General features: G+C 42.1%; 1 protein-coding gene across 1 annotated transcript; it reads right to left on the bottom strand.

The window, feature by feature from the left end:
- Positions 1-14,099: 14,099 nt before the first annotated feature.
- RARS1 (arginyl-tRNA synthetase 1) lies at positions 14,100-132,556 on the bottom strand. The gene is made up of 15 exons (XM_089659608.1): positions 132,414-132,556; positions 122,428-122,562; positions 119,337-119,525; positions 110,865-110,973; positions 106,413-106,513; positions 83,938-84,059; positions 67,363-67,483; positions 59,482-59,611; positions 47,407-47,511; positions 38,086-38,264; positions 36,299-36,408; positions 24,730-24,835; positions 24,168-24,340; positions 19,162-19,409; positions 14,100-14,296 (listed from the first exon to the last, which is right to left on the bottom strand). Exons 1-15 carry the CDS (start codon positions 132,456-132,458, stop codon positions 14,187-14,189), a joined length of 1,983 nt encoding a protein of 660 aa, XP_089515734.1. The 5' UTR covers positions 132,459-132,556; the 3' UTR covers positions 14,100-14,186.
- Between the last annotated feature and the right edge of the window lie 2,110 nt (positions 132,557-134,666).

The following is a 134,666-nucleotide window of genomic DNA, read 5'->3' as shown; positions in this document are numbered from 1 at the left end:
TCAGTGCTGTGAATATCTGTGCTCCCACTCTGCTCCACAAGTTTGACTCATTTATGTTTTCTTCTGTTTACATCTGATTGTAACTTTCTCTCCCCTTCCTCCTTCCAGATACTTGCCATACTCACTCTGCCTCTCAGATATCAGCCCCTCGTCGCCCATCTCTGCAATCACGCTCTGATGTTTCTCTGATTGTGCCCCAGTGTCTCACCACAGTCCTTCACTCCTGTATTCCGCCTTCTCCCCGATCTAGCCTGTCTTCTGTTTACCCAACCTATATATCTTCCATGCTGTCTCCCCGATGCTGTCACAGCTGACCCAGCTGTATTCTGTTCCTACAGCTGTCCTGTATCTTTTCTGGGGGTGGGGGAAGGTCTGGGGGATAAAACATATCAAGAGCGACTTTAAGAACTTAACATGTACAGCCCAGAGGAAAGGGGAGACATGATTGAAACCTTTAAATACATCAAGGGGGTGAACAAGGTTCAGGAGGGCAGTATTTTCAACAAATCAAGAACACGGGGACATGACCTTAACCACTCCAATACAGGGCACTTTTACCCCCTTCCTGACCGCTCCAATACAGGGCATTTTACCCCCTTCCTGACCACTCCAATACAGGGCACTTTTACCCCCTTCCTGACCACTCCAATACAGGGCACTTTTACCCCCTTCCTGACCACTCCAATACAGGGCACTTTTACCCCCTTCCTGACCACTCCAATACAGGGCACTTTTACCCCCTTCCTGACCACTCCAATACAGGGCACTTTTACCCCCTTCCTGACCACTCCAATACAGGGCACTTTTACCCCCTTCCTGACCACTCCAATACAGGGCACTTTTACCCCCTTCCTGACCACTCCAATACAGGATACTTTTACCCCCTTCCTGACCACTCCAATTTTCAGCTTTCGGTGCTCTCACACTTTGACAATTACTCAGTCATGCTGCATTCTACTTCAACAAAGCTTGTATTTTTTTCAGAGATTGAGCTTTATTTTGGTGGTACTTAATCACCACTGGGTTTTTATCTTTTTGAAATAATCGAAAAAGGGCGAAAATTAAAAAAAAAAATTTTTTTGTTTCTATTAAAAATTTAGCAAATAAGTACATTTTCTTCATAAATTTAGCCCAAAATTTTTACTGCTACATTTCTTTGGTAAAAATAATCCAAATCAGGGTATATTATTTAGTCTGCGTGAAAGTTAGTTTACAAGGTGTGGTCATCATTGAAAATTGTGGTCATCATTGAAAATTTTGCCAATTGTGCCAATGTAGGTTGGGCACTGAGGGGGCTGGAGCTGGGAATCTTTGCCTTCATACATGCAGAATGCACATATCCTGTAGATCTTTCGCAGAGATTGTTCAGCTTCAATCCATACCTGGCCCTTTTACTGGGGATGTAGTGCTTGAATTCCAGTGGCCAGTGAAGTGTACAAGAGATTCATCCACACAAATTTGTTGCTCAGGGACATAAAGTTCCACAATTCTCTTAGCAAAATAATTTATTGGGGGGCAGATTTTGTATAGCTTGTCATAGTTGGGATGATCTCGGGGAGGGCACTGTGAGTTATCATTGAAATGCAGAAATCACATGATCAGATCATAGCGTGACCGGGACATTACAGCAGAATAGATGGGCATATGATGGATGGGGTTGGTGGACCAGTAGGCATACAATTAGTTTTTTTTTGTATGCCCCATGTTAAACGTAAGGACCAAAAACAATTTCAACTCCTCCATTATGAGACGTCTGCATAGAAAAGGATGGGCATAGGATGTACTCGGATTATTATCAATATACTGCTGAGCAAAAAGGTTTGTCCGGTCCACAATGTATTGCAGTAAATCGGCAGGGAAAAACACAAAAAATAAATAAATTTCAGAAAGATTTTCAGTATTGGTCTGCACACCTGGCTGTGTGGTGAAAGGTGGGATTGAAGCTGATCCTGAGCTGGAAGGCAGCCATAAAGGGTTTGCCAGGGCATCAGGAAGATATGTTTGGGCCCTAATTCTTGGGTTCTGGTGGGGTGCTCCAGTGCTGGTACTGGGCCTTTCATCCAATTCGGTCACTGACCCACTACTTTCTACTGGCCCATATTCCGAATCAGATGGTGAGAGCTGCCCGCTGCTGTCATCTAACATGCTGAGGATTTTGAGTGCCTCCTCACTAGTAAAATATTTTTTGGACATTGTGGCTCTGGTGATTGTGGCTGTATGATGGGTAAACTGCTGACGGATGACTGTGATGGGTACACTGCTGGTGAGTGGCAGTTGTGTCAACCAATGGCTGCACTAATGAATGTACTGACAGATCCACTGATGGTGGTGCACTGATGTACTGGCATATCAAAGTCTGACTCTGGTTTTGAAACAGGAATAGGAGAATGGCAGGGCATTATGGGCTCTGGACAAAGATGGCTGAATAAAAGTCATAACCTGTCTGTGATATAGATACAGAAAATTCTGCTTTAGTCAAGTAGGGCAACTGATATGTGGCTGAAATAGAGCTAGGATCAGATGCTGCAGCTGGTGTTAAGACTGGTTTCTGCTCTGCTGCAAGGGATGCTTCGCCACTCTGAGGTTGACTAGGCCTTCAGCAAAGCAACTGCTCACCTACCTCAGTGTTGGCTCCCTTTCACCTGGTCTCCGCCATAGCTACAAGTGAGGGTAACCCCCTTTGGGGTATTCACAGTAGAGTGTTGGAGATAAGGTAAACGTGTCCAGTAGGAATGCATGATAACCCCGGAGTAGATCACCCTGCATGAACCCTTGTGGCAAAAGGGCAGGAGGAAGTGCCTGAATACTTTATAAGGGCTCTAGGCAGAAGTGGCGTTAAAATGTGCAACTTGTGGTCTGATATAATTTGGATTTTGCTTTCCTTTGAATCACTTAAATAATATTTAGTTGTATAAGCCCTATTTCTGAGAACTGCTGTACATCTGTGTTGCATGGAGTCAACCAACTTCTGGCACCTGTGAACAGGTATTCCAGCCCAGGATGATTGGACTACATTCCACAGTTCTGCTCTATTTCTTGGTTTTGCCTCAGAAACTGCATTTTTGATGTCACCCCACAAGTTTTCTATTGGATTAAGATCCGGGGATTGGGCTGGCCACTCCATAACGTCAATCTTGTTGGTCTGGAACCAAGATGTTGCACATCTACTGGTTTGTTTGGGGTCGTTGTCTTGTTGGAACATCCATTTCAAGGGCATTTCCTATTCAGCATAAGGCAGCATGACCTCTTCAAGTATTCTGATGTATTCAAACTGATCCATGATCCCTGGTATGCGATAAATAGGCCAAACACTGTAGTATGAGAAACATCCCCATATCATGATGCTTGTACAACCATGCTTCACTGTCTTCACAGTGTACTGTGGCTTGAATTCAGTGTTTGGGGGTCGTCTGACAAACTGTCTCCGGCCACTAGACCCAAAAAAAACAATCTTACTTTCATCAGTCCACAAAATTTTGCGCCATTTCTCTTTAGGCCAGTCAATGTGCTCTTTGGCAAATTGTAACCTCTTCAGCGCATTTTTTTTTCAACAGTGGGACTTTGCGGGGGCTTCTTGCAGATAGCTTGGCTTCACATAGGCGTCTTCTAATTGTAACAGTACTCACAGGTAACTTTAGACCTTCTTTGATCTTCCTGGAGCTGATTGTTGGCTGAGTCCTTGCCATTTTGGCTATACTTCTATCCATTCGAATGGTAGTTTTTCCCTTTCTTCCACGTCTTTCAGGTTTTGGTTGCCATTTTAAAGCATTTGCGATCATTTTTGCTGAGCAGCCTATCATTTTCTGCACTTCTTTATATGTTTTCCCCTCTCCAATCAACTTTTTAATCAAGGTACGCTGTTCTTCTGAACAACGTCTGGAACAACCCATTTTCCTCAGAATTTCAGAGAAATGCACGGTAACCAGCATGTACAACATTTTCTGCCTTCCTTCCTTAAATAAGGGCAATAATTGCCACCTTTTTTTCAAAGAATGAATGACCTCACTAATAGAACTCCACACTGCTATTATTTTGAACATGCCCCTTTCAATTAGTGATCAATTACACAGAATCAGCAGCATGCATGTCATGACTGTTGGATTTCTATTACTCTACTACACCTGTTAGTAAATTATTTGCCATGTAGAAATATCATTTCTACCAAAAACAGTGATTGATCAGGTTAGTGATGTCTGACTGCTATTATTTTGAACACAACTGTATATTCCTACTTAAATGTTCTTCCAGATCCCTGTCATAACCAAGAGTGAAACAAGTCCTACAGTTTGCCTGTGTGCACCACCAAATAAGCATCTGGCTTTGCAAAGGCATATGTTGCACGCAAATTGAACTTGTAGCAACTGAGAAATAGATTTCTTGTCTGAAGTTGAGCTTTCGGTGACCACGAGTGAATTGTGAATCACTATATATCTGAAGACCTGGCAAGTTAGGGAAACTTGTGATTCATCATCAAGTTTCTTTTTTTTTTAATTTAAATATTTATTCATTTTCAAATAGAACAATACAAAATTCCACAAAGGAAAAAAAACACATTACAAAATCTCATAAAACCACTTGTTTCGTACCATTTTCTCCCCTTAACTCCCTTCCTTTCAACCCACCCTCCACCCCACCCCACTTCCTTAAACCCCTGACATCTATCTGATCAGCTTATATCTCACATCCTCTGGATACAAAGATTTAAAAGAAAGAATGATAAATTACAATATATTCTCCTTTTCCTTTCCCCTTTTCCCTCTCTCTCTTCTCGTTCTCTCTTTTTCCTATTCTTTATACTTATTTACATAATACCTTCTTTTACCTTTACTTTAAACTCCTCCCATTTCATATAATATGCCACCATCCTATCTTCCTGTATATAATAGGGTTTCTCCAATCTGGCAATCTGATCCACTCTATTCATCCAATCCTCTTCCCTCGGTGCCTCAACTTTGCGCCAAAACCTGGGTATCAAACTCTTTGCAGCATTTAGGTAACACCATATACCCCATTCTTTATATTTATTCACAGATATTTTTGAATTATGAAAAAGACAGGTTTCAGGGTCCAGTCCGATCTCAATTCCGGTAATAAGCCTAATTTGATTTATGACTTTTTTCCAATATACTTGTATTTTTGAACATTCCCACCATATATGATACATCGTGCCCAACCCTCCACACCCTCGCCAACACGAAGGTTGTTTCTCCCCACTCATCTTGTGCTCTATCGTCGGTGTAACATACCACCTTATCAAACATTTATAGTTCATTTCCACCTCACGCATACTAATATTCTCATGTACCATTCTATATATTTTTCTTTGTGTGTGCTCTTCCCATTCTACTCCTAAATCCCTTTCCCATTTTTCTATATACTTTAGTTTTAACTTACTATCTAAATCAGTGAGAGCTTTATATGCTTTCGCAGTGCTGTGCTTCCCGTCACCTCGAACTTCTAAATATTTCTCAAATAAATTGCAATCCTTCCTGGTTCTAAGAGGCTTCGTCAATTTCCCCACAAATTGTTTCAATTGATTATACCTCCATATATCCATCTTGGTGAAAATCTTTCCCTCCTCCCTTTTCAATTCCTCCAGTGTTCTTAGATTTACCCCCTCCAATACATCTCTCAACTGAGCGTCTTCCTTCTTAATCCATTTGCCTGTAATTTCCTCTTTGCCTGGGGGAAAAAACTCTGAACTCCTTTCCACTAAGTGCATTTTCTATTGTGACCCAATGTTTACTCTTTGAGTTGTGCATCCAATCAAAAATTCTTGCTAAGATAACTGCCCTGTAATATATTTATAAAACCCTGTACTCCCAACCCCCCTTTTTCTTTGTTTCTACTTAGCACTTCGTATGATATCCTAGGTTTTTTATTTTTCCATATATATTTTGTTACCATTCGCTTAATTCTCCTAAAATACACCTCTGGAAGTTTGATGGGAATCATCTGAAATTTATACAGTATCTTAGGGACAATCACCATTTTTATCAGGTTAATACGACCCAACCAGGAAGGATTTCCTCCACCAATTTTCTTCAATTCCTCCCTAATCTCGTTTAACAATGGGATATAATTAACTTTATAAAGGTTTTTCTGTGAAGGAGTAAGTTTTATTCCTAAATACTTTATTTCTCTATCTTTCCATATAAAGGGAAATTCTCTCTGTATCTTTTCTTTTTCACTCTTTGGAAGATTTATATTTAATATCTCTGTTTTGCTCGGGTTCATTTTTTGATTTGACATTTTCCCATATTCCTTCAGTGTTTTCATTAGGTTAGGAAGTGTTATCCTAGGGTTTCCAACATAGAACAATAAATCGTCCGCAAAAGCGGCTATCTTATGTTCTATCTTTCCTACATTAATTCCCCTTATATCTATATTTTTCCTAATTGTTGATAGCAGGGGTTCCAGAGATAGGACAAACAACAATGGGGAAAGTGGGCAGCCCTGTCTGGTTCCATTTGACATCGAAAAAGTCTCTGATCTCTCTCCATTTACCATTACCAACGCGGAAGGTCCTTCATACAACCTTCCAATCCATCTTCTCATCCTAATACCCAATCCCAGGACCTCTAGTGTATCCATCATAAAACTCCAGTTAACCCTGTCAAACGCCTTCTCCGCATCTATTGAGAGCAGCACCACTGGATTTTTTCCCATTTTACTTTTCTGCATAAGCAACAGGGATCTCAAGCCATTATCTCGGCCCTCTCTTTCTCTAACAAAGCCCACTTGATCTCCATGTATCCAATCTGGCATCAGATCTTTTAACCTATTTGCCAATACCTTTGCATACAACTTCGTGTCTATGTTCAATAACGATATCGGTCTATAACTTGAGCACTGGGTGATATCTTTACCTTCCTTATATATTAGAACCACCTGTGTGAGTAGGGATTCCTGTCTCATCTCCATCTCTCCCCTCAACGCGTCCATATATATTTTTAACTTAGGTAACCGTAAGTCGCTATATTTTTTTATAATACCTCACGGTATACCCGTCTGGACCAGGGCTTTTTCCCGCCATAAAGCTTTTTAATGCTATTTTTAATTCTTCCTGTGTAATTTCGGACTCTAAGGAGTTTAATAATTCTTCGCTTAATTTAGGTAATCCTGCGTTTCTTAGTCCCTTCTTTTTTCAATATTTGACATTTTATCTTTATTTATGTCATCCTTGGGGGCAATATTATATAATTTACTGTAGTAATCCTTAAATACCTTTGCGATGTCTTTAGTTGAATGGACTAGCTCTCCCTTTGAGTTTTTTATTTTATCTATATAATTCCTATTCTTCTTTCTCCTCAAGGCTCTCATCAGATACTTTCCCAATCTATCTCCCCATTTATATCTTTCCCCAATGATCTTATTAAAGATTCTAATTTTTTCTTCCTCCATTACTTTCTCTAATTCTTCCCTCTTTTTTTATCACTTTTTGCTCTCTTTCCTTATGCTGTTTTTATATAGAAGTTCCATCTCGGCTATTTCCTTCAGAAGCCCACTAATCTTCTCTCGCCTTTCCATTTTTTTCTTTGCCCCAATTGCAATAAGGATTCCTCTTATATATGCTTTATGCGCTTCCCATACTGTAGCTAGTGATACATCTCCTGTTTCATTCTCCTCAAAGAACCTCTCTATCTCCACCCTGATCTTCCGATCGGTATCTTGGTCCATGAGGAGTGCCTCATTCAACCTCCATGATAGGCCTCCTGACAGCTTCCCTCCCCATCTTAATTTCATTACCACAGGTGCATGATCCGAAATAGTCATTGCTTCTATTTTTACTCTAACCAAGTCCTCAACGAGTCGATGGTCCACCAATATATAGTCCAGTCTAGAGTATGTCCTATGTACACTAGAGAAAAAAGTATAATCTGTCTCTCATGTTCGTAATTCTCCAGCTATCCACCAGTTGGCTGTCTTTCATCACCTTTTTCAATAATCCCATCGACCTATTTCCCCCTCTCTGCACTACAGATGTTGTATCTATTTGTGGATCCATACATATGTTAAAGTCTCCTGCCACTATCAAGTATCCCTTTCCAAAGTCCATCAATCTTCTCATAACCCCTTTCAAAAACATTTCCGGCTTCCTGTTAGGGCAATATATGTTTGCGAGAGTACACTCAATGTCCTGCAATTTACCTTTCAAGAACAAAAACCTCCCCTCCGGGTCCGTTTTCCTATCCTCCAGTTCAAACCTAATATTTTTTTTTTTTTTGCGAATCCTATAGCCACACCCTTCGCTCTCTTAACAGGGGAATCTGCATAATACCAGGTCGGATGATACCTAGAGTTCAACTTAAGATTTTTTTTTAACTCAAGGTGGGTTTCCTGCAAAAATACCACTGATGCCTCTCTATGCTGTAATTCTCTATATAGCCTAAATCTTTTACCTGAGCAATTTAACCCATTTACATTATGAGTTACAAACTGTATTTCATCCATATTTCATTTATCTTCTTCCTATTTTACCGTCTGCTTTCTTCTTCCACTTCCTTGTACCTCCTCTCTTGTGCAAGATGTCAGTTTTAAAACCCCCTCTTCCCCTCCCTTCCCAGTTCCCTCCCTCCCATCCACCCCCTCCTCCCTCCCTCCACCTCCCCTCCCTCCCTTCCCCACCCCTCCCTTGTTTAGGCTTTCCATTTGCCTATCCATCTTTTGAGGGTCCCATCCCTCCATAGATTTACGCCTTGGGGTTGAGCTCCACCCATACACGGCGCCCTCTACCTCCCCCCCCCCCCTCGGATACCCTTGGTCTAGCTTTTAAGATTTCATTTGGTACCAGCATCATTCTAAAGTCCCGGACAAATATTATAAAAAGACCCTCTCTATGTTAATATAGAGAAAGAGGAGAGAAGGAAAAAAAAAAAAAAACTCAAATCTCCCCTCAGTCTCCCCTATTATGTCCTTCTTCTAACCAATTTCCAGTATTCTTTTCCTCTAGCTTCACAATCCCCTTTTTCCTCCTCCCACCCAGGGATCTCCACTATTTGTAGATCAAGTCTCTTACAAAAGTCTCTCAAGTCTTCAGGGAATCTCAGATGGGCTGTAACTCCGTTCTTCCACCCGATTAAGCATTCTGGTATACCCCATCTATAGTGCACATTCTGCTTTCTCATCTGCTCTAACAGGGGTTTCAATGTTCTCCTTCTCCATATTGTCTCTGGTGTCAAGTCCGCATAAATCTGTATTTCCATATCTCTATACTTGATATTTGCTTTTCCTTTTGTCTTTTTCCAAATCTCTTCTTTATCTCTTGTCTGGAATTGGACAATTATATCTCTTGGTTTCTCTATTCCACCTCTTTGTTGCATTCTTCCTACTCTATATACACCTTCAAGATTCACCACTTCTGTTTCTAGTTTATCCAATATAGAGTTTATAATTCTACATATTGTACTACGTATCTCTTCTCCCTTTACGGTCTCTGGTACTCCTCTTACTCTGAGATTGTTTCTCCTGTCTCTATTTTCTTGTACCTCCATCTTATAGAGTAGTTTCTTTTGTTCTTTCCTGATATCAATTGTTCTCTTTTCCAGTTCAGAAATGTCTTGGGTGTGGTTTTTAACTCTTTCCTCCGTCTCCTCTACCCTCAATAATATCTGCCCCAGATCACTCCGAATATTTACCAGTTCTTGCTTAATCGTTTTTTCCAAGTTTTTAAACATATCTGCCATCTCTTTCTTGTTTGGTACTTGTAGCTCCTTTTCTAGTTCTCTTATCTCCAAATTTTCTGTTGTATGTTGGTTGCTATATTGTATTCCCCCCAGGGGTTTAGGGCTACCTTCCAGACTTATTTCCAGTTCACTTTTTTCCCCAATCACTTGAGACCTTTCTGGGGTCATATTACCTTGAGACGTATATTTTTTTATTGTACCCGTCTGAGACCCCTTTGGCCCACTACTTTTCATATTTTTGTTTTTCATCTTTTAGGCTCGACTTTTCCTCCTTCTTTTCTCCTTACTCTCGCCTAAAGAAAACTGGAACCACAATAAAGTCTAGACACCTTAGGCCTGGGGCTCAAATTTCAATCCTCTATTAATTAGTCCACTTTTCCAATTTATTTCCTTTTTATTTCTTCTTTACATTTGGGTCACTTGCAAACTCCCCCAGGGAATCCCCCCCTTTTACATATCCTCTTTATCTTTCCAGCAACAGTATACTTTTGTGCATTTTTTACCGTCCCAAACTGTCCACACTCACCCTCTCCATATGATTCTCTCCAGTGAGTTTATTAAGACAGCATGGACCTCTGACAATGAGCTTTTATCCTCTTTTTCTTCAGGGGGATTCCTTTGGGCTTCTCCTCCAGCAGTTCACTTCCCAGTCCTCTTCAATCAGCATCTCTTCACCCAGGGGCGCCAGGGGCTCACTAACCATTGTCCTGTCACAGTACCAGAGTGCTGGGGGGGGAAGAAGCATCAGCGTCTCTCTCCTTATTCGGCCACCGGCCGGCTTTCTCCCCTTACCAGAGCTCCTCTGCGGCTGATCATGTGATCCCACCCCGTCTCTTCGTCCTCCCAGCAGCCCCTCTCCTTGGGTCGTACCTCCTTCAGCGTTCCTCGTCTCCACACTCTCTCTCCCCGCCGCAGCCCGGATCGCCGACCGCAGACCCGGCTACTAGCGGACAAATCCCTGGCTCAGTGTCCCCATCTCATCAGGCATCCGAGGTAGGGTGGAGGCATCAGGGAGCACTCACTCCGTGCTCATCCACGCCGCCATAGCCAGGCTCCGCCCCCACCATCAAGTTTCTAATACAAGAGTGCAAAATTGCCCAAATGTGGCGATTTGTGATCCACATTCACTGACCTGATTGCATAAAGTGGATCTTGAGCTTTGAGTTCTCTTGCTACATACTTGTTTTGATTCAAAGCATGGGGGCATGAAGTTCAGCATGATTGCAAAAGTGTCAATGGTTTTAGGAGGCGGTCAGCTGTTGCAGCCCCCTATTTTTTCCCCCCAGAATTTCTTTAAAGCGGAGTTCCAGCTGTTTTTGTGTTTATTAAAAGTCAGCAGCAACAAAAACTGTAGCTGCTGACTTTTAATAAACACCTGTCCCGGAGTCCAGCGATGTTCTCACATGCGCTGTCCCTTCTCCCCTTCACGGCCCTGGCATGTCAACTGTGGGCACCAGGCTGTGACAGCCTGCGTCTTCACAGCCTGGTGCCCACTGCACATGTGTGAGCCTCCTAATTGGTCCGGCAGTCTCCTGGGACCTGTGAAAGAGCCCAGGAGACTGCATGAGCAAGGAGGGGACCGAACGTCTGGCTCACTTCGCGGTGGCAAACTGAGCCAGAAGTGGGAATGGGTAGCTGTCAAAAATAGGTATCCACTCCCCCCACGGCCCTCAAAATGTGCCAAATATGGCAGTGGAGGAGGCAAATAAGTGGAGCTTCCGCTTTTGAGTGGAACTCCACTTTAAGTTGGTTTTATTTTATACAATGAGTGCAACCCAATTGATAACAGGCCATTTCCAAATTTTGAGGTTTTGCTAAAACAAAGATGATGCACTCATAACAGTTAGGGATAGAATCCAAATCCAGCTAGAACTACATATTTAGGCTAAATTCAAAGCTAAGTGTCACATTTTTTCAAGCATTTTTTGAGTGTTTTTTTGGAGCAGAATTGAATGTTTCTGCAGCTTTATTCAGGCATTTTTTCCAAGCGTTTTTCAACTATACGTTTGGAGTGCTGCTGTTTGAGCAGAAAACGTGCAACAAAGTGCTTGAAAAAACACACAAAATCGCTCATGTCACGCTTTTCAGGTGTTTCCATTGAAGTATATGGGGACTAAAATGCTCAATTCTTCCTGAAATGTAGCTCATGTCCTTTTTTTGAGCGACAGACGTTTTGCTCAGAATGCTCAAATATGAACACGGGCTCTTGAAAACAATAGGCTTTTGCTTTTCAAGTGTTTTTGAGCTTCGAGCTAGAAGCTACAAAACGCTCAAGTGTGAACTTAATAGATTTGGTTACGCTTTTACTTTTTTCTGTTACATTGAAATTCCAGCTTTGTTTTTTTTTTCTAGAAATCCCTTCCCGCTGGATTTTCACAAACCACCAGTTTGCGAAAGGATCTGCCATTGTTTAAAGTGGTATTAAACCAAAAGCTGCATTATGCAGTGATGGCTACATTTGTTTTTCTTTTATTTTCACCTGGTCGTCCTGCAAGTAGGTCTGTTGTTTGGGATAAAGGTTTTACATAAATAAAAAGCTGACCATTGTAAGCATCCCTGTAATTGTTAAATGGTTTGTCTCAAAGGAAAGAAAACTGTTGTGGTAATTGCTTAAAAAGTGTTATCTGGAGCTTGGCTTCACAGTTTGTTAGTGTATTTAAATCTGCTAGTACATCTAAACACACCCCTCCCCCCAGACCAACAATGCTGCTGTTCAAATGTTGCTCCTCCATCCACAGTGTAGACACTCTAATACAGGGATTGTGTTACTGGCCAAATCAACAGGTGAAAGCAAAGGAATAAAAATGAGAAAATAAAACTAATGCAGCCACCACATCTAATAATTTTAAGCTGCAATATATTACATTTTGGTTTTGAGTTTAATACCGCTTTACGCAGCTCACTGACCTACTATTCCAGGGTTTGTACTGTATAAATTACTTTGTGGAGATCTCCACAACCTTGGGAAAATCTATAAGCTGGAAAACTGATTTTGAGAGGTGTTTAACCACTTCAAAACTGGGCCAGTTCTGATATTTCTCACAAAGCATTTTTTGCTAGAATATTTTCTATATAATGTTTGGAGGTTTTATTTTTTTGAAGCAGAGGCCCTGGTTAAATACAAAATGGTGCATGTTGCAATTTTATATGTCACTTGATATCTACGCAGTAGTTTATCAAATGCAAATTTTCAGGGGGAAAAAACTTTAATGAATTTTATTGCACATCACATTATAATACCCAATTGTTTGGTAAAATATAAAGATGATGTTACGCCGAGTAAATGGATACCAAACATGTCGTGCTTTTAAATTGCACATGCGCCTGGATGGTTTTGTTTTTTCTTAACAGGTTACCACCAGCTTATTGTTACGGGGCTAGAAACATTGTCTCACTCTGACATTCACAGTGATACCATCACGTCGTGTGATTACCGTTTACACCATTTAAAAATGTTTTAAAAATTACTTTGTCGTTTTTTTTTTTTGTTTTACACTGTACCTTTTATTTTTTGATCAACTTTATTGCTATCACAAGGAATGAACAACATCTATTGTAATAGCATGGGTCGTGAGAGGTCCTCCTTTTGGAGAGATCTGGGGATTATTGGACCCCAGATCTCTCCTATGCCCTCCAAAGCAGCCAATCAAACTAAGATTGGTTTGCTTGGCTGCTTTATAAGCGGTTAATGGCTTGTAAACAAACTGAAATCAGAAGTGACTAAATCCTTGTTGCTTCCAGTTTCTGACATCACAGAGTGGTAGTTGAAGGTCCTCTCACTCTGTCTAGTGCACCTGATGTGGGCAGTTGCATTAGTAGCATGGTAAAGGTGGTGGGATCACTTATACCAGAATCATGGTTGCAGCTACATAATCCTGGTATCATTCTTTTCTGCCTGCAATTCCCTATCTGGTAGGAGCACCTCAATATGAGGCCGTATATAAACTGTACGTACAGTGGTATTGAGTTGGTTAATATAGATGCTTATGTCAGCATAGAAGCAGCACCGTAGCTAAATGGTTAGCACTTCCCCCTGGCAGTACTAGGGTCATTGGTTCGAATCCCAACCACGGCACCACCTGCCTGGAGTTTATATGTTCTCTCCCTGTGCCTGTGTGGGTTTCCTCCAGGTATGTGAATGTACAATATATATGGAAAGCGCTGCGTAAATTGTAGGCGCTATATAAGTACCTGTAATAATAATATATTACCAGTGTACAGAATACCACCACAAAAGGGACATTTTAATTTTTTGTTAGTGTCAGCAAAAACACTGCAGATTGAAATGTAAAGGATGCACTTTGGAAAATATAATACAGTGGTTGTGCAGCAGCTCAGCAGGGTATACTTTTTTTTTTTTTTACAAAAGTGTGTTTCATATGTTTCAGTATTAAGAAAAAAGTAAGAATGAAGTAAATTAAAGAATTTTATTCTTCAGCTTTTGGAAAGTAGACATCTGATACAATTGCATTTATTGAAGAAATATAGCTCAATATATTCTCACATCCTCTGGACTGGTTTAATGCCCAAGATTTCAAACCCTTTGGCCATTATAGCAGCTGTAGCTTCAGACAACAACATCCTGCCCATGTTTATCTTGACAATGTTACCTGGAAAATACAAACCATGTTACAAAACAGAGCATAACATACCAAACAGATGTGTACATCAGTGCCATGCTATTTGACAGTGGTTTTTTTTTGCCAAAACAGCACCAATTTCAAAATTATAAATACGTGATATACTACAGCCATCATAATGAAAATGCTTGTTTGTTCCTCAATCTATGTTTGTACTAACTAGCATGCTATGAAATACTTACTTTAGAACGAAGCCCTCCAGCAGTGCGCCATCACTGCTGACAGGGCTTCCATCTTCCACTGGGTTCGGTGGTTCCGGTTCTTTGAATGGCTGAGCTGCGACGACGTTACTCCCACGCATGCGCACAGGAGTTATGGTTTATGGCACAGAGCTCTGAAGGGACGGCACCGGCTGCATCCAGTGTGATTACTAAACTTTTGGTGTTTAAAAGATAGATATTCACTGTATGTACAGGTAAGCCTTATTACAGGCTTAGGCATTCCATAGCCGATGCAAAAAATGAATGAAAATTTCAAACTGTTCCTTTTTCACATCATTAGCATGCCAACTGCGACATGCGATTTTCATGCTGCAATCAAAAGGGCTTGATCCAACATGATGGATTTCTAATAGAAAAATGAAAACAATTAATGGCACAACCATATGAGCCATTTTCGTTTGACAAAACTTTTGGATTTCAACTAACCTATGGCCTGCCTTTTCCTGCAGGTACAATTTCAAAAGTGGAATTCACTACTGCTTTAAAACATGCCTTTAACTGCCCCATTTCCATTATATGGAGCATGGAAAGATTAGTGGTTTACTAGAAAAATTATTGGACTGTTTTATGCTTCAGGTTCAGCTCACAGGAAGTGACAAGGTTTCTGCATTTCTGGCAAGATTTAACGCATTTTTCTTTACTTGCAAAAAAAAACCTCTTAAATGTGGTGGCAGTATTTGCTTTCTTTTTTCAGGCTAATGCCTGGTAAGATGCAATATATCAGTTTTTCTGTTCATGGGTTTAGATATCCTTTAAGGATCAGAGACAGGCGAACACTGTGAAAACCTGATTACATAGCTGCCTTGAAGATTTGGTTGACTGAGGCAGATATTACATTTAGAGACTTCTCCTACATAAGCTCTAAACCCCAAGCACACTACAAAGATGAAATACATATGTGAATTGTTTACCTGCCAAAATATTTGTAAATCTGTTCACCAGCTCTTGTGATTTTAAAACTCCTTCCATACTGCATAGCCTGCAAGGCGACAGCTGCCTACTCACTGGACAATGAACTGGCATACATTTCCCATAAGCTACATGGACACTGGGCCACCAGTTCTTTGTCTGAAAACATGTTTAAGTAAAAAGCACTGTGCAATCAGAGCCGGGCCTATTTTTGTGACATTGTGCCCCTATTCTATTTATTACCCAGGAAATTGTGGGAAGGTAATATTTAAGGCAATTCAATTTCTTCATTACAATTTGCCTGGAGATCCATATTAGGTCTTTAGGAAGGACTGTCTCCTTTCTCATATTTAGCACTGGTAAGATAACCTCTTGGTGCCTAAAAACACTATACAGCTAAAAATCAATACTATCTTTAAAAAAAAAAAAAAATACTCTCTTTTCATTAAGAAAGCTTGGATTTCTTTTACAATCATAGGTGATGTAATTGCAAATAGTGATCTTGATAGAATTGTTTTACTTTAGACTGGGTTCACAATTTTCTGCTGGTGTGAAAAGGACTGCATAGTTTCCCTTTGGGACTGTATCAATGGGCTTTTGTTCGCTTCAAGCAGTTTTTGTGTTCCCATACATGTCTATGGGAATGCAAAACCCACTTGAAGCAGACCAAATACATGTCAGATGGAGGTCAACTGCAAGTCAAATGGATCTGTCCAATTCTGAATGATGTCAAAAGTGTCTCAAACGGATGTCAAACAAATGCTATGGACAGACACCAAAAAGCCATCGAAACAGGCCCTTTTTCTGTCACACTAAACTGCAACCTGTACATGTGAACCAGCCACACAGTAAAGAATAGGATATCAATTTAAAAAATAATTTTTAGGGATACTCCAACTTCTTCTAACTTTATAATTTGTACCATTACAGTTGGGTCCTCCCCAGGCTCATTCAACAATCTGTAAATCTAATCTGCAATGTGCTGAACCCAAGCGCCTGGTAAAAAAAACCATCCTGTTGGAAGATTACCCTGACCTATCCTAATTAAAGAGTCTATTACCACTAGTATCTGTGTATCTTTCCTTGCACCCCTGTCCATCCTTAATGATGCAGTCATTCTCCTGGCAGCTAGGGAGGTATTATGCTGCAACAATGTCACTCCAGAGCAGATATTCTTGTCATGCAACTGGATATATTTGCTGGGATGTGTCAGCTCAGAAATAAAGACTACCAGTATCAGTAAACCATTTGTAGTTTATAAAGAAAATTTCAAAGGTTGGATCTACAGGTTCTTCCACCCTACATTCATGGATTACTGCAGTTATTAGTATCATACCTTTGGAACACACAAAAAAAAGATGGTGCACCTCCAATACTACCATCAAATCTAGGACATCTGTATAAATACATTTTACCCTTCAATCTCCATACAGACCTTACACCTCATCTATTAAGACATGCTTATATTTTAAAACTCTCCCTCTATAGTTGTCCATGCCATTATGCAGCCCTTTACTCCGTTAAATACAATATAGCTGTACTCACTATTACTGCAATATAACTACTGCATTTTTACTGTAATGACCATTACTATGTGACATTTGTAATAATACGCATTTTCTTTTTAAAATAATAACCTATAGAACTTCAATAAGAAGTCTTTATTAAAAAAAAAAATGAAAAATGCATCATGTAAAAGTCCCTTAAGTTTGAGGATTTGCCACTCAGTTTCCAGATAGATAAATGCAGTGTTCCTTGAGATAAAAGTCTGACTGCCATAAGGATAAACTAAACCTTTAGCCCATTACAGAGCTATAAAAATGACTGTTGCTGCTGCTTCCTAGATCCCAACAGGCATCATTTAGATTCAACAATTTTGCCTGGTACCATTTACCCAATCTAAGGTTTTCCTTTAGCCAAACCAGAAGAATTTAGGTACTTTTTCATTTTGTCACAATGATTAAAGACCTTTGTGTATTGAGCTGTATTTTTTTCCTAATTTACTGTCCTGTGTGACAGTTTGTCTTTGTATCTATTACAAAATGTTTTAATAAAAACACAATCTGTTAAAAAAAAATAACCTCATTTACTTCTTTGTCTCCTCATTTAAATTTAGTGTTTTTCTTCTTTACCAATGTCCTCACCTCCTGTCAAACTCCTGTGTCTTTTGCACCTAAGCATACAACAGCAGCTCATTACCAGTGCTTACATTTCTCATAAAGCACAGTATATGTGAAGTTTGTCATCCTCAGCATGCATCAATGTTATTAATTACAGGTTAAATAAGTAGTCACTAGTCAATGTAGTAGACAGCACAGAGAAGCATAAATTAACAATGATTTATACATTGCATTCATAAAATACTAAGACCCACCCCCCTTTTTCAATTTTATGTTGCAGCCTGATTAATTTAAACAAATGTAGTATCAGGTTGCAACATAACAAAAGTGGAAAAAGTAAAGGCAGACTGAATACTTTCTGAATGCACTGTAGCTCTTGCAGATATGTGATTGTAAAAGGGTGCTTTTTATTAGTCTTTCAAAGAGAGCAGCTGTGGTTTTAGATGCTCAGCAGATTATTCTTCTTACTTGTAATCAGCAAAGAAACCTAACTTCCTATCCATGCTTAATTTCCAACTCTTGTCTGTCTGTGAAAGAATGTGCGTCTCTGGATAGGCCTGGTAATTGTAGAGCACCTGTGCAAATGAGCAAACATTTTACTTAATCTATGTGTAGAATCAATGTATGTAACTCAGTACTTGTGCAAAATAAATAAATTACAGTGTCCAAAGAGCAATAAATTATGCATATCAACATATGTAACTAAATCCAAATGTGCAAAAAATGAAGTCCAATCCAATAGTGCTAATCTGCAGAGATGTTCAAAAAGAGGATTATAAAAGTGTTCAGTTTTCCAGTATTCCCGTGCAACACAAAGCAGCTTACCAACAGCACTCATCTCACTGCCAGAGATCAACAAAGCGTTTGAATGTTTAATGGCTCCAGAGCTGGATGTGGGATGATGTCACAGGATCGGCTCCGCCCATTGAATTTTTCTACCCAATAAGGTGTCTTCAGAAATTTCAGGAATATTTATTTTGCACATGGAATAAGTTGCATACATTGATTCTGCGCATAGATTAAGTTATATTTTTGATAATTTCATTATAAGCACACCTTTTAATTTATTTGTCAGGTCCTGTATTCAAACCTTACTTTGTGCAGCTGTCTGTTGGTCTGAGCACAAGTTATATATTTTTGTTTTTTTATAAATTGTAGAGAACCACCAATAAGTTTGTCTTCTACAGTTTCATTGTAAAACACTAGGTTACAGCATAAATGTCAATGCTTCAGGCCTTGCTAAGTCTCTGTTTTGGGGCGCACAACAGAATCCTTTTTATTTTTTTAACACAACATAGACATTTGTGGGACAGAGTTTTCTCATAAAAAAGTCAAAAAATACATATCAGAATTGCAGGTGACTCTACACATTTACTTGTTTTCCTGGCAGCACCATCTGTCATTTCACTCTCAGCACACGCCATTCAAACTAGAGTCAAAGGCTAAATGGAGTGCTGCTCAATTCAGATGTACTGTGCCCAGGCTTATATTGACTTATTAAAAAGAAAGATGTTTTTGAGTTTCTCATGGGCTGCTTGAAAATACAAAATTAATACATTCTAACTCTACAAAACAATATACTAACCAGTTTGTCTGTCTTTCTCCACACAGTAGCAGTTATCATAGAACTCTGTGAAGGTGGTGGCCAGCTCATACAGATAATCACACAGTACATGCAAAAGGAGGTCATCCAGGATCTTCTGCAGAATCTCCGGGAATCTCAAGATACATTTGCCCAGTTTCCACTCCTTCTCATGCTGCAAAGTGACCTCGGCATCCTGAGCTGCTTTCTGCAGAACCTCTTCACTGATGTTTGCCAATCTTGCTATAGATCTGAAGGCATAAAAAATATAGCTTATAAAATTAATATGAAATCACATGCATATAACATGCTACACAAACTGCAAGGCTGAATTGCATTTAAAACCTAACTTCAATCAAAATGTATAGTTTTAGAAAGAGTGAAGCGGTAAAATTCCTGTCTTTTATTTCAACCTGTGACCCCACCGGGCAGATTTACCCTGGACAGAAAGTTATGGACAGCAAAAAGAAAAAAAAATGATCAGTTCTAACATTTCATTTCCCTTCTAATCATTTTTGTCTGTGTCCCCATTGAAGAAATTTACCATCACTACCTGTCCTGCCAGAATTTAGGGATCCCCATGTTAGAAATGCATTGTCTGAAAACAAGAATCATGCATCTGATCCTCCTGTGCACTAATACTGGGAATCTTATGTTGATCTTATGCGCAGATACTAGTCCAAGGGGCTAGAACAGCTGGCTCATATAACACACTGCTTTCACTGCTGTCAAAGTCACCAACAGAGAATCTCCAAAAGGATCTTCATTATTTTTTTTTTTCAAGAATCTTCAAGGTTATGGAAAAGGCCAACAAAGGATATACATTTTCCACTGTGTGTGTTTAATCTGTGTGCATTTTTCTTTTTTTAAGAACTGCACATAGAAGGCAATCCAAAACTAACTACAGTGATAATAGCAAAAATTACTAATCTAACTAACCAATAATAACCTAGATTTACTGTGAAATTAATAGAAGGAATTTGGGATATAGGGAAAATAAATATATATATATATATTTTACATACTGCTCATAGAAATTAAAAGAACACTTTGAAAACACATCAGATCTCAATGGGGAAAAATATCATGCTGGAGCTGGATATCTATACTGATATGGACTGGGTAATTTCTTAGGAACGTAAGGATGCCTTATCGTTTGATGGAAATGAAAATGATCAACCTACAGAGGAATGAATTCAAAGACACCCTGAAAATCAAAGTGAACAAAAGATGCAGCAGGCTTTTTCATTTTGCTGAAATTTCATTGCAGCAACTCAAAATACTACTCAGTAGTTTGTATGGGCCCCACGTGCTTGTATGCATGCCTGACAACATCAGGGCATGCTCTTAATGAGACGACGGATGGTGTCCTGGGGTATTTCCTCCCAGATCTGGGACCAGGGCATCACTGAGCTCCTGAACAGTCTGAGGTGCAACATGGCGTCGGATGGACTGAAACATGATATCCCAGAGGTGTTCTATTGGATTTAGGTCAGGTGAGTGTGGGGGCCATTCATTGGTATCAATTCCTTTTATCCTGCAGGAACGGCCTGCAAACTCTCACCGCATGAGGCCGGGCATTGTCGTGAACCAGGAGGAACCCAGGACCCACTGCAACAGCGTAGGGTATGACAATGGGTCCAAGGATTTAACCCTGATGTCTAAAGCCAGTCAGGATGCCATTGTCTAGCCTGTAGAGGTCTGTGTGCTTCCCCAGACCATCACTGACCCACCACCAAAACGGTCATGTTGAATGATGTTACAGGCAGCATAACGTTCTCCATGGCTTCTCCAGACCCTTTCACGTCTGTCACATGTGCTAAGGGTGAACCTGCTCTCATCTGTGAAAAGCAAAGGGCATCCCGTGGTGGACCTGCCAATTTTGGTGCTGAATGGCAAATGCCAATTGAGCTCTATGGTGCCGGGCAGTGAGCACAGGGCCCACTAGAGGTCATCGGACCTTCTGATAGAGGTCATCTGCTTCTGATTGTTTGGACAGAGGCATTTCACACCAGTGGTCTGCTAGAGGTCATTTTGTAGGGCTCTGGCAGTGCTCATCCTGTTCCTCCTTGCACAAAGAAGCAGATACCGGTCCTACTGTGTTAAGGACCTTCTACGGCGCTGTCCAGCTCTCCTAGAGTAACTGCCTGTATCCTGGAATCTCCTCTATGCTCTTGAGACTGTTCTGAGAGACACAGCAAACCTTCTGGTAATGGCACGTATTGGTGTGCCATCCTGGAGTAGTTAGACTGCCTGTGCAACCTCTGTAGGATCGAGGTATCCCCTCATGCTACCAGTAGTGACACTGACCTTAACCAAATGCAAAACTAGTGAAAAACAGTCAGAAAAGATGAGTAAGGAAATAATTGTCGGTTGCCTCCACCTGTAAAATCATTCCTGTTTTGGGGATGTCTCATTGTTGCCCATCTGTCAATTTCAATAACGCCAAAGCAGCTGACACTGATTAACAACCCCCTCTGCTACTTAACTGACCAGATCAATATCCCAGGAGTTTAATTGACTTGATACTATACTCTGATTAAAAAGTGTTCCTTTAATTTTTTGAGCATACACACACATATATAGGCATCAACAGCGAGGCTCTTACTTCACTTTCCATTCATCATACATCAGCATCAGAGGTTGGTCATCAGATCTGAGGAAAGGGATTCGTCCCCGAAACGCATCAGACATTTGACCGCACTGACAGTGAGAACACCTTGCCCGCCGTTGTGGCCATTGTCATTTTTCTATGCTTTTTAGATACATGCTTCGTCTGTGAGTATGTTTTTATGATTTAATTCCTACAATAAACCTTGGATAATGCACTAGGTGTGTGCGCCACCTGTTTTCTCTCTATAAAAACACTATAATACTAACCTACGAGCTGCTGCTTTAGTAACATTTTACACCCTGAATACAGGTGTAACATGTTACTAAAGGTGAACTAAGCCTTTAATTTGAAGAACAGCCAGTGATAATCCCAGCTGACTGAACAGACCAGAGGATTCTTCTGGAGAAGGGTGATGACAATGATGGGTAATAGGTACCACTAAAGGTCCTACATGCCCCAAGAGAAGGGAACTGCTCAGAAAGAGAGGGTGGTGGCCAGGGTAGGTTACAAGATTTAAAGCAAAAACTCCTGGGTTGAGGGAACCCCAAGTAGGCAGGGGAAAGACTAATAATCTGTGTGGTGGCAAAAAGGGTAGAGGGTGAAGAGTTGAAGAGTGCCAGAGGCAAGGGCTTAGCCTGTAAACCTAAAGGGGTATTATCTGTACAAGGATGGTTGAGAGGCAGATTACCCAAGGACCTGCTTCTAGTAAAGGAATAACCTGAATAGCAGGTATGCTGGAAAGACCTCTGCAGCTGTAGAGGGTCTTCAAAGACCCAAGGCTGGAGACAGCAGGCTGATCCTCCAGGTGCAGAGTAGTATGTAACCTGATACATGAGGGCCGAAATGGTCTGCTGTAAATCTGGGAATGGTAAGAGACTGCAAGTCCTCAAAAGCAATATCATCAGAGGGAGACCCTGATTCTTAGTCAGATATGGTTGTTGCAATCGGTGGCCTGTACTTTTTCAAGGTCAAGCAGAGATCGGAAATTGACTTTTCTCTGCAGTAAGGATCTCTGATGACAAGGGGTTTCTGCCTCACCTGACAGAGCTAAGAGGTATAACAGATTTGCAGGATTCCTGATTACATCCTCTCTTTCAGAAGGCACAGAGTAAAAGTTCCAGATTCATTAGGAGAGGGTGCGTTGCAGTCATCTGTTGAAGTGTAGATATGCTGCAACTGTGTGTCAGTATAGCAACTAGTGCAAGGTACAAGGTAAGGCCTCAGGTAGTCACAAACCAAGGTAGCTGGCTTTAAAAATGGACTGTAGATCAAAGTTCCATGTGGCTTTTTTTAAAAAGCAGGTGCAGCAGCAAGGCAATGCTTGCTCTGCACTGAATTACAGGAAAGAAGGCACAGAACATAAAGGGAAGCTGCTTTACAGAGCACTGCAGATGCCATAGCCGCAGAAAAACCTTCAAACTTCAACTCAATCTGTGCAATTTTTTTTTATTTTTTTTTAAAGTCATCTCTGCTTTAGAAATCAATAGCTAGTCTTTTTGTTGAACTAGAAGGACTTTTTTTATGCCTTTAGTTTATTAACTATGTAACGCTCACACAAACTAATGTTCAATTCCTCAGCACTATGTCATATGTGGTATAACTAGCAGACAGCAGAAAATTATAAGGTGCCCAGCAGTGGAAATAGCAAAGTAGCTCCTGGTGCTCAGTATGATCAACCTTCTCACAGAGTGAGTCTTCAGAAACAGGGCAAGCGCAGAAACAATGGCAACAGCTCTGAACCTGGAAAGCACTCCACAGCTAACCAGACAGCAGAAAATTATAAGGTGCCCAGCAGTGGAAATAGCAAAGTAGCTCCTGGTGCTCAGTATGATCAACCTTCTCACAGAGTGAGTCTTCAGAAACAGGGCAAGAGCAGAAACAATGGCAACAGCTCTGAACCTGGAAAGCACTCCACAGCTAACCAGAATGAAGTCTGGGAAAAGAATAAAAAAAAAAACCTAACAGTGAACTTTTACTGTCACTGGTACACTCCAAAGCTCAGCTTGAGCTTGTAGCAAGGAATCTTGTATATTGAAAAAAATAAATGGAAGAATCAAAGAAAAAATATGGTTGGCTTTTCCAATGCAGAGCTGAAAAAGAGACAGCCCGGACACAACAAAAAAGTGAGGCATGCTGGGAAGAAGAGGGGTTACCCCGAGTTGGCCTATCGATTTTTGTTTGCCAGTGTCCAATCCTCCTGTAGCTGGCTGTATAGTCCTCCTGTAGAGAACTTCCTTTGTCCCTTAATAGACATAGAAATGATATTTGCATCTAATATGGTACTCTGTGAATGACAGTCCTATTTCCATATAAACAAACAGCTCATAAAACCTCTGTGTATGAGACTGCAAACTATGGAGCCATGACATCATTATTTGTATCTGGCTACATGTACCTTATTCTAGTGTAAGCATAGAGAAGATAAGCTGCTGTATTTCCTCGATCATCCAGCATTTTGTCAAATGAAAAAATATAGTCATTCATCCGGTTGTGTGACAAGTCTGCATATTTAATGCAACCAAAGGCAACAGATTCTTGAGCAGCTGTTAATTCCTCAGGAGTCAGAACCTAGAAAACATCAAAACAAGAAAATGAAAAAGGTTTGTTAAATATAAAACTTTGTGGTCCGATAGCTTTTTTATCACAATACTATCAAGTGTTTGATAGAGCCAATTAACAAGGTTTTAATTAACTCATGCACACAACCACCTGGGGCCGTACAGCTGAAAAGTTTAGCTATATTTCCTTGTCCAGGAGTTGCAGGCACATACAACTTTTCATGTCTAAAACAACCTTTCATGTCTTCTATGCAGCACATGTGGCTCACATTTCCCCTAGCTGGCAGGAGCAGTCTCTATGCTGGTTGCCATAGGGGAGGAGGAGGCAAAAATGACCATCTTTAAAACCTTTCACAAAACATAATAAATGTTTGTTAATGCACACATAAGGTAGTTTACCTTATCCCTCTCTTTCTCTTTTAACTTGTCCATAGAGCGTTTCAGCCCCTCTTCCAATAAGTCAATGAGTCTCACTGTGTCACCTGACCTGGTTTTAAATTTTTTCCTGAAAAATAAACAAAATTCAAAGTAAGAAGGTTCACCTGGGTAAAATTGAAGAAATTAAACAAACAGTCAAAAGTGCAGTGATTCCCAGATTATAGTGTTCCTTACATAGTTGATCATATTAGATATTAAAAAGAATAAAATACCCTGGAAATGTGTGATTATTAACTACAGTCAACCACAAGGTAGAAAAAAAAAATCTATTTACAACAGTTATATGTAGGTCTTTCTGGAAGAATGATTTTGTGTACAGCCTCGCTATTTGACCTACAGTATGTATCCACCTCAATCCAAACCTTTATTTTAGCACACACCATTCCAAAGACCATAAAGAAAGTTTTATCACCCAACAAGTAGGTCCTATAGTATGTCCAAACAGGATGTCGCTAAGAATACTTGGGACACCTTTGCTGCCACTGTGCTATGTGCTGGGTGTCCAGTGTGCCACTGCGCTGTTAAGGAGGGGTGGGCTTCCTCCAGGCTTTCCTACCCTCAATCTATCCATTATTACACATGTGCCTCTACTATGGAGGCTCTCACTGTTAGACAGGATAATTCGGTTGATTGCAGGCTGGTTGGTAAGTTAGCTGGGAATTTTTCTTTGTTGTTGTTTGACATGCATCGCCCTTCCATGTGCTCCGTGCTGCAAAGCTCAGTTATAGGTTGGGGCAGTTGCCGTTTGTTTGTATTGTTGCTAAGAGTACCATACATAAAATGTACATATCAGGGAGTAAAACACCAGTCGCCATAGGAAAGGGATGGACAGGGCGGATATCTGTCCCTTGATGGTTCTTGATGACAGACTCTGGACTCTAGAAAGCTAGTGACCCTTGCAATAAAGAAGGTCCAAGGATTTAACACACTGGAAATATGATTTCCAAACATGCTGATATTTCAAACACAGCAAATTCTGTACTCCTGCGCTGGGGATGGACTCAGCAGAGGCTAGGGTGACAATATAAATATTATTATTATTATTATACAGTATTTATATAGCGCTAAAAGGTTTGCTCAGCGCTGTACATTATAGTGGGGGACAGAACATGAGACAATACAGTAACATAACAAAACACGAGGGGTTCAAGGTCCGTGCTCTTTCGAGCTTACAATCTAGGAGGGAGGGGATAGTGGTACAAGAGGAAGTGGCTGTGGGGGATGGAGTGGTAGGAGTGGAGGAGATCGGCTGTTAGGTGAGGGCGGGGTAGGCTTCCCTGAAGAGATGGGTTTTCAGGGTGCGCCTAAAGGTGAGGAGGGTAAGTGACAGTCTGATGGATTGGGGTAGTGAATTCCAGAGGATGGGGGAAGTCCTGGAGAAGTCCTGCAGTCAGGCGTGGGAGGTGGAGACCAGGGAGCTAGAAAGTAGGTGGTCTAGTGAGGAGTAAAGATTACGGGTAGGGTGGTATTTGGGTATCAGGTCGGTGAGGTAGTTTGGGGCAGCATTATGAATGGCTTTGTATGTCTGTGTTAGTAGTTTGAAGGTAATGCATTGGGCAATCGGAAGCGAGTGGAGGGAATGACAGAGGGGGTGGCAGAAGCGGAGCGGTTGGTAAGGTGGATGAGTCTGGCCGCTGAGTTCAGGATAGACTGAAGCGGGGATAGTCTGCGATGAGGTAGGCCGTTGAGAAGGGAGTTGCAGTAGTCCAGACGTGACATAATAAGGGAGTGAACGAGTTGTTTAGTAGTGTCTGGGGTATTTTGGAGATGTTGTGGAGGTGGAGCCTGCATGAGTTTGCCAACGATTGGACATGGGGTTGGAAGGACAGGTTTGAGTCTAGAGTGACACCTAGGACTTTGGCTTGTGGGGTGGGACTGATGGTGGCGTTGTTGGTCGTGATGGAGAGGGTGTGGGGGGGGTCACGGGCTGGGGTTAAAATCAGAAGCTCGGTTTTTGAAAGGTTCAGTTTGAGGAAATGGAGCGACATCCAGTCTGATATGTCGTTCAGTAGGTGGGTGATACGAGCGGAGACTGAAAGGGTGAGGCGAGGGGTGGAGAGGTAAATTTGCGTGTCATCGGTGTAGAGGTGATAGTTGAAGCCGTGGGAGTGTATCAGTTTGCCGAGGGAGGAGGTGTAGATGGAGAAGAGAAGGGACCTGAGGACAGAGCCGTGGGGGAGAGAGGGGGAGGAGGTAGCATTATAGGTAACGCTGAAGGAGCATTGGGATAGATAGGAGGAGAGCCATGAGAGAGCGGAGTCTCTGATGCCGAGGGAGTGTAGTTTATTAAGGAGGAGGGGGTGGTCAACTGTGTCGAAGGCCGCGGAAAGGTCAAGGAGTAAGAGGACTGAGTAGTGGCCATTAGCATTGGCGGTTAGCAGGTCATTAGTGATTTTGAGTAGGGCGGTTTAGGTGGAGTGTAGGGGACGGAAGCCAGATTGTAGTGGATCAAGGAGGTTGTTGTCAGTGAGGTGGGCGCTTAGGCGATTGTAGACTAAGCGCTCAAGGAGATTGGAAGTAAATGGCAGCAGGGAGATGGGTCTAAGGTTGTTCAGGTCGGTGGGGTCCTGGGAGGGTTTTTTGAGTATGGGGGTGATGTGCGCGTGCTTTAGGGGGGAGGGGAATGCACCAGTAGAGAGGGAGAGATTGAAGATGTGGGTGAGGGAGCGTAGGATGGAGGAGGAGGGTGACTGGAGGAGTTGTGTGGGCAAGTGGTGAAGCGGGCTTCTGAGAAGACCTTAGTGACCTCCTGAGTGGTAGCAAGGCTGAAGGAGCGGAGTGTTGGGGAGGTTATAGTGTGCGGGACGTTAGGTGTGGTGGGGGGTAGGGCGGTAGCGAGGTCAGAGGAGGGGAGAGTTGATGGGGTTATAGTGGGAGGGAGGCTTAAAAGGTTAAAAGGTGTAGGTTGAGCCATAGCACCCATAGACAGAAACTGAAAAAGAAAAAAATTCTTAAAATTTGTACTGATAAATGTATACATCAGAGACATTGCTAAATTTTACAGACTGTCAAAACAAAGAAATATATTGCAACCTAGTTACCTAAAAAAGTAAAGTAAAGGGACTTAGTCCAAAAAATAGTTTAGGGACTATGGGATTTGTAATGTTCACACAGCAGTGCACAGGACAGCAACTAACATGCACTGTTTCAAACGGAGGGGAGGGAAGAAATAAAAAAAATTGAAAGCTCACAAGAGGACATTACAAGGAGGAGGCAGAGAAACACCATAAAAATTTCTTGAAGGGAAAAAAAACAAAAACAAAAAAACAAACAACAACACACACAGTAGTGCTGGGGGTAGCCCAGGACAACCAATGCCTTCAGGGCTGTAAGTGGGGGAAGATCAAGGAACATTAGTGTATATGAAGCTGGAAGCGCACAGCTCTGAGTGTTCCCACATTCAGGGCCATTATTCCGAATCCTGTGTGCAGGAAAGCAGCTAATCAGTCATGATCTGCGAAGGCAAAATGGCAACAACACCCCACACCAGAGTGAGCAACAATTCTAGCCTCCTCATTTATGGCCAACTCTAAACTGATGAGCTATAAAAGCATTTACAGCACCACCTACTGATAATTTTAGGCACTGTAATTCTTCGCCATGCAGGAGAATGCAGTTTTGAGCCTTGACATATTTAGTATCTAGCTACTTGACACTACCTCATCTCCTAACTGGATGCCTGGTCCCCTGCTATTGCTTAATGGTTTGATCTTGGCTCTTAAGACACTGCCACTTATGATGAAGGGCCAACAGAAGAACCATTGTACAGTGGGGGAGCCCACAACATTCTCTGTTTAAGTGGCAGTTTCTTTTTAATACAGTAAGGATCAGCAGCGCAAGTGATGGGGGAGTTTAGTAAAACTCTTCTTTGTAAAGAACTATCTTATTTTCCGGCGTATAAGACGACTTTTTAACCCATGAAAATCTTCTCAAAAGTCGGGGGTCGTCTTATACTTCGGTATACAGCGTGCTGACACTTCCGAGCTGGTGTCAGGGCGGCACTTTTTAGGGGGGTGGCGCGGTGCCGCCGCCGCCCCCCCCTTTCCAACAGAAGGGACACTAAGTACAGGGGCAGGCAGGGGGCTGCTGTTTCTTACCTGGCTCCGGTCCCAGTCCCACGACGATCCAGTCCAGGAAGCGCGGCTGTTCATTCAGTTCGGCCGCTTGATGTTCGTGCGGCCGCTCGGCTCCGCCTCCTCACCGGCGACTGGGCGCCAGAACTGTAGCTCAGGAAAGGCACACAGGCGGCCAATCACCAGCGAGGAGGCGAAGCCGAGCAGCCCCACGAAAATCGAGTGAGGGAGCGGACAGTAAGTGTGCCATACAGATGGCGCTGCTGCAACCACGCACGCCAGCTGCAGCAGCACCATGCTGGAACAGGGGTCAGCAAGTGTCATTGGTGTCCTGGAATATGCACTCCTTGCTGCCCTCAACGGACCGGGGTAGTCCAAAGTCACTGAATGCAAAAGAAAACAAAAAAAGAGGGTGCTCCGGCCTAGTGCATTATTGTAAAAAATATTTAATGAAAGGATAAAAAGTAGGTATCATACTCACAATGGACATATAAAACACAGGCACATCACAATATACAGCGGTGTTCAATCCATATACAAAGGAACCCTGGCTAGCGTGTTTCGAGGACTCAGCCTCTTCCTCAAAGCCAACACACCAAGAGTCTGCACCTCTCTTGTATATGCTAATATATACATATGGGCTGTCCCTGGCAAACCCAGGGGCGGGGACTGCCTTCACATGACTTGTTATCATATATCATAATAAATAAAATATAACATAAATAAAAACTACATATGAGCAATGATCAATCCAATAAGAGTTGGATTACCTGTAAAACATATAAAAAAAACACATCAGATAGGCATAGGACTGTACGTAGTCAGAGTTCTAAAATACCTGGATATTTGTGTACGCACATATACATATTGAAGTAACAAAAAAAAAAAAAGGGAGGGGAGGGAATCAGTAATGAATGATTATATAACAATAGACATACATATCTGTATGTGTATATCATGGTAAATGAAGGATCCCATATCAGGATGGTGAGATAGTGATGAAGGATCACATAGTGGGAGGCATGGCAAACACAATATGGGTGTTAATGGAGAGGAATTGGAATCCTGTTATGAAAGGCTGGAACGCACGCCAGTGTGTGCATTCCAAAGGCACGTTGCACAGCCGCCGGTCAGTGCGCCCCAGCCTAATAGACTCAGGATCTCCTCAAGCAGGAGGAGCGGACGTGTGCTCTGCACTGGCAGCCAATGGGCTGGTGCCGTGGAGCCATATGATAAATGCATCTCCCGAAGGCGGCGGATGCCAATGCGCTCCACCTGGAGCCAATGGGGGCCAACCTGATCACGTGGTGGCTCCACAAGAGAGGCGGAACCCTGTGCACTTGCTCCGGACATGATGAGTAGCAGAGGGGGGAGAAAGAACACACAATGGATCGCAAGGACAATGTGCAACCTTCAAAAAGCGGCAACAAAAAATAATAAATAAAAACATGACAATACAACAATAGATAACAATATGCGCTTCACTGTTGGTGAGCCACTGAACAGGGCACCGCCCTTGTGGGAGGGAAACCAAAGATCCAATGCATCCACCCACACACCATGAATGAATGAACTGGAGTGCAAATATACAAATCGAGAACAGTCCAAAAATGTCTTACTAAAAAATGGTAACAACAATATCTATGATGGACAAATTGCAGCGACACCATTGTCACAAAAAAAAAATTATTATTATTATACAGTATTTATAAAGCGCCAATAGTTCGCTCAGCGCTGTACATTACAAAGGGGGACAGAACATGTGACAGAACAATACCAATACAATGCAAAACATGAGGGGATCGAGGGCCCTGCTCTTTCGAGCTTACAATCTATATATATATATATATATATATATATATATATATATATATATATATATATATATATATAGTAGAATGATGATAATAAAAAATATGTATGTATACTCCTAAACAAATATGTATGTGTTGTGTTGGTAGATAAATGGTCATTAAAATTTGATTTTGAATGCATATAAATGTGGATATGCATATACATACATCCATGTAAGCGCATCTACACAATACGCACACATGCACCAAATGCGTACAAATGGAGAAGATGCAAAAAACTCTAAGTGGCCTTGATTCAAAAATATATATATATACAGAAGTAATTTTTTTTAAAATATATAATTGGGGCAAGATGGGGTTTGCAAGCTTAGTTATAGTGGATATGTTATTTCAGTCAAGCCCTGCTCTTTTTAGAACCAAAAGCTATGCATTTAAAAGTTAGTAACTGAGAAGCAGGATTGGTCCAAGAGAGAATGTTTGGCTAGTGTGGTAAAAGCCAGGAGGACAGAGAGCTAGATATTATCTCTGAGTACAGTGGATAGTACCAGTTAAAACAATTGTAGTTGTGGCTAGGCAAACTGGAAGTTCCCTGACTGAAAAAAGGCAGAGGGTGAAGCTAAGATAGGGATATGAAGATAGACATGTTTGACATTCCCAGAGGCCAGAACACTATCTTTTTCCAGACATACTACAATATACCTAGTCAACTCCATGAAGAATTTCCAGAACCGAATATAAGCATTGAGCACCTTGAGGTTCGGATTGGACAAGAACTTGCTGGCTTGCTTCAACAAGCATGCTACAATGCCTTGAAAAAGTATTCATACCCCTTGAAATTTTCCACATTTTGTCATGTTACAACCAAAAACGTAAATGTATTTTATTGGGATTTTATGTGATAGACCAACACAAAGTGGCACATAATTGTGAAGTGGAAGGAAAATGATAAATGCTTTACTAAATTTTTTACAAATAAATATCTGAAAAGTGTGGCGTACATTTGTATTCAGCTCCCTTTGCTCTGATACCACTAACTAAAATCTAGTGGAACCAGCTGCCTTCAGAAGTCACCTAATTAGTAAATAGAGTCCACTTGTGTGTAATATAATCTCAGTATAAATACAGCTGTTCTGTGAAGCCCTCAGAGGTTTGTTAGAGAACATTAGTGAAAAAAACAGCATCATGAAGGCCAAAGAACACAGCAGACAGGTAAGGGATAAAGTTGTGGAGAAGTTTAAAGCAGGGTTCAGTTATAAAAAAAATATCTCAAGCTTTGAACATCTCATGGAACACCGTTCAATCCATCATTTGAAAATGGAAAGAATATGGCACAACTGCAAACCTACCAAGACATGGCCATCCACCTAAACTGACAGGCCAGGCAAGGAGGGCATTAAATCAGAGAAGCAGCCAAGAGGCCCATGGTAACTCTGGAGAAGCTGCAGAGATCCACAGCTCAGGTGGGAGAATCTGTCCACAGGACAAATATTAGTCGTGTACTTCACAAATATGGCCTTTATGGAAGAGTGGCAGGAAGAAAGCCATTGTTGAAAGAGTCCCGTTTGCAGATTGCGAGAAGCCATGTGGGGGACACGGCAAACGTGGAAGGAGTTGCTCTCATCAGATGTGACCAAAATTTTACTTTTTGGCCTAAAAGCAAAACGCTGTGTGGCGGAAAACTAACACTGCACATCACTCTGAAGACACGGTCCCCACCGTGAAACATGGTGGTGACAGCATCATGTTGCGGGGATGCTTTCCTTCAATAGGGTCAGAGAAGCTGGTCAGAGTTGATGGGAATATGCAAGGAACCAAATACAGGGCTCATCCATGTCATCCAACTCGCTCATCCATGTCTTTATGAACCTTGCTTTGTGCACTGGTGTGCAGTCATGTTGGAACAGGAAGGGGCCATCCCAATCTGTTCTCACAAAGTTTAGAGCGTGAAATTGTCCAAAATGTCTTGGTATGCTGACGCCTTAAGAGTTACCTTCACTGGAACTAGGGGGTCAAGCCCAATCCCTGAAAATCAACCCCACACCATAATCCCCCCTCCACCAAACTTTATACTTGGCACAATTCAGTCAAGCAAGTACCATTGCCAAACAGAGAAGCGTGATTGGTCACTCCAGAGAACACGTCTCCACTGCCCTAGAGTCCAGTGGTGGCGTGCTTTACACCACTGCATCTGGCGCTTTGCATTGCACTTGGTGATTGTAAGGCTGGGATATAGCTGCTCAGCCATGGAAACCCATTCCATGAAGCTCTCTATGCACTGTCGTTGTCCTCATCTGAAGACCACATGAAGTTTGGAGGTCTTTAGCTATTGACTCTACAGACAGTTTGCGACTTCTGCACACTGTGTGCTTCAGCATGCGCTGACCGCACGCTGACATTTTTCGTGGCTGTGTTGCTGTTGTTCCCAGTTGCTTCCACTTTGTTATAATAACACTAACAGCTGACCGTGGAATATTTAGTAGCTAGGAAGTTTCACGGATGGACTTATTGCACAGGTGGCAACCTATCATGGTACCACACTTGAATTCACTGAGCTCCTGAGAGCGACCCATTCTTTCACAATTGTTTGTAAAAGTGTGCAAAATGTGCCTAGGTGCTATTCTGTGCTTACGCACCTGTGGCCACTGAGGTGATCGGAACACCTGAATCCAATGATTTGGAGGGGTGTCCCAATACAGTGTATGTATATATATATATAATTTTGACTTACCTGTACATTTTGTATCTTGCAGTAAAGTACAGGACCTAGGCTGGATATTCATAGACCCTAAGCAATAGGCTGGTACCTTCAGGTGACTTGACACTGGCAAAGATTTGCTGGAAATGTCCTGAGTGCACCCCTATAATCCTACCCCACTCTCTGAAACATCAGTAAGCAAGAGTAACACAAAAACAGTGGAGGGGGTTCTGTACTATACGAAAAGATATGGAATTTACAGGTAAGTAAAATATGGCTCTCTATAATATAAAAAGATATTTTATAAACAATTCTAATTTTGCAACTTTATCATCTTAGACTTTTTTTATATGGCCTTTGAACCTTCTTAAATCCCATTTTTTTCACATAGTATTGAATATCTTGCCGAATGGTCCATTTCCCTTCTTTTTTTTTTTCCTCTCCTTTTCCCTTTTCTTTTTAGTATTAGTTTTTACAATTCAACACCTTAATTATACAAGCTTTTTCTTTTTGGCATATATATATGTCTTAACGTGCTTATTTTTAAATCTGCAACGTTGTTTTAATTCTCTTAAAGCAATCTATACCAAGAGCCATATCTATGCTGTTAAGTGTATTTTTTAGTACTCATGGGCTCTGCTTTATATTAAAGTTCTGTCTTTCTCTTTTTCGTAAATTTCATATGATGAAAATATTACTAAAAACATAATAAATATACAGATCTGAAGAAAATGATGAGGATGAGCTCTATTTTGTACCCCTTTGAAATCCCTGATTAAACCCACAGTTCTGGGACATCTGCGACCCAGAGAAAGGTAAATTGTATCAGGCATCTATGAACTCTTAGGAGTGAGGGCACCATTTCATTGTGAAGAGGTTTTTTGGGGAGGACTTGGTAGGTTTTGTCATAAGCTAAAATGAAGGACTGAACTTTAGCTTGGAAAATGAAGCCTGAATAGATAAATGGGACACACTACTTTTTGAGGGGTTAGAAACTCCAGAAGTAGAGGGTTTTGGAACTTTCTATTGTGGAAGGAGTTCTATTCCTCCTGTGACATCTTTTGTGAATGCGTCAAGTGCCTCACCAAACAGACACTCTCATTTGAAGATCATATATCTAAGGCGACAGTTGGAATAAACTTCAGCTGACCAGGCTTTAAGACATAAGATTCTGCGCATATGGATAGAGAGGAGAGCTATTCTGGAGATCCAAGTCATGACTTGTTCTAGGGAATCAACACAAAAGACAAATACAGGCCATACATGGTTTGAATTCCTAACGATTTTTCGTCCGAAAATCGAAAACGTTGTTTGCTCGGTAATCCGATGGTGCCATCAATGATTTAAAAAATTGGCTGACCAAGTCATAACGTTCACCCCATACAACAGGCAAAACTTCTGTTCCTTCCAGGTCATGGCTCATGCGTAAATTCTTTTCGGAAAAATGATCGTACGATTTGACCATCATTGAGTCGAAAATTGGTTGTTTTTCACGAATTTTCCAACATGCCTGATCACCGAAAAGGGGAGGAACCATGAAAATCGGCCGGTACCATTGACCCATTAACAGAGCGAAAATAGGCCGATTATTCTTAGGTCTGATTTTCGGATGAAAAATCAGTCTAATTTCAACCCATGTATGGTAGGCCTAAGGCAGAGGGCAGTGAACTCTTTTTCAACTGGATTAAGATTAACAATGATTTTTTGGATTAACCAAATCCTTATAAATTGCCCATTCTCTTTGTTTATGAATAGGGAAAGTCTTTTTAGGCTGACTTAGCAGGCCTTATCGTAACCAAAGAGATATGGCAAAACAGAGAAGGATAGAGTCTGACAATGTGGAGACTTTTGTGCACAAAAAAGTGCGCATATCTGCACTGACTAGCATATGCCATGCAGCCATAAAGGAGGCTGAGAAAGATTCCTTACCCCAGCCTCATGCCAACACTGCTTCTGAGCTCTGGAAAGCAATGGTTGTGTTAAAGCCATTAGTTGCCCAAGAAAGTCTGACATGGTTGCAAAAAATTGCAGGAACTGTGACAGACGCAGAAAATTCCACTTTCGTTGGCTGGAACAAATTCCATTTTATCACCACAATAGGATTAAAGTTGGCCATACACGGATCTAAAATTAATTTGGTTCAGGGGATCTATTGATTGACTTGTCGGGTTTTTCCTGAAAAATCAGTGTTCATTGTATCACTCCTGCACAGCTGTAGTGATTCCCCCATCCACATTGAGTGGAACCTGCTGGTTGAATGTATGGCCTCCAAGTTTTCTGTGCTTATAGGCTCCTGAATTGTAAACCTTCCATAATAACATGGCACAAATATGCTAGAGATGTAGGGGCCATCAGGCTTAGTGATATATTTTGAGTGTGTCTTTATAAGCAAACCTATGGATAATTCAAGCCTATAAATTAAGACTTTCAGCTAATAGGCACAACAATTGGTAGATCAGATTGGGAACTAATTTATCAAAAAGATATGAGCAGGCAACTTATGCCATCAGCTGCAGGTCTTGGCTTTTGTGTAACCCACAGGTGTACGTAAATAAACAGGAAGTACTAAACTTTAAAGATCTGTTTATACATCTATACTTTACTGCAGTTAATTTTGCATGGGAAGTCTTGTGCCATCATATGCAGTGGTTCAATTTGCAAAAGGGGACCTATTTTTTACAAAATCCTACTTGCTGCAACATCCAGATAGAACATATATATATGAATGCTACTGCATTAAACACACAATACATACATTTTATTGCATGGAGCTGTACAAAAAATGTCCAACTCTCTGGAAAACACATACAAAAAAAAATCTGCAAAGGCTTGAAAAAAAAAGAAAAACATTATAGTGCACTATAATGTATACTTAAATACTGAATTAAATTGCATTCATTTTTAGCACGGTTGTAAACAGGTCTGTACAGTGTATTTGTCTTACTTACTTGTCTTCACCTAGAACAACACCAAATCCAGCATGTTCCACTCTTGTCACCTTTGGGTCATACCAGCCAATCATTTGTCCGGCTGAATACACATTCTGTAAATGTACTGCCTAGAAAACAGCAGATAATTTTAAGTGCTCGTCACACCTAAGGTAGTTCTATGCACAACATAATATCAAAGATTATAAATTCCGGTTAACAAATATGTAGTGTGAAGCTCTACCCAATTAATCCATTTCATTTATATTTAAGCATGTCCTTACATTAGACAGTAGTCAGCATATTTAAAAGAAATTGTAATACTAGCTGGCCACATATTATAATCATCTTTATATTCTCTGTATAGTGCAGTAGCCTACCTAACTGGATTGAAATTGAGAACTCAGGTACTGGAGGGAACAAGGTGACCTGAGGCTGTCAGCCCTGTCATGCTCTGGGCTTGTAGGTCCTTGCCTTACCATCCGTAGAATCATAACTGGAGGGTCTTCTCTGTAGCTGGCCACAATGTAGAACAAATAATTCTCAACATTCACAGCAGAAGCACTGATGTCTGCTCTCTGCTCCTCTCTTTATATTTTACAAGTCCTAAAGTTTGGCAAGACACGCCTTTGAGGAGAAAGGAGAGAGAACTGAGCTGCTGAAACAATTTAGCGCATCTGCTGTAAACTGAGGACAGATTACTCCACAGTGTCTGCAGATACAGAGGTCTGTAATATCTTGTTTTACTTACTGTTTGTTAAGAACATGTTAATAATGAAACATTATTATCCTGACCACAGCTTTGTTTTAAGATTGCTAGGAAACACTGGGTGTTATGCTGTGCCTGTGCCCACCTCCAATACTGATCATGCATGAGAGTCACCACATACAGTATAGGACCTAATTGTTTCTGCAAAGTTACACATGTGTATGACTGTTGGAGCCATAGGAATTCCATGAACAACATGCTTTTCACAGAAAGGGTTTTTAATGCTAGTGGGTTGTGTTAAATGGTTAGTCTAGATCAGCAATGGGCAAACTACGGCCCGCGGGCCGTATACAGCCCGGCGGACCTTTTAATCCGGTCCGCGGAGCTAGGCTCCCGCTAGGCTCCTCTCACAGTCCGCCCTGAAGACCGGTGTAGCATGAAAATCTGTCTCCTATGAGGATCTGTCCCCCTCGACGCATCTGCGCATGTGCCGGAGATCGCCGATCGGCTGCTAATGCCTGAAACTGGCACATGCGCAGATACATCGAGGGGGACAGATCCTCATAGGAGACAGATTTTCATGCTACACCGGAACGGCGCGGGAACACGGCGAGAGGAACGCGCGGAGCAAAGGTAAGTGAATTGACACAGGGGGGACTTAATATGGGGGATGAATTACTATAGGGGGGATGAATTACTATAGGGGGGATGAATTACTATATGGGGGATGAATTACTATGGGGGATGAATTACTATATGGGGGATGAATTACTATGGGGGATGAATTACTAAATGGGGGACGAATTACTATATGGGGGACGAATTACTATATGGGGGATGAATTACTATATGGGGGATTAATTACTATGCTTACTATGGGGGAATATTACTATACTTACTATGGATGACACATACACATCATTCATCTACTCTTGGTCCGGCCCCCGGGTCCAATATATGAACCCATTGCGGCCCTCAAGTCAAAAAGTTTGCCCACCCCTGGTCTAGATGCAGACAACATTTAACACAGTTTTTGTAACTAAGTTCATTGCAGTTTATATTATCCAAACTATGGGGATGGCCGTCTTCATTGTCTCACCTGTCCACTATCAACCACATAAATGATAATATCAGCTTTTTCTTCAGCAAGTCTCTGCTTTAAAGCAGCCAGGTCAGATGTATCATAGGTAAAACCACCATCAGATTTCACAATTGTTAAAGGCACGGTACACCCAGGAGGAAAAGCAACTTTTCTTCCTTCATCAAGCTCTAAGAGACCTACAAGAAAAAAAAATGCTATACAGTTAATTGTATGGAAATGCAAATGTACATTTAAATGTCAGTTAGGCTCAAGAGCAACGCAGCCATGACCTTATTCATTTGCTAATTACTTTTACAATACAGAAGCACATTTTTAGGGGGGACAAACCAATGCTCTTTTGGTCATATTGTATAAGTACAAATAAAAAAAAAAAAAAGGAGAATTTTGACTTACCTGTAAATTCTATAAGGGCCAACAGCCCAACCTCATAGTGTCACAGCAAGAACTTTGTAGCTGAAAGCAGCACCCACAGGAGACTGGACGTCCACCTGGTAGGACTTTAAAAAGGCATGAACAAAAGTTCAGGTGATGGACTTACAAGTCTTGGCTACAGATGGCTGGCGCTGGAATGCCCAGGAAACTCTCACAGACTTAGTCGAATGGGCACGTAAAAGTTCAGGAGGATATTTGTAACACAGTGTAAGTTCTAGTGATCAAATATCTCATCCTTCAGGAATAAGGATGTCCCTTGCACGGTGCTGGGGACAGCAAAAATAGGAAGCCCATCTTCCTGAACGAACCTGTTGCTTTAAGGTAGACTTATGACTCTGACTAGATCTAGGCAATGGAATGGAATAATTTCCCTTAGGCGTTTTGGAGAAGGGCATAAGGATGGTAGGACTAGGTCTTGAGGAAGAAGACTGATATCACCTAAGGAAGAAAGCATGGTTTTGGGCGTAAGACTACCTTGTCATTGTGAAAAAGAGGAATGGCTCCTTACAAGAGAGAGACACCTATTCAGAGACAAGTCTGACAGATATCATAGAGACCATATACAGTGGGGATCGAAAGTTTGGGCACCCCAGCTAGAAATTTGTATTAATGTGCATAAAGAAGCCAAGGAAAGATGGAAAAATCTCCAAAAGGCATCAAATTACAGATTAGACATTCTTATAATATGTCAACAAAAGTTAGATTTTATTTCCATCATTTACACTTTCAAAATAACAGAAAACAAAAAAATGGCGTCTGCAAATGTTTGGGCACCCTGCAGAGTTAATATCTTGTACTGCCCCCTTTGGCAAGTATCACAGCTTGTAAACTCTTTTTGTAGCCAGCCAAGAGTCTTTCAATTCTTGTTTGAGGTATCTTTGCCCATTCTTCCTTACAAAAGTCTTCTAGTTCTTTGAGATTTCTGGGCTGTCTGTCACGCACTGCTCTTTTAAGGTCTATCCATAGATTTTCAATTATGTTGAGGTCAGGAGATTGTGAAGGCCATGGCAAAACCTTCAGTTTACGCCTCTTGATGTAATCCCCCGTGGATTTCGAGGTGTGTTTAGGATCATTATCCATTTGTAGAAGCCATCCTCTCTTTAACTTCAGCTTTTTCACAGATGGCATCAAGTTACCATCCAAAATTTGCTGAAATTTTATTGAATCCATTTTTCCTTCTACTCGTGAGATGTTCCATGTGCCACTGGCTGCAACACAACCCCAAAGCATGATTGATCCAACCCCATGCTTAACAGTTGGACAGAGGTTCTTTTCATTAAATTCTGTGCCCCTTCTTCTCCAAACGTACCTTTGCTCATTCCGGCCAAAAAGTTCAATTTTAACCTCATCGGTCCACAGAACTTGTTTCCAAAATGCATCAGGCTTGTCTATATGTTCATTTGCAAAGTTCAAACGATGATTTTTGTGGTGAGGACGTAGAAGAGGTTTTCTTCTGATGACTCTTCCATGAAGACCATATTTGTACAAGTATCTCTTTATAGTGGAATAGTGTACCACAACTCCAGTGTCTGCCAGATCTTTCTGGAGTGATCGTGCTGTCAAACGTGGGTTTTGAATTGTTTTTCTCACAATCCTGCGAGCTGTTCTGTCTATTTTTCTTGGTCTTCCAGATCTTGCTTTAACTTCCACTGTTCCTGATGACTGCCATTTCTTAATTACATTCCGAACAGAGGATATTGACATCTGAAAACGCTTTGCTATCTTCTAATAGCCTTCTCCAGCTTTGTGAGCGTCAACTATTTTCAGTTTCAGTTTTCTAGACAACTGCTTAGAAGAACCCATGGTGCTGATTGTTGGGGCAAGGTCAGATGAGTCTGGGCATTTAAAACCTTTGAGATTGACATCACCTGGTCTTCCCAGACGATGGTTGAGAACAATCCATGACACTGGCAGGTCTCAGCTTTGCAAAGGGGGCAGTGCATGCTATAAATTCTGCAGGGTGCCCAAACTTTTGCAGACACCATTTTTTTGTTTTCTGTTATTTTGAAAGTGTAAATGATGGAAATAAAATCTAACTTTTGTTGACATATAAGAATGTCTAATCTGTAATTTGAAGCCTTTTGGAGATTTTTCCATCTTTCCTTGGCTTCTTTATGCACATTAATACAAATTTTTAGCTGGGGTGCCCAAACTTTCGATCCCCACTGTAGGTAATTTTGCAGGTTAGGATTTCCCTGATGGGTTCAAAGAGTAGTTTCTGCAAAGCAGGAAGAACCACATTGAAAATCACAAGGAAAACTCATACAAATGAGCGCAGAGAGGCCACTCCAGGTGGAAACATGTGAACAGTTAATCATGAGCTCACCACTGCTGCCTTGTTAATCATATGCATGATGAAGAGAACTGGAAAAAAAGGCGCTGTGGAAAATGCTCTCAGACAAGCACCTTAGTGGAGGTGCATCTTTATTGGGTGAGATAAAGTAGCAAGTATAATAAAATTAACCAGCCTGAAGTGGACAGTGTGATTCCAATGGACGGCCCGTCCGCTCTGAGGGGAGCTGAGATCAAAGAATGCTCCTGTCGGCTTCAAATCACGTGGTGTCAGCGTACCAGCGTCCTGGGTGGTGTCACCATGGCAAACGAAGGCAGTGTCCGGCGTTGGCTTCAGCTGGGAGCATATGTGGGGTTACCAAGACGACATGTTTCGCGCAGTTGCGCTTTGTCAAGTCTCTGGTAACCATGGCCGGCGGCCATTATATAGAAGACCATTAAAGGGAAGGCTGGCTGAGTGTAATTAGCAGGGGATGGGGTGTCAATCAGAGCGGACGGCTCGTCCTGAAGCAATGCTGAATACAAATTTAAAGGTACAGATTGCAAGTTATAAAAAATGATATGTATAAAAACAATAGCATTGGAAAGCATGATATACTTTCATCTTTAGTGAAATAAAGGTAATACAATAACAAAAAAAAAAAAAAAAAAACCCCACACAAGTTAAAAATGACATCGCTGGTTCATGGAAGCTATGTCAAAAATTGCGTTTACAGTGAGGTAATTATGGGTATATGGGCAAAGAAGGGAGTAGGGAGAAGTGAATGCTAGGCATATGAAAATGACTGTATCAAAGGTATATGAAAATGACTATATAAAAGGTATGACTAAAAGGAATATAATAAAATCAATCCTGGTATCAAATTAGGTAGCTCATATGTTCATAATTAAATAAATATAATAGATGCGTAATAACATGTATTCGTAATTGAGTGCACAGAATATATACATGGTGACAGTGCAGATTAAAAAACAAGGATTAAAAGAAGACAATACTGTATGTAATAAAAAAAACACACTGGAGGATCCTAGTTCCGGCGACTAGAAGTCAAACTTGTTAAATAATGCTATGGATTTCAAGATCCTCATTAAGACCATTGGGGGTCATAGAACCTAATTTGTAGATCCAGAACGTCTCTCTCTTACACAAACGGGCTAGTCTTTCATTGTCAGTAAATGTACCCTTTGGAATATGTTCGATTGCTAAGACCTCAAGAAGACTGAAATTATTTTGATGGGATTGCAAAAAGTGCCTAGGGACACTATGCTTATCGCATCCATCTCTTATAAGTCTTCTGTGCTCCCCTATGCGTTTGCGTAGAGGGCGTGTGGTTCGGCCTACATATAGGAGCTTACACGGGCATGTGAGAACGTATATGACGTGGTCAGTTGCACACGTTATAAACTGACGAATGTGGTAGCTGTTGCCCTGGGAGTCCAAAAACTGTGATCTGCCATGGGTGATGGACTGACAGGTGAGACAACCTCTTTTGTTGCATCTGAAAATACCAATTCTGTCGTCAAATGTAGGAAGGGGGCCGTTGTCTATGTAGGTGGACTCTCAAGATATAATCTTTTTAGACTTGGTTTTGGCACATTTTACAATTAGATCCTAGATTAGCACCTAATCTCCCACGCGCCCCACAAGTAACTTTCAAGAGAGCCCGTTCTTTGAAAAACATTCTAGCCCCAAGCAAAATGTCACTGTCCACCTACATAGACAACGGCCCCCTTCCTACATTTGACGACAGAATTGGTATTTTCAGATGCAACAAAAGAGGTTGTCTCACCTGTCAGTCCATCACCCATGGCAGATCACAGTTTTTGGACTCCCAGGGCAACAGCTACCACATTCGTCAGTTTATAACGTGTGCAACTGACCACGTCATATACGTTCTCACATGCCCGTGTAAGCTCCTATATGTAGGCCGAACCACACGCCCTCTACGCAAACGCATAGGGGAGCACAGAAGACTTATAAGAGATGGATGCGATAAGCATAGTGTCCCTAGGCACTTTTTGCAATCCCATCAAAATAATTTCAGTCTTCTTGAGGTCTTAGCAATCGAACATATTCCAAAGGGTACATTTACTGACAATGAAAGACTAGCCCGTTTGTGTAAGAGAGAGACGTTCTGGATCTACAAATTAGGTTCTATGACCCCCAATGGTCTTAATGAGGATCTTGAAATCCATAGCATTATTTAACAAGTTTGACTTCTAGTCGCCGGAACTAGGATCCTCCAGTGTGTTTTTTTTATTACATACAGTATTGTCTTCTTTTAATCCTTGTTTTTTAATCTGCACTGTCACCATGTATATATTCTGTGCACTCAATTACGAATACATGTTATTACGCATCTATTATATTTATTTAATTATGAACATATGAGCTACCTAATTTGATACCAGGATTGATTTTATTATATTCCTTTTAGTCATACCTTTTATATAGTCATTTTCATATACCTTTGATACAGTCATTTTCATATGCCTAGCATTCACTTCTCCCTACTCCCTTCTTTGCCCATATACCCATAATTACCTCACTGTAAACGCAATTTTTGACATAGCTTCCATGAACCAGCGATGTCATTTTTAACTTGTGTGGGGTTTTTTTTTTTTTTTTTTTTGTTATTGTACTACCTTTATTTCACTAAAGATGAAAGTATATCATGCTTTCCAATGCTATTGTTTTTATACATATCATTTTTTATAACTTGCAATCTGTACCTTTAAATTTGTATTCAGCATTGCTTCAGGACGAGCCGTCCGCTCTGATTGACACCCCATCCCCTGCTAATTACACTCAGCCAGCCTTCCCTTTAATGGTCTTCTATATAATGGCCGCCGGCCATGGTTACCAGAGACTTGACAAAGCGCAACTGCGCGAAACATGTCGTCTTGGTAACCCCACATATGCTCCCAGCTGAAGCCAACGCCGGACACTGCCTTCGTTTGCCATGGTGACACCACCCAGGACGCTGGTACGCTGACACCACGTGATTTGAAGCCGACAGGAGCATTCTTTGATCTCAGCTCCCCTCAGAGCGGACGGGCCGTCCATTGGAATCACACTGTCCACTTCAGGCTGGTTAATTTTATTATACTTGCTACTTTATCTCACCCAATAAAGATGCACCTCCACTAAGGTGCTTGTCTGAGAGCATTTTCCACAGCGCCTTTTTTTCCAGTTCTCTTCATCATTGAAAATCACAAGGTGCTGCAAAAGGGGGCACGATGCAAGTTACACCTTGAATAAAGATTTTGACAAGGCAAAGTGAAGACAGAGGTTTTTTGAAAAAGAATTGCCAGGGTTGAAAACTGTCCTTTCAGTTTACAAAAGGCCAAGTTCTGGTGGATACTAGACTGTAGGGGAGCCAGAATGCAAGGCACAGAGAAATCTCTGGGAATGAAGTTCCTGTGTTTACTCCAGCAAAGCAGGATTTCCAGATACGATAGATCTTTCTGGAAATGGCTTTTCTTGCTTTTAGCAGAATAGAAATGACAGACTCAAAGACCCCTCTGCCTCTTAAAGCAGCAATAAAGCCAAAACTGAAAAATGTCATGTATTGTAGCTTACCAATTACTAGAAGTGGTGGCTGCATTAGTATTTTTTTAGGCTTTTTTTTTGCCAGTTTCCCCCTGGTGATCTGGCTATTAACACCCTTCCTGTATTAGAGTGCCTCCACTCTGGATGAAGGAGCACAGGGGCACCTTTGGACAGCAGCATTGACAGTCTGGGGGTGAATGGTGTGTTAGATGTACTTGCAGATTTATGTACACCAACAAAATAAAGCCAAACTTCAGCTAACACTTTATAAGCAATTATCGAAATATATATATTTTTTTTAGATAAAACGTTCTACATAAATAAAAATCATTGTAAAAATTCAGTTTAACCACCGCCTGCCCGCAATGTACTGCTGCTAGGTGGCCGCTACAGGCAAAGGGACGCAAAGCTCCCCCCCATGCGACTGAATGAAGATTCCGGTGGAACCCTATGCGATCACATGATCACAATGCAAGCAAAGCTGTTATGAATCAATCTCATTCATAACAGCTCTGCTTCTCCTAGTGAGCTGTGACTGGCCCACAGCTGTCACATGATAGATGGGGTCAAACACAGCACCCTCTACCATGTGACCAGCTCTAGCCAATCACAGATCACTATCTTGAGCTGTCAAAAACCTAACTCATTCACGATAGTCACCCCCCACCCCCACAATAGTACAATGTTACTATTCTGATGAAAAAAAAAAAAAGAAATTAAAAAAATAATAAAATAAAGAATACTGTATTGAGAATTTTTTTTTTTAAGGTTTTTTTTTTTTTTAAATTAACTAGTTGCCAACCACTTACCCACATTTTATAGCTCTTGGCAAAGTGACGTAATATTGCATCGCTTCCTGCGTTAGGGAGTGAACACGCCTACACACCTGCGCCCCCCACTGCCCCCACAGTTGGTCCAGGGAGATAAGAGAAAACACGGTACTGAGTAACAGGACTACATTTTATACACACACGGTAGATTAGCACATTTAACCCTTTGAGCACCCCTATTAACTCTTTGAGCGCCCTGTCACCCAGCCAGTGCCACCTTGACATGCCTAACCAGGCCTTTTTGTGTCATTGATGCAGCAAAGGCTTCTTTCTGGCACCTCGACCATGCAGCTCATTTTTGTTCAAGTGTCATCATATTGCACTCCTTCAAAACAACCACACTGTCTTTTTCCAGAGCAGCCTGTATTTTTCTTGTGGTTACCTATGGGTTTCCCTTTGTATCCCGAACAATTCTTCTGGCAGTTGTGGCTGCAATGTTTCTTGGTCTACCTGAACTTGGTATCAAGAGGTCCCTGAATTTTCTACTTCTTAGTGGAAGTGATGACTGGCATATTGAAGGCTTTGGACATCTTTTTATGTCCTTTTGCATTTTTATAAAGCTCCATTACCTTGTTATGCAGGACTTTTGATCCCCATGGCTCAGTATCTAGCATAGTCAGTGCTTCCACATAAGAGCTAACAAACTCATTGACTATTTATACACTGACACTAATTGCAACCTCTAAGTGACATTTTAATCCGTGTGTGTCACCTTGGGTGTCTGTACCAAGGCCAAACATTCCAGGGTATGTAAACTTTTGATCCGGGCCATTTGGGTGATTTCTGTTATTATGATTTAAAAAGGAGCTAAACAATTATTTGATAATAGATGGCTTCATATGATCATCATCCTTCAATAAAAAAGCATTTTTTTGCATGATCAGTCATATTTTCAATATCAATGCCAATATTTCACAATTTCTGCCAGGGTATGCAAACTTTTGAGCACAACTGTATATTTACCAAACAAAATGGTGACATGTTCAATACTTATTTTACCTGCTGTACATTCTTTTTGCCTTAACATATTAATCTAAACTGAGGCTGGCTGGCTAGCTGTGCAGGAGGGTATAACCCACAAAGAGGAATGGCAGGACACACACCCAGTAGTCAACTATGTCCCCTAATGAACGCTGAAAGAAACACAGGGATGACAAACGGTAATAAGGATTAATGCTTCTGCTTCAGGGGCTGGAATACATGTCTGGATCATACCTTCAGCTAAACCCTAAAAATAATTTTTGAATTATAGACCTCAATTATATGTTCCTATTGTTCACAATGGAGCTACCATCATTTCCAGCAGCCAGTCCAGTGAGATGTGAGGGAGGGGTTGCAGACCAATTTTAACAGACAGGTTTTGATTTAGTAAAAGACCTTTAGGGTGAAAGGAAAAACTATGTCCACATAGATATAACATTACCAAAAACTGGGAAGGCAATCATAGGCTAATCACTACTACAAGTACATCTTTATTAAGCATAACAACTTCTAGTACTGTGTGGTGCTAAAATCTGCATGGTTTTCAGTGACTTAGGTAATTCTAACTCTGGGTCACTAGTAAACATAAGAACAATTATAGATCACAAAACACAAAACTCTGTGTTTTACCAGGCACATGCTGCACTAAAAGATTAGGTATTTGTAGCTGTATTAATGCATTTGCAACAAAAATAAATGTGTGCTGTCCATGCATGGGCTTTAGCTTTGAAGAAGGAGATACACCCCGAAAACCTTGACCTGAAAAACTGAATGTTTGTGCAAATAGTAAAAAAAAAAGTATCACGGACAGTGCTCAATTGTTCTTACACTAAAAGACCACATATATATATTGAAAAAAGCAACCAGAGTTAAAAAGCAAACTAACAAAAAAAAACACAAAACAAACAAAACACACACCAACACACATGACCCTACCATGCCTTGTATTCAGATTTATCAGCTTTCCACTTCAACAGTAATTTTTATTTTCTCAAGTGAAACCAATTAATGTGATATATATTTATGACTCCCTTGCCTTGAAGCAAATACAGTTACAATTTCTGTAGAGGAACTGACAGCAGTCAATAACTGTATGATAACAAGCTTTGCACCTTTGTCTGGGCTATTCTGAAGTGCTTTAATAGAAGAAGATTTTCTTCACTATTTATTGTGTTTGAGCAGAAAGATAAACGGCAATGTATGTTGTGTTTATAAATATATATTCCAGACCTTTCTCTTCAAATTCTTTCACAACCTGGATCATTTTCTCTTGATAGTACGATTCCCCTCGGTCGATGATGCGAATATCCAGACAGTCATAAATTTTCTGAAATTCTAAAAGCCAAAAATTAAAACTTAAAACTTCATGCTACAAATATTTTGTATTTCAATGGTTTTTATTAATTTTAAACAGTATAAAACAGAGGCAACAAAACACGCCCACGCAGGGGCTATCAATTGCACCGATAGAAAATGTATAATAGAGCAGACAACGCTCTAATTCCAATAAGGCAAAACGTATGCCCACGTAGGGGCTATCAATGGCACATAGGTTACAATAACATCAGTGAAACTCAGATTATCGCAACTAAAGACAGCTGTCCACTGTCACATCAAAACAAACAGAAAAGGAAAGAAGAAAAGCAGAGAAGAAAGAAAGAGAAAAAACAAAAACACACACCAGAGAGCAAGGGTCCATGAGCGCCAATACAAAACTCCATCACCTCCCTACACTGGCCGGGGGGAGCGTGGAAAAGGCATATTGCAACCACGGTTCCCATATTTTCAAAAATTTATGTTGAGAGTCATTGCATATACTCGACATCTGTTCATTGAGCATCATAGTAGTCATACGATCCCGCACCCCTGAAAAAGTACAAACGGACTCTTCCAGGCCTGGGCAATTGTCTTAGTGGCCGATAAAAACAAATAGGAAGCCAATCGCTGCTGACGAGCCAAGAGGCCCGGTATGGGGCAATGAAGCAAAGCATACCGAGCATCCCGGCGTATGGAGAGATGAAACAAAGTGAAAAGGAGGCCAAACACACGAGACCAAAAACGAACCAACCTCGGGCATGACCACCAGATATGCAGTACATCGCCACGATGGCCACAACCCCGAAAACATCGATCACTACAGGCAGGGTTAGCCTGGGCCAAACGGGCCGGCACCCAATACCAACGAAACAATACCTTATAGGCTGCTTCCAGCGTGGACGTATTAAACGAACATTTAGCTATGAGTGACCAGGCTTTATTCCAGTCCTCCGGATCCACAGCCACTCCCAGGTCGCGTTCCCACTGAACTACATATGAAAGAGAAGTGTGCGACGAGCATCTGTTCAAAGCTGCGTAAAGAAGGGAGATAAGGCCCGGGGCGCCCGGACGCTGCTGGCAAAGCCGTTCAAAGGCAGATGTCTGATATGGGAAAGCAGAAGTGGCCCTCAGCGAGAGTAGCCAGTGCCGCAATTGAAGGTACCGAAACAATTCCGCTGGGGGAACATCCCGAGACTCCCGGAGGACATTCCAGGTGGGAAAGGACCGAAAAATCAAAAAGTGTCGCACCTGTGAGAAACCATGAGCCACCCACCAAGAAAATGCCCTCGGGTGATCTAGACCCGGCGGGAAAAGAGGGTTATTAACGATTGGAAGCAAGGGCAAGAAAGGTGACATCAAACCACTGGAGTAACGTACCGAGTCCCAGACTCGTAGGCCATGGAGCAACATCGGACTCAGCGCCGTAGGGCGCAGGGCAGGGGGAAGCCATAGAAGTGTCGATAGTGCGATAGGGGCACAATTAGGCAGTTCCAGCAGGACCCAGAGAGGAACATCGGAGGAAGCGTGCAACATAGACAGCGGGGCAATTTGGCTCGCCTGATAATACTTAGTTACATTGGGTACCCCAAGACCACCTTGAAGTCTATGAGCAAAGAGCGTATTTCTAGAAACTCTGGGATGCTTATTGGCCCAGATAAAACGCATAAACTTCGCCTGAAGCAACCGAAGAAAATGAGGGGGAACTTGCACTGGGAGGGTGCGAAAATAATATAACAATTTCGGCAAGATGGTCATTTTCACTGAATGAACCCGTCCTATCCAAGACAGGTGCGGAAATTGCCAGGAATGCATAAGAGAAGATAAGGAGCTAAGCAAAGGATAATAATTTGCAGCAAAAAGGGAGTCATAGGTGGGGGTCAAGCGAATGCCCAAGTATTCAAGAGAAGAGGAAGCCCACCGGTAAGGGAAGTGGGATTGTAGGCGCGAAACCAAATCTGAAGCCAAAGTAATATTGAGAGCAACGGTTTTATCCAAATTAATACGTAGACCCGAGATCAAGGAAAAGCGCTCAAGAACCCGTTGCAAATTAGGAAGCGTCGTCAGAGGATTAGTAAGGGTCAAGAGGGCATCGTCCGCAAAGAGGCTCAGCTTAAACTCCTGTCCCGCGTATGGAATCCCCGATACATTGCAGTCGGTCCGGAGCGCTAAAGCCAGTGGCTCAAGCGCCAGGACAAAGAGCGCCGGGGACAGCGGGCAGCCCTGCCTCGTCCCTCGCCCAACAGGAAACACTGATGGGGGGTGTCCTGAGAGGACATCATATGACGACCATACTCTAGCCGTCATTTGGCTATAGCGCAGTCAGGAAGTAGTTAAGAAGAAATGTGCCAATAAGCAGAAGTGTGCCATTCCTAGAGGGGGCATTCACAAAGAATAATCATTATATTCTTTAAAATAAACAAACAAGACACAGGAATTCAATCATCTACAGGTTATACTGCTGCATACAGGATGAGTGGATTTTTCTTTTAAATCACCATAAAATGCTTTCTTAGAATTCATTCAGGGACACAAGAAGTCAGCTACTATTGTGTTATACTACCACCTACAAGAGGACACTGGCAAAATAAAATTCATAGGTCAGCCCAGAATAACCCCTCCAGTTCACAACATGCCTCAGTAGTACCAAGCATGGTTATAAACACAAAGGAGGGTGGCATGTGGCCTTCAATAAACTACGAAAAAAATATTATGATAGGTACCATAAAAAAGGAAAAAAAAAAAAAAGGAATTTTTTTACGTACCTGTAAATTCGATATCTTGAAATACAATATGGGACACAGGCTAAATGTTCACAGTCCCTGGTTATAGCCTGATACCTTCAGGTTGTTGGATACTGGTAGAGCTTTGCTGGTCACGCAACCCCCCCACCCCCAAGCATACTATTTTAACACAACCCCTGCCCATAAGGCCTCAGTTTTTTTAGCAAGCAATGTAATGTACCAAAAGAACAGAAGAAAGTATGACCTCTATCCTGTATTCCAAACTATGGACTTACTACCAGTAAGTCGAAATTCTTTTTTTGGACTCACTGTGAATATATGGAAGGAAAGGCTGAATCCAATGAAGCCCATGGTGCTGTAAGGGTGGTCTAATCTGAGAAACACCTTCAATAAAGGTTTTTTTTTTTACAAGGGAAAATGAAGCCAGAGGTTTTTTCTGTCTCTCACCAAGCAAAGAAGGATTCCCAGGTACAATAATAATTTTTTTTAATTGTTTTTTTTTGCTTTTAGCAATGTGGGAAGAACATTGTCAAAGATTACCCTGTTCTTCAAGACCTGGCTTTCAATAGCCATGCTGTTAAAGCCAGTGACTGAAGCATAATGAAATAGGAGCCCCCAAGACAGCAGGTCTGGCCTCTTTGGGAAAGACCAGGGCTCATCTGCTAGACGTTTGAGGTTCCTCGGGACCAATTTGGTTTAATGAATATTCTCTTGCTCGGAGCATACTCTTGTTAGAGGGTACTTGGTCCTGGCTACAAACAGGGGTAACTTGTTGAACCTGGAGGCCAGGATGTCCACATCTGGAGTTCCACATTTCTGACATAGGAGATTAAAGATATCAGGATGAAGGATTCATTTCCCTTGGTCTGGTAACGGCTCAGGTAAATCCGCCGTCCAACTGTCCATGTCTGAGCTTCAAATAGCAGGGTGGGCTGGACAGTGTTACTTCATTCATGAGATGATCAGACTTACTTCCATTAAGGCTACTTGACTCCTGGTGGTTGATAGAGGCCTCAGCCATGGCATTTTTTGACTGTATCATAAGTGGGTGACCTAAAAGGAGAGGTCACATGATTCAGAGCTAGTCTTATTGCTCTGAGCTCCAGAATGTTGATTGGGAAGTTTGGTTTCCCCATGTTCCCTGAACTGTGAGAGATATTAATATTATACAGGATTTATATAGCGCCAACAGTTTGCGCAGCGTTTTACAATCTAAAGGGAGAAAGTACAATTACAATACAGTTCAGTAGAGAAGGAATAGGAGGGCCCTGCTCATGGAGCTTACAATCTGTGGTGGTACAAAAAGTGATAGCTGCATGGGATAATCTGATAGAGGCGACTCAAGTACAGTTCTTAGATGGAGGTGGGCTAGGATTCCCTGAATAAATGAGTTTTCAAAGATTGCCTAAAGGCAGACAGGGTGGGGGTTGGCCAGACATACTGGGGTAGGGAGTTCCAGAGGATGGGAGAAGCTCTGGAAAAGTCCTGAAGGCAAGTGCGGGAGGAGGTAACGAGAGAGCTACAGCAAGATGCCTTGGGTGGAGCGGAACGGGCAATTTGGACGATATCTGCAGATGAGGTTGGTGATGTAGCTAGGGGCAGTGTTGTGGGATGGCTTTGTATGTTGTGGTTATTATTTTGAATTTTATACACTGGGTCAGCGGAAGCCAGTGAAGGGATTGGCAGAGAGGGGCAGCACTCCCTGATCAGTTGGTAAGATGTATAAGTCTAGCAGCAGCCTTCAAAATAGATTGAAGGGTGATAGCCTGTGTAACAGTAGGCCAGTGAGGAGTGAGTTGCAGTAGTGAAGGTAGGATATGAACAAGTTGTTTTGTGGTGTCATTAGTCAGGAAGGAGCAGATTTTGGAAATGATAGAAAATATGAACTGTGACTATACCACTAAATGCATATGAAATAATACATATAGATAGCATGCATGGTAAATAATCCTAAAGCAATAGTGCCTTAATGGGTGCCACGGTATAAACCTATGTTGCACCTATATATAACTGTGTATACTCTATATTGATAGTGCAAAAGCATATGTGCACGTGCTAATATTAAACAAATATATATACAGTCTTTGAAATAAATGTGCAGGTGGATATTCTGTTCCTTTTCTCCGAGTGCTAGATGGTCTCCTTATATGCTCACCTCTATATTTGCCTGAATGAATCCAGGCAAATACGCTTTTTATCCTTCCAGGATAGATGAAATGGGATGATGCCTTTGCTCTAGCCGTCCTATGAGGTGGACATGCATGTGGATGGATCCTCCTGTTATCTCCTTTATCTCCCTGTGTATCTATGAGTACACTGAATAGCTCTCTTGGGATCTCCCAATTCCCCTCCTGGGGTTGTTTCCTCGTTCGCTCCTCCTTATATCAGTTCATGGGATGTTTGGTCAAAAAGAGGAAAAAGCAGACCATAGTGTCTTATCCTTATACACAAGATGGATTTATTTCTGCCAATAACAGGTATAACTTGATGGTATGCAGCTCATATATGATCCAAACAGGCATGGATGGCAATCAGCAGGTAAAAAGTAGGTAAAAAGAAACCTCTCTGCAGCTGCCCCTGCAGTGCTGTCTGCCTGTGCTTGTGCTCGGATCTGCTCGCTTCTCCAGTGCAATGTCGTGACGTCAGAGCCCCTCCCCTACACGTTGCGTCACAGGGTCACGTGACTTCATCAGGGGGAATTTGATATAAGGAGGAGCGAACGAGGAAACAACCCCAGGAGGGGAATTGGGAGATCCCAAGAGAGCTATTCAGTGTACTCATAGATACACAGGGAGATAAAGGAGATAACAGGAGGATCCATCCACATGCATGTCCACCTCATAGGACGGCTAGAGCAAAGGCATCATCCCATTTCATCTATCCTGGAAGGATAAAAAGCGTATTTGCCTGGATTCATTCAGGCAAATATAGAGGTGAGCATATAAGGAGACCATCTAGCACTCGGAGAAAAGGAACAGAATATCCACCTGCACATTTATTTCAAAGACTGTATATATATTTGTTTAATATTAGCACGTGCACATATGCTTTTGCACTATCAATATAGAGTATACACAGTTATATATAGGTGCAACATAGGTTTATACCGTGGCACCCATTAAGGCACTATTGCTTTAGGATTATTTACCATGCATGCTATCTATATGTATTATTTCATATGCATTTAGTGGTATAGTCACAGTTCATATTTGGTAATATTGGTATTTGATACACTTTAGAAGCTTAAGCTGTATATATTAATATATAGGAGCGCAGCGCAATCTTTTTTCTATCATTTGTACACACTAGCTAAGTGAGTCAGTGCAAGTGCCAGCGCACCCCATACACTTGTAGAACTTATTGAACACCTCGATTCATAATAGCTCACAAGTATTCACCATAATTATTCATTCACACAGATTTTGGAAATGTTGTGGAGGTTGAGGTGGCAGGATTTAGCCAGTGATTGGATGTGGGGTCCAAAGGAGAGATCAGAGTGTGGGATTACACCTAGTGCCCTTGCATGAGGGAAATTACCAATGGTTGTGCTGTTGATCTTAATGGTAAAGTTGAGAGTGGTGGATTGGGGAGGAGGAAATATTACAAGCTCGGTTTTAGAAAGATTGAGTTTGAGGGAGTGGTGTGACATCCATACTGATATGTCACTTAGTAGATTTGTAATACGTGAGGACATTGAAGAGGTGAGCTGGGGAGTGGAGAGATAGATCAGAGTGTCGTCAGCATAGAGATGGTATTGGAAGCTATGGTGGGTTATCAATTGGTCCAGAAAGGAGGTGTAGAGAGAGAAAAGGAGGGGCCCCAAGGACGGAGCCTTGGGGACCCCAACGATGGAGCCTTGGGGACCCCAACAAAAAGGGGAAGAGCATTGGAGGAGTTGTTGTAGGTGATGCTAAAAGTGCGCTGAGAAAGGTAAGAGGAGAACCAGGAGAGAGCAGAGTCATGGAGGCCAAGCGAGTGGAGTTTACTGAGGAGGAGCGGGTGGTCGACTCTGTCAAAGGCAGCGGAAAGGAACACTCCAGTATGTGAGGCTGAAGTCTGTTATCACTCTCCAGGGCTGTGGTAGAAATTTCCCATTGTGAAGGCTGGATTGGAAATCCACCAAGATAGATGGTTTTGCACACAGCAACCCTAATCCTCCCCCACAAGCAGTGCTCCCCAGGAAAAGCCATTCGCCCTGGAGACACAACTGCATGCTCGTTCCTGAGCCACTGCTCTAAGTGTCCATAAGACACAGAGCCACAGCTCGCCCGTCCGCCCCCCCCCCTCTCTCCTTATTGGCTAACTGGACATGATTGACAGTAGTGGGAGCCAATGGGCTCCTGTTGCTGTCTCAGCCAATGAGCAGGAAGAGTTCCCAGACAGCTGTTGAGAACGTCGCTGGGTCAGAGGGGGCTCAGGTAAGGATTGGGGGGGAGGCTCTGGACCTGGAAAGAACACAGCGGCTTCTACCAGAATGAAGTCTGTAAAGGACCCTAAATTCACTTCCAAGTTAATCTTGTAATATTAAGTCCAATGAGGTCCAGACATGGCACTCCGAAAGCCAGGCAGACAGCTGTGCAGGATAGCTGCAACTGGAGGAACTGGCTTTAGCAGCAATGTACAGAATAGACTTGATTTAACCACTTGCCTACCGGGCACTTATACCCCCTTCCTTACCAGGCCAATTTTCAGCTTTCAGCGCTGCCGCACTTTGATTGACAATTGCGCGGTCATGCAACATTGTAATCATATGAAATTTTGATCATTTTTTCCTCACAAATAGAGCTTTCTTTTGGTGGTATTTACTCCCCGCTGGGCGCTTTACTTTTTGCGCTATAAATAAAAAAGTGCAAAAAATTTGAAAAAAAAAAAGTTTCTTTGTTTCTATTATAAAATTTTTCAAACAGGCATTTTTTCTCCTTCACTGATGTGCGTTGATGAGGCAGCACTGATGGGCACTGATAGGCGGCACTGATAGGCGGCACTGATAGGCAGTACTAATGAGGTGTCACGGATAGGCGGCACTGATAGACAGCACTAATGAGGTGTCACGGATAGGCGGCACTAATATGCAGCACTGATAGGCGGCACTGATAGGTGACACTGATGATGGGTACTGATAGACGGCACTGACTGGCATCACTGCTCGGCACTGACTGGCGGCACTGACTGGCACAACCCCTGGGCACTGACTGGTGGCACTGACTGGCAGCACTGCTGGGCTGCACTGGTGGGCAGCACTGGTGGGTGGGCACAGGTGGGTGGCACTGCTGGGCACATGTAGGTGGCACTTCTGGGCACAGGTAGGTGGCACTGCAGAGTGGCACAGGTGGGTGCACTGCTGGGCACAGGTGGGTGCACTGCTGGGCACGAGTGGGCGGAGCTAGCGGGCGCACTGCTGGGCGGAACTTGCGGGTGGCACTGCTGGGCACCGATCATCAGGGCACTGATCATCAGTGCCCTGATGATCGGTGCCGATCCCCGCTCTGACAACTGCCGGTTCTCGGCAGTACTTTCCTCACGATCTGACAGTGTGAGGAAAGTGCAGCCGAGAACCGGCACTTGCATTTCCCTCTGATCAGCGTGTCATTGGACACCGCTGATCAGGTGGTAAAAGGCCGCTGTGATTGGCCTTTTACCACATCACGTGATCAGCTGTGTCCGTAGGACACAGCGATCACGGAGATCGCCGGGTGCGCGCCCCAGGAGAGCGCGTTCTAGGAGGACGTCATATGACGTCCACCCAGAACTGGCCGGCCACGGTGAAGCCGTCATTCGGCTATGCGCGGTCGGCAAGAGGTTAAAGAAGAAAAAAAAAAAGGTGAAGAAAAGATGTCCATCTTCCGAGGACACTAGCAATAAACTAAGGCATGCTGGTAGTAGGAGGGGGTTATCCTGGGATTTTTTTTTTTGTCTGCCATTGTTCAATCCTCCTGTAAACAACAATAAGCCCTAGTTCACATGGTGCAGCTTGTCATGCAATTTGACAATGTCGTACCCTATGATCGGCAATAGAACCGTTGTAATCAGTGCGACATAGTCGGCGTTGCACTGATTTTGAAAGTAGTTCCTGCACTACTTTTTGCGATTTCAGGTGTGATTTGCATAAACATCTGTGCATGAAGTCACACAGATGTCTTCCAAGTCGACTTGACATCTGAATTTGAAATCATGCAACTTCAATTGAAGTCGCATGATTTCAAAGTCGGATCCAGTGTGAACCTGGGCTAAAACTCTAGAGTTAAATGACTTCCTCTGTCCCTCAATAAACAAAGAAAAGAAAGAAAAAGTGTTGTTGCACTCTCTCTCAAGTACTACAATCAAGAAACAATTATTTCAAAATAGGTTTGTCACAATCAGAAAACAATTTTAAGAAATTTTATTTGACAATCAACATTTTCAGTAGGTAATAGGGAGTACAGAAACACAAGTGATCAGCGGCTATTGTTTGTAGTCTATAATCTATTCTGCTGAACTAAACTATTCAAGGTTTCACAGCAGAATGACAGGCATCAAAATATGATTCTAATGTAGCTAATTGATGCTTTCATTTATTATTTCACTGCAATAATATCTTCTTTCAGCCTCACAATGAATCCATTACAATAGAATACAGAAAAGCATGCAAATCCTGGGATTGAAAAGTGTGGAAAGCCCTGTAAACAGTGTAAAACTGACTAAACATACATCACTGGTCATACTGGTAAAGCAATATCCTGAGATTTGTACTCATATGCTGCATGTACAGGTTCTGTGTTTATGGGATAGTACATATTGTATAGGACTGGTCTGTAGTGATGTATGGATTGACAGGAGGAACCACAGAATGCAGTGGGTGACACTGGAAAGTGGTGGTTTCTACAAACACTTCAGCTGACAATTTTGCTAGATCGAAGAAAATTTTTAACGATACAAACTGTCTTTTCCCTTTATTTGTAGATTGCAGTTTAAGATTTTTAAGACCAGTGAAGAGGGGGGCAGGCTGCCAACCAGAAAAACTGGCTGATATTTACATATAATTTCAACCTGGGGTGAAAGAACAACCATGTGATTCTCTCTCTACAAATTTTACTACAATATTTGGATTCAACCAGAAAACTGTAGTCATTGGTTACCAAAAATATTCTTTGGACGATCAAATAGAAAACGTAAGATTAACAGCCTAAATGTATTAACCACTTGACATTCACTCAGTTCTACCCCTTCATCACCAGGATGTTTTAAGGATTTATTCAGCACTGTGCTACTTTAGCTGGCAATTGCTCGGTCATGCAACACTGGACCCAAATTAAATTTATATACATTTTTTCACACAGAGCTTTATTTATTTATCCACTGGGTTTCTTTTATTTTTTGCTATATACTGTAACTGAAAAAAATACCAAAAATGTTGAAAAAAAAAAGTTTTTGCTAAGATTCTGTTATAAAATTTTGAAACAAATAATCTCCACACATTTAGGCCAATTTGTCGTAGTCTGCTACATTTCTCTGGTGAAAATAACCCAAATCAGTCTACAATATATATATATATATATATATATGCCCCAACAGAACAAATACCCCCCAAACTACTCCTTTTTGAAAAGCAGGCAGTCCAACGTATTTAGTAAGAGGCATGATGAGTTTTTTGAAATTGTAATTTTTTTGTCACAGTTTTTTGGACAATAAAGAAATTAAATAAATTTTTTTTTTTTTTAAATACTGTCACCAGTGCAGTACACCATCATCATATGACTAGTGTGGCAGTGATCAGGGATACTGACTGGTGATGGTATGTAAGGGAAAAAAATAAATTCTAATTATTATTTTTTTTTTTTTTTACCATCATCAGAATAGTTCAATGTCACCATAATAACACTGCACTGCTTTAGGGGGGTGATCAGGAATTAGTTTTTTTAAACTGTTATTGCTTATAACAGTGATGATTACTGTTATAAGCAATAGTTTTAACGGTCATGAATGGCTTTCAATAATGACAGCTTACTTACTATAGTGATGCTATGACTGGCTACAGCTAATCACATGGTACAGTGTGCCAGGTACCGTGTGATAGCTGTGAGCCAATCACAGCAACAAAATAGTAAGCAAGCTGGCATGAATGGAAGCCATTGTCAGTTTTGCTTATAAGTTATCACCTGATCGCTATGATGGGACATAGTGATCACATGATATTGGCCAGGTACTGAGCCCTGTGATCCACCGTGCCCACCAGACACAGCGGTCACAGGATTGCACCGCTGCATGCCCAAGGGGAGTGCCAATGTGCAAGTGCTGAGCAATTTACTGATATGTCTCTCAGCCTGGCTGTGCCCCCCAGTAGAAATAAATGTACTGTTAGCAGGTGGCAAGTGGATAATACATTGCGATATTGCAGTACATTAATGGCAATAATAATCAGAACATAGAAAAACATATCATTGCCAGTTTAAAAAAAATTATTCAATTGTTTCTAAGCTCAATTAATTTGAAATGCTTTCCTGCTACTTTTGGGTGGGGCAAAGATTGAGAACCATGGAGTAACCATAAGAATAGAGAAGTGGGTGATTCAACCCACCCACCAACAATTATTTATAACTAAAACCTCAGTAATGGTTGGCTGAACCCTAAAGCATGTTTACTTTTAAACATAGAGCCATGAGCAAATAAATATAGTAATCGCCAGATCAGGCTGTACTGTGTAACAGTAATGTTTATTACAAGACTAGCTAGTAGAATTACAAAAGCTTCCTCAGGTCAAACAATTAAAAGGACAAGTTCACTTTTGGAGCACATTACACCTGTATTTAGGGTGTTAAATCTTAAATGCTGTAGCAACTCCTACCTCCTGTGATAGTGGGTAGGGGTTCCTCTCCCATGCATTTGTTTTCACATTTAAAAGCGGCTAGACTGTACAGGCCTTCTGCCTGCAGAACTGCATCGCTCATTCACAGTAAACCGTGAATGAAGAAACTACAAGTCCCGTCTTCCACTGTAGCTAATGAGCTCTGATGAACCCCTTGTTGTCCAATGACACTTCCTCCAGCTTTCAAACAAAAAGCATGTACAGAGACATGGGCAAGAAAGCTGACATTGCAACTGTGATCCACTGATCATGTGTGCAGAGCTTTGCAGGCTACTGGGGGAAAAAAATAATACAGGCATATTTTGTCTGCAAAAATAAATGCATTTATTATTTTTTCTCTAAAGGTGAACTTATCCTTTAACATATTTAAAAGTTTAATTCTAGAAGGATATGAATGAAGGTTACCTTTACGGGAGACTTCACATATCAAGTTCCATGCCTTTATGATATCAGATTGCTTGCTCTGTAGCTGCACCACACAGGAATATGCTCGTTTTTTAAATTCCTCATCCTCATCAAACCTCTTTTTGGATTCCTGCATTTGAAAAATAAAAACAAATACTGGATACACAAAATTGTACAATAGTATACATCGTAGTTGCTTTTACTGCAGGAAATGTTTTCTTACTAAACAAACTTGTAACAATCCCTACAATATCCCTATTTTTGGCTACCCACCATTAAGGCATGGCCTGCATTATGTCAGGGAGCTAGGAGCCAGCCACATAAGGAGGTGCAATTAAAGGTAGGTTTATTAATATCAAAATAAGACAAGAGTCTATGCAAGTCCAACAGCGGAAATCGTAGCCAGAGCCGGGATCAGGAGCCAGGAATAATCGTCACCAGAGCCGGGATCAGGAGCCAGGAAGAATCGTCGCCAGAGCCGGGGTCAGATGCCAGGAGGAGTCTTAGCCAAAGCCGAGTCGGTATCCAGGAAAGCAATGAGTAGCTAAACAGGAGCTTGCTGCTGTACAAGAGACAGGACACGAATGCAATGGACAGCTACAAACAGCAGACTTATATGTGATAAGCCACCACCTCCTGGGGGAGGAGCCGCAGGGGGCTGAAAGCATAAAGGATCCCACAATGATTTGCAGACACTTAAGATGGATGACAGCACATGGAGCAGCACAAGCCCTGAGGAAAGGTAGGACCTTGAGAGTACCTCCTCCTCAAAGGCCCCTCCCCCTCCGCGGCTCAACATAAGGCTTCTGGGGAAAGTGGGCACAAAAAGCGTGGAGGAGGGCAGGGGCATGAACATCCGCAGAAGGAACCCAGGAACGCTCCTCGGGACCATAACCACGCCAATGGACCAGGAACTGCACCCGACCACGGACCAACCGAGAGTCCAGGATGCGGCTCACCTCATACTCCTCATGACCGTCAACCCGGATAGGACGAGGCCGTGGCGGAGAGGCAGTAAAGCGATTACAGACCAGAGGCTTCAACAGGGATACGTGGAAGACATTGGAGATACGCATCCCAGGAGGAAGAGCAAGGGCATAGGCAACCGGGTTCACCCTGCGGAGGATGCGGAAAGGACCAACAAAACAGGGAGCCAGTTTCGGTGCGGGCACCCGAATATTGAGGTTACGAGTGGACAACCACACCCGATCTCCGACCTGGTATGAAGGAGCGGGCAACCGTCTACGATCAGTCTGGAGCTTCTGGAGCTGAGTCCTTCAAGGACCTCTGGATCTGCCCCCACGAGGAACGCAGGGCAGCAAGATGGTTATCCACAGCCGGAATGTCCTGTGGTGAGAACAACTCAGGCAATACCGCGGGTTGGAACCCATAGTTGGCCATGAAGGGAGACATCCCGGAGGAGGAGTTGACAGCCGAGTTCCTCTCAAACTCTGCCCATGGCAGGAGATCGACCCAATTGTCTTGATGGTCTGAGATATAGCAGCGAAGGAACTGTTTCAGGGCCTGGTTGGAACGCTCTGCAGCCCCATTGGACTGTGGGTGGTAGGCCGAAGAGAAGGGGAGCTTGTTACCCAACTGGGAGCAAAAGGTGCGCCAGAACCTGGACACAAACTGGCTCCCACGGTCCAAGACAATCACCTTAGGTAACCCATGCAAGCGAAAGATCTCCCTGGCGAAAACCGTAGCCAGTTCTTGCGCAGTTGGCAATTTCTTGAACGGAACACAATGGCACATCTTGGAGAAATGATCAATGACCATAAGAATGACCGTATGGCCTCGAGACGCAGGGAGGTCTACAATAAAATCCATGCCCAGTTGTGACCAGGGACGCTCCCCATTGGGAATGGGTTGCAGAAGGCCTAATGAAAGATGCTGAGGAGATTTATTCTGGGCACAGACGGAACATGCCGCTACATATGAGGCGATGTCGGAACGGAGAGATGGCCAACAGAATAAACGAGAAACGACCCAGGACAACTGGTTCCTCCCTGGATGACCGGCAGTCTTGGAATTATGGTAGGTACGCAGCAAGCGGGTGCGCAATCCCTCAGGTACGAAACATCTACCAGCCGGTCTCTCAGAGGGAGCATCAGTTTGAGCCGCCAAACTCTGCTCCCCAAGGGGAGAAGTCAGGCTGGTACGAATGGCAGCCAGGTCCTCCCTAGACAGCTCAGAGTATTGCCGCGACAAGGCATCAGCCCTGACATTCTTGGAGCCAGGCAAATAGGAGACCACATAGTTAAAACTTGACAAGAACAGAGTCCATCTGGCCTGACGGGGCATCAACCTCTTAGCTTCCGAAAGATACGTCAGGTTCTTGTGTTCAGTGAGAATGAGGACCGGAACCGCAGAACCCTTGAGCAGGTGCCTCCATTCCTTGAGAGCCAGAATAATGGCCAACAACTCCCTGTCTCCAATCTGGTAGTTGCATTCTGCGGAGAAAAGCTTCCTGGAGTAGAACCAACAGGGAAGTAGGGGTCCATTGGGCGACCGACGCTGAGACAGTATCGGAGCCGAAGCGAAGGCGGATTTCAGAGCTTCAAAAGCTAAGATGGCCTCAGACCACCACTCGTGGGGATTACTGCCCTTCTTGGTCAGATCTGAGAGAGGCTTGGCCAGCGTGGAGAAGTTCCTGATAAACTTCCGATAATAGTTGGCGAATCCCAAAAAGCGCTGAATGGACCTAAGACCACTGGGACGAGGCCACTGCAGAACCGCCGAAACCTGAGGGTCCATGGAAAATCCCACAGCGGAAATGATGTTGCCCAAAAAGGCAACCTGGAATCGGTGAAATTCACTCTTCTCGAGCTTACAGAAAAGCTTGTTCTCACATAACCGTTGCAGCACCCACTTAACATCCTGGATATGAGACTCCATAGACGCAGAGTAAACCAGGATGTCCTCCAAGTAAACTACCACACACTGCTGCAACAAGTCACGGAAGACATCATTAATGAACTCCTGAAAGACCACGGCGCGTTACACAACCCGAAGGGCATAACCAGGGATTCATAGTGGCCGGTTCTGGTGTTGAACACGGTCTTCCACTCGTCACCCTCCTTGATCCGTATGAGGTTGTACGCAGCCCTAAGGTCGAGTTTAGTAAAAACCGTTGCTCTCCTGAGGCGGTCGAACAACTTGGTAATCAACGGAATTGGGTAAGCATTCTTAATTGTGATTCGATTGAGACCCCTAAAATCAATGCAAGGCCTCAATTCACTGCCCTTCTTTTTCACAAAGAAAAAGCCAGATCCTGCTGGAGAAGTAGACTTGTGAATATGCCCCCCGGGAAAGCGCATCCGCAACGTACTCCTCCATGGCCTGATTCTCCGCAACCAAAAGAGGATACACCTTGCCACGTGGAGGAGTGGCACCGGGTCGTAAGGTTATGGCACAATTGTATGGACGATGAGGAGGCAGAGCACCGGCGCGCACCTTGTCAAACATGTCCAGGTACTCCCCATAGTCAGTAGGCAACACAGAGTCTGAGGAGGCACACAATACCTTAACAGGTCCACCGATGCAAGCGGCCCCACACTGTGGAGACCACGAGAGAATCTCAGCCGACTGCCAATCAAAGGTCGGACTGTGCTTCTGAAGCCAGGGATATCCCAAAACCACGGAGTAGTGTGGGGAAGAAATTACCTGGAAACAGGCCAACTCCCTGTGAACAGCCCCAATAGCTACTTCAACTGGCACGGTCTTGTGGGTAACCTGCGGCGGTTGCAGGGGCCTGCCATCTATCGCCTCGAGGACCAATGGAGTAACTCGAGCCTACAGAGGAATGGCGTACTGGGCAGCAAACGAACTGTCCATAAACAACCCACCAGCACTAGAGTCTTCCAACGCCTGGGCCGTCACCGAGCCTTCCGCCCAAGAGAGGACAACGGTGATTAGCGGTTTATCTTTGTGGGAAACTGGGGACGAGGAAACTCCACCCAAGATCTGCCCCCGACAGGATCTCAGGTGCAAGCGTTTCCCGGACGGACAGGACAGGACTGCTAAAAAAAATGCCTACTGAGACCACAGTACAGGCAGCGACCCTCCCGACGCCGAGAGGCCCGCTCCCCCTCGGAAAGGCGAGCAAACCCCAGCTGCATGGGCTCACCGCCAGACAAGCCATCCCCAGGAGGCGTGGGAGGAGAGGGAGGAACAGGTGGGACAGAAAACGTAGGGGCCAATCGGTTAGGAGGCCACAGCAGACGCTCCTTAAGTGAAGGCCTCTCCCTGAGCCTGGTGTCAATCAGGATTAGGAAGGAAATGAGTGCTTCGAGCTCCACATGCAGTTCTTTGGCTGCAATCTTGTCCTTCAACGCATCTGAGAGACCATGAGAGAGAGCAGCCACCAGAGCCTCATTGTTCCAACCCACCTCTGCCGCCAGGGTACGAAATTCTATGGCGTACCCGGCAACGGTTCGTGAACCCTGATGCATGGACATGAGCAGCTTAGCAGCAGAGGCGGAGCGAGCAGGCACATCAAACACCGTACGGAAGGAGGCAACAAAACCGGCAAACTCGTGAATCACAGGGTTATCGTTCTCCCATAAGGGATTTGCCCAGGCCAAGGCCTTGTCCGAGAGCAGCGAGATTAGGAAGCCCACCTTTGACCTCTCCGTAGGAAAAGCGTGGGGTATCAATTCAAAATATATGCCTACCTGGTTAAGGAAACCCTGACACTGACTCAGCTCACCCCCAAAGCTCTGTGGAAGGGGGGCTGAACCAGTCATACCTCTGGGCACCGCAGGTGTGGCAGCAGATGCAGATGTAGGCACAACAACCAGAGCAACAGCGGGAGTGACCACAGGAGTGACAACCGGCCTAATAGCACCAGGAGTAAGGTGCGCTGTGCGTGCAAGCAGCGTCTGCAACGCCTGAGCGAACTGAACCAACAAGAGATCCTTCTGATCAAGTCTGGCAATCAACATAGGGAGCGAGGGCATACCTGCACTGTCAGGATTCATGGCATTCATGTAGTGTCAGGGAGCAAGGAGCCAGACACACAAGGAGGTGCAATTAAAGGTAGGTTTATTAATATCAAAATAAGACAAGAGTCAGGAAGAATGGTTGCCAGAGCCGGAATCAGGAGCCAGGAAGAATCGTCACCAGAGCCGGGATCAGGAGCCAGGAAGAAACGTCACCAGATCCGGGATCAGGAGCCAGGAAGAATCGCCGCTAGAGCCGGGGTCAGAAGCCAGGAGGAGTCTTAGCCAAAGCCGAGTCGGTATCCAGGAAAGCAATGAGTAGCTAAACGGGAGCTTGCTGCTGTGCAAGAGACAGGACACGAATGCAATAGAGAGCTACAAACAGCAGACTTACATGTGATAAGCTGCCACCTCCTGGGGGAGGAGCCGCAGGGGGCTGAAAGCATAAAGGATCCCACAATGATTTGCAGACACCTAAGATGGATGCCAGCACATGGAGCAAAACAAGCCCTGAGGAAAGGTAGAACCTTGACACATTAACTTGCTTTCATTTTTATTTTAATTCAAACAACATAGTACATTTAATTACACGTTAATGTACTATATACCAGTGCTCTTAGAATTCTTGCTAAATGTAGCCTTCTACAATATGTACTAAATGCTCTCTCAGTGAACTGTAAAAATTTAAAAGGAATTATCATATTCTCTCTGTTGGTATACTGTGGAAACACACTAGAACCACTAAATGGAGGACCACGGTCCGGAACCAGACTGAGGGACAGTCCCATCCGGACCGTGACCAAGCCACTGCCAGGTGCCCTCCCTAGGGCCCCCGCCCAGCCACCGAGGCCATCCCCACAGCGGGCGGGGTGTGAGGAGCTGCAGATGGGGACCGAGGGGCGGGAGCTGCCCAAGTCACCATGTCAACAAGTGGGCTGGCCCCGCCTCGAGCTGCAGAGAGCGGAAGTCCCCACACACCAACAAGTCAGGCAATCACCAGCTCTAGCCCCCCAGTCCCAACCCGGAGTCCCCCACACCTCGCCCACCGTGAGGACGACACTGGCGGCCAGACGGGAGGCCCAGAAGACGACACCCAGCACCAGCGGTGGCGGCACGGCCAAGGTCTGGACAAGACTCCCCCTCACCTTGAGGACGACACTGGTGGCAGGCTGGAGGCCCAGGAGAGGACACCCCAGAAGGATTAGTGTCTCTGCCCTGCATAAGGTACCAAGGGAAGGCTTGCATTAAAAGGGGCTTTGTGTTGTGTTAGGGGCGCTGTGTGTTTTAGGGGTGCTGTGTTGTTAGTGGTGACGTATTGTGTTAGGAGTGCTGTATTGTGTTAGTGGCGCTGTTGTGTTAGGAGGCATTTTGTGTTAAGGGGCGCTGTATTGTTAGGGGTGCTGTGTGTTTTAGGAGCACTGTGTTGTGTTAGGGGCATTGTGTTAAGGGCATTGTGTTAGGAGATGCTGTGTTTTGTTAAGGGGCGCTGTGATGTAAAGGGGGCACAGATGTGAAGGGGAAATGAGAACACTGTGCGACTTCTTTAAAGAGGGGACTGTGATGTAGAGGGGACTACAGTGTGAAAAGGTACAATAAAGATCATAATGTAGCAGGGGACATGTTATATCGCTAACGAGATTTGGACCTCTGCTGTAAGGAAATTTTGCTGACCGGACCTCTGTGAATTTTAATTCAAGACCCCTGCAATTAAAAGGACAGCTAGGTAATATGAATGTATTTGTTATTTAGAAGGACTGCAAAAAACATCGACAAACACCTTTCACCATTTAATACTACTGTAAGCATTTAACAAATTGCTGTTAATTTTTTTTTTTATTGATTGTATAGAGGTCAGAATTAGGTGCTCAATTTCAGTATTTACTGATGATACCAAATTATGCAGGGAAATAACTTATGGACAGGATAGAATATCATTACAGGAAGATTTTGACAAAATTTGGGGTTGGGCATCTACATGGCAGATAATGTTCATTATTGAAAAATGTAAAGTTGTGCACTTGGGTGCCAAAATACATATGCAAATTACACATTAGGAGGGGGATACTTGAGAGAAGCAGTGATGACAAAGTATCTCAGGGGGGGGGGGGGTTTGTACATTACAGACTTAACAATAGCTTTCAATGCCAAGCCACAGCTAACAAAGCACTGTCATGTATTAAAAATAGCATGCATTCAAGGGATAAAGCGAAAATTCTACTCCATTAGAATACACTGATGAAGCCTCATCTTGGATATGCACAGTTTTAGTCCCCAGTCATCAAGAAAGACGTTGCTGAATATTCCAGTGAAGGGCAATAAAGCTAATAAAGGGGAATAAGGACCTCAGCAATGAGGATTAATTAAATTTTAAAGAGGCGATTAAGAGGGGATAGGATAACAATGTACAAATAACTAAAAGGTGATTTCAGTAACTGTAAAACAGTTTACTCTAAGGTCCCTGAAGAGGACATGAAACCATGGCTTGAAGTTAGAAGAAAGGTGGTGTAACCTTGTATTGCGAAAAGGGTTCTTTACTGTTAGAGAACTAATAATATGCAACTCTCTCTCCAAGACAGTGGTACTAGTTGAGGGTAAACTTTTAGATGTCTTCCTCAGGAAGCAGAATGCACAGGGCTATGGAAATTGTTAAAGAATAAAAATCACATCCACATAGGATGCACTCAATTTCCCTGTGTCTTTTTTTTAACCTTTTTATACCTATGTAACAAAATACATGCAAATATGCTGCTCTGGCAGTATATAAAACATTAGCCAAGTAGTATAACGGTATTTATTTGTGACAGAGAGCAGGACTGTGTGATTCATGCTGACAATAAGAGAAATAGACAAGGATTCAGAGACCAGTGGGAGAAAGTGGGAAGCATTAAACAAATTTAAGCTAGACCCAAAAATACATAAATTATATGTGAACAGATACCTTGTAAAAAGACTGGAGGTCTCCAATAGGTGGTGAGACAGACAGATAATTGGGGAATTTATCCTGAAGGTGAGCTATAAGCATGCCAAACTGGGTACCCCAATCACCCAAATGATTTAATCTAAAGAGAGAGAGAAAAAGAGTTAAAGAGATAACGGAAAATAATGATCCAGAATTTCGCAGCACAAATATTCAGCAATTTTCAGCACAAATGTAAAACCTAATTATAATAACTATTTTAACCACTTGCACTCCAGAAGATGTACCCCCCTTAATGACAAGGCCATTTTTTGCCATTCGGCACTGCGCTATTTCAACTGGTAATTGCGTGGTCATGCCATGCTGTACCCAATTGAAATGTATGTCCTTTTTTTCACACAAATAGAGCTTTCTTTTGGTGGTATTTGATCACCGATGAGTTTTTTTTATATATTAACTAAAAAACGATTGAAATTTAAAAAAAAAAAAAAAAAAAAAAAAAAAAAAAAAAGATATTTTTTACTTTCGGTTATAAAAAATATATAGAGAACTCAAAGTTAGTCATATATTTAGGCTAAAATGAATTCTGCTACATGTCTTTGGTAAAAAAAAAAAAATATCCCAATACATGTATATTAATGGGTCTGTGTGAAAGATATAGCGTCTACAAACTATGGTATATACTGTATATTGAAATTTACGCAGCTTTTACTTTCTGACTGCCACACTGACTGATCACATTTCTTGAGATGCTAAAATGCCAGGGCAGTACAAAAACCGCCCAAATTACCCTTTTTTGGAAAGTAGACACCCCAAGAAATTTGCTGAGAGGCATGTTGAGTCCATGGAACATTTTATTTTTTGCCACAAATTTTTGGGAAAAGACAATTTTTTTTTAATTTTTTTTTTTACACAAAGTTGTAAGTTAAATTATATATTGCTAACACATGCCATGGGTTTATAAGGAATAATACCCCAAAACACATTCTTCTACTTCAGGGTATGGGGATACCACATGTGGGACTTTTTGGAAGACTAGCCACATACAAGCCCCCAAAATCCAATGACCACCTCCAGGCTTTCAAAGGGCACATTTCCTCATATCACTTCCTCACTACCTATCACAATTTTGGAGGACCTTAAATGCCAGGATATGACAAATAACCCCCCAAATGGCTACCAAAGTAGACATCCCAAGGAATTTGATAAGAGGCATAATGAGTATTTTGCAGATATAATTTTTGTCACAGGGTTTGGAAAATAAATAAAAGAAAAGATAAAATAAATTTTCATTCTCTTTCTTTGTTTTCCAAAACACTTGTGGCAACAAATGAGATCTGCAAAATACTCACCATGCCTCTTAGCAAATACCTTGGATTTTGGTGCTTCTACTATCCTGGCATTTCAGGGCCAACATTAGAAGCTTAGGCCACCCACTCTTCTAACCACCAAGCCAAACCTTTTCTGACACTTTTTGTTTAATTGAAAAAATATTTTGTTTTTGCTAAAAAATTACTTCGAACCCCCAAACATATAATTTCTTTAAAGCAGAGGCCCTAGAGAATAAAATGGTGGGTGTTGAAACTTTTTATGTCACACAGTATTTGAGCAGCGATTTTTGAAACAAATTTGTTTGGAAATTATACACTTTTTAGAATTTTATTTCACAAAAACACAATATATTGCCCAATTGTTTGATTAACCACTTGCCGTCTGGCCGCTGTATATAAACGGGCAAACGGTGGCAGTCCAGGGGAGGGTTGCCATTCATAAACGGTGCCCGCCATTCTGGACTGTGCACGCTCCCTGGGAGCCCGCAGCACCGCGATCCGGTGCCCGCTGTGTCCTCCGGACACAGTGGAACACTGATCGTTGTACGGGACCTCTGTGCAAGGTCCCAATCATGTGATCACTGATTGGCCAATCAGTGATCACATGCAAAGTAGTAAGCAAGATGTCACTTCTGACATCATTGCTTACTATGTGTGAAATCTGTGAATGATCACAGAGGTCACATGGTACAAGGCTATTCACAACAGCATTGTACCATGTGACAAGCTGTGACCAATCACAGCTCACACAGTAGTTCTCAATGGCTGCAAGAATGCAGCCAGGGAGAAGGAGAAATTATTGCTTTTACAGCCTTTATGGGTATAAAAGCAATCAGTGTAAAAAAAAAGAAAAAAATCTTCATCACCCCCCATAAGTAGTACAGTGTCACCATGGTGACACTGTACTGCTAGGGTGACAGTATGTAGAAAAAACCCCCATAAATAATAATATAAAAAATAAAATAAAAATGTAAAAAACATTTTTTTTCAATTATAATTTTTGGTTATAAACTAATTTGGGTTATTTTTTTTACTAAAAAGATAACTGAATAAATTTTGGCTAAGATTTATGATGAAATATTTATTTGCAAAATTTTATAAGAAAAACACTTTTTTTCTAAATTTTTCGAATTTTCATTTATATAGCAAAAAAAATAAAAATCCCAGTGGTGCATAAATACCACCAAAATAAAGCTTCATCTGTCTCAAAAAAATTTGAAAAAATTCATATGGGTACAGTGTTGCATGACCGCGCAATTGTCATTTAAAATGTGATAGCGCTGAAAGCTGAAAATTGGCCTGGACAGGAAGGGGGTAAAAGTGTCCGGACTTGAAGTGGTTAAATAAAAAAGATGATACGCAGAGTAAATCAATTTGTAAAATCCATCCTTTACAGGTCACCACTTTAGATTTACACAGGTCTAGGGCTAGAATTACTGCACTCGATCCGGCGTTTGTGGTGATACCTCACATGCATGGTGCAATCTCTGTTTACATACCGCCATGAGACCGCCGCTTGTGTTTGCGTGTGAGCAGGGGGTGCATTTTTTTGTCAGCCAGTGGAACTGCTGATACAAATCTTCTGTGAAAAACAGCGGAGGGGCTAAATGCTAGTGCTGACAGCAAACAGGGCTGATCCTACTAACACTGCTTTTTTGGGGATACTATACAAAGAGGCACTAGTATAGTTCTGTTCATGAATGAATGGACTGCAAGTCCTGACAGCCTTAGCGGCTGTGGGCTTGTAGTTTTCAATGAACTACCAAGGTGCTGTGGAGTGCCGTGGTAGTTAATTGAAGCTTCCTATAAGAATATCTGCTTGGCCGTAAATCCCTGTACGGCAAGCAGATATTCTGACAGGTCTGCATGAGATATGCATGGCACCAGCGATCTACTGATCGCTGGTGCAATGCTTTCCAGGCTCCTTTGGACAAAAATAATAAATGCACATTTTTTCACCAGCAAAAAAATGCACATTTATTATTTTTGTCCAAAAGGTGAACTTATCCTTTAAGGTTAATGGGTAAAGCCATGCACATACTTCCTTTATGGACATCTGGGCATGAACAACCACTCCTGATGCAAGACTGACCACTGATTGCACTTTGTAAATTCTTTACAAAGTGCAAAATTTGCTTTTAATAAATCAACCCCAAAGTCTCTAATAGCTTTCCATATCTGAAAATAGCAACTTTCCTCCACTGTTATTTAAATCCGAATTCCTGGGAAATGACCACAAAGCTTGAATACATATACGGGACTGTTTTACCTGTAAAACGATATGTACCTCTGTCCATTTTTCCTGACATTTGCAGACAGAGCCCCATACACAGCCCAGTAAATAATACCACTTACAGTTAAAGATTATGTCTCCTGCTTGCATGGTCACTCATATTTTGTGGAATGCCTGTTCTTAATAGATTTACAACTACAGTATGTCACACTCTCTTTGTAGAAATTTTAAGCGCAAAGCTATAACCCACACTTTCCATTTCTTACAGCGTATGTAAATCCAGAAATAAAAATGTAATAAATGGAATTTTACCAGTTAGACCCCATTCACAACTGTGCATTAAAGGTGCAGTGTGTTAAAAAAAAACAAAACTTCAATGCCGCATCTTTGATGCATTTACATCAAAACACACATTCTATAAAGTTCAATGGTAATGCAGCTAAAATGCAACACACCAAATAAGCACTGTGCCAGTGTGAGATGAATACTTTCAAAAATGCAATATCCTTGTCAATTTCTACACGATAGAAAGGCATCTTTCTAAAGAAAATGAACTCAAGGCATTTTATTATGGTGCATCTGGAATGTATTTAGCCGAATTAAACTGAACGTTCAATCAGATTTTAACATGAAAGAATGTGTATATGCATTCTGTTTGCTGAATTTGTTCATTTTTTTTTTTATTAAGTGAGGAGGCTGCGGTTGTTTGGGCTGGCAAATTAGATGAGCCCAGATAAAAGCAGATCAGGTTGTTTTGGGCTCTGTATAAACTCACAGCCTGCTCAGTGATTTGCTCTGTCCACGGAACAGATTTCTGTGCATATCAGTCTTGGGAGCTAATTTCTGTGTATATTTTCTGTGTATATCAGGCTATATCAGGCTTGACTACCTGTATGGTGAAATACAGCTCATGTTTGGCAAGACACAGCCTATGTGACAAGGACTTTATATGCAGAAAGTTAGATGCCTGGGCAGCAGAAGGTTGCTGCAGGTCTGTTAGCCAGGGATCTTGTAAGTTAGTAAGTCACCCAGTGGCATGCTTTTTTCTTGTTTTCTGTTCAGTTTAGCTCCTGTACATAGTATATGCAGTCTTTGTAAATAATTTGCATATGTGTTTCTCTGAGAACTGTTGTTTTTGGTTGCAAGTGTTGTAAAATATTCTATGGAGTGTCACACACTCCTCAGCTGAGCTACATGGTATGGGATGGCTCTTAGTCCTTACATATGGTGGAGAAGGAGAGCAAATGACTAAGATGAACTTAGTCCTTACATATGGTGGAGGATGAGGGCAAATGAACAACTGCATCAAGCTTTGCAGCAAAAAGAGATCAGTAAATAAGGAGGCACAAAAGCAGTTGCAGAGCCTTGCAGCCCAACAGTAAGACTAAAGCAAGCCGCTCTCCACAGAAAATTGCTGTTTTAGCAGTAGCAGAGAAGCCAGTGACAAAGAGGAAAAATGCAGCCGGTGCCACAAAGACAGCAGATGAATAAAGAGAATGGTTCCGGCAAAACACGGTACTTCGGAGTAAGCCGCTTATTGCCAAAATTGACTCTGGACGATGACCCAGAAGTGTTTTGGACTATTGTTGAGAGGCTAGCTAAAGAAAGTTGGCCCCGTTATGATCTTGAAAGACCCAAAGTTAAGAGCTATGCTCATCTGAAGGCAGAAATATTGGTATGGCTGGGTATAACCCTGGTTGTCTGGGCTCAGTGCCCACAACAGGACTTACTGAATGGGAAAACCAAACAGATCACAAATGTCACTGACCAAGAAGTGGCTGGTCTGACCAATTCATTGACCAATTTCTGATATCCCTGCTTACTGCCATTTAAAAACTGGGTGAGCCATGGAGATCCAGACACAGAGGACATAGTTGCCTATTCAGGTTGAAAAAAAAAAAGTCCATCTAGTTCAATCAAAAGAAGAAAAAAAAAAAATAGAAAACCTCAATACAGGGAATCTTTTATCTACATGTGATCAAGAGGAAGGCAAAAAAAAAAAAAAACCTTTTAAAGCAAAGTCCAATTTGCACCAGCAGGTGAAAGAATAAAATTCCTCCAGATCCCCTAAAAAGTAATTAGATATTACCTGGATCCATATTCTCCGGTGATAAAACCTATAAATTAGTATCAAGTTATATATTGCGCATTTAGAAATGCATCCAGCCCTGTTTTAAAACAATCTACTGAGCTGGCCAGAATTAGTTCTCGAGAGAGCCTATTCCACATTTTTACAGATCCTATTGTAAAGATGACTTCACATATATGGAGGTAAATCTCTTTTCTTCCAGACGTAAAGAACTCCCCTTTTATTCATTAATTCTTTGTACTGACCGTAACATTATTAACTCTAAACCAAGTTCACTATATAGACCGCCTCCTGATTAACACATAATGATCATATCCCTCTTTAATCACCTCTTCTCAAGCGAGAATACATTTCAGTCCAACTAATCTTTCCTCATAGCTGAGGTCCTCCATGCCTCATCAGTTTGATTGCCCTTCCCTGCACTTTCTTCAGTTCCCTGATATATTTTATGTGAACTGGTACCCAAACCTGGACTGCATATTCCAAATGAGGTCTTACAAATGTAACTTGTGGACCTGATTTTTGAAAAACCACCTGGTTGCTGAGAATCTAACCCCTTCTCTCAAAAACTGACAGATGTTTCATCTCAAGACCAGGCTAACCCCAGCTATGATGTTTCAACCCTTCTGTGCTACAGATAAAACCCAAAAAAGATGCATATTGACAAAACATCATTGAATAAATATATACAGTGAATAACACTAAGCTATTTTGAATAAAACTTCAGCAGCTAAATAAAGTGAACTCTTAAACATATACAGTTAGGTTCATATATATTTGGACACAGGCACAATATTCATGCCACCAGAATAAATTAAAAAGAATCCAACTGAATTTGAAGTGCAGACTTTCATCTTTAATTCAAGGGGTTGAACATAAATATCAAGTGCAAATTTTAGGAACTGCAACCATTTTTATACACAGTCCCTCCATTTTCAGATGCTCAAGTGTAATTGAACAAATGAATATAATAAATAAAATATTCATTTTTAATATTTTGTTGAGAATCCTTTACTGGCAATGACTGCCTGAAGTCTGGAACCCATGGACATTACCAAAGACTGGGTTTCCTCCTTTCTGGTGCTTTGCAAGGCTCTAACTGCAGCTGTCTTCAGTTGTATGTGTGTCTTTCTGCCTTTAGTTTTGCCTTCAGCAAGTGAAATGCATGCTCAATTGGGTTGAGATCAGGTGATTGACTCAGCCATTGCAGAATATTCCACTTTTCCTTCAAAAGCTCCTGGGTTGCTTTTGCGGTGTGTTTTAGATCATTGTCCATCTGTACTGTGAAGTGCCATCCAATCAACTTTGCTGCATTTGGCTGAATCTGGGCTGACAGTACATCTCTAAACACTGCAGAATTCATCCGGCTGCTTCTGTCTTCTGTCACGTCATCAATAAACACCAATGACCCAGTGCCACTGGAAGCTATGCATGCCCATGCCATCACACTGCCTCCACCATGTTTTACATATGACGTTGTGTGCTTTGGATCATGAGCTGTTCCAAGCCTTCTCCACACTTTTTTCTTCCCATCATTCTGGTACATATTAATCTTAGTTTCATCTGTCCAACGAATGCTTTTCCAGAACTGGTCTGACTTTTTTCTATGTTTTCTGGCAAAGTCTAATCTGGCTTTTCTATTCTTCAGGCTTATGAATGGTTTGCACCTTGTGGTGAACCATCTGTCTTTGCTCTCCTGAAGACTTTGACAATGACAATGCCCACCTCCTGGAGAGAGGATCCTGCGATCATCCACCACTGTTGTCTTCTGTGGATGTCCATGCCTTTTTATGGTGCTGAGCTCACCAGTGCATTCTTCTTTCCTCAGAATGTACCAAAGTGTTGACTTGGCCTCTCCTAACATTGCTGCTATCTCTGATGGATTTGTTTAGTTTTTGAAGCCTTACAATGGCCTGTTTCACTTGCATGGACAACTCCTTTTGGGCACATGATGTAGGTTCACAGCAATAGATTCCAAATGCAAATTTGGAAATTTAGAATCAACTCCAGACCTTTTACCTGCTTAATTGATGAAGAAATAACAAAGGAGTAGCCCACACATGACCATGGAACAGCTTGTGATTCAATTGTCCAATTACTTTTGGTCCCTTGAAAAAGGGGGGATGGCTACTCTTAAGAGCTGTAATTCCTAACCCCTTCCTCCAATTTGGACGTACATACCCTCAAATTAAATCTGAGAGTGTGAACTTTCAGTATATATGTAACTATAGCTTGAATATGTTTTGGTAAATACCTCAAAAAAATAAATTAAATTGTGCCTGTGTCCAAATATTTATGGACTTAACTGTATATTTCAATGTATACAGCACTGATAATTAAAGCATACACATGTAGAAATAATAAAATATTGTCAAAAGAAAGGTGAGCAAATTGTGATACAAAAGGCCTCCAAATTTGGCAAGGTCACAAATCAAAAATCCATGTAAACAGTTCTTCAAATATGGAAAACTGCCTGGTTGAAAATGAGCTGAACATGTACTGTGATTTTCTAAGAGATGGATGTCAGTCACGAACTGTGATTTTTGTATGCAGTGCAATACTGGGAAATGAGAAACATTTAAGCAAAATGTGTATTACTAGAAAAAATGTTGTATTGCCGGAGTGGTTACAGAGTATCTCACTATAAATTAGTGGTACCAATTTGTACACATGGAAACACCAGAGAATATCCAGTGGCAAAGGTGTCCTTCGAGACCTTCGGTAAGCTGTGTCATCAGGTGGGTATAGATTGATGCCATTGTGGGCAGAGATCCTCCACAATTCCCTGGAACTTTAAGATCGTCCAGCCCACCCATCAATTTTTCTTGGAACATGAAGGTGAATCCTATGATTTGTAGGAGGACTTTCGTGACTTTCTCTTGTCAGGGCCTAGGGAGGAGCCTGCATCCTCATCCACACAGTAAATCTTGCCACTGAATAACTTGAAGGTCCCACACTGATAATGCCCCAGGGAAATGGGCTAAAATAGAAGGGAATCTAGTTAACCCAGACAACAGGTTTGCCCACTCATACTTAATCATTAAAAAAAGGACCTATTATATGTCCGAACTGTACTGAAAGATTGTATTAGAACTGGCACAGGAAAGAGAATAGTACAGAAATTCTATTGGCCTGGAGCCACAATAAAGTAGAATTTTTTAGTGCTTTCTGTCCTGTTTGACAGACATCTACACCAAAGCCGTACTACCATAGCCCTTTGGTTCTCCTGCTTATCTGAGAGGTACATTTTGGATCTGTTTAGCTAAAATCCTTTGCTAAATTAACTAAACTGATGCCTACTATATTCTACAACTTTCTAAACTCCCTTTTATGGCATTTACTATACATATACCTGAAATAAGAACGGGGTGCACATACTCATGGCACCAAGGCTACGGGAGAACAAATGACCTAATATTTATTAGGATTTTAAAGAACAGTAGGATTATAGCATGTAGTGTTTGATATCATTAGAATGTAGACCATAAATTCTCCATAGAACTTCCAAACTAGGATAGGGAGATTTCAAAAAGTATCAATCTCAATCTCTCCCATTCAAAAAATATGGTATTATGATAAAGAGGTTTAGCATATTTTTTTTTGCAAAACAACATTGCATTCCAAATTGACATTAACCCTAAACTAGGGTAGATACACACTTCCTCCACAGAGAAAAAGTAGGGCAACAATTGAAAATGCCTCCTGGATAATAACAAGTAATATAACAATCACTTTGCAGATAATAAAAATCAAGAGGAGCAGAGAGCTCATGGATGAGGAAGATTCAAGAGTAGGCTTAAATTCTATGCTGTTTTGATCTCTCATGAACACTGACGTCTATCCTAATAGGTGAGGACACACAAGAAGAGTATTGTGGTGTCCTAAAGTAACACAAGGGTAAATTGGTGAATGTTTGTACCGATGAACTTTATTTCGTGGCACAATTTGGATTGATAAGACTGCTATTAGAGAACTTTACATATCTAATTGGACTTCTGGGATGTGGGTTTTTGTCTTTACACAAAATATTCACATTTTGTACAAACTTTATATTTAACTTGACACCTACTTATTTATGTTTTCAATACATGATTATTTTGGCGTTCATGTGATACTATTCACAGAAATTTTTTGATCACTTGCACAAGTTGTAGGAGGCATATGGAGAAGCGCTGCATTGTTATCACTTTGAATTTTTTATTCTTGAGTTGGTGATTCAACTAGGGCAGTGGTCGGCAAGCCGCGGCTCGCGAGCCACATGCGGCTCTTTACACACGCTAATGCGGCTCTTCTGTGTGCCGGGCGCCCGCTCCCCTCCCTCCTCTTGGGCGGCCAGCCCAAAAGTCAGGACCTTTTAATCCGGCCCGCGGATGTGGCTGTCAGGATGTGTGTAGGCGGGGCAGCGTGACGATCGTGAGGGGAGCTAGGCTCCTCTCGCGGTCCGCCCTGAAGACCGGAACGGCGCGGGAAAACGTCGAGAGGAACGCGCGGAGCAAAGGTAAGTGAATTGACACAGGGGGGACTTGGGGACTTAATATGGGGAATGAATTACTATGGGGGATGAATTACTATAGGGGGGATGAATTACTATATGGGGGATGAATTACTATATGGGGGATGAATTACTATATGGGATGAATTACTATGGGGGATGAATTACTATGGGGGATGAATTACTATATGGGGGATAAATTACTATATGGGGGATGAATTACTATATGGGGGATGAATTACTATATGGGGGGGGATGAATTACTATGGGGGATGAATTACTATATGGGGGATTAATTACTATATGGGGGATGAATTACTATATGGGGGATGAATTACTATATGGGGGATGATTTACTATGGGGGATGAATTACTATGGGGGATGAATTACTATATGGGGGATGAATTACTATGGGGGATGAATTACTATGGGGGATGAATTACTATATGGGGGATGAATTACTATGGGGGATGAATTACTATATGGGGGATGAATTACTATGGGGGATGAATTACTATATGGGGGATAAATTACTATGGGGGATGAATTACTATATGGGGGATGAATTACTATGGGGGATGAATTACTATATAGGGGATGAATTACTATGGGGGATGAATTACTATGGGGGATGAATTACTATGGGGGATGAATTACTATATGGGGGATGAATTACTATATGGGGGATGATTTACTATGGGGGATGAATTACTATATGGGGGATGAATTACTATGGGGGGATGAATTACTATATGGGGGATGAATTACTATATGGGGGATGAATTACTATGGGGGATGAATTACTATATGGGGGATGAATTACTATGGGGGATGAATTACTATATGGGGGATGAATTACTATGGGGGGATGAATTACTATGGGGGGATGAATTACTATATGGGGGATGAATTACTATGGGGGATGAATTACTATAAGGGGGATGAATTACTATATGGGGGATGAATTACTATATGGGGGATGAATTACTATGGGGGATGAATTACTATGGGGGATGAATTACTATATGGGGGATGAATTACTATATGGGGGATGAATTACTATGGGGGATGAATTACTATAAAAACTTATTGAAACTAAAAACAGTGTACCATCCTATGTATTTTCAGTTTTAAAAATGTGGCTCTCAAAATAAATTTCAATTGTGGTTTTGGCGAGATTTGGCTCAGTTGAAAAAAAAGGTTGCCCACCACTGAACTAGGGTGTTAACTCCTCTCCAATAGCAGACTAGAGATTTATTCCAATAGCGCAGAGATACTTTTATTTTACTTAAATAATATGCATTAGAAATGTGGTTTAACAACAGATGTATAAATAGTAGTTATTATTTAGTTACCTTGGTTATTTTTCTACCATAAATATTCTTCAAATGAGGCGGTTATGTAAATCTCACTAAACAATTCTTAGAATGAGATTTTTTTTTTCCCCTTGAGAGAATTTGTGGTGACAGAAGGGGTTCTCACAAGGGTTTCCAGGGTTCACCAGTATGCTGGTCTACAGCCCTCTGAATGATGGGATCTTGATGAAGAGGTTATCAAGGTAGGCCATGACTGAGATGTCCTTGGCTCTGAGTAAATGTGGTCCCAAAACCAGAATCATGGTAAGAAAACTCTCAAAAATATGGCCAGACTGAAGGACAAGAAATTTTTTTTTAAAATGACGCTCCCCAATCACAAATCACAAGCAGCACTGATGTGAAGAGAAGCTAAAGACATAAAGCTAGGCATCTGTGATATCCATGGATTTCAGATTTTCTCTCCTCTACAAAAGGTGTCACCACAGATCTGATTGACTGAATACAACTGAATTTCTGAAACCTAAAAAGTGTTATTAAACCAATATTCACTATATCTGATCTCGCACAGTACATGAAACATGGAAATGCAATTATTTTAGTAAATATAAACTGCTAAATACATTTCCTCATTAGCAGTTAGAGCAGTCTTGTGACTTCTATCAAGCAGAACACTGGTTAAAGCCTGTAGGAGGAGTTTTCATTCTCCCGATTGTCCCATGAGGCCGCAGGACCCCTGGCCCTCTGTCTGGACAGCGCTGCTTGGCCCTGGGCTGATCACATGCACTCTCCCAAGACAAAAAAAAACTCTAGCAATACACACCAAACTGAGGATGTGCAACTTGCCCCCAAGGCTCTGTTCTATAAGCAGATAGATTTGGGACTGTGGAAGAAAAGGAGGATCAGAGAGGACAGGTTCAAACATCCTTTTTACACAATGCAAAGGATTAACCCCCTAGGTTCCACAGTGAGTATAACAAGCATTCTTTACTGCATATACAGACTGATTTGACTGTTGTGGGCAGGGGTGGCATTTTACATGGGTGGTGGCAAACCCCCATGTAGAAGGGACACCTTGGGTGTGAGCGGGGCAGGACCACCATCGGGGGGGTACAGCCAAGCCGACACACAAGTAGGGGCCAGGGGACCGGCTGCAGAGGAGTGCGGGCGAGGGCCGGGGCCCGCTGTCAGTGTGCACCGGGCTGTGCGGGGTGGGTGAGGCCAGGAGGTGCCAGTGTAGGGCCTGTGGAGGAAGAAGAAGAGGAGGAGATCAGAGTGGAGGAGCCCACCCCTCTTGCACTTTGTTGCAGCCGGATATCCTGGTGGAGATGGGACACAGGCTCAGCTATTGCTCCTAGCACCATCTTGTGGATAACTCCATAAAAAAAGAGTTTTTTAGAATCAGCAACCAATATGACCCAAGATAGGAAAGCAGTGGGTCAAATCGCCAGGGACAACAACCACTGTTGTAAGTGACTTAGGGTAAAAAGGACCTTGTTTCGTTCAATTCCTTGGTCAGATTACACCCTGTTCCAAATTACTATGCAAATTCTATTTAAGTGTCACAAAGATTAAATATTTTGTTTTTCAGTTTAACTCATGGATGGCATTGTGTCTCAGGGATCTTTTGATCACTGAAAACAATCTCGCACACCTGTGATAATTAGATTGGCAGGTAAGCCCAATTTAAGGAAAAACTACTAAAGGAGGGTGTTCCACATTATTAACTACTTGCCAACCGCAGATAGCCAAATGATGGCTACACTGCGGCCAGCCAGTTCTGGGAGGGCGTCATATGACGGTGGGAGGGTGGGAGGCAGTTTACATCCAAACAGCAGCTCTGGGAGGCTATTCTGACATCTTGCAAACAAATTCAAGCAGAAACTGTCCAAAAACTCACAAGTTCAATGGATGCAAGACTTGTGAAGCTGCTATCAAATAAGGGGTCCTATGTTAAAATGTAACGTGACCTGTTAAAATGTTTAAAAAGTTAAAATGTTGTTAAAAGTTTGATTGAAATAGCTTTTGATTTCAGTAAATATGCTGCAAACACAACAAATGACAATTTTCAGTTCTTTACAACCTATAAAGTGTTTTTGAAACTTACTGTGCGTAATAATTTGGAACAGTGCATTGTAAGTTTTTTATGTTTAAAAAAAAATACTGTTATCATTAGGAGGTTTGTTCAATAAAATTTGAATTGTACTCTTAATAGTTGAGAATTATGCTGACTTGATTTACATAAATTATTTAGGTAAATTAGAAAAATATCATTTGCATAATAATTTGGAACAGGGTGTATGCTCAGATGCCTGATGGCTTTCGAAAAACTGATGTTAGTAGACATGCTACTGTCAATAGTGGCTGACTCTTTTAACCAAAGTGCCTCAAGTACCCTCTGCTTGAATTAAGTGAATTAAGTTGTCAATTAATCATAAATATTGTGTCTTTGGCTTTACCCTCCCCTCCCCCTTTTTTCATTCACATCCCTAAAGACACAGTAACTGCTTATTGTACAAAAGCTAAAGGAAAACATATCTTCCTTCATTACTTGCAAGGTCACACCTCTCGTCTCATGTCTTTTTGAACACTGCTTAAAAAGAAAAAATTAAAGGAACACTTTGAAAACAAATCAGATCTCAATGGGGAAAAAATCTCATTCTGGATAACTATACTGATAAAGACTGGGTAATGTGTTAGAAATGTAAGGATGCCCCATCGTATAATGGAAATGAAAATTATCAACCTACAGAGGACTGAATTCAAAGACACATCAAAAATCAAAGGGAAAAAATGATGTAGCAGGCTAGTCCATTTTGCTGAAATTTCATTGCAGCAACTCAAAATGGTACTCAGTAGTTTGTATAGCCCCCACGTGCTTGTACGCATGCCTGACAACGTCGGCACCTGCACCTAATAAGAGTGTCCTGGGGTATTTCCTCCCAGAATTGGACCAGGGCATCACTGAGCTCCTGTAGAGTCTGAGGTGCAACCTGGCATCGTAGAATGGACTGAAACATGATATCCCAGAGGTGTTCTATTTGAATTAGGTCAGGCGAGCGTGGGGACCATTCAATGGTATCAATTCCTTCATCCTCTAGGAACTGCCTGCATACTCCCACCACATGAGACCAGGCATTGTCGTGCACCAGGAGGAACCCAGTGTATGGTCTGACAATAGGTCCAAAGATTTCATCCCGATACCTAATGGCAGTCAGGGTTCCATTGTCTAGCCTGTAGACGTCTGTGCGTCCCTCCATGGATATGCCTCCTCAGACCATAACTGACCCACCACCAAAACGGTCATGCTGAACGATGTTACAGGCAGCATACTGTTCTCCATGGCTTCTCCAGATCCTTTCACGTCTGTCACATATGCTCAGGGTGAACCTACTCTCACCTGTGAAAAGCACAGGGTGCCAGTGTCGCACTGCAAATTTTGGTGTTCAATGGCAAATGCCAATCGAACTCTATGGTACTGGGCAGTGAGAACAGGGCCTACTAGAGGACGTTGGGCCCTTGGACCACCCTCATAAAGTCTGTTTCTGATTGTTTGTTCAGAGACATTCACACCAGTGGCCTGCTGGAGGTCATATTGTAGGGCTCTGGCAGTGCTCATCCTGTTCCTCCTTGCACAAAGGAGAAGATAGCAGTCCTGCTGATGGGTTGAGGATCTTCTACGGCCCTGTCCAGCTCTCCCAGAGTAACTGCCTGTCTCCTGGAATCTCCTCTATGCTCTTGAGGCTGTGCTGGGAGACACAGCAAACCTTCTGGCAATGGCAATGATTGATGTGCCATCCTGGAGGAATTGGACTGCCTGTGCAACCTCTGTAGGGTCCAGGTATTGCCTCATGCTACCAGTAGTGACACTGACCCTAGCCAAATGCAAAACTAGTGAAAAAAAAAGTCAGAAAAGATAAGTAGGGAAAAAAATGTCAGTGGCCTCCATCTGTAAAACCATTCCTGTTTTGGGAGTCATTTCATTGTTGCCCATCTAGAGCGCCTGTTGTCAATTTCATTAACACCAAACAGCTGAACTGATTAACAACCCCCTTTGCTACTTAACTGAGTAGGTCAATATCCCAGGAGTTTAACTGACTTGATCCTATACTCTGATTAAAAAGTGTTCCTTTAATTTTTTTGAGCAGTGTATGTATAACTTTCAATAAAAGAATGCTATAATTTTACCAAATAAAGTGACAAATCTCAACTGCAAAATACACAGAACATTTTTTTAGGGGAATTTTTAGTTTTTATGCAGCTCAGCAGATGTTCAAAATTGTGAAAATTATGTAACTGCTGAGTGCCAAAAAAATCCAAACAAATTGTGAACAATAAACAAACAGTGAAGCAATAGCTGTACTCAAAAAATACCAATACAAATACTCAAAAAATGATATCCAGTTGTTGCTGCGCTATTGATAAAAAAATATACTTTAAATGTGCCCCTACAAATAATATTATAAAATCAAAATGCATGAAACACAAACTAACAATGAACAAGTCTTTTGATGACAAAATCCAGATTATGATAAACAGCCATATCCACAATAATCCATGTGTTTAGTAAAATAGAGACTCTAGTGCCCACCACCATAAAAAACACATTGCTCCTTACCGAATAGTTAGAACCTGGATTATAGGTGGTCTAACAATGCATGATGCTGAACATATCTTGCTTGTAACATCTTATATGGAAAAGAGGTCACAGACTTCGGTATCTCTCCACCTCCCTTATTGTGATCTGATGTGTACTCAGTCAAAAAGGATAATATTCCATCATGTGATAACGTTCAAATTATTTATTAAAATAAATAAAAAAAACACGTACAAAACGTCAAAGCCAAATGAGCAGAACGTGGAGGACAGGAACCGAAGTCTGTGACACCTCTTTTCTATCTAGGATGTTACAAACGAGATATGTTCAGCATCATGCTCTGTTAGACCACCTATACTCTGGGGTCTAACTATTCGCATTTTGATTTAATAATAGTATTGGTAGGAGCACATTTAAAGTATAAGTGACTCACTATTAATCATTATTTTTTATCAATAGATGTTAAAAATTGTTAGTTATTTCAAAAAGATATTCCATGTATCTCTGTCTTAAATTGGATAAAACATAGAAAAGCCCTACCTGAGAACATCGTGTCCGACAAACTCAAATAACCGGCATACACTGTCACCAATTATTGTAGAGCGTAGGTGGCCCACATGCATTTCTTTGGCAATGTTTGGAGAAGAAAAATCAACAACGACCTGGAGCAAAAGAAATTATGTTGCAGTTTGTTGGGAACAAAAATTTCTAAACATCACAAATAGTGAGATTTTTCATACTTACGGTAAAATGTATTTTTCTAAGCATACCTACACCACTAAAAACTATTTATTTTTTGCATCTGACTCCAGGCCCTCTTTCACCCACACTTGGATGATTTTTTTTTTTTCTTCTTCTTCAGGGCTTTCGACTATTTTGTGCTGCAGGGCAGCATTTTCTTGCTTCACTGCTTGATGAGAATGATGTGTGATCGATTCCAAGCATATACAGCTGAGCTGGAAGGCTCTGGCCGGCCTTCAGTTTTTTATGAGAATTAAATTCAGAGATCAAGAGTGACAGAGAAGTGAACAGGGGGAGCCATATAGAAGATACCCTGCACAAAAGGTTTTGATCAGTGGATAAGGCAATGATCTTTGGGAAAGGACAGCAGGGACAGGACCGTTAAAGTGGTTGCAAACCTCTGAAATGAAAATTGAACAAAGCACATTCTTCTACTTGCCTCAATTTATAGAACCTAGTTTGTTTTCTGTCTGATCTCTCCTTCCTCTACTATCTGCATGAGTCACTTCTGACAGTCTAACTCAACTCAGATTCTCAGATTACACTCAGCTCCCTGCTATATGCTGTGCTGAGTGTGACATCAGATCCCGACCCCCTGCCTCCAGCAGTTTAAGAACACTGCGTAAAATGTGTACTTTAGCAAGATGTAGAATAGAGAGAGGGCTTCAGATAAACAGGTACAACTTATGCAGGAGGATTTGTTTTATTCCTATTACCTGAGGCTAGTCACTTCAGTGGGTATATGTAAGGGTTAATCACCATTTTAATGGTGCTGTGGACCAAATGCTGTCCCAGGCCCATATGTAAAAAGGCAAAGATTCACCTCACATAGAATTTCCAGGGAAGAGCGCATAGCATGTCCACCAGGAGTCTTTAAAGATCGGAGTAATAGATCGACCTGAATCAATTCAAAACTATGAGAATCCTCTATATCTCAACCCTGCAAAACAGATGAGGAAGAAGTTTGGTGTAGATTAGGGTGTTCTGATCCCACACAACCACCAGAGCATCTACTGCTTTCACTAGAGGATCCCTGTACCTGGAGACAAAACAGTTCAGCGTGCCATTGATCCTAGAGGTCAGGAGGTCATCATCCAACATTCACCTATGAAACAGATCCTGGAGCACCACCAGATGTAGGGATCATTCCCTTGGGACCCGAAGCTGCCAACTGAAAAGGCCTGCCTGCCAATTGTCCCCGTTTGGGATGTGAACAGCAGATATGCAAAAACATGAAGCTGTGCCCAGGACAGGATGCACTCTTCATTTATGTCTATCACAAGACGTCCGGTTCCTCACAGATGGCTGATGTATGCCACTGTCATGGCACTGTGCAGACTAATTCTGCATTGAACAACATTCTAACTGGGCGGTTCAACCCAGGAGTTTCAGAAAGTTAAAACACAAAGAAAGGGCGCACCAGCTTAGTGCATTAGCTCTAAAGTCATTTATTCAACAAAGACTTAACTCAGTATTACAAATCAGTTTGTCTACTCCGCTTGTTCTGGGCTTGGGAGGGCATCAATCAAGATCCTAATGGCTTATGCGTTTTGATGGATGCACCCTCTTCCTCAGAGTCAGACCAAAGAGAAATGCATAAGCCATTAAGAATGATGCCCTCCCAAGCGCAGGAGCAAGCAGAGTGGACGAAATGATTGTAATACTTTGATATGTTTTGTCAGTCTGGACGTCTGTGAGAAGATTTATTGACATCTTTGTTGAATAAATGGTTTCAGAGATAATGAAGTAGGGTGTTACGCCTTATCGTTCCAATGCTTTGTTGAGTTGGGACACTGCTGGAGGAGGCCGATAACTTTTTTTTTTTAAACAAAGTCATCCTCAAAGAACCACAAGGCTAACAGTTAGGGAAGTACAAACATCTTACATAGTTATTCTGGCTGAAAAAAAGACAAAAAAAATTATAATCCTACACCCACAATTGATCCAGAGGAAGGCAAAACAACCCAGCAAAGCATGATCCAATTTGGTCCAGCAGGGAAAAAATTCCTTCCTGATCCCCCGAGGCAATCGGATATTCCCTGGATCAAGAAAGAATTCAGGCCTTTTTTAAAGAAATCCAGAGCTGGCCAGAAACAACTCTTGAGGGAGTCTATTCCACATTTTCACAGCTCTCACTGTGAAGAAACCTTTCCATGTTTGGAGATTACATTTCTTTTCCTCCAGATGAAAAGAGTGCCCCCTTGTCCTCTGTGTTGACCTCAGGGTGAATAACTCTACACCGAGTTCACGATATGAACCACTGATATATTTATACATGTTGATCATATCCCCCCTTAATCTCCTCTTCTCAAGAGAGAAGACATTCAGTTCCTCTAATCTTTCCTCATAGCTGAGCTCCTCCATGCCTCTTATCAGTTTGGTTGCCCTTCTCTGTACTTTCTCCAGTTCCCCAATGTTCTTTTTGTGAATTGGTGCCCAAAACTGAACTGCATATTCCAGATGAGGTCTTACTAATGATTTGTACAGGGGTAATATGATATCTCTCTCTCTGGAGTCTATACCTTATTTAAGGCAAGAGAGGATTTTGCTCGGTTTAGAAAGCGCAGCTTGGCATTGCCATTATTAAGCGTGTGACCTACCCAAACTCCCAGATCCTTCTCCACCATTGATTCACCCAGTTGTACCCCCCCTAGTATGTATGATGCATGCATATTCTTAGCCCCAAAGTCCATAACCTTACATTTATCATCATTAAACCTCATTTGCCACATAGTTGCACAATTAAACAGTGCATTGAGGTCGGCTTGTAAGGACGTTATTCCACTGCACAGCTTGGTGTCATCTGCAAAGACTGAAATGGTATTTATAATCCCAGACCCTATATCGTTTATAAACATATTAAAAAGCAAGGGCAAGGATATACCCTGATGAAGTCACGTGGTAACGTGACGAAACGCATGGGACGTTGTGACGCAACTTCCGGCGTGAACGCCATCTTGGGACTCCAATAAGGATCCATGTAAAGTACACCCATAGCATGTGGTTATGCACTAAGGCTTATGTTTGGATTGTCAAATGTGAGTGGGACTTGTATTAATTTAACCATTCAGTAAAATAAACTGTTATTATACTATGGGAGCATCTTCCTTTCTCTCTTTGGCCGTGTGAGGAGTGACCATTTCCAGGACAACTTTGAGGAGTCTGCTTGCGGTACCTTTGCCCACAAGTGAGGGGGATTGACACTACGTAGGCCCTTACATCTGCAGGAGGGGGTCCAGGTTCCCGATCGGAGTGGTATTTTCCTAAAAGGCATTTTGACCCTGTAGGGTCGCTTCATGGAGGTGAGGGGCCATTTCACATAGTGTGGGACTCCTGTCATCCAGCTCTGTATACACATATACTAAAAGGACTACAGAACACCTCCACCATTTAGGTGGTTTTGAACTCTTTTAAATCTATAATTTTCTGGAGTTAAATTTACTTATAATTTATTTATGAGTTATTTCGGAGGTTTTGAGCCACTTATTGTGTCACGTTTTCACGTGTACATTATTTCATATCCCCGTATTTGGGGTCACTTATCACTTCTTTCTTTATAGGCGTGCAGCCTATCATTTTTTCTCACCTAATTGATTTTGTCACAAGTTCACGTGCTTATCCCTGACGTTGGGGGTCACACATCAATTAATTTTTTTTCCTTTTCTATAGGCAGTGTAGCCTATATTCCCCTTATTTTCACCATATAAAGTTTTTTTGGTGTCAGCTAGTCACTATATTCCGCTTTATCCCCAATTGGCACTCATATAATAGTGGATATATTCTCACATCAGTTGTCTAGTTGTGCTATTCAGCACAACATTGGGGGGATTTCATCATTTACTGATTTATATAGTTTATTTGTTTTTTTTCTTATTTCTGAATGTATCAGTTTGGCACATATTTGTCACTTTTTCCCCTTGTGTGTACAATTTAGCACAGAAGTGGGGAGATCATTCCCATCATCACCCTTGGGTTTTGTTGGGAATTATTGTCTCATGTTTTCATTTTTTGGTATTTTAGTCACACATAAGCACACTTAGATATTGGTTTTGTATAGATGTAGATTTTATTATATGCTAGAATTCTTTCTGGTATGTTGTATATATAAGCGCAGCACCACATCATTTTATTGCTAAGCGGCTGCTAAGGGCAATCAACTCATCCAGGGTGGTGAATATGGTTCTGCCAGCTAGTTCATCCTTAATATGATCCGCTAGACCTGGCCAAAAGTTTGCGGTAAGAGCCTCATTTTTCCATGTCAGTTCTGAAGTTAAGGTGCAAAACTGAACTGCATACTGACCAACAGTCATGTTCCCTTGACAAAGCCGAAGAAGAGCTCCTGCAGTGGATGAAGCCCTGCCAGGCATATCAAAGGTTTTTTCGAAAAGCTTGCTGGAAGGCAGAGAGATGGGTAATAGTATGGTCTTGACAATCCCACAGTGGTGAGGTCCAAGCCAGAGCTTCACCAGAAAGGAGTGAAATCATGTATGCCACCTTGGAATAGTCAATTAGGAAATGGTGGGCCACTAGCTAAAAGTAAATTGACTAATGATTGATGAAACCCTGACAAGCTTTAAGATCACCAGAAAAGTGAGTAGGTGGAGGCAGCTGGAGTGTCAAAGGACTATCCTCTACTGGAGGAACAGCAAAAGCCAGAGCAGCAGGAACCGGAACAGAGGGTAAGGAAGTGGACAAAACCTGCAGCTGATTCAAACGGGAGGAAAGTTCCTGCAGACACTGAATAATCCACTCTTCATAGACCTGCTGGACATCAACTCTCTGCGCCAAACACTAAAGTTGTGCCAGAAGAGGCTGCGGTGTCTCTGAGGACCTCATGTCCTGAGCACACTGTCAAGCGTCTGTGATAGTGAGCCCCTGTAGATCGGCAATTCGGGATTTCCCAAGGTGCGAAGTCTAAAACCCAGCCTTCGTCATCAAGAGCCCTGATGATGGGGATGGACTTGCAGCAAGCTGGAACCAGGTTGCGACCCCCAGGTATGCCCAGCTGAGGATGCAGAGACCTTTTATGCGAAGAGTAAAATGGCAGTAGGCAACAGGAAATCCAGTATGCAAATTGAGGTCAGGACAAAATGAAGGAAGACCAAAATGCAAGGCGCAGAGTAATCTCTGACACTGAAGTGCCAGTGTTCACAACAGGCAAAGAACGATTTCCAGGTACTATATATATATATATATATATATATATATATATATATATATATATATATATAGTTAGTTGTGTTCAACATAATAGCAATGTGTTGAAAAAAGTGAATAAAGCTCAAAATCCTTCGCTTTTATTTCCATACACACAAATGCATTGGGAACACTACACATTCTATTCCAAATCAAAACATGAAGAAAAATATATCAAAATTGTGTTGTTCTTCTAAACAAAAATGAAGAAAAGTGAATATTAGACTGTAAAATATAGCAGTGTTTGTATTCTTCTTTACAAACTCAAACATTCACTATATAAACTGAAAAAAGTTTCAAGACTTTGCTTTCCTTTGAATCACTTAATGAATATTTAGTTGTATAACCACTGTTTTTGAGAACTGCTGTACATCTGTGTTGCATGTCCACAGGTGCCAGAAGTTGGTTAACAGGTATTCCAGCCCAGGATGATTGGACTACATTCCACATTTCTTCTCTATTTCTTGGTTTTGCCTCAGAAACTGCATTTTTTATGTCACCCCACAAGTTGTCTATTGGATTAAGATCGGGGGATTGGGCTGGCCACTCCATAACGTCAATCTTGTTGGTCTGGAACCAAGATGTTGCACGTCTACTGGTGTGTTTGGGGTCGTTGTCTTGTTGGAACACCCATTTCAAGGGCATTTCCTCTTCAAGTATTCTGATGTATTCAAACTGATCCATGATCCCTGATATGCGATAAATAGGCTCAACACTGTAGTATGAGAAATCCCCATATCATGATGCTTGCGCAACCATGCTTCACTGTCTTCACAGTGTACTGTGGCTTGAATCCAGTGTTTGGGGGTCATCTGACAAACCGTCTCCGGCCACTAGACCCAAAAAGAACAATCTTACTTTCATCAGTCCACAAAATGTTGCGCCGTGTCTCTTTAGGCCAGTCAATGTGCTCTTTGGCAAATTGTAACCTCTTCAGCACATCTTTTTTTCAACAGTGGGACTTTTGCGGGGGCTTCTTGCAGACAGCTTGGCTTCACATAGCGTCTTCTAATTGTAACAGTACTCACAGGTAACTTTAGACCTTCTTTGATCTTCCTGGAACTGATTGTTGGCTGAGTCCTTGCCATTTTGGTTATTCTTCTATCCATTCGAATGGTAGTTTTTCACTTTCTTCCACGTCTTTCAGGTTTTGGTTGCCATTTTAAAGCATTTGCGCTCAGCTGAGCAGCCTATCATTTTCTGCACTTCTTTATATGTTTTCCCCTCTCCAATCACCTTTTTAATCAAGGTACGCTGTTCTTCTGAACAATGTCTGGAACGACCCATTTTCCTCAGAATTGCAGAGAGAAATGCACTGTAACCAACATGTACAACATTTGCTGCCTTCCTTCCTTAAATAAGGGCAATAATTGCCACCTGTTTTTCAAAGAATGAATGACCTCACTAATAGAACTCCACACTGCTATTATTTTGAACATGCCCCCTTTCAATTAGTGATCAATTACACAGAATCAGAAGCATGCATATCATGACTGTTGGGTCTATTTGATTTCTATTACTCTACTACACCTGCTAGTAAATTATTTGCCATGTAGAAATATCATTTCTACCAAAAACAGTGATTGATCAGGTTAGTGATGTCTGTCTACTATTATTTTGAACACAACTGTATATACAGGTGAAACTCAAAAAATTAGAATATTGTGCAAAAGTTCATTTATTTCAGTAATGCAACTTAAAAAGGTGAAACTAATATATGAGATAGACTCATTACAAGCAAAGCAAGATAGTCCAAGCCGTGATTTGTCATAATTGTGATGATTATGGCTTACAGCTCATGAAAACCCCAAATCCACAATCTCAGAAAATTAGAATATTGTGAAAAGGTGCAATATTCTAGGCTCAAAGTGTCCCACTCTAATCTGCTAATTAAGCCATAACACCTGCAAAGGGTTCCTGAGCCTTTAAATGGTCTCTCAGTCTGGTTCAGTAGGAATCACAATCATGGGAAAGACTGCTGACCTGACAGTTGTGCAGAAAACCATCACTGACACCCTCCATAAGGAGGGAAAGCCTCAAAAGGTAATTGCAAAAGAAGTTGGATGTTCCCAAAGTGCTGTATCAAAGCATATTAATAGAAAGTTATGTGGAAGGGAAAAGTGTGGGAGAAAAAGATGTGTAAGCAGCAAGGATGACCGCAGCCTGGAGAGGATTGTCAGGAAAGGCTATTCAAAAGTGTTGAGGACTTTCACAAGGAGTGGACTGAGGCTGGAGTCAGTGCATCAAGAGCCACCACACACAGACGGATCCTGGACATGGGCTTCAAATGTCGTATTCCTCTTGTCAAGCCACTTCTGAACAACAAATGTCAGAATCGTCTTACCTGGGCTAAAGAAAAACAGACCTGGTCTGTTGCTCAGTGATCCAAAGTCCTCTTTTCTGATGAGAGCAACTTTTGCATCTCATTTGGAAACCAAGGACCCAGAGTATGGAGGAAGAATGGAGAGGCACACACTGCAAGATGCTTGAAGTCCAGTGTGAAGTTTCCACAGTCTGTGTTGATTTGGGGAGCCATGTCATCTGCTGGTGTTGGTTCACTGTGCTTCATTAAGTCCAGGGTCAACGCAGCCGTCTACCAGGAGATTTTGGAGCACTTCGTGCTTCCTTCTGCAGACGAGCTTTATGGGGATGCTGAATTCATTTTCCAGCAGGACTTGGCACCTGTCCACACTGCCAAAAGCACCAAAACATGGTTGAATGACCATGGGATTACTGTGCTTTATTGGCCAGCAAACTCGTCTGACCTGTACCCCATAGAGAATCTATAGGGCATTGCCAAGAGAAAGATGAGAGACATGAGACCGAACGATGCAGAAGAGCTGAAGGCCGCTACTGAAGCATCCTGGTCTTCCATAACACCTCAGCAGTGCCACAGGCTGATAGCTTCCATGCCACGCCGCATTGAGGCAGTAATTGCTGCAAAAGGGGCCCAAACCAAGTACTGAGTACATATGCATGCTTATACTTTTCAGAGGTCCAATATTGTTCTATGTACAATCCTTGTTTTATTGATTGCATGTAATATTCTAATTTTCTCAGATTGTGGATTTGGGGTTTTCATGAGCTGTAAGCCATAATCATCACAATTATGACAAATCACGACTTGAACTATCTTGCTTTACATGTAATGAGTCTCATATATTAGTTTCACCTTTTAAGTTGGATTACTGAAATAAATGAAATTTTGCACGATATTCTAATTTTTCGAGTTTCACCTGTATATTAGTCAATCTTTGCAAAAGTGCCTTTTCTTGCTTTTAACAAATTAGGAATAACAAAATTAGAGACCTCTCCATCTTGTAAGACCGGAGATTAAACAGCAATGCCATTAAAGCCACAGACTGGATTGCAGAATGGGACAGAGTTCCTTACATCAGCAGGTTTATTCTCAAGGCATGTAGATTTTTGTTGAATCTGGAAGCCAGGATAACCATATCTGGGTTTCCCCAGTCTGACACATTAAGTTGAAGATGTTTGAGTGAAAGGCTCATTCCCCTTGATCCAGATGGTGGTGGCTGAGGCAATCTACATTCTAGTTGTCCACCCCAGGGATGTGTACTGCAGAGATTGCTGGACAGTGAGTCTCTGTCCATGAAATTATCTGGCTTGATTCCTTTAAGGCTGTAGGCCTCCTGCTGCTCACTTGTTCACTGATGTAGGCCACTGCCATGGCATTGTCTGACTACACCCTGGTTGGGTTTCCTTGCAAAAAGGGGGGTTCAGTGTTGGAGAGCTCTTTTTATTGCTCCGAGCCCCAGGATGTTCTCTGGACCCTGAGGGATTAGAACACTCCTCCCCAGCTTGAATGACTGGCATATGTTGCTATCACTCTGTGTCACTTTGATCTGAATTTTTGAGAGAGAGAGAATGAGAATGTTCTTATCTGGAAGACAAACCTTTGCATAAGATGTGTCCAAAACCACACCCAAGTATTACAGGAAAACAGAAAGCTAGATTTATGGACACTTACTACAAAGCAAAAGCCTGGAGCATCTGGACTGCCCTGTGAATATTTGCAGACAGCTGGAAAGGAGAGGAGGCCTTCATGAAAAGGTTGTCCAGATAACTTGTGACCTTGATGCATTGAGTTTTGAGAAGGGCAAAAAGAGGTCCTAGGACCTTTGTGAATAATCTGTGAGCAGAGGATAGGCCAAAAGGAAGTGCGACAAAGTGATAGTGACTGTCTGCCACTGCAGGGCGAAGAAAACGCTGATGAGCTAGATAAATGAGAATATGAAAAAAGGCATCTTGGATGTCTATATATGCCAGGTACTCTCCTTGTTTCAGGGAGCAGTAAATCAACCTTGCGGATTCCATGAAACGTTAGCAAATTTGAAGATATTTTTTGAGAGATTTTATATCCAGAATAGGACGAATATCCCCACTGGGCTTTGGTGTTGTGAACAGTTTTGAAGAGAAACCTTTGAACTTGTCTTGTGCGTCTACCAGCACAACTGCTCCCTGGGACAAGAGATGGTTCAGGGCATTCTGCAAATCTGTTTTGAGGCAATTTCTGGGTGATTTGAGAGAAGAAAGCGGTGAGGCGGTAAAGCACTGAACTCTGTATTTTGTACTTCTCTGAAACCACCAACAGAACCCACAGGTCTGGGACCCAGAGAGGGGCGAATTTTTACAGACGACCCCCCACTCTAAAGAGTAAGAGTGCATCATCATTGGGAAGATGGCTTTAGAGAAGACTTGGAGAGCTTTGTGCACCAAGTCTTGTGCCAAAAGGAAGAGCTGAACCTACATTTTGAAGCTGAAGCCTGAGTAGACTGATTAAGAGCTCTGCGATTTAAAGAGATAGAAGCTCCTGAGGAAGTGAGGAAGGGAGTTTTTAGAATCTTCTGCTTTGGAAGAAGGACCTTCCCTCCTGTGACATCTTTTAATAATTTTTCAAGTGTCTCACAAAAGAGACATCCACCTTCAAAAGCCATAAACGTAAAGCATCTTTTACAAACAGCTTCAGCTGACCAGGCTTTCAGCCAAAAGATTCATGTGACTGAAGATTAATTAGAGTAATTCTGAAAATTTGTTTCATTACTTGTTCTAGATCATTAACACAAATAAGAGAATGTTTAAACTGAGCCTTTAAAAGTGTCTCCAACTTCCTATCTGCAGATTTCTTGAATGAAGAAACATCTTCATATAGTACAGTGGAATCTTATTTTAAGACTGAGATGGCAAGATCAGCTACCGGAAAAAGCCAATACTTAGTGAACTCTTTTTTTCGCTCGATAGAGTTCAGCAATAGTCTTCAGAGAAATGAAAATGTTTTCTAGACTGACCCAATCCTCACAGATTGACCATTCTATTTGTTTGTGAATGGGGAATGTCTTTTTAGATTTTGCAGGTCTCTTTTTATCCAAGGGGGATTAGAAAGATGGAGGAGAGTCAAGTGCAACAATGCCAAGGCTTTAGCGCACAATGGAAGTGAGCATGTCCACATTAACAGGCATATTTCCTGAAGCTGTGGTTTCAAGTGTAAAGAAGTCTAAGATTGAGAAATCTTCCATAGCCTCTTCAAACACTGCTCCTGGGGCCTCGTCACTCCCTTCTATGTCTACCTCTTCTAGGCTTGCATATCAAGATCCGATTCAGGTAGAGGAGCAGGAGGAGCTCAAGAAAGGGCTTGGTGTTTTACACCCCTGGACAGAGATAGCTGTATTAACTACTAGAAGACCAGGGCTATAAATTCCAACCATAGCACCAGTTTTTACGGTAATGGTCTGCGACATAGATGACTGAGTTTTACCTGTCCACAACACTGGGCCCTATATAGAGTTCAGTTTTTTCCTGTCACAGTGGCAATACCCCCAAAGGGGTCCTCACAGTCTGGGTTCTAAAGGGATGGAACAAGTACCTGGACCAGTACAGCACCCTGCCCCTGACTACACGCATTGCACAAAGTGCGAAGGTGAGCACCCAAGGAGGATCCAGTGTCCAAAGCAAAATTACAGACTGCACCATAGAGGTGGCATCTGAGCATGGCTTTCAAAGTTTTAACGATCTAGATTCACTGCTAGTGGAATTACAAAGCAGTGAAGGATTTGACTGAAAAGTTGATTGAAGAAACCAAAGAAAAAATAATAAATAGCTCAGTTAAAAGTGATCTATCTGTAAAGGAGAAGTACATCACATAAGGACAGTAGCGCAAAAAAAAAAAAAAAAAAAAGGATTGGGTTATAGGGGGGAGCGTCTTTAAAAGCTTTGCTAGTGTTCAAATACCTGAAGGTATGAGCCTATAACCCAAGGTCTACGAATGCTCAGTGCCCTATACGATCATGATAGTATATTTATAAGTCAGAATAGACCATAGTATTGCTTAAATCTCATAGGCCAGTCTATTTTTTAAAGCACAAGTCCAGGCACAATAAACTTAGCATGTGTATATTCCTTTGCATTAAAAGCAAACATGCAGGTTTTTTTCTAAATCCATCAAATCAGTTTACATGCTGGATTAAGTGACGCTCCCGCTGTACTTCTGGGACACACATGTGGAATTGTGTTGTTTGTGGCCAAGTGACTGGTAGATCGGGGTCTGGGCTTGCTGACTCGTCATCCCAAAGCATCAAACAAAGTTCAATGCAGAGACATTACTTCTAAAGTTAGAGCTGTAGTAGGGAGCAAGAACTACATAAGCCAATGTCTCCTCTGTAGTGCTGACTCCTGTCCCATGAGGAGTGATACCAACTGCACTCGACCTCTTATCCCAGCTAGTGGTCTCCACAGTGGTGCCAGGAGCAGAAAAGAAGAGATCTTCAGGTCAGTGTGAAGCAATACACTGGGTTTAATAGTATAGGGCTGCTTTTATACTGATGTGCTGCGATTTACACACATCACAGCTTCAGTGCAGTGCACCTGCAGCTTTCCTGTGGGTTTGCTGTGCTTAGCCATAGACTTCTATTATACCGTGTGGGTTTGGTGCACTGACGGTGCACTAAATCTCCTAAATGCAGGAATTTTGATGCGCTTTCAGAAAGTGCACCAAACCTGCAGGATATAATAGAAGTCTATGGCAAAATGCAGCTAATCCAGGAAAGTCACAGATGCAGCGTTGCACAGTGGTGCAGGTAAACTGCAGCACATCAGTGTGAAAGCATCCTTATAGGGGGCTCAGACCAGTAAGGGTTAATTCACATTTGCAGTTTGGTGGGTGGTAAAACCCCATAGTTAAGACGTGTTTATATCACCCCAACCGCACACCCTTTAGTTGCAGTGGAAAGGGTGTACACATGTCGTGGTTTGTGGATGTAGCACCTGCGAATAATGACCCATTCAACCGAATGAGGTGGCTCTGCAAGTGCCCGGCAACCTTGTGCAGTGTGGCAAACAAGGGGTAAAAGTTCTCACCACCTGCTTTAACCCGTGGACCCTGCAGAAGCATGCAGTTTAGCGGAGCTTGCAGAGTGACCCCATTTACTTGAATTGGTTGCGATTGGCAGGCAGTAGCACCCACCAAAAGCAACAGGGGGTTTAATTCCTGCTGCAACATGTGCACACCTTTGGCTGCTGCCTCAGCAGCTAAAGGGGGTTGGAATTGGAGGTGGTAAAACTGTGACTCAATCACTGGGTTTTGGCACCCCCCAAGATTACGTGTGAAGGAGCCCTAAGGGTGCCACTGCCAAATGCAACTGAGGGCTCATTCCAAAGTGCAGCAGGCCACTGCTGCTCCACTGAAAAGTGATCCAAATGTGTTTGACAGATGATGAGGAAGCGATATGTTGCCTTCTCACCACCTGATTCAAACCCATGATTGCTGCGCAATACATGCAATTTAATAGAATGGCAATTGAAGGTTTAAATCAGACACTGTGCCTGGTGATCTTTGACTTCTTTAATGTTGTTCAGGTAAAACTCCACCTCTTTAAGGTGGTTTACTCCTGTATTAGATTATATTTCGTTCGTTCTTACTAGATAATACATAAGGAAGTGTCTTATGTACTCCCTATTTTCCTATTTGTACATTCTGTCAGATCAGTTAAGCAGTCAATCATTCTTTTTACACACACACACACGAAAATGAATGGCATTATTGGCCTGTCAAGTTCCTCCACCCCAAACTCGCTCATACATGTCTTTATGGACTTTGCTTTGTGCCTCGGTGTGCAGTCGTGTTGGAACAGGAAGGGATCAACCCCACACTGTTCCCAGAAAGTTGGGAGCATGAAATTGTCCAAAATGTCTTGGTATGCTGATGCCTTAAGAGTTCCCTTCACTGGAACCAAGGGGCCAAGTCCAACCCCTGAAAAACAACCCCACACCCTAATCCCCTCCACCAAACTTTACACTTGGTACTATGCAGTCAGGCAAGTACCGTTCTCCTGGTAACCTCCAAACCCAGACATGTCCATCGGATTGCCAGACAAAGAAGCATGATTCGTCACTCCAGAAAACACGTCTTCACTGCTCTAGAGTCCAGTGGTGGTGTGCTTTATGTTCCTGCATCCAATGCTTTGCACTTGGTGATATAAGGCTTGGATGCAGCTGTTCAGCCAAGGAAAAGCATTCCATGAAGCTCTCTATGCACTATTGTTGTGCTAATCTGAAGGTCACATGAAGTTTGGAGGTCTTTAGCTACTGACTCTACAGACAGTGGGACAACCTATCAGGTGGCACCCTATCACGGTACCATGCTTGAATTCAATGAGCTCCTGAGAGAGACCAATTCTTTCACAAATGTTTGTAGAAGCCGTCTACATGCCTAGGTGCTGGATTTTATACACCTGTGGCCATGGAAGTGATTTGAACAACTGAATCAAATGATTTGGAGGGGTGTCCCAACACTTTTGGCTATATATTGTATATACAGTGCTCAGCATAAATGAGTACACCTCAACAGATTTGTCAGAAAACCTTTACTTTCCTTTCAGAATCAACATTTCCTATGGGACAATATACTAAAAAATAGTCCCACATAAGCAGGCCATGGATTGCAAACAAGATTTGTTAATTTGCACACACAGAAAAGTATTTTTTTATAACACATTCATTCAAGTTGCAAAAATGAACACACCTTAATGAAAGTCTTAGAATTTTGTTGTCTAAAATTTAGCTTTGCTCCTAATTAACCACTTCCCGTCCGGCCCATGCAGATAAACGGCCAGACAGGAGCATTGCTGATGCGTGGACATTTCTAAACTGCTTGGGTGCGCACGGGTCCACGATCGGCGCCCACTGTGTGAGGTGCCGATTTATGTGATTACAGATTTGCCAATCAGTGATCACGTGAATAGTAGTAAACAAGATGTTACTTCCTGACATCATTGCTTACTACTTGTGAAATATCACAGAGGTCACAAGACTATTCACACTAATTTTATATTAGTGGAGCACGACACATTTTGTTTTTTGATTCTAGTGACACAAGTGTTTGTGTATGGTGTAGGCGACCCACATATTTGATTTTCTTATAATAATTTTTCACATCACACAACAGTATGTTTAATGAAGCACACAACTTTTAATGGTTATTTATTTTTTATTATTTATTTTTTATTTATCCACCTTGCAAAGACATGAAAGCATAAATATACCATAGTAGCTCACAAGAATCACACTTTTATATTTTATATTCACAACAGCCTTGTACCAATTGACAAGCTGTGACCAATCACAGCTCTCACAGTATTGCTTTTACAGCCTTTATGGGTGTAAAAGCAATCAGTTTAAAAAAAAAAAAAAAAATCTTCATCACCCCCCACAAGTAGTACAGTGTCACTATGGTGACACTGTACTGCTATGGTAACAGTATGCTTAAAAAAACAAAAAAAACTAAGTAATTAAACAGTACTTGTGAGCCACAAAATGAATACTATATGTCTCTTATATTGTTCGCAGGCTCTTCCTGCTTATTTTACCAGGAGTCACATCCTCATAGGTATGTGCAAAGTAATAGCTAGAAAAATATTTTGTAAAAGTGCCGCGCCCTTAAGATCAAATTAATAGAAATATAATAAATCTATATTAGTGCAATAAATAAATATTTTCAAAATAAAAATAAAATAGAAAAAATAAAGAAAATAAAATTAATTTGCTTATGTGAAAACTCTAATATTTTAATACCAAAGATAAATGTGAAATAAAAGCAATATAAAATGTGACAAAATGTGACTGATAAAATAAATGTCCAAATTATGGAGCAATAAAAAGTGTATACAAAGTGTCCAAATGGTAATTGTGTTTTCCAAAACCTTTAACAGATCCTTTCTGGGTAATGACACTCTGTTGTGCTCACCTTCCTGTTAGCCTAATCCTAGGCTAAATAAACTGTTAGATGGTAATGAGCTGGACTACTTCAAGGTAAAATGAGATGTGAGACTTTGCTGTATTCTCCTGGATTAAATCGCTGCTATTACGCTTTGTGTCGGTATAGAGATCTTTGGTTTTTTTAAGCTGCTGTGTTTGGCTCCAGCCCTCTGTTTTTCTCCTCGTAAAAGCAATGGGAAAAGAAAGAGATATATAGTGCCATATCCTTTTGATGTGAAATTTATTGCGTGCTCTATAAAGTTTGCACTCACATTGTATAGTCAATGCCCCTCCCCAACGTGTTGCTCCACAGGGTCTCGTGGCTGATTTATTTCATTGGGGAGGGGCATTGACGGCACCGAGAACCTGACTTCAGAACGGCGAGTATACACTGTGTGAAGAGGACACACAGAGGAGGCTCATCACAACCGTGATCAGAGGTTTAAATTGTATTAAGGCGTTTTTAACATACTATACAATGTGAGTGAAAATTTTATAGAGCACACAATAAATTTCACATCAAAAGGAAAAGGCACTATATATCTCTTTCTTTTCCCATTGCTTTTACAAGGAGAAAAACAGAGGGATGGAGCCAAACACAGCAGCTTAAAAAAACAAAGATCTCTATACCCACACAAAGCCTAATAGCAGCGATTTAATCCAGGAGAATACAGCAAAGTCTCACATCTCATTTTACCTTGAAGTAGTCCAGCTCATTACTATCTAACAGTTTATTTAGCCTAGGATTAGGCTAACAAGAAGGTGAGCACAATAGAGTGTCATTACCCAGAAAGGATCTGTTAAAGGTTTTGGAAAACACAATTACCATTTAGACGCTTTGTATACACTTTTTATTGCTTCATAATTTGGACATTTATTTTATCGGTCACAATTTATATTGCTTTTATTTCACATTTATCTTTGGTATTATAATAGAGTTTTCACATAAGCAAATTAATTATTTATTTATTTTTTCGATTATTTTATTTTGAGAAGATTTATTGCACTAATATAGATTTATTCCATTCCTATTAATTTGATCTTAAGGGCGGCACTTTTACAAAATATTTTTCTAAAAAAAAAATATAAAAATGTAAAACTTTTTTTGAAAAATTATAATATATATCTCAAAAAAATTACAGGAGGCATTTGAAAACACATCAGATATCAATGGGGAAAAATATCATGCTGGATACCTATACTGATATGGACTGGGTAATGTGTTAGGAATGTAAGGATGCCCCATCGTTTGATGGAAATGAAAATTATCAACCTACAGAGAACTGAATTCAAAGACACCCCGCAAATCAAAGTGCAGCAGGCTAGTCCATTTTGCTGAAATTTCATTGCAGTAGCTCAAAATGGCACTCAGTAGTTTGTATGGCCCCCACGTGCTTGTATGCATGCCTGACAACGTCGGGGCATGCTCCTAATAAGACGAAGAATGGTGTCCTGGGGTATTTCTTCCCAGATTTTGACCAGGGCATCACTGAGCTCCTGGACAGACTGAGGTGCAACCTGGCAGCTGTTGGATGGACTGAAACATGATATCCCAGAGGTGTTCTATTGGATTTAGGTCATGTGAGCGTAGGGGCCATTCAATGGTATCAACTCCTTCATCCTCCAGCAACTGCCTCCATACTCTCACCACATGAGGCTGGGCATTGTCGGCATTCAGGTGTCCAGGACCTACTGCACCAGCGTAGAGTCTGACATTGGGTCCAAGGATTTCATCCCGATACCTAATAGCAGTCAGGATGCTATTGTCTAGGCTGTAGAGGTCTGTGTGTCCCTCCATGGATATGCCTCTCCAGACCATCACTGACCCACCACCAAAACGGACATGCTGAACGATTTTACAGGCACATTCTCCACAGCTCCTCCAGACCCTTTCACGTCTGTCACATGCTCAAGGTAAACCTGCTCTCATCTGTGAAAAGCACAGGGCGCCAGTGGTGGACCTGCCAATTCTGGTGTTCAATGGCAAATGCCAATCAAGCTTTATGGTGCCGGGCAGTGAGCACAGGGCTCACTAGAGGAAGTCAGGCCCTCAGGCCACCTTCATGAAGTCTGTTTCTGATTGTTTGCTCAGAGGCATTCAGACCAGTGGCCTGCTGGAGGTCATATTTTAGGGCTCTGGCAGTGCTCATCCTGTTCCTCCTTGCACAAAGGAGCAGATAACAGTTCTGCTGATGGATTAAGGACCTTCTACGGCCCTGTCCAGCTCTCCTAGAGTAACTGTCTGTCTCCTACAATCTCCTCCATGCTCTTGAGACTGTGCTGGTAGACACAGCAAACCTTCTGGCAATGACACGTATTGATGTGCCATCCTGGAGTAGTTGGACTGCCTGTGCAACCTCTGTAGGGTCCAGGTATCAATCATGCTACCAGAGGTGACACTGACCTTAGCCAAATGAAAACCTAGTGAAAAACAGTCAGAAAAGATGAGTAGGGAAAAATTGTCAGTGGTCTCCACCTGTAAAAGCATTCCTGTTTTGGGGGTCGTCTCATTGTTGCCCATCTAGTGCACCTGTTGTTAATTAATACCAAAGCAGCTGAGACTGATTAACAATCCCACAAACAAGAAACAAGAGACAAGAGATCCCTGTGTTCAAATCCATACAGCTAGTGCATGCATTTATCCATCAGGTGCTAAAGGGGTGTAACCACATAACACTAGAAATTCTGAAGGACCCTCTGCACACTGGTATACCCTTTCAAGCAAACTATGCAATAAATAGGGATATCTAGTTCACACATATTGCAATACATGCTTAAGCTGGCCAACTGCGTCAAAGTAATCCCTCTATGGCCAGTCCTACTCTGCCCTGCCTACGCAAGTGCTACTGTGGACACAATGCTAGCATAGGGGAAAAGACACAATGGGGAGAGCTACAAGGTTCAGGTCTGGCTACTGACCCAACAATACAACAAACAAGAGATCCCTGTGCTCAAATCCATACAGCTAGTGCATGCATTTATCCATCAGGTGCTAAAGGGGTGTAACCACATAACACTAGAAATTCTGAAGGACCCTCTGCACACTGGTATACCCTTTCAAGCAAACTATGCAATAAATAGGGATATATCATATCCCTATTTATTGCATAGTTTGCTTGAAAGGGTATACCAGTGTGCAGAGGGTCCTTCAGAATTTCTAATGATTAACAATCCCCTCTGCAAATTAACTGACCAGATTAATATCTGAGGAGTTTAATTGACTTGATGCTATGTTCCGATTTAAAAGGGTTCCTTTAATTTTTTTGAGCAATATATATATTATATATCTATGTGTACAGTATGTACTAGTTTTCACTTTTTTCATTGGTTTTATTGCAGGTTTTTAATATAAATTATCCCAGGGTTCAAATTTCAAGACCAGACCTTAAGAATTACTCGCCACTGACCCCTATGCCCCCCACTATACCCCCTGTACTCCGAAATAGTACATGTCTCCCTGTACGGTTGCTCTCCTCTCCAGTTCCTGGGTCAGCTGGGATCTCCTCACCGATGCTAGGCTCTGGTCTGATCTCCTCTCCAGAGCCGGTGGGCGGCATTGGTACCCAGCACCCCTTCCCAATTATGAAGCTGATCACCGAGTCTTGGCTCAGCACACTCATGCCTCATAATCAGCCTAGGTTCACATTGTCACTGCATGTGATTTGCACAGGAATCGCACAACATTCCTGTGCAAATCACATGCGATTCTGAGAGGTGTGATGTGAGCCCAATTATTTTTATGGCTCAATTTGCAACGCATCCACATGAAAAAGGTGCAGGCATCTTATTTTGTTTGCACTGGAATGGAATTGCATGAGTGTTTATTGCAATACGCTTCAGGCAAACACAGAGAAGCTTTGGTAAAATAAGAAACTCCTTGCTGTTTGTGTTTCCTTCACATGTGTGTCACTTGTGTGTTAGGTGAGCAGAAAGAGACACACATGTGAAGGAAACACAAACAGCAAGGAGTTTCTGATTTTACCAAAGCTTCCCATCTACCTGATCATTCTGAGGGATCTGGTGATGTTCCTGTGTGGAATCCAGCCAGGAAAGAGGACTGAGACATCTCTCTGGATCTTTTTGTGTCTTACCTATATGCCATTGAGTGGAAGTGGAGCGGAATAGATACGCTGGGGGAGGAGTTTCCATTTACATTGTGGTCCATGGATGAGGAGCATATTTAGAAGGATCGGGTATAGAGGAGAGCATTAGCCTTTTGGCTCTGTGTGGGTCATTGTGTGGAGGTGAGCAGGCACTGCTTCCATTTGAGGATCTGTGCACTAGAGTGAAGATCACCTTTTTACACAGTTTCACTTGCATGGACTTTTTATATTTTGATTATTCACGGATTGGTTTTTTTATGTATTTGTGATTCACATTTATATGGTAACCTATTGAATAATTATTTAGATTGAATACTCTTTGTTTATACACGATACATCTTATATCACTGTTAATATATTCACTTCATTTATGTGTATTAATTTCACTATAAGGATATACTTGTGTATATGGGACATTTATCACTGAGCGCTATTATGTTGTCACAAATGGCACAATCAGTATAAATTTATAAAGTATTTTAGCGCTTCACTAATTAACTTTTAATTGACACCCACAGCAGATCGCATGAACACAGCACAACTGGAAATGCACAGGATTCGCCCTGCATCAGTGTGAACCAGGGCTCAGGGTTACAGGTGGTGGAGGTCACTACCCACCTGGGAGGTTCAGTGGGGAGGTGGCAAAGACCCGTCTGTCATTAGCAACTGCCACCCGCTCTGTTCTCACAGCTCTGCCGCTCAAATGGTCAGTCCACCCCTGGTGCTGCTATAAGGAGACTCTCTTGGGGGTCCGGCTGACTGCTGATCTAATGGTTGGTAACCAACCATTAGATCAGCAGTCAGCTCCCCCCCCCCAGTAGAGACCCCCATTAGTTCACAGTCCCTTTATTTCAATGCCTCCCACGCTTCCTTAGAAAGCTCCAGAGTTCAGAGATCTCCACCATAATATCAGCGCCCCCTGCCCGTTTTAAAACCTCTATTCAGGTTGCCTTACTGGCAGGACTCTGGACCAATTGCAAGAAAGAAAGTGTGAGAGCTGAGTTGAGGGGGCGGAGCTGGGAGGCGGAGGGCTCTATGATGTACAGCGCTGTAAGTGTTGCATGTTAAGGAGATCATCAAGGAGTCAAAGAGAGAGGCACTGTGTGGAGGAGATGGAGAACTGAATGCAGAAAGCACAGTAGTTGAGGCGGTGGAGCGGCTCTATGGTGTACAGCGTTGTAAGCTTTGAGAGTTAAGGAAGTGGGAAGATGGAGAACTGAATGCAGAGCGCACAGGGTTCAGGAGTCTCCAATGGGTAAGTCCACCCCTGCCTGCTACTAAACAGCAGCCCCTACATGTGTGTGGGCTGTTCTGTCTTCGGGACACAGCTCGGACCTGCAGGATGCCCGCAGGACTGCCGATGCCCTCAGCCCAACTCCAGTACAAAGCCTGCTCAGTAATAAAGCCCTGTGGGCACACTTGCCCCCATGTTATTTCCACTCGCCAAATATAAGCAGGCGAGAGGAAATTTTGCGGCCTGCATTATCCTATAGTTTTTTTATATACATCTAAGATCTATACATCTTGCATTTTAGAAGATTTTTAAGATCAGTGAGGATTGGTATCAGCCTGTGTCCTAGGCACTGGCAGCTGTTTAACTATGCAAGGGTAAAATACTACCACCACCCAGAGAGGCAAAGATAGTGGTTGGGTTGTAGCTAGAGAGATCGGTGGGGTTAAGCCAATTCAGCTTCTAAGATCTGGTCCAACCTAGACCTGACATCAGAGACACACCCCTATTGTCTCTTGGGGCACCAATTGCATGTGGGATGGACTTAAACCCAACATCAGAAACACCTTTCATAGCCTTAGAAACTGTAGACAACAATGGGGGGGTGGGGTAAGGGCAGCTGAGTCAGTCAGCGCAGTTCACATACACCCTGTCACCCGATTTGCTGTAGACGCAGGGGCTGGGTTTGGCATGTACCGTTGCTGGGATAAGGCAATGCTAGTCAGTGTTAAATGTTGCCTCTTTACTGTTGGTGGGCAGCATGCACTGTACCATAAATCAGCAGACTATGAATAAGGTAATCTCTTTGTCCATTCATTACACTGTTATTACTTTCTCATTTTTCTTATACTGCAATGCACTAACAGTTAATTCTAGATAATACACAGCCTCTACCTAGATGGAACACACTTTTTAAATGCGTTTTGCCAATTAATTATGTAAGTGTCTTTTCAATAAATATTTTATGATATCACAATGGGCTAGTGAAATTTTGTTTTTATACTTGTACATAGCAACAAAAACCTGGGTGGAGTACCCACATGCCTACAAACAAATGCCTACCTCCATGAATCATTAAAGTAAGTGCAGTATCTTCTCAATTTGACATACGGCACACACTTAACTGAGAGGAATATGAAGAAATGCATTGGGTACTACATAGCCTGTGCTGCAAAGATTTTGTTTAAGTGGAGTTACAGGCTTGTATGCACACCTATCCTGTAGTAAGGGGGTCACCAAGGGTAAGTAAGGGTGCAGTTGGCACATCAACTTAACCATCTGACATACTATTTAGTTTTATATTGTTTTATTTCTATACACACTTCCCAAACTAAGTGTTCAGGAATGAATGCCAGACATTAGGAATGTGGGCCAAGGTCTCCCTTGTAACACCTGTGTTTAGGATTCCTACATTACACAAATCTATCACTGATTAACAACTTAGAAACATGCTATATTGGGTAAGATCATTTTACCTTTTTCTTTTCTCCAACTGAAGGCGGTTGAACCCCATTTACCAGCAATTTGGAAAGTTGTTTGGATACAAAATCCTTTCGTAAATGAATATTTATAAATCCTGTTACAAAAAAAAAAAAAAAAATCATGTCAACAAAAAAGTTAAGAAAGATAGGATTCAATCAGCTCTTGAAGCCAAATTGACCTCCTCCCAAGTTGCTTTAAAGTAGAACTCAAGGCAAAGCTTGGTTTTAATTTTGGATAGAGTAATGGAGTGTTAGAACCCCTGTCAGTTTTTTTTTAAACCATATCCCATTGGGGAGCATTACCGTCACTTCCACTTCCATAGCCAAAACAGGAAATGAGAGGAACTCCCTGCAAATTAAGGGAATCCCTAGGGGCCACCCAGGTCACCAGAAGATTTCCCCTCTATTACGATTCTGGGGACAACCTAAAATTTGTGATTTTCTTTTACTTTCACTTTGAATGATAATGGTAAACAGTATAATGGCACAGACAGCAATAAAAACTGACAGATGTTCTAATCCCTCTCCACTCTGTCCAAAAAAAAAAAAATGTTTGCCTTTAGTTTATATATTAAAAGTGATTAAAATCTAATGCTCTCTCCAATAATTTAGGCTGGATACATACCATATTTTTCAGCGTATAAGACGACTGGGCGTATAAGACGACCCCCTACTTTTCCTGTTAAAATGTAGTGTTGGGCTATACTCGCCGTATAAGACCACCCCTCTTCCAATGCACACCAGTGGGAAGAATCGTGCCCCATCATTGGTGTCAGTGGAAGGAATAGTGTCCCATCAATGGTATTAGTGGGAGGAATAGTGCCCCATCACTGGTATTAGTGGGAGGAATAGTGCCCCATCATTGGTATTAGTGGGAGGAATAGTGCCCCATCATTGGTGTCAGTGGGAGGAATAGTGCCCCATCATTGGTGTCAGTGGGAGGAATAGTGTCCCAACATTGGTGTCAGTGGGAGGAATAGTGTCCCAACATTGGTGTCAGTGGGAGGAATAGCGCCCCATCATTGGTGTCAGTGGGAGGAATAGCGCCCCATCATTGGTGTCAGTGGGAGGAATAGCGCCCCATCATTGGTGTCAGTGGGAGGAATAGCGCCCCATTGGTGTCAGTGGGAGGAATAGCGCCCCATCATTGGTGTCAGTGGGAGGAATAGCGCCCCATCATTGGTGTCAGTGGGAGGAATAGTGTCCCAACATTGGTATCAGTGGGAGGAATAGTGCCCCATCATTGGTGTCAGTGGGAGGAATAGTGTCCCAACATTGGTATCAGTGGGAGGAATAGTGCCCCAACATTGGTATCATTGGGAGGAATAGTGCCCCAACATTGGTATCAGTGGGAGGAATAGTGCCCCATCATTGGTGTCAGTGGGAGGAATAGTATCCTATCATTGGTGTCAGTGGGAGGAATAGTATCCCATCATTGGTGTCAGTGGGGGGTGGAATAGTGCCCCATCATTGGTGTCAGTGGGAGGAATAATGCCCCATCATTGGTATCAGTGACACCAATGATGGGGCACTATTCCTCCCACTGACACCAATTACACCTGTTCTAGTATGGTGCTGCTGCAGCCAGCATATGTGGTTGCAGCAGCACCTCTGCACGGGACACTTACCGGCCGCTCCTTCACTCGATTTTCGCGGGGTCGCTCGGCTCCGCCTCCTCGCCGGTGATTGGCCTCCTGTGTGCCTTTCCTGAGCTACAGTTCTGGTGACCAATCACTGGTGAAGAGGTGGAGCCGAGCAGCCGCGCGAACATCTAGTGGCCGAACCGAATGAAGGAGCAGCCGCGCTTCCTGGACCGGATCGTCACGGGACCGGAGCCAGGTAAGAGACAGCAGCCCCTGCCCACCCCTGTATTCAGGAGGGGGGGGGGCGGCGGCGGCACCGTGCCGCCCCCCTAAAAAGTGTCAGCATGCCGTATACCGGCGTATAAGATGACCCCCGACTTTTGAGAAGATTTTCAAGGGGTAAAAAGTCGTCTTATACGCCGGAAAATACGGTAACTTATTAATTTGGGCATAAAACAAGGCAAGTAAATTGTAAAAGTACTAAATTAAACATTTGTACAAATCATGTGATCAACTCTCTTCTGCACTGCACAGCCTTGGTTGATTGGCAGGACTAAGCAGCAGCCTGTCACATGACCTTGCTGCTTCTTATTCCCGCCTGTGAAGGAAAAGCAACTATGTGACATGTATACACAACATAAAGTTGATCCTGCATATTGTAAACCTGTGTCTAGTACAATCCTGAGCTCAGACACACAACCCTTTATCATGATTCTGTGTATGAAAAAAACAAAAACCTACAATCAACGCATTTGAGGTGGATGAAGGAATCCTCCCCTGGTATGCTATTGTATTCTGATAGCATGCACTCCTGATTTTTACAATAAGCCAATCATTTCTTCAGCCGATTGGCTGCATGCGCTGATCGAAAACATATTTTCTAACATTTCTGTGAAAGAGGAATTGATTACTCGGTTGTCTCCTCTTGAACAGGAATACCCATAGATGGATCAAAATTTGTTTGGCCCCTGCTGAACCGGCCAAATTTGGATCCATCTATGGCTAATGTTACACTAAAAGTGTCTTATCTGGGCTCTGTGGGTGCTATCTCCAGGCTCTGATAAAGTATATCTGAAATTCCACAGTCTGTGACCAGTGCAAACTCTGATTGAGTTTCCAACATCAGTGGACAACTCTCTGGTACTCTGGTGTGGTGGAAGGTGCTATCAGCCGAGTAGTTAGTATCATCCAATAAGGGGCAGTATTAACTACATGACTAACAGCATGCCTGTGGCGTGCTGAGAGACTGAATGGGACAGATCATGCTGTCCAAGGACTTGCTTTTTTTTTTTTTTTAAACAGGAGCCACAGTGGCAATGTTGAACAGGCTAGATTAGCTTGAAGATCATTACCGTCAGGGACAGGCAAGTCCAACTAAGAAAAAGATCAACAGGTTTTTTTTTTTCCAATACTGAAACATTTTGAAAAAAAACAAGGGTCATATGTAGTTAGGGAAATTTAATAGGGAGGTGTTTATAATATCTTTGTTTTTTTTATTTTAATGACACTTTAGCATGCTTATTTCAATTGACGTGTATGGGGAGAAAAGTATTCATCTTATCATTACAGTAAAATCTCATGTCCTGCATCACTTGAAAGGGTTCCACTGCCTACAGCTTATCAGCAGGTTAACAGAGATGGAGAAACAGGCACACATAAACAAGTCAATATAACCAAAAATAAACAACTAACCCCTATGTAAATGCTGCTGTCTCAGCCAATGAGGAAGGGGAGTTCCAGGAAAGTCGCTGCTCTCATGCACATCGAGAGGGGGGCTCAGGTAAGTATTGGGGGGCTGCTACACACAGCAGGTTTTTTACCTTAGAATTACCATAGAATTCATGAAGTTAAAAAAAAAACCTTGAGAATTTACAACCACTTTAAAACCTGAATTCCCAGAATCAGTGTAATGAATCTTTCAGGTTGTCTAATTCTAAGCATTCACAAAAAGATCCACACATGTAGAGTACATCTGCTGGTATGGGTCTATCCAGGATTTTTTTTTTTTCAAATACAGCTAAAATCCAGGAATTTTATGTCTGCTGGATCTTTAAAGGACACAGAATAAGCAATCAGCTTTATGAAAGTGGGATATCAGCAGGCCTACTGATAATGACCACTACTTTACTGGGTTCCCTGGAAAAGGAAAGAAGCGTTAAAGCAGTTTGGAACAGTATGACCTTGTCAGAGTGTTTCCACCTTAAAATAATTATGATTTGGAAAAGTCTTAGCTGTTTAGCAGGCAGTATGCACCAAGAGCTGATCACTCACATGTGGTAGCTGCATGGGTGATTACATGCAAGGGGCTGCAATAAGCTGTGGGATCGGCAGCCTTATATTGCTTTTAATTGGGCTGTCTTCCATAGCTAATTACTGGGGGTCTTACAAGCAATCAGTGTCCGGTTTACCCTTCGTGAACACTCTTGGCCATGTCCGATGCTTGGCTCCGCGTTGCACTCTTTGGTGCCATCCACTTGCCCCATACATTACTACTATGTCCTGTAGTGGTGTAGGGGCCAGCAGGCAGAACCACAGAGTGCAGCGTGGGACCAAAGATCTGATACACTTGGAAGTGTATTGGATGCTAATGGTTCTTTGGCTGCTTTATTCTTGAAGAGCTTGAAAATTTGCATCAGCAACCACTAGAATGCAAGTATCAATCTTTTGCAGGAAGCTTATTTTTTCAATTTTTTTGAGTGGCAGTCAATTTACAATCCCTTCGGGAGGATTAAATATGGAAAGTTAGTCACAATATTTATTCACAATCAATTAAAGCAAACCACAGAAAAATTAAGAATGAGTTTGTTCTCATCAATGGATTTACTAGTAATATAGTAATTATAGTTTCTTTCTATTTGCCTACCTGGACCAGCTATATCAGTCTTCTCAATAAAGTCATTGGTAGGAAGATTTTTAATAATTTTTTCAGCTGTTTCACGCGGGTTCACTTTTTGATTTTTTGCTTTCAAAATCTGAAAAAAATGTTTAAAAAAAAGATGAGTAAAGTTTACTATACACATGAGTATGTATATACCTATATCTATACTGTATGTATATATATATTTTTTTATTACATTAGTACATTGGGGAAAACAATCTCTGATCTGTGTATACACCCCATCTCTAGGAGGATGGACACCAGGCATACTCAAGGACACATCCCCACCTAGTGGCTACACTCCTGTAAATACTGAACAACAAGGGGGGGGATGTTTCACCCATCTGGACCTTAGTCATTCTGTAAGGCTCTGGTGTAAATGAACAAAGGCCATTGCCTCAATGGAAGATACCATTGTCTCATTTGCATCTGCAAAAGAAAGAGCTATGCCCAGTGCTTTTCAAGTGTAAGAAAGCAATTTGCCACCTTGATGTATGTGATTAGATGCAAACACTCCAGTCAATGTGTCTGAACTAGGAAGGATTTCTGGGTAATTTAATTGCTACCCAAAGCTCTGAAGAGAATGCAGTTAAATTTGTTTTGCAGGTCCTGGGCCAATGGGACTTTAACAATCAGACTGTTGAGGTAGGCAGCACCTCCAGTACAGGGACTAGAACCTTGGTCTATAACCTCATAGAAGGGTGAAGCCACAAATTGGAAGTACTGCTCATCCAGTGTGAAAAATAGATAATGCTGATGCAGAGGGAACGAGAAATGTGGACACAGAAATACAGTGGGGAAAATAATTATTTGATCCCCTGCAGATCTTTTAAGTTTGCTCACATACAAAGAAATGATTGGCCTATAATTATTTTTTTTATCATAGGTGTATTTTAAATGATAGAGACAGAATATCAACCAAAAATCCTGAAAAAACACGATACAAATGTTATCAATTGAGTTGCAATTCAGGGAGCAAAATAAATATTTGATCCCCAAGCAAAACATGACTTAGTACTTGGTGGAGGAACCCTTGTTGGCAAGCACAGATGTACGGGCAAGCAGATACACTGACAGGTCTGCAGGAGAACTGCATGGCACCTGCGATCTGCATATCACAGCGCAATGCTTTACAGGCTCTTGCAACCAAAAGTAATAAATGCATATTTTCTTTACCTGCAAAAAATGTGCATTTATTATTTTTGGTCAAAAGGTGAACTTACCCTAAATTTGGTCCCAAGCAGCAAATAGGGTTAATTAGGTAAATACAAAACCTCTTTTTTACCCCTGAGAAGACAACAGGCTGCCACACTGTCCAAGACTAGCATTTTCAACATTGTAGAACCTGACTGACTTACAGTAGTGTCTCTCCGGCTCCAAAATCAAGAGTTCTACTGCACAGGTTAAAGTCAACAACACAAAAGTCTAGTGTAGAATTTCTCTTTATTATGCAAATATTAAAGCAATGCACTCAAATAAAATCTTTGCACCATGGTTATCATGGCATAAGTGACACTTGCAAAAGCCCTTGGAAACCAGCTGTGACAGGGAAGTAATCCTGGAGCTGGTGCTGGAACGCATACCAACTAAGACCTGGCGCTTAGAAAATACACACACCTCTAGCCCATAGCTTCTCATCTGCCTCTCGAGCTGTAACGTTACTATGCATATTGCAGGACACGTTTTGCATCAAAGGACGATTGTTGCTAGGATGAGTTTTGGGGAAGCATTGGGCCCAACAACAATGGGGCTATACGGCATTTCAATAACCAATAGTGATTCCTGTAGTCAACAAAAGAACCCTCAAAGTGATTCAGTAGCGCAACAAATATGCATGTGAATAAATAAATGAAAAAATCATTTAACATAAGTGAAAAATGAAATGAAAATAAAAAAGTCCAACAAAATGTCTTTTCCACCAAGTGAATCTTCTAATTCCAAAAAAAAGAAATCACCACGTGCAAAAAGATGGCGTCCCCCCTTTCGTGTATGCACTCACCAGATAGCCATGCCCCCCATACTCATGGTTGGCTGGAATTGCTTATAAAGTGAATCCAAATGGGAAGGAAATCAACCAAAATCGATGTTGTTACACTCCTCTCTGTTTATCCTCCAATCTCCATGCCTGTCTTTCCCATGATCAGTTGGCACCACTTCACAGGTTAACAAATTCCTAATAATGAGGAACTTATAGCAACATGGATATCACACGCCTTCTCCTTATTCTTTCTCTCACGGGATAAAGATGCTACTTGCTTGAGAAGTTAGAAATCGTCTGCTCAGCTAAAGCAAATCTCTCAGCTCCTGGAGCAAACACAGATCAAAGTTGCAAAACTGGGTTTGGGCATTAAGATTTGATTTGACCCCGGTCATGAAGGGGTTAATGTCGCTGTCAAGGTCAAAGCTCAGTGTTTTTCAGGTAGGATTCTTTGGAAAACATTTTAACCTTTCTAATTTAGTTTGTATAGCTGCGTGTCTTGGTAATTATGTTGAAAGCTCGGCCAGATGGCTTTCCCACTTGAGCCTGTGCTGTTTAAATCAGAGTTTTTGCCATTCTTATGGAAGATTGATGTACTGTTTTCATGATCAATCTGCCAATCCCCCATGTTGCTGTGTTTATATAGTGCTTTGTGTGTTATTGGACAACCTGCCCTATGCAGGCTGTCCAATGCCCATATGAGGCTCATATGACCATATGAGTTTCTGACAAAAGTTAATTCATTCTATCGGTTAGGCAGGATCAGGGGGCAATTCAAGAGATCCCCAAACTCTCACTGCATTCAAAGCTGCCTGCCCATTCCTTTAATCTGTGTTGGCCAAGTGTAAAAGCAAAGGAGCCCACTCCATCTCTCTATAAACTGGGTTCCAGACAATGAGCGGCACACCAATGACATCAAAAAAGTTCAACAGGCTTGATGGGCAGCACACGCTGCATCCACCACCCTTAGCTCAGCCATACTAATGTATTTCACCCAATCAGGGCTTAATTGTAGCAATCTCTACTATTAAGTCTTTGTTGGTGAAATGCATTAAAGGGGCAGAGCCAAGGTGGAAGGATGCAGTGTGTGCTGTTCATCCTTAACCACTTGCCCTCCAAAGGATTTACCCCACATCCAGACAAGGCCATTTTTCGCAATATGGCACTGCGTTACTTTGACAATTTTATGGTCATGCAACACTGCACCCAAATTATATTTATGTTCTTTTTTTCCCCACAAATGGAGCTTAATTTTGGTGGTATTTGATCGCCCCTGCGGTTTTTATTTTTTTGCGCTATAAACAAAATAAGACTGACAATTTTGAAAAAAAAAAACAATATTTATGACTTTTTGCTATTAAACATGTCCAGTAAACAAATTTAAAAAATCAAATTTCCTCATAAATTTAGGCCAAAATGTATTCTGCTACATGTCTGCTGAAAAAAATCCCAACACGTGTAAAAGAATTAGTTTACGTGAAAGTTATAGCATCTACAAATGGCGGTATATGTACTGGGATTTTTATTTATACTAGTAATGGCGGTGACCAGCGACTTATAGCAGGACTGTGGCGAACATTCTGACACTGGGGGGGAACTAACTGCCACTGACATCCCCAATGACACTAATACAGTGATCAGTTCTAATAAAAAGCACTGCCACTGTACTAACGACACTGGACAGGAAGGGGCTAACATCTGGGGGTGATCAAAGGGTTAACTGTGTGCTGTGTGTGTGTTTCACATTATGTGCTGTTTTACTATGAAAGCATGCTGCTTTGTATTGCTCTGCTATGCAGAGCAATACAAAGAAGCATGCTGGTGCTGACAGGGGAGAGTTCTCTATCGTTTACATACAGACCGCTCCTTTGTCAGTGATACTCGGCGATCGTCAGGCGCCGGTAGGGAATCTCCAGCTAGGACTCGGTGATCAACAGCTGTAGCCACCAATGGCGGTGCGAGTAGGGCAGCGCGCGAGCCCCTTACCCAGAAGTGCAAAATCACCTATATATACACACACGATACTTTGCGCAGCCCTGTAACAGTAGTTCTACTATAGGGCGGTTAGGAAGCGGTTAAACATGTTGGATTTTTGTGACGTCAATGGTGTGCAGCTCATTGTTAGGATCGGGGCAGATGTATCAGCAACTCTGATGTGGATGCAAGGGGCTGGCATGGACAGGTAGAATATACCCAGGTCCCTGAGATGCCACCGTCACTCTAAGGAAGAAGCAGAGCTTTAACCACTTCAAGTCCAGATACTTTCACCCCGTTCCTGTCCAAGCCAATTTACAGCTTTCAGCGCTATCACACTTTGAATGACAATTGCGCGGTCATGCAACACTGTACCCATATTAATTTTTTAGCATTTGTTTTTGAGACAGATAAAACTTTATTTTGGTGGTATTTATTCACCACTGGGATTTTTATTTTTTTGCTATATAAATGAAAAAGTCCAAACATTTTGAAAAAAAAAAAAAAGAAGTGTTTTTCTTATAAAATTTTGAAAATAATCTTTCTTCATAAATCTTGGCCAAAATTTATTAATTTATCTTTTTAGTAAAAATAACAAAAAAAAAAAAAAAAATGGTTTGGGCCCATTTTGCAGCAATTACTGCCTCAATGCGGCGTGGCATGGAAGCTATCAGCTTGTGGCACTGCTGAGGTGTTATGGAAGACCAGGATGCTTCAATAGCGGCCTTCAGCTCTTCTGCATTGTTCGGTCTCATGTCTCATCTTTCTCTTGGCAATGCCCCATACATTCTCTATGGGGTTCAGGTCAGGCAAGTTTGCTGGCCAATAAAGCACAGTAATCCCGCGGTCATTGAACCAGGTTTCGGTGCTTTTGGCAGCGTGGACAGGTGCCAAGTCCTGCTCCAAAATCTCCTGGTAGACGGCTGTGTTGACCCTGGACTTAATGTAGCACAGTGGACCAACACCAACAGATGACATGGCTCCCCAAATCAACACAGACTGTGGAAACTTCACACTGGACTTCAAGCATCTTGCAGTGTGTGCCTCTCCATTCTTCCTCCATACTCTGGGTCCTTGGTTTCCAAATGAGATGCAAAAGTTGCTGTCATCAGAAAAGAGGACTTTGGATCACTGAGCAACAGACCAGGTCTCTTTTCCTGTAGCCCAGGTAAGACGATTCTGACGTTGTTTGTTGTTCAGGAGTGGCTTGACAAGAGTAGTACGACATTTGAAGCCCATGTCCAGGATCCGTCTGGGTGTGGTGGCTCTTGATGCACTGACTCCAGCCTCAGTCCACTCCTTGTGAAAGTCCCCAACACTTTTGAATGGCCTTTTCCTGACAATCCTCTCCAGGCTGCGGTCATCCCTGCTGCTTGTGCACCCTTTTCTTCCACACTTTTCCCTTCCAAATAACTAACTCTATTAATGTGCTTTGATACAGCACTTTGGGAACATCCAACTTCTTTTGCAATTACCTTTTGAGGCTTTCCCTCCTTATGGAGGGTGTGAATGATGGTTTTCTGCACAAATGTCAGGTCAGCAGTCTTTCCCATGATTGTGATTCCTACTGAACCAGACTGAGAGACCATTTAAAGGCTCAGGAACCCTTTGCAGGTGTTATGCCTTAATTAGCTGATTAGAGTGGGACACTTTGAGCCTAGAATATTGCACCTTTTCACAATATTCTAATTTTCTGAGATTGTGGATTTGGGGTTTTCATGAGCTGTAAGCCATAATCATCACAATTATGACAAATCACGGCTTGAACTATCTTGCTTTGCATGTAATGAGTCTATCTCATATATTAGTTTCACCTTTTAAGTTGCATTACTGAAATAAATTAACTTTTAACGATATTCTAATTTTTCGAGTTTCACCTGTAATGTATCATTATACATACTATAAACAAATATATATATATATATATATATATATATATATATATATATATATAAAATATACGAAATTAAAAATTTCCAAATATGTATTTATTGACTCAATACAGATTTAATTTTTATATTTAGTAGGAATGTAGCAGGAATTTTGTAAAATTTGCTGTGTTTGTGTTCTGCTAATAATGATTTTAGTGCATTTTTGGCAAAAATATTATTTTGATAAACATTTGGCAAATATCATGGGGCCTTAAAAAATCAGTAGCACCTTAATTCTACTGGTCATGTGCTTTCAAAAAATGTATGGCTTGGGGGGTCATTTACAAAAGCTGTAAGGGAAAAATTAAAAAAAACTATTGGAAAAACTGCAAAGATTGTCTGGTCACCTGAGTTTAAAAGTGGAGCTCAGGGTCTGGCAGCAAAAGCGTTAAATAGCAAGGGGTTATAAAATTTAGGGACTTCCCTCTTATTTGTAGTCTGGGCTTCTGTATATTATAGTTTGGCAAGTTCATGCCCCAATCCCCAATGTCTTTTTGTTATGTTATTTTTTTTTTATTATGATAACTATTTTAGCTTAGGTATACCGCAATTGAACACTTAGGACTTGTTCACGCAGTCCCCGCAACTATGTACCTGTGTTGCAGCTGCTCAGAGCTGTAGCAAAGTATGACAACCGCAGCAAAAATTAAATTAAAAAATTTTTAATCTAAAATTTTTAAAAGGGGTTAAAGCATGAACATCTTGGATACAATAGCTAGAGCTATCTAATTTATCTGACAGCAAGCCTATGATATACTGACACAAATAACCCCACTGTGACAAAGGCCTTGATGGCATTAAAGCAGAACTCCAGGCAAAAACATCCTTACATGTCCTTGTTGCCGACTTCCTACCTTCACTGAATTTTTCATCCATCCTTTGGTTCACTCAGTAGTTGCTCTGAAATAGTCTATTCATTTTCAAATCAAACCACTGAAGTGTTACTAAACCCACAACAGTAAAATCAGTCTGTATATGCAGTAAAGCATGCTTGTTATACTCACTGTGGAACCTAAGGGGTCAATCCTCCGCATTGTGTAAAAGGGTCCTTGATCCTCTCTTCTCTGATCCTCCCCTTCTTCTATTGTCCCCAATATAACGAATGAGGAAAGAACAAACAGAGGGCGCACAGGCCTAGTGCATTACCACAAAAAATGTTTAATAAGAAATAAAGCAGGTGTTGTACTCACAAACAACAATAAAGTCAAGGCACGTCATAAAAGAACAGCTGGATCAACACCGCACTGAGTAAGAGTCTGCAATAGGAAGTGTAGACATCCAATAGGCTGACGCTTTTCGAGGACTTGCCTCTTACTCAGCGCGGTGTTGACCCAGCTGTTCTTTTATGACGTGCCTTGACTTTATTGTTGTTTGTGAGTACAACACCTGCTTTATTTCCTATTAAACATTTTTTATGGTAATGCACTAGTCCTGTGTGCCCTCTGTTCTTTCCTCATTCAGTATATTTGGATTTCCCCTGTCTATTGAGGGTAGCAAGGTGTGCATGTTCCAGAATATTCTTAATGCGGTTGTAGCCTGCATCGAGTCCATCCCCAAGCACAGAAGCATTTGTGTTTGCTGGTTCTTTGTGTCCCCAATATAACATCTGATAGAACAGAGGCTTGGAAGCAAGCTGCACATGCTCAGTTTGGTGTGTATTGCTAGTTGTTTTTTTTTTTTCTTGGGAGAGTGCAAGTGATCAGCACAGGGCTAATCAGCACTACCCAGACAGAGAGTCAGGGGTTCTGCATCCTCCTAGAGTAGAAAGAAAACTCCTCCTACAAGGTTTAACCAGTGCTCTGCTGGACACGGATAGAAGTCTCAAGACTGCTCTGCTGATGAGAAAAGGTATTTAGCAGTTTTTAGTTACTAAAGTATCTGCATTTCCACATTCTGTGTACTGTGAGAGACCAGATATAGTGAATGCAGGGTCCTGTGTTTAGTAACACTAATTCTCTTTGGTTTCCTGTTTGAAAGACCAGTGGCTGCTATTCCCCCCAGCCACTGGTCTTGGCACATTCCTTCTGTAGTTTTCTCCAGGAAGCAGTGATGGAATTCAGCCCCACTTGCAGTGGTGAGCAGTCCAAGACTCTCAGACATTCATGTACAGGCCTAGTGTACCTGCCCTCATTCACTAAAATTCCCTATGGTTGATGGGAACTGTAGTTTCCTTTTACTGCTGAGAGTGATATAATTGTAATCCCTGCTGTTATACCTCCTCCTTGGGAGAGCAGATGCTGTTACCTTTTGAATTACAGAGATGAGGTCATAAAACTTCAATGAGACTTTTCTCCGAAATGGGAAGGCTTTTCAAAATGTTAACAACTGTTTAGTGGTTTTGTAGGGGGTGTACTAATGATTGTTTTTTTTTTTTTTTTGCTTATCCCGTAGTTCTTCTTTAAGTGATGCCATAATTCTACCCCTACTTGACTGCCCAATATCTACAGGTTGACAATGTATGTTTATACAACACAGACAAAAAACAGGCTGTATTCTGAAAGAATCACTTTAACCAAAAATGGAATCTGAAAACAAAACAAACAAGAATTAAAACTCAAAAGCCGATTGCTTTACCTGTGTAAGTGCCATTGCGCTATTACACTGATAGTCACCAAATTTTGCCTGCTGGCTTGGAGTGACTGCCAAGGGGGCATCTTTCAATTCAGGAAATGCAGCACTGATAGCTCTTCCAAATAGCTCTTGTAGTTGGGCATTGATGTTGATCATACTTTTCACTGACTTGTTTTTTTCTTCTTTAAGACTCTGTAAAAATTTTGAAAATATTTAGTGGAGGAACTTTACCCTTATCTTAAAAAATACAACAGAAGCACCTTTTGAAAGGTTTAGTAATCTACAAATTTATATTAAATAGTTGCAGGCTTTTTATTTTTTTGCACACCATCATTTTCTTTTCCTCGCCATTCTTCTCACTGTGCCAATTCTCACTAAGGGCAGATTAATCAGTTTAGTTTTCCATTCCGGAACCCTGGGTCTGGCTCCTGACACATGTGACAGTGCGCATCACCTGATGTAGCCAGAATTTGTGAGGCCCTGGTTATATCACCAGTGCCTCACTCAACCAAAAAGTGGAAAGGATTAGTTCACCTTTACAGAAAAAATGTAAAGGGAAAATCTTCCAAAGGGGTCACTATTACTGGTGACTCGGGGGTGCCCAAGGGAATTCTTTAATTTGCAGGGATTTACTCTCACTTCCCGTTTAGGCTATGGGACAGGAAGTGAAGGTAAATCTCTCCAATCGGACAAAATAGTCAGTTTTGCCTATAGTTCTACTGTACAATTTTACATAAAGTAAACAAAGTCACTTAACAACTTAAATGGTTAGGAAACTTTACCACAAAGATTTCTTACCCTTTTGCCCCCCCCACCCAAGCAGGTCTAGCACACATTTGGCAACTATGCTACCTCCCCTGTAGGCGCACTGGGAGGTAACATAGTTGTCATGTCCTTGATTTGCAAGCTATCCCACATGATCAAGAAAACTGCACAAAAGTGGCAGTGGGGTGTCCGGAGCTGGAATTCAGGACCAGGGCCAGGACAAAAGGGGATTGGCAGTTGAAGCACATCTGCCAGGTGCAGTGTTTATATGTGAAGGGGGGGACACGCTGAGGACTGCAGCGTCAGTCCTTACAGAAAGAGCAGGGGCCGATAGCTGTTGGAGGATTTTTCTTCTATCAGTCTTCTATCAGCAGAAGAGAGCAGAAACCCACTTTCATCTCAGCATGGAGGTGCAGGGGAGTGAAGGCAGACTGCCCATTTTCTGATCTCCCCTGTTACGTGATATATCACATGACCCGAGATGGGACGAAGGAGAAGCTGCCTTCATTCCAGGCAGGTGCCATGCTGAGAAAGAGGTTTCAACTGAGTGAGGGTGGGGTGAAATGGATAAAATAACATTCCAAGAGCCCTTCAGCACCCCCATTCCTTGATCAGGGCCCTCCCAGATCCCCTTCTATTGACCCCTCAGAGCCCATCTCCTCTCTGGCATCCTACTGACATAGATGCCAAAGCAGTCCTCCTAAAACGTACACCATCGATGCAGGGGCATTTTCCTCCCAATAACACCACCACTGCCTGGGCAATTTTCCTTTCCAGTGACACCACCAATGCAGAAGTATTTTTCCCTAGCAGTGACGCCACCTGGAAAGGGGCATTTCTCCCTTCCAGAGACACCACCTGGGCAGGGGCATCTTTTCCTTCCAGTAACACAATCGACGCAGGGGCACTTTTCCTTGGCCACTGTTAGTCCTATATTTCTGCACCAATTTTAAATTCTCCGGTTTGCTGAACCACAACTATTGGTACTATTTGCCACAAACAGATACATTTCAGTACAGGGAATTGTGCACGTGCCTCTATTACCACTACCTCCCCTTCAGTTTGCCATCTCTGCCCTGGGTACTGGATGATCTTGTCCCGGCACTGCCCAGGACTGCAGTGATGTATGCCCTGTAACAGTCACAACATCAGCAAAAGACAGGCTAACAAAGTGGGAATGGGTGATTAAAATGGTTCTAAAGCTTCAAGCTGCATTCAGGTAAAAAAATCTTCTGTGCCACATACTCCCTCCTCACCCCCCTCCCTCCATACTTATCTGAACCTCATTCCGATCCAGCGCTGTGCACAAGAACTGCGGCTCTCCTAACTTTGTTTCTCCTCCCCAGGCAGATCGATAGCAGTAGGAGCCATTGGTTCCTGCTCCTGTCAATTAACTCTAGTGATGAGGGAGCAGGGGGTGGGGCAAAGTCCTGCTGTCTGTATCAATGGACACAGCAGCGGGACTCAGGAACGAGCCCCAAGTTCCCCCATGGGGGCACTGAACAGAGAGGAGGAGTCAGGAGCACCATAGTGGGTCCCGAGAAGAGGAGCAGAGCAGGTAAGTAAAGATGTGTTTGTTATTTTTTTTTTTAAAAAATCCTTTAAGACCATTTTAAGTAACCACTGTACACAAATATTAATTTTTTCTTAGACACCAACAATTTGAGATATATTGTACTTCAAATGACACCAACAATGGGACTTATTGTACTCCAACAATGTGGTTTATTTTTCTCCCAAGGACACCAATGATGAGGGCTTATTTTATTTCCACAGATACAAAAGATAGAACTAATTTTAGTTGTAGAGCAAACATTTTCCAGTAATAACAAAATCCTGAAGTGTCATTTATTTTTAGGTGGATATTTTCTTCCTTGTAGGTACAGGTGGTGGTGCGTTTGCCTCAGGCAGTAATGGTTTACTCCTGTTAGGAAGGTTAAAGTTTGTGAATGTTTTTGCTGTTGTACATGCCAACTTACCACCACCCACTTTTATATATATATATACACACACAGCATTAGTACAAGAAATTATGGAAATACTTCCCAAAGGGGTCCCAGAGAAAAATTTTAAACTTTAAAAAAGTGTCTTAAGTTAGACTTTAATGTTTTCATTAACTTTTGAACCACCACTTCTCCTCTCACGAAAAGCTTCTTGTCATGGGAAACCCCAAGGTAAAGGCAGACTACCCCCCACAATCATTTTAAAAAAATATTAAACTACATGAAAAATAGAATATTAACTATATTGTATATACTCAGCTGTACATCAAATAAACCAGTGCCAAAAAAACTCTCCCTAACAAAATGGAAGGTTAATATCGACATACCTTGCGCAGAATGTTTAAACGGTACTTCAGCTTTGCGTTTTCTTCCCTTAAGGAATCTAAGTTAGGGGAGTTTCCCGCAAATGAAAAGTTTCTGAGCAGTTCTATCTCAGCAGTCAGATACTTGATCTCCGTTTCCTAGTAAATCAGGACATAAAATTAAAGTAGTCAAGAGCTAAAATGGAATGCACCATGTGGAAACAAAAATAATTGACACCTTCACTGCTTCAGCACTTTTATAAATGTTGTAACAAATGGAGCAAAACTGGAATTCTATTCTTGATTCTGCAAGTGAAACTGGTAAAAGATAATATTTGTGTTGAGAAAACACATCTACAAAAGGCCTTTATTTAACCACATAACTATCTTGCACCAAAATGTTTATTTGTCAAAAAAAAGGTGTAGCAGAAACAGCATTTTGTTGCAAAAACTGACCTCCAAACCTATGTGTCATTTGTGGACAAAATGGTACTAAATGTTGCATGGATTTGTCATATGAGTTGTACATTTACAACAGTGGTCTCCAAACTGCGACCCGGGGGGCAAAATGTGTCCCTTTTCTTGCTTTTATTATTTAAATTATTGACACCAACAACAGGGCACTATTCCTCCCACTGATATCAATGGTAGGACACTATTCTTCCCACTGATACCAATGATGGAGCACTATTCCTTCCACTGACACCAACGAAAAGGCACACTTTTTCCCACTGATACCAGCGATGGGGCACTATTCCTCCCACTGACACCAACAATGGAACGCTATTCCTTCCACTGACACGAACAATGGAGCACTATTCCTTCCACTGACACCAACGATGGGGCACTATTCCTTCCATTGACACCAATCATTGGGCATTATTTCTCCCACTGACACCAATGATGGGGCATTATTTCACCCACTGACACCAATGATGGGGCATTATTTCACCCACTGACAGCAATTGTGGGGCAAGGTTTACTACCATTGACGCTGGGCATTTTCTACGCTCCGAGAGTAGGTTTAGAGTTAGTTAGGTTTTGCCTTTACTTCCAGTTTAAAATGGTTGTAAAGAAAAAAAAAACATGTCTATACTAATACCTGCTCTGTGGAATAGAATTGTACAGAGCGAACCCAATTCTCCTCTTCCCAGGTCCCCCGCCAGAGCTCCTGGCTCCTCCTCTCTTGCTGGGGCCCCCCAATAGGACAATTCCCATGGGGGAACTCGAGCATGCTCACTCCCAAGTCCCGCTTTTGCGTCCATTGACGCTCAGAGTTCTCTCGTCACTGGAATTAATAGCCAATGCCTCCTGCAGCTATCGATTTGCCCAGTGGGGAGAGACAAAGCCAAGAGAGTAGCAGTTCTCATGCACAGCACTGGATCGCGATGGGGCTCAGGGAAGTATAAGGGGGGAGGGGGCATTCTGTTACAAAGAAGGTTTCTTAGCTTAATGCATAGGATGCATTAAGGATAAAAAACCTTGAGGCTTTAAATCCACTTTAAATCCAAGAATTCATTTTGTTATAAAAATGATGGTAAAAATTGTGAGACATTGTAGAACACACATAATCTATACATTCATTGTACAAAATACCAAGCAATGAATTTTCATTGATTTTAATTAATTCATTATCATAAATATACTAAATGACTGATAAAAATTTTGAGACATTTGTAAAAAAATTAATCAATTTCCATCAATTTTTAAATAGAGTACTATTGAACCAGGGTGGATAAAAATCAATGATTTTTTTAAAAAAAATTAAAAAAATCGGATTTTTGTTTATTTAAATCGGATTTTTTTTAAATAAGATGCTTTTTGGAGGAAAATATATTACCATCCAAAGGTTATTCCATCATGAAATAAAGATTAGTTTTTTAATTATGTAGAATAAGGCTGTATATGTTTAATTTTTTTGGTAAATAAATTCCATTAATCCATTCACAATGTCAGGCTCTTCCAGAGGTTTTTGTAAGATTATTGGGCAGTTTCTCTGCCTTCAAGATATTATCACAGATGCTTGGTTTACTTTTGCAGTTCTCAAAACTGAATTTGACTCAGCGGAGATCACATGCCTCTTCTTCACAGCAAAAATGTTATAACATGAACAGAGTTAAGAAAAAGACCTTAATCCTAACTTCTACAAACCTATGAATACAGAATCAACCCCTTCAGTGCTAAGTTTCAAGAAGTTCAGTGAATAGAATAGAAACAATATTTTTCTGATTGTTTGGAGTGGAATAGATCTGCACAAGAAGAAAGTGAAACTAAGTGTGAGGAGGAAGGGGCTGACAGTCTAAGTTTCTTAAAATATATATATTTTGTTTAGCCAAATTAGTTAACAAACATGGATGTTTGTTTAACCACTTCCAGACCGGACACTTTTACCCCCTTCCTGACCAGGGCAATTTTCAGCTTTTAGCGCTATCACACTTTGAATGACAATTGCGCGGTCATGCAACACTGTACCCAAAAGAATTTTTTACCATTTTTTTTAGATAGATAAAGCTTTATTTTGGTGGTATTTATTCACCACTGGGATTTGTATTTTTTTTGCTATGTAAATGAAATGTTCAAAAAAATTTTAAAAAAGTGTTTTTTTAATAAAGTTTTGCAAATAAATAATATTTCATCATAAATCTTAGCCAAAATTTATTCCGTTATCTTTTTAGTAAAAAAAAAAAAATCCAAATTAGTTTATAAGCAAAAATTATAATTTTTAAACATTTTTTTTTACATTTTTATTTTATTTTTTTATATTATTTTTTATTTTTATTTTTTTTACATACTGTCACCCTAGCAGTACAGTGGTGACCATGGTGACACTGTACTACTTGTGAGGGGTGATAAAGATTTTTTTTTTTTTTTTTTTACACTGATTGCTTTTACACCCATATAGGATGTAAAAGCAATCATTTCTCTTTCTCTCTGTGTGCATTCCTGCACTCACTGAGAAATACAGAGTGAGCTGTGATTGGTCACAGCTTGTCACATGGTACAAGGCTTTTGTGAATAGCCTTGTACCATGTGACCTCTGTGATCATTCACAGATTTCACACATAGTAAGCAATGATGTCAGAAGTGACATCTTGCTTACTACTTTGCATGTGATCACTGATTGGCCAATCAGTGATCACATGATTGGGACCTCGTACAGAGGTCCCGTCCAACGATCGGTGTTTCACTGTGTCCGGAGGACACAGCGGGCACCGGATCGCGGTGCTGCGCGCTCCCAGGGAGCGCGCACAAGCAGGGTGCGGGGAGGCCGTTTATAGACGGCCACCCGACCCTGCAGTGCCACCGTCCGGCCGTTTATATACAACGGCCGGTCGGGAAGTGGTTAAGCAAATAACATATACTGTAATGTTATTGTTTCAGTTGAATAAATCTATTTAAATTGTTATTAAGGTAATGATTATTTTTCTCCTTCCTAAGTACAACAGAAAAGTTGACCAAATATGAATGATTAACCTATTAAACTGGGGATAAAAAAATCTAATATGAAAAGTTATTCTAAAAATCTTCATCTACTTGCATATTAAAGTTATACCAGCAAGAATTAGTCTATGTAGAAAACTATGATTTAAATCAAGCCTTACTGACTAGTGATTTAAATCAAATCCACCCTGTATTGAACCCAACAATTATTTATCATATTGCAGCTTACCAATTTTTAATTGAGGTGGCTGAATTAGTTTTCTTTTTTAGGTTTTTCCATTATCTTCACCTGGTGATCTGGCCAGTAAAACTGTTATTTTTCCAAATCTACACCTTCTTCATTTGGATCAGTGCACCCGCTTTCTGTCCGCATGTCAAATTTTGACATGCAGCTGTGTCTCAATCCACCTCTACAGGCTGTTCGCACGCATCCTGAGGCAGATGCAAGCGCAATAACAAAGGAAGCCCGCACGCAGAACAAGTGTCAGCTCTTGTCCTAATGAAGCCTGGTTAAAAAAAAAAAAAAAAAAAAAAAAGGGTAGCTGGAGTTCATCTTTAAATTGATAGTCAAGTACGTCCAAATGTGCTAGTGCAAATATTACTGTAGCCACATATTGACAATGTGGTTTCTGTTGCTCCTCCATCCACAATGGTGACATCCCAAAACAGGAAGTGTGTTATTGGCCATATCACCAGGTAACAATAAAAGTGGGAAAAAAAAAAAAAGCTTAAAAAGTAAAAATAATGCAGCCATCGCATTTAACAATGACTAAGCTACAAAGTATTACATTTTTGTTTTTGAGTTTATTACCACTTTAATTTGTGTAAAGACTGCATGTAAAAGAGGCGTTCCGTGCAATGTCGGCATCAGTTCCTGTCCACTAGGCTTGACAAAGAGAGCCTTCTCTGAACGTGTTGCCCTGAAGACCACACCCAGACATTACAGTTAGGCTGACAGATCCCTGAACCAACACAAGCGATGTTGGTGAAGTGATTTCCCCTGCTGTTCTATTAAATTCTGAAGGAGAGAACCCTCCCAGGGTTTCCTCATAATGCAGAACTAAACTACCAAAAGGGAGTTAAAGTGGAACTTCACTCTCAGTCAGCATTGACTATTCTTAATACTTATGTAGAGAGCATTAATAAATAGAAATGAAGTTATATCACATTTACTTGTTTTCATTTTTTAATATTTCTTTAGTTACTTCCTGGTTTCAAGGCCTAGACCAGGGGTAGGCAACCTGTGGCTCTCTAGCTGTTGTGGAACTACATTTCCCATGAGGCATTGCAAAGATTACAAAACTGACAGTTACAGCTATGAAGAGGCATGATGGAACTTGCAGTCCTGCGGCTCTCAGGTTGCCTACCCCTGGCCTAGACAAGCAATGTAATACATCCCAGGAGTCTTTAGAAGAGGAGGAGGGGTTTTCTCAGCTAAGCACACCCTCCTGCCACTGTGCCTGAGCTAAGGGCAGATGGATTCCAGGAAGTAAATGCTACATGAATCATCTGCCCTAACTCAAGATGGCCACCGCCAGAAATGCTGGGTGGTGGAAGTGGTGGGGAGGGTTGTTCAAAGTTAATTCTCAACAAAATAAAGCATGGAGAAATGGATAGATGGGGAGTTTGCTTTGAATGTTAAAAAGTAAATAGTGTTTTTGGTGCTTAGATTCAGTGTAGTTCTGCTTTAAGCTACTCATAGATGGATTAGTTTTTTGGGTCTGTCCCATAAACAATGGGTTTTCCCATCAACACAAGCAAGGTGGATTAGATCAACTCCTCTCAATATGGAACAGCCATAGGTGGATCAAAATTTGCCTTATCCCTGCTTAACTCTTCAAATTTTGATCCATCTATGGCCAACTTTAGTTCCACTTTAACACACCCCCGCCACCATTCTGACCTAGGCAAGAATGACATGTAACTGGTCCTACAGCCTCCTGGGATACTTACGTCACATATCCCATGAGGCTAGAGGATCAGCGCACTGAAGCTGCAGGATCAGTGCTGGTTGGTCCAGAGCCTCAGCAGAGCTGGATGCCTTCACCTGGAAGAGGCAGCCAATTGAAGAGGACCAAGGTGGTGGCACGGAACCCGCTCTCCGCTCTGTGGCACTCATACAGCAAACTGCAGCAGAACAACTCTGGATTAACTATGCCAGTAAGTACCGTATTTTTCGCTCCATAAGACGCACCTGACCATAAGACGCACCCTAGGTTTTAGAGGCAGAAAACAGGAAAAAAAAATTCTGAACTAATGGACTGCAGACATAGTACAGGAGATGACCAGAGACTGCAGACATAGTAGAGGAGATGACCAGAGACTGCGGACAGTACAGGGATGACCAGAGACTGCGGACACAGTACAGGAGATGACCAGAGACTGCGGACACAGTACAGGAGATGACCAGAGACTGCGGACATAGTACAGGAGATGACCAGAGACTGCGGACACAGTACAGGAGACGACCAGAGACTGCGGACACAGTACAGGAGACGACCAGAGACTGCGGACACAGTACAGGAGACGACCAGAGACTGCGGACATAGTACAGGAGACGACCAGAGACTGCGGACATAGTACAGGAGACGACCAGAGACTGCGGACACAGTACAGGAGATGACCAGAGACTGCGGACACAGTACAGGAGATGACCAGAGACTGCGGACACAGTACAGGAGATGACCAGAGACTGCGGACATAGTACAGGAGATGACCAGAGACTGCGGACATAGTACAGGAGATGACCAGAGACTGCGGACACAGTACAGGAGATGACCAGAGACTGCGGACACAGTACAGGGATGACCAGAGACTGCGGACACAGTACAGGAGATGACCAGAGACTGCGGACACAGTACAGGAGATGACCAGAGACTGCGGACACAGTACAGGGATGACCAGAGACTGCGGACACAGTACAGGGATGACCAGAGACTGTGGACAGCGCAGGGATGACCAGAGACTGCGGACAGCACAGGGATGACCAGAGACTGCGGACAGCACAGGGATGACCAGAGACTGCGGACAGCACAGGGATGACCAGAGACTGCGGACAGCACAGGGATGACCAGAGACTGCGGACAGCACAGGGATGACCAGAGACTGCGGACAGCACAGGGATGACCAGAGACTGCGGACAGCACAGGGATGACCAGAGACTGCGGACAGCACAGGGATGACCAGAGACTGCGGACAGCACAGGGATGACCAGAGACTGCGGACAGCACAGGGATGACCAGAGACTGCGGACAGCACAGGGATGACCAGAGACTGCGGACAGCACAGGGGATGACCAGAGACTGCGGACAGCACAGGGGATGACCAGAGACTGCGGACAGCACAGGGATGACCAGAGACTGCGGACAGCACAGGGATGACCAGAGACTGCGGACAGCACAGGGATGACCAGAGACTGCGGACAGCACAGGGATGACCAGAGACTGCGGACAGCACAGGGATGACCAGAGACTGCGGACAGCACAGGAGATGACTAGGGGAGGTGGGGAGCGGGTACCTGAATTTGACAGGTACCCGCTCCCACTTCCGCAGAGTTTTTTTTTTATCTTACCTGTTCCTCTATCCAGCCGCGCGCTGTCTTCCCGGCTTCTGTAGTGTGGGCGCTCGTCGGACAGCCGGATGCCCAGTGCGCATGCGCGAGAAGCGCTGCGCTTTGTGATTGGTCCGGCGGCTTCTGGGATCTGTCATGTGTCCCAGGTACCGCCTTACCATTCACAAAGAGCACTGCTTCTTGCGCATGCGCACTTGGGACCCGGCTGTCACGCACACTACAGAAGCCGGGAAGACAGCGCGCCGCTGGATAGAGGGACAGGTAAGGTCCCACTGCAGAGCTGAGCGGCCGGCCCGGTATTCTGACACGGCGGCGGTGGAAATACCGGACCGGCCGCTCTATATTCGCTCCATAAGACGCACTGACATTTTCCCTCCTTTTTTGGGGGACAAGAAGTGCGTCTTATGGAGCGAAAAATACGGTATATACTTTGATGACCACTAGTTGGGGGAAAAAAAAAAATGGAGGCGGGTAGGGGGAGATTAGTAGTTCTTTCATTTCTGTTTTGGCAATGTGATGGGAAATCTACACAATGGGACACAAATGGCAAAAATACAAAACAAAAAACCATGCCAATGATGCAAGCCGAGCTGCGCATGTGCAGCTCAGTTTACATGCTGGAAAGTACCAAGAACTGGCAGATAGGCTTATTGCACGTGTCTTCTGTCTGCCTGCCTGCTCGCAAGTGTTATCAAAATGCCTTCAGTACCACTTTAAGGTGCAGGAAAGTCGCCTCAAAGTAGTGCTGCAACTTTAAAAGAGAAATGTATGATTCTTTTTTTTTTTTTGCCCAACCATATTTACCTCGGTGGATGCATCATTGGACTGATGCTGCATATTTCTTCCTCCAGCTCTAAGGGTGAGAGTTCTCACAGTCACTCTGAACAGAGAACGGTGACTGTCAGTCACCACTCTCTGCTCTGCCCCATGCTCACTGGAACTCTTGGCTGTGGAGGGGGAGGGAGCAGCTGGCTCAGGCTCTCAGCAGATCAGTGAGAGGCTGAGACAGGTGCCGCTCCAGACTCTGGGGTGGATCCAAACTTTGAAGTCGGGATCTCTCTCTAGCCTGGACCAGCTGAGTGACGTCAGCCAACAGTGGGCTTCAGCCAGCTCTCAGCTGAAAAGGGGTCACAAGAGTGCAGAACGGACTGCACTCCTGTGATCCACTGGATAAGTACAGCCAAAAGATTTTAACTGTATTTCTCCTTTAAACCATAAATATCTAAATGGGTGCCACTGAAAACAATGGGCTGCAACTTGTCATGCGACTGTGTGCCCAAAGTCGCATGACAAGTTGCACAAGTGTGAACGAAGCCTTAATGAATGGGCTACATTAATACAATGTGTGCATAAAAATATGAGATATTCACATCTCTGCACCTTTTTGAAGTGTGATTTTTATCCCGTTTGCACCAACAGTACACGTATATGCAGCCTCTCGCCAGATGGGCCTTGACGCCAAAGAGGTCACATATATGCGCAACAAAACTGTGCCGAGAGCGCTACTTGCAATCAGGAGCTTCCAGATCATGTAACTGCCAATAACATGATCATAAACCCCTTAAAGGGCCAGGAGGCACCTATGTTACAGAGTTATATATAACCTAACCAATTTTTCTATTACAAAGCAATGTGAGGAATGTGGAATAGTTTGAAAGTACGTCATAACGCATTAAAGTGCGCACTGTCATGCCCTATTCCAGGGGTGGCGAAAAAGTTAGACACAAAGAGCCAAAATTTTAAACTGTGAAAGTCAGAGAGCCACACCACACAGTGACCTGCCAAAACAGACAAACACTCACACAAAAACACATAATTAAAACCATATTATTCACCATAACACTTTCTTCCCCTTACAAAACAACAATGTGTTCATTTCAAGGTAAGTGTCCACCCTCAACACACACATCAAATGCAACTTAGCCACAGTTAACACATCAACTACCCTGGAGGTTTTTGTGTGATCTTATCTGTTCCTCGATCCAGCCGCGCGCTGTCTTCCCGGCTTCTGTAATGGCGCTCGGCATGACAGCCGGGTGCCCAGTGCGCATGAGCGAGAAGCACTTATGCTTTGTGATTGGTCCGGCGGCTTCTGGGATCTGTCACGTGTCCCAGGTACCGCCTTACCATTCACAAAAAGCACCGCTTCTTACGCATGCGCACTTGGCACCCAGCTGTCATGCCCAGTGCCCACACTACAGAAGCCGGAAGACAGCGCGCCGCTGGATAGAGGAACAGGTAAGATCAAAGAACAAAGAAGAGCGGGTAACTGTCAAATTCAGGTACCCGCTCCCCACCTCCCCAAAGAAAGATGAAACTTGGCAAAGAGCCACAGTATACAAAATATGATAAGAGGCAAAGAGCTGCATTCATTTTGGCCGGGAGCCGCACACGGCTCGAGAGCCGCATGTTCGCCACCCCTGCCCTATTCACACAGGAACTGAAGTGTGTACATCGTGAACATGCTACGTGTTCATGTGTCCCCTGGGTGCTTGTGAGCAGGAAGACCATTCAAGTCTATAGGGACAGCAGTGTTGCAAGGACATAAGCCAAGCATGTGGGTGCGTGACCCCCAAAAGCACACTGGGCAGGCTGAACACAGGACCCGCAGGATCAAGCCGCACAAACACAGGGACCATGAACTATGTTCAGACCTCAGTGCCTGTATGAAGGAGGCCGAAGTTGCAAAACAAAAAGCAGAAGTATGAAGGAAGCATGGGACTGAATGGAAGAAGGAAGCATGGCTCCACATCGAGCAAAACCTCCCGCTGGAAAGGTATAGAGAACTGTTCACATGCTACAAAACACACTTGTCACTGACAGGACATACAAGTCATGGTAGGGCTCAGCGATTGACTACCATTGTATCCACCTATCAGCAGCTCTCCAGCATCACTAGTGCCGGGAAGGAGCACACGTGCCAAGACACAGACCCAGCACCCCCCGCCTCCATTATAGCAGCACACACACTTCTCACGTGACCGTACGGCTGCCTGACCTGCTCTCCCAGCTTTCTCTCATAGTAACACACCGGCCCCTCCATCCTCCAGTCACGTTGACACAATCAGCAGGAAACAACGTCATCTACAGCAGACAGAGGATGAAAATCCAGCGTGTCACATGAGAGAAGGCAGGCGGCCTCACGTCACTATCCTGCGTGCTCGCTCCCGTGCGTATCTCCGCAAACACCTATCTAATCAGCTCGCAGGGCTCAGATTTTGCGCGTTTTCGATCCCCTCTTGCTGATTGAGGCCACGTGACCTATTCTAGTCGGCAACATTTAAAGCAATCCTGGCTTTAACCACTTGCCCTTTAGAGGATTTATCCCCCCTTCCAGACCAGGCAATTGTTTGCGATACGGCGCTGCGTTACTTTAGCTGACAATTGCGCAGTGATGCAACGCTGTACATGAATTAAATGTATGTCCTTTTTTTCCCACAAATAGAGCTTTATTTCGGTGATATTTGATCACCTGTGCGTTTTTGTTTTTTTTTGCATCATAAACAAAAAAAGAAGACTGACAATTATGAAAAAAACAATATTTTTGACTTTTTGCTATAAAACATGTCCAGTAAAAAAATTTTAAAAATCAAATTTCGTTATAAAGTTAGGGCAAAATGTATTCTGCGACATGGCTTTGCTAAAAATAAAAAAAAACATCCCAATACGTCTAAATAAATTGGTTTACGTGAAAGTTATAGTGGCAGTATAGATACTGGAATTTTTATTAAAAATATTTTTATACTAGTAGTGGCGGCAATCAGTGACTTATAGCCGGACTGCGGCGGGCATTTTGACACTGGGTGGGAACTAACTGCTACTGACATCCTAATGACACTATTACAGTGATCAGTGCTAATAAAAAGCACAGACACTGTACTAATGACACTGGGGAGGAAAGGGTTAACTTTTGGGTGATCAAAGGGTTAACTGTGTGCTGTGTGTGTTTTACTGCAGAAAAATGCTGCTTTGTATTTCTGCTTTGTGTAATCTCCAAGCAGGACCCAGTGATTGACATCCCTAGCTGCCATTGGCACGCATATGTGCCCTTTGCCTGCAACTGCAAATCACGTATGTGTATATATATATATATATATATGTGTGTGTGTGTGTGTGTGTGATTTTGTGCAGCGCTGCCCCCCTGTAGCAATACTTCTACTATAGGGCAGCGGGCAGGTCAAAGTGTACCTAAACCGAAAAACCGAAGTGTAATCAATATATTCCAGCTCACAAGTGGATGTGGCTGTCTAAAGCATTCCCTTTGAATGATCACTGTTGTTTTGATACATTACGTATGTTGTTTTGCAACAATACATTCAGTCTATTTCAGTATTGCACCTTCAGCCCTATGTCTTGTCATTTTCCTCCTTTCCAGTGGATACATTGTTACACTTTAGATCAGTGGTTCTTAACCTGGGTTCGATCGAACCCCAGGGGTTCGGTGAGTCAGTCTCGCGGGTTCGGCGGAGGTGAAGACCCACACCCGACTCATATGATTCGTGCAGTAAATATTCATCATTATGTTTTTGTTTTTGTGTGAAAATCATGTTTTAATGGTTTTGTTCTTTGTTCTTAATGGTTTTGTTCATTTTGTGCACCTATGTATAAATATATATCTAAATATATACCTATGTTTTGAATTTGAAAAATCATATTTTATTTTTCCAATTAAGAAAGGTTCGGTGAATGCGCATATGAAACTGGTGGGGGTCAGTGCCTCCAACAAGGTTAAGAACCACTGCTTTAGATGCTCAGGTTTGTGCAGAGGTTTATGAGGCTTAAGACATAGAATTGCTGATGGTTAGACATCACTCTCAAGTCATTTTTAGTCAAGACTACTTGATTTTAAATTGACAATGTTGTCAGGTTTTTAATGGTGATGGGTGGAGGCATATATACACTGCTCAAAAAAAAAATGTCATTGCAGCAATTCAAAATGGTACTCAGTAGTTTGTATGGCCCCCACATGTTTGTATTCATGCCTAACAATGTCGGGGCATGCTCCTAATGAGACAACGGATGATGTCAAGGGGTACTTCCTCCCAGATCTGGTCCAGGGCATCACTGAGCTCCAGGACAGTCTGAGGTGCAACCTGGCAGCGTCAGCTGGATGGAAACATGATATCCCGGAGGTGTTCTATTGGATTTAGGTTAGGCAAGCATGGGGGCCATTCAATGGTATCAATTCCCTGATCCTCCAGGAACTGCATACTATCGCCACATGAGGCTGGGCATTGTCCTGCACCAGGAG

The sequence above is a fragment of the Staurois parvus genome, unplaced genomic scaffold (genome assembly GCF_062004578.1).
Source record: "Staurois parvus isolate SC_StPar_1 unplaced genomic scaffold, SC_StPar_1.0 ptg001171l, whole genome shotgun sequence".
Taxonomy (NCBI): Eukaryota; Metazoa; Chordata; class Amphibia; order Anura; family Ranidae; genus Staurois; species Staurois parvus.
The sequence above is the reverse complement of the archived record's forward strand: the minus strand, read 5'-3'. Positions and strand labels throughout refer to the sequence as shown.

What these genes read in the sequence shown, in the direction of transcription:
- RARS1 (XM_089659608.1), bottom strand. Translation starts at nt 132,458, where the DNA reads ATGGAGGGGCCGGTGTGTTACTATGAGAGAAAGCTGGGAGAGCAG. An exon ending in ATGTGAAGTCTCCCGTAAAG is followed by an intron (nt 47,512 to 59,481) that starts GTAACCTTCATT and finishes TTTGGCTTTTAG; the next exon opens with AATTTCAGAAAATTTATGAC. An exon ending in ATGTGGTTGATAGTGGACAG is followed by an intron (nt 36,409 to 38,085) that starts GTGAGACAATGA and finishes GCTGTTTTCTAG; the next exon opens with GCAGTACATTTACAGAATGT.